This window comes from Leopardus geoffroyi, chromosome A1 (assembly GCF_018350155.1).
Source record: "Leopardus geoffroyi isolate Oge1 chromosome A1, O.geoffroyi_Oge1_pat1.0, whole genome shotgun sequence".
Taxonomy (NCBI): Eukaryota; Metazoa; Chordata; class Mammalia; order Carnivora; family Felidae; genus Leopardus; species Leopardus geoffroyi.
Genome location: NC_059326.1, coordinates 198,350,226 through 198,494,404, shown reverse-complemented (window position 1 = coordinate 198,494,404; position 144,179 = coordinate 198,350,226). Strand labels below are relative to the sequence as shown.

The following is a 144,179-nucleotide window of genomic DNA, read 5'->3' as shown; positions in this document are numbered from 1 at the left end:
CTGGTGGCTTCCACAACCTTCTCTATGTAGTTGCAAACGAGATGTGTTGCCAAGAACTCAGATCCCACCTAATGGATGCAAGCCAGAGCCAGGTCTCAAACGTGCCTTTCTGGGCTTAGGTAATGAGGATATGAAGAGTTCAGGTGAAGTTCTGTATTGCACATATGTGCATGTATGTACTTTGCCAACTCTCTACGCAGCTCACAGGAGCTGGTGAACATCTATCAAGGGCAGACAGCCAGACCCAAAGTTGTGACATCATGATTCCAAAGCTGAAAGAATTTATCTTCCCCATCTCCATTATAGACAGCAGGAACTAGGTCTTAAAGAGTCACACTGTGACTTTCAAACACTGTCCCTATCATAAGGTTTTATATATGTATTATGTAACATACACACACACACACACATATGTGTGTTATATATTATATAACATATATTTATATATATAACATATATTTATATATAATGTATATACAACATGTGTGTATGTACATATGGTATACCCTTTTTATCTAGAAGTATTCCCATAGAGATCAAATTTAAAAAGTCAAATAGAAAAAATGTATATTCTATTTCAGCTTGCTTCTTTAATCTTCTCCAAATACTTCGATGCGTGCTTACTTGATGAGTTCATGAAATGGATACTGTATGTGTTTTGCATTTCTATAAAATCCTTAGAAAAGTATACCAAATAAAGGATTTTTTCCCCTTCTGTGACATATTTCAGAGGGAAGGAGTAAAGGAGGCATATTCCCCTAAATAGTTAAAGGTAATGTGGTTTAGCAATTCAGATTGGTAAATGTTTATTGATACCCTACTCTATGCAAGGCAGGGAGTAGTGCCTTGGAGAGTGAGAAATCCCCAGAGATAACAATCTGTGCCTTGGGACACCCTAAATCTATTATATACACAATAGACTAAAGTGTATATGTATATGTATATGTATATGTATATGTATATGTATATGCATATGTATGCAGAAAGTACAAGATGCAATAAAAGACTGCAAGCAAAATATTTTGGAATGACAAAATATAGTCAGTTTTGGTGGAAGAAGTGAATAAGAAGTGAAATGAGGAGATAGTGAATGTAGGGATGTAGGGCTAAGGTGAAGGGAGGAATGAGAGGAAAGGCAGGGGCCAGGAAAGAATTCCTTGTCTCCAAGTGGGGAGTATGGAGGCCAAATCTACCCTTCAGACATTTGATCTTTTTCTCTCTTTCTCTCAATGGACTCCAGAGACACAGGAAGTTGTTGGATCAGGTGCACAGAGTAGGGAGCGAGGAGAGGGTTAACCTTGCCAAAGACCAGCTTTACTCCCAGACCTGCCTGAGAAAGGAAGGTTGAAGGGTCCTATGACCTAATTCCTTTCTACTCAAGAATCTCTATCTTTACTTTGCCTAAGTGGTTTTCCATGTTCAGGCCTCCTTAATGATAATAATAGATGTCAAGATGAAATAAGGCAAGAGAACGTACCTGAGTACTGTCTTTTGTCTTTCAACCGGGCACCTAAGTACACCCACAAATCAAACTCTACTCAGAAGAGTGGTGATGTGGAAGGTATCGTCATTGTCCTTGATCTTTTAACCTCTGCCTTTAAAATGACTCTCTGACCTGCAGTTAGCACTTTTTCTTGGCAGCTTTCCTTCAATATTATCCTTCCTGTTTTCCTTCGAACCATTATGTTATCTATTTCCCTGCTGAATATGATTTCCTCCCTATCCACTCATTAGCTTCTTTTAGCTACTTATTCTTTCCCGACTATTGCTTTCTTACAAACTTCCCACATATGTCCTCTTTGGCACGTTTCCAGCCATCTTCCTTCTTAACTCCTATTTTGTGCAGAGTTCATAAAAATGTATGTGATTATATATATAAAACCTATTCCCAAGGGTACGCTTCCAGGAAGCAGCTCACAGGCTCCATTCATCAAATCCCACACTGTAACCAGGCCCCAAAAGCTTGTTTACGTACTGCCCTTCTGATAGCAGATTCTGTTTGGGGCCTTTGGAGCAGAGTCCTGAGAATGTAACCTAACACCCTCTTTCCCCTTTCTGCTTGCTTGTCAAGTGAGGTAAGCTGTGTGAAAGACATTGAAAGCTGTGGTATTTGTCATTGTTGTTACTGTTTATTTGCTCATGCCTTCATTAAACAAGCACTTATTGAGCACCTACTATGTGTTAGTAGAGATAAAATGTGAACAAGATAGCATGGTCCAGGATGCAAATGGTGAGAACAACGACAACCACAACAAAAAATAAAAGCAAGAAAACGACATGGCTTCATGATTCACAGATCTTACGGTCTAGACCAGAGTAAGGGTGTCAATCAAATAGTTGCATGACTGGGTATAAAATTACCACTGGGCTCAATGCAATGAAGGAAAGGTTTCTCATACTGTAGAGTAGGGGGTGGGCACCTAATCTAGCCTTGGGAGGAGCCAGCCACCCTGCTATATGTGAGAGCTGGAGTGTTAGTGGGAGCTGACTATGCCAGCACAGATGCCAGGGAGGATGGTTAGAGTAGCATCCCAGGCACAACGTACCTCAAGTGGGAAGCCACAGGGTTAGTGGTTTTGGGACTTGCAAGAAGGTCAGTGTAACTATGTGGGAGAGCAGGGAGGCTGAGATCGAGGAGGGATGTGATCTGTGATGAGGCTGCAGAGAAATGGTTGGGCCAGACCATAAGAGGCCAAGTTTCAGGAGGTATACTAAGGGCTTTTAGTTTATTTCAGAGGGCACAGAAAGACAGCAAAGCATTTAAACAGAAAAGAGTTTCATTCTGAAACCTCACTGTCTGGATACAAGGAACTCATGCAGGTATAATCCTAAATGCTTTCTAGGACAAGGGATCTTGATTGCCTCTCTGCTAGGACAAGGGATCTTGATTGCCTCTCTGCTGGGGCAAAATACAAAAATACCTGTCTATAGGCTGTTGCTGGGTGAATAATGGGTCCCAATACAAACCTGAAAGCTTCTGGTTTTGGATTCCTAAACTCTAAAAGGTTATTCTTGCATTCTTCTTGTACAGTAAGATGTGATTACCTTCAGTGGGGTTCTTGCCAACAAGTCTATTTAGAACCCAGTCTTTATGGCTAAAAATGGAAGAAAAAAATACATTGGGTCACCCCTAAATGCTGCCAAAGATCCTCTGAGCCTCACTTTTTACAGTTCAGAACAGATCAGAAGTTTAATGTTTACCAAGCCATTCTGTTATACCTGCTACATTGTCAAAGAAGCTTACACCTGTGGAGAAGGCCTCCAGGCATCCTCCAAAATCCAGTTTTCCCCTCTACTTGGACAGATGACCAGACTAAATTCCCAGCCTCCCTTGTAGTTACGTGAGTCCCTAGGAGGCCCAAGGACTGAGTTCTCTCCAATGAATGTGAGTCACAGTGATTTGTTCCATTTCCAGGTCGGGTCCATAAAACCCTCCCACTGTTGGCTGCTGGGGCAATTGATGTTCAAGGTGACTTTGGAATCCACATGTAGAAGATGGCAGCACAGCTATTAACCTGAGTTCCTGAATGATTATAGAGGATAATGGCTCTGCCTACCAGAACACCTGCCATGACTATTACATGAGAAAGAAACAAGCATCTTTTCATTAAGTTAGCAAACTTCTGAAATGTAACAAGTAACAGACCATTTTGATAATGTAAGGAGGCTCATCCTACAAACTAAAGGCTTCTTTTTTTTTTTTCTAATGTTTATTTATTTATTTTAAGAGAGAGGAAAGAGAGAGAGCATGAGAATGTGAATAGGGGAGGGTCAAAGAGGGAAGGAGAGAGAGAATCAATGCTGTTAGTGTGGAATCCAATGTGGGGCTTCATCCAAGGAACTGTGAGATCACGACCTGAGTGGAAATTAAGAGTTGGATGCTCAACCGATTGAGCCACCCAGAGCCCCTAAACTATGGGCTTTCTAAAGACAAGGACTACACTACCACTGATTTTTCCTCGGGCCTACAGTCCCTATCATAGTGCTTGGCATATAGGAATCTTTCAGTAGATATAGTTCAACGAGTAGTGTTGCTTAGGAAACATTATGTGATGGGCTTGCAAATTTGCTCATGCAACGACTCAGATATGCAGAGAGATATACTTCTGAACCTGGTCTTTCTCATGATGTGTTCTTAGCTTGGTGGTGAGGGTAGGTGGAAGGGATAACCAAATGTCCAAGTTAAACCTTTATCTACCGCCATGTTTAAATAGCCTCATTGGGTAATGTTTAGTCTTTGGGGATAACTGCTCATGTTTGTACTCACTTGACTTTCTCCAAAACGGTGTCTAGGAAAAACACTGGAGTAAAATGGTCTCAGAGCTACCTGATATTCTCCCACCTCCTAGGTGGCCTTGGCTGTGGAAAACCTGAGGGGTGCTGCCGAATTCTTTCTCAGCTTAGTTTGGGTCCTGTGGCCGCTTCTTGTTTATTCAAATCTCCTCAGTTTTTTTGCACGGTGGCCTTCTCTTGATTTCTGTCATGCCATTCTAGAGCCCTCACTCAGATTTCCCCCAGCCTTTACCACGATATTTCCTTACTTTGATTGTGGTGGTCCCAAGGATCACTCCCTGGCTCCGTCTTTGGGGTTCATGCCATAGAGGGGTCAAGAGAGAAGAAAAGTACAGTCTAGATCCTTATCTGAATGCTGTTCTCTTAACTCAGCTGCACTGTCCCTTGTTGGTATGGGGTCTACTGCACAGACATGTCTTACAGATTCATAACAGGAAGTAAAATAAAAGCCCAGTGAAGGAAATTCAGGATCCATATGCCTGACAGATTTTCTCTCTTAACTTTCTTTTCCTTCTTCCTACATTCACCTGGAGCCAAAGAGGATAAATTTTCCTCCTTCCCACAGATCTTCCTTCTACCCAGCAAATAAGCCCCATGGGCTGGGAGTTGTCTGACCCCTAATTGTGCTGTAGGTGTGGTTCTTGCTACCTTAAATGGGAGATAAAGGACTTGGGAAAGCCTTTCTCTGTCACATATATCTGACTCTCAAGTCTTAAGAAACTCTTACTTTTAATGTCAGATGCTAACAAATCCAAAAATGTTGATGAAACTCAAAGAAGTAAGTCTTGCAAAAGATGATTGCAAATCTTGTTCCTGTTCCTCCATTTCTTTCAGAACAGGTGTTCCACAATAATTAAATGGATCTCTGGGTCCCAGGTAACTTGGTCTGACCAGAAAGTCACACACTAGGAAATGAAAAAAGGAAACTTCTATTAAAATTATATTTTATTCTGAGTCTGTTTGGGGCTTAGGACATCCTGAGATATTGTCTTATAAAACCAGATATGTAGACGGTGAGAGGGCCATGATCTCATCTACCCCCAAGGTCTTTATCAGCTGTGACGTTGGCATAGGTGTCTGTTGCTTAACTTAAAGTATCAGGGGTGCAATTCTGTTTACAAAGAAATTCCATTGTCTCTGACTGCTTCCCAAGTTCGGACAGTGGATTCTCTGGAGATGAATGCAGAACACAGACAAGAAGCAGCTAGTTAGTTCTAGCCATGCCCCAAATCATCTAGGAGCTCATTAAACTAAAGACAACGTGGATAACCATGTGACTTGTTTACCTCTTCTCCTTTCAGAAATATTAATTTGAACATGGTTTTTCAGGTCAGACCATCTAAAGCAGACATCTTTAAAGAAAGACAGGGAGACGAAAGCCTTACAAGATACTAGTATCTATTATTCATTCTGACATTATGACAACAAAGGAGGTGTGATTTCTTAAAAATCAAAGTATATAATGTTGTGAAATCTTCACAATGACCAGTGATGTGGTCACAATATTAGCTTCCTTTCGTACATGAAGAAACTGACACTTGGAGAAGTTAAGTGGCTTAGTCAAGGTCCACAGGGAGGAAACAATCCATAAACGGAGTCAAGAGTTGAGCTAAAGCCTCTTGGACCTATTTTCATTTCATATGCACACTGTCAGTCCTCATGTCTAAATGTTGTTTCTTTCGATTTCCAACATCTGCTGTGGTTTGATTTTTTTCTTTTTAAGACCATCGTGGCATGTTAATTGATCAGAGCCCAAACAAGTGGATGGTGATGCCCTGCAGACTTCCATGATGTAGGACTTGGCTTATTAGTCATTTAAATCATGCTATAAAATAATCCCACTCCTTCCCTATTGCTTTAAGCCATCTGCTTTGAGATGATCAGAGTATCAACCTAATTAAAAAAAAATACTGAGTTAGAGGTCTTTTTGTTTTGTCTGTTTTGTTTTTGATGATAGCTCAATACTGGGGGCATTGCTGGGAGGCATTTGCCGCAAACTTCAAACTGGGTCACCTGCCTCATTTGTGTGCAGAGCAGACACCTGCCAAGGCTTGTCTTTCCAAGATCTTTCTCTGTAAGAGAACATGGGAATAGGAACGTGAAGAGATTTTCTTCCCACTGAGTTCCATAGGTCTGCCCAGCCAGGAACAACCTGGGAGCAGGCAAATATAGCAGAAAACTCATTTATGCATCAGCCAATCTGTCTGGGTTTGGTTTCTTTTCCTACGTAACAGTTTGTAACAGTTCTCACGCATGTAAGTTGTCCAAAACCACAGACAAATTTTAAAAAGAAGAAGAGGAGGAGAAAGAGGAAGGAAAAATAAAAGATGTATTTCTGTCTTTAAACACTCTGAAAACCTTTTGTAGAATGAAAGGCTATACACTGAGCCACGACAGACCTCATTCTACCCCCACCTTTTCACTTTTCCTCTTATACTGCTTTATCCAGACAAAACATCCATTAGTCCCTCCTGGTATGTGTAATCGAAGCAGTAATTCACGGCTTTATTAGTTTAAAACACAGCTACTAGCTTATATCATAATTCTGTGACACTTAATTGAATTCTAGAACTGATCAAATAAAGCCACCTATATTCAACTGGCCGTCTGTGAAAGAGCATAAACTTGAACATTATCAGACCAGAGCCATTTCTTCCATGCTCCTGCGTCAGGTCTGAGAGTCTCCCTCTCACCGAAATTTCTTAGCATTACTCCATGGGCACTTCCCAATTAGCATTGCTTCTTAGGAACCTTTAGCAAGAGTTTAAACATTTCAGTGAAGCTTATTTATTATTTTACCTATTAGCAGAGATTAGCTTCAGCAATTACAATTCCCATTTGTTATAGAAGCCTGCAGTGGATGCCCAGAGCAGGCTGAGAAGAGGATATTAAATGGAAGGGTATTTTAAAAGCATAAATAGGGTTCGTCACAATACAAGTGTGAAACGAAACATGTCAGTGGTCTCAGATATCTCTCTGACTTCCATTCCGTAATCACTGGTTTCTGTGTTTACTATGAGGACAGTTGGGTACTCATGAAGACAGAGAGCAACTTTCTAAAGGGATGGGACCCAAAATGAACTGGTTTTGAAGAGGGAAGGTGATAAGAACTATGGGTCATTGGTGATCAGTCACCATATGGGTCTGGGGGTCCTGGAAGTGAGCAGGGGGGTTTCCTGGGGAGAAGCGAGGGGTACAGCAGAAGAGGAGAGCTGTTTCTAGGGTCAGCCTATTTCCTGTCTCCAGTCTGTGTTCCCATTACTAGTTTTCTCTGTTCAGAACCAAAATAAAAAATATTCACAACCCCTGTGCTTGACATATCTATCTGACATGAGACTATTATCATACTGACAAAAAAAATTCTCTTCTTTTCTTCTGGAAAGTGCTTCTCAAAAAAGCCCAGGACTCTTATTGAGTGAAGATGATGAAGAGACATTCTTCTCCAGCAACTTAACACTCTTTTACTTGAAGAGGCTTCAGGAATGACAGTTCAGATGAGCACAACAGATACTGCCCACTGTCACCAGTGCCAGGACTTTTTGGCCAGAGCGGCCTTCCCAGGGCATGTCTTTTTCATCACCATCACAAATTCCGGTGGGGACTGGCAGGCGACAGCAAGTTGAGAGTCTAAGTAAACCTAGAGAACTTGCACTCACAAGTTGGAATTTACAAGGCCCATTGGTATTATTCCTGCTTTAATGTGGAATATAGGATCAAAGATTAAGGACATGGTTTACCTAGTGCCTGGCCATAAGAGAACCTCAATGATTAAGCCCCATTTTAGTAAGCAGGTGCAGAGAAATAAGCTATTATTTGTTAGAACAGAATCTTTGAGAACAATATATGTGGCCATTTGGGAGGAAAGAATTTATATGTTGTTTATAGTGCTGAAGCCCAATATGGTGGATTACATTTTTTAGATGCTATTATACGACTCTAATCATTATATTCTGGAGTAAAGGTGTATAATCATTAGTAATTCATAGGTCTTACACATCTATTATTTGTACCATATTGGTCAGCTTGGGCAGCTATAACGAAATAGCATAAATTGGGTGCTTAAACAATAGAAATTTATTTTCTCACAGTGAAAGAGGCTAAAATTCTGCTATCAAGAGAGCAGCATGGTCTGTTCTGGCAAGAACTCCCTTCCTGTCTTGCACACAATCACCTTCTCACTGTGTCCTCGCATAGTGAAGAGAGAGAGAGCGAGTTCTTTGGTGTATCCTCTTTTAAGGGCACTGATTCCATCAGACCAGAGACTGCCTTCGTGACCTCTGACACTGATTACATCCTAAAGGTGCTGCTATCTCTAAATACCATCACATCAGAGCTAGCACGTCAACGTATGAATTTTAGGGGGACACAAACATTCAGTTCCTATCATAGAGCAAAATGAAACTCAAAAACATGGTCACGTGGAATAGTGAGAAAAAATTTAAAATACCTATAAGCATCGGAACCCAAAATTTATACCATGCGTGCCTCCCTATTTGTGACTCTAAAATCTACACTTCCAGAAATGTACCTAGAGACATATTCAGACTTCACACACCTAAAAATGGAAGAACAGGGTTTTATATATAAGAAGCACCATCTGCTTCATCAGGTAACTTAATATTTTGAACCTGAATCATCTCCCAATTATGATTAAAATTCATTGCAGAAAACAGAATGACTAACTTAACAGCTCAATATTTAAATAAAATTTGGACAATTACTGATTCTAGCTCATCATCCTCATCTGAAATATGAGAATATATACCCTATCTATGGTGGAGAATTGCTTTGAGTCTTAAGCAAATTGTTATAGTTGCAAAGACTTACCTGAATAAGTGGATGTTATTATGGTCTGACATTGCAAGTATTTATTTAGCTGTAGGTGTCTGACACTCTGCCATATTCAAGAAATAAAAAATTAAGTAAGACATGAGTCTCTACCTTAAAGAGATCACCACCTGGTGGCAGAAACAAATCCATGAATTGCTCTAAACAATTAATTGGGGTACAATGTAAAAAATAAGATGAGAAAGCTGTGTACAGGATACTATGGAATAACCATACACTGAGAGTTTAATATGGGGCTCAGAGACTAGTCATTTGGCACGAAAATCTGACCAATCATTTGCTTAGAACTTTCACTTGTCTCCTAAATATCTTGCCAAGATTCTTCCTGTGTAGCCTAGATTAGCTACATGAATTTTGAAGCTATACTATATGACACAATGAATATTTAGGATAGTTACATCATCTTGGTAAATTGACTCCTTTATCATCAGCCCTCTTTATCCCTTGCAACGTTCTTTGCTACTTTGATATAGTCACTCTTTATGGCTTTCTATGGACTTGTGTTAGCTTGGTATACATTTTTTAATCCTTTCACTTTTAACCAATTTATATTTTTATATTAAAAGTGGGTTTTTGTGGGCAGCATATAGTTGGATCTTGCTTTATAATTCAATGTGACAATCTCTGTCTTTTAAGTGAAGTGTTCAGATCATTTATAATTAATGTAACTACTGATATGGTTGAGTTAAAATCTACCATCATGTTATTTGTTTTCTTTTTGCCTCATCTATTCTTTGTTCACTTTTTCTTCTTTTATACCTATTTTGGACTGAAGACTTTTTTTTTTTTTTCAACGTTTATTTTATTTATTTTTGGGACAGAGAGAGACAGAGCATGAACGGGGGAGGGGCAGAGAGAGAGGGAGACACAGAATCGGAAACAGGCTCCAGGCTCTGAGCCATCAGCCCAGAGCCCGACGTGGGGCTCGAACTCACGGACCGCGAGATCGTGACCTGGCTGAAGTCGGAGGCTTAACCGACTGCGCCACCCAGGCGCCCCTGGACTGAAGACTTTTAATAATTTAACTTTATCTTATTTGTTGGCTTATTAGGTATAATTCTCTGCTATGGTCACTTTGGAGCTTTTATTATACAGTCTCCCTTCAGGAGAAAATATACTCAATTCACTATAATAAGAACACAACAAAATTATACTTCTATTTTTCCTCTCTTGGACTTTGTGCTATGATTGTCATGTATTTCATTTCTATATATATTATAAACCCCACAATGCATCATTATTATTTAAAGCAAAAATAACAATGTATTGTTAACCATGTGTTGTATTTATTTTTGCTTTAAAAAGTGGATTATCCTTTAAAGAAATGTAAATAATAAGAAAAAAAATTTTATATTTACCTATGTAATGATAATTCCTGGTGCTCTTTATTCCTTTACGTAGATCTATTCTTTTATCTGGTGTCATAAGGACTTCATTTCAAATTTCTTATAGATCTGCTGGTGATAAATTCTCTCAGCTTTTATGTTTCTAAAAGTCTTTATTTTGCCTTCAATTTTAAATTTAATTTAATTTTTTTAGAGAAAGGGAGAGAGAGTGGGGAAAAGGCAGAGGGAAATGGAGAGAGAGAATCTCAGGCAGGCTCCATGCCACTGCGGAGCCCAATATGGGGCTTGATCTCACGACCATGAGATCATGACCTGCGCCGAAATCAAGAGTCAGACGCTTAACTGACTGAGCCACCCAGGAGCCCCAATTTTGCCTTAATTTTTGAAAAATATTTTTCCCTGGAGCCATCTGGGTGGCTCAGTCAGTTAAGCATCTGACTTTTGATATTGGCGCAGGTCATGATCTCATGGTCATGAGATCGAACCCCAAGATGAACCCTGAGATGGGCTCTTAGCTGGGTGTAGACCCTGCTTATGATTCTCTCTCTCCCTCTCCCTTTGCCCCTTCCCCACTCTCATGCTCTCTCTCTTTCTCTGTCTTTAAAAAAAAATATTTTCACTAGATGAAAAAAAAACTGTAGGTTGATAGCATTTTTTTCTCCAGTACTCTAAAGATGTTGCCCCACTATCTTCTAGCTTACAATGTTTCCACAGAGAAATCTGATAGTAACCTTATCTTTGTTCCTCTTTTTCTCTGGCTGCTTTTATGATTTTCTCTCTGTTAGTGGATTTAAATGCTTTGATTATGTTGTGCCTAGGTATAGATTGCTGCTGTTTGAGGTCTGTTGAGAGGTCTGGATATATGTGTTTATAGTTTTTATCAAATATGGAAAATTATTGACTATTATTTCTTCAAATCGTTTTTAGCCTCACCACCACTCATTTGAGGTATTTACCCATGTATTTAGTTGTTTGACTTTGTCCCACAGTTCAATAATTCTGTTTATTTTGTTCTATCATCTTTCCTCTCTTCTCTCTCTCTCTCTCTCTCTCTTTCCTGTATCTTCAAGTCCATTAATCTACCTCAATGTGTTCTGCAATGTTAATTCTGCTAGTAACCCCATTCTGTGGACTTGTTGTCTAGGCCATGGTGATTTTCATCTGTAGAGTTTCAATTTGGGTTTTCTTTTTATATCTTCTGTGGCTCTACTCAACACGTTTACTCTTTCTTCCAGTTTCTTAAACATATGGAATACCATCATAATGACAGAGATTGTCATCATAATGACTGACTGTCCCTGCCGATTAATCCTATCACCTGTGTGATTTCTGAGCGTTTTGGTTGATTGATTGTTCTTCTCATTATGGGTCATATTTTACTGTTCCTTTGTATATCTGATAACTTCTGATGAGTGTCAGATGTTGTGAATTTTACCACATTGGCTGATGGATATTTTTGATTCCTGTAAATATTATTGAGCTTTATTCTAGATGCAGTTAAATTACTTGGAAACAATTTGATCCTTCAGATACTGCTTTTAGGTTGTATTGGGCTGGACTGAAGCTGCCATTAGCCTGAAGTCAATTTTTCCGCACTACTGAGGAACGTTCGTCAGGGTTCTCTAATTCTACCTGAATTATGAGTTTTTCCACTAGGGCTTTAGGGAACAGGCACTTTTCTCAGGCCTGTGTGAAGTCTGAAGACTATTCCCTCTAACTCTTTCCCTGGTCTTGGGTAGTTTCCTCACATGCACACACTGGTTGATACTCAGCCAAATTAACAAGGGGGACCCTCTTCGGCTCTCTAGAATTATGACTTTGTACAGCTCTCTTTTTGTGGGTACTCTGCCTTGTAAACTCTAGCCGTTTCTGTTTCCCTGGATTCTGGGCTCTATCTCATCAACCTGGCCAAACAGATGGACTCTACCTGGGTTCTTTATTCCTGTGCTGATGGACAGTTTCCTCACGTGGTAGAATAATTTCTGGGCAGTCATCAAGTTCATCTCATTTGTTTCCCATCTCTCAGTGATCCTTCATGGCCTGACAACCAATGTCTTGAGCATTATTAGTTCACACATTTGTTCAGATTTTTTCAGTTGTTTCTGGTAGGAGGATAAATCTAGTTGCTGTTACTGTGTATTAATCAGCAATACAGGTCCTTGTAGAATACATTGTAATCACTTCAATACAAAACTCATGGTGCCAAGCGTTAGTATGGAACTGCAAAGCAGAACACTCAACTTTAGTATACTGACCAGAGAATGTAAAACACCAAAAGAAAAAAAAAAGTTAGCCTTCTTTCTCATCCTCTAGGCCTGTCCTAATGAGGAGCCGAGGGCCATCAACAAGTCTAAATGAGCACCCAGTATTATAACTTTCTAAGAGCCGTGAATGGAAGTTCTCTGCAGTGTTGTTAAGTATCATCATTCGAGTCTTGGGAGGATACCTACGGACAGCTAGTGTCTCTTTGTACCCCAAGAAGGATGTGTGGGAAAGAGTCCCAGATAGGAAAATGTTCTGGAGATATTGTCTCCAGCATTACATGGACAGGGATGAAGCTGGATTAGACTAAGAAGCTTCTAAAACTGCACCATATTTTAAGTTTTCTATCTTTAATGCAGAGTCTACTAACTTTCTTAACCATGATGGCTTTTCGGTTTAATTAATACCTTGTAAATTAGAGTTCCAGTTTGGGAAGTATTTTAAGCATATTTGGTACAATTTATACCAAAGTACTTATACTTCATACAATTATACAAGTATAGCTTCAGAATATTATTAATCATATATGAGTGAACCAGGTAGAACATTTGAAATCAACAAATGTATTCTTATGAGTATTCTTCAATCACAGTCACTATCCCAAGAACCTGATGTCTTCCTTAGTTTGGATGTGTTGACACTTGAGATAATCTCTAAAGTCACTTTAAGCACTGACATTCCATTTTTCTCAGATATTTGCTAGTTTAATTAACTTATGAGGAACTGAAATATAAAGAAGTAAACTTTAAAAGAATCTGAGTAGTAGAAAGAACATTGGATTTAAGACTCAGAAAGCCTTTTTGAGTAAAAAATCTATTTTTCTGACAAGGTAACCTTGGGACTTGACTTCTCTAGGTTTCATCACTTCATTCATTTGGGATGAATAAATGATCAGTCCAGACTCAACTATGATGTAAGAGTAAATTAAATAAATATGAAAGCACTTTGGAAGCATAGACTGCAATATCCCAAGACCACAAAAGAAATTTCTAAAAGAACTCAAAGGAAATATGTATCAAGGATTATTGACACCAGAAATATCCAAACAACATAAACATTCCAACCCAATTGATTGCCCGTGTAAAAACAACAACAAGAACAACAACAACAGCACATAAAGGTAATAACTGAAGGATGATTTGCTATACTGTTTGGCCTTGGTAGGATGTTCAGTGAGGTCATTGTGGCCAAATATGTCCCAAAGAATCAGAAAAATCACATTGGCATCATGGCTGTGATGTCACGACATGATAATGTTCATGATGAAGCAATTCTTCATCATTTCTGTATTAGGCTGGTTAGAAGGACTGGTTGCTGCAGTGTAATTCTTTATCATGTGATAAAACTTTTTTTGGTGATCATTATTCAGTTTGTGAACTTTCTAGGTGAATGATCTTCAGGCACCCTTTGGGCGGAGGTTTTCAATCTTTTGTGAAGCCACCCTCTCACCTCCCTTTCCCATCAGAGCAGAAATCTCTCAACTTTCAACTAGAAAGAGATCATGAAACACATTTTGTACACATTTTCTTCCCACTTCCAACCTCCTGACAGAAAAACTAGCTGGAAATAAAAGACATGAGAGTTATCTGATGCAGTTGCGTAATGATTGTTCTAAAGAAGAAAAAATGGAAAATTGTAGTATTTTGATTGCTTCCTTTTCAGCTTGTTAGTGAGGGAGAGATTCTAGTCTAGGGTTATGGGGATGGCCAAACATGACACTCACCGCTGGACAGAAGAGACTGATGGCAGCCTATTGTCTAGGGAAAGAAGATGCTGTGCAACCACAGCTGGGCAGGAGTTGTACTTGGGCACAGAGTGACAATCAGGGGCTACGGGGTTAGGCTTTATGGTAACAAGAGGTGGGAAGGATTCCTGGTTTCTACAGGCAGATGTGCTTGTTTTGTTTGCCTAATTTTGTAGCTGGCAGGGAACTGGAGCCTGGTAGGGATGAGTAGACACTGGGCCTCGTCCCCCTGATAATGAGGGTTGTTTGGCTAGGGGACCTTATCCGAGGGAGCAGAGTGGGTAGGAAGATGCAGTTAGGCCATTTGAGGCCCTCCCAGTTTTCCATGGCAAGGTAGCACATAATATTAATTTTAAGCCTGACACTACTATAGAGATGCTAGAAACAGACTTAGCCAAGCGGACAAGGGAGCTCATCGCCTGTCAACTGCAGACCATTCCTATAAACCATCGCCTTTTACCTCCACTTTTAAGTCAAACAAGAAGTCCTTTCAAAACTGGAGATAGAATCAGGAATGCTGGAAGCATTGTTGGGGCTGTTCCCAGCCTCACTTCCTTCTTCAGAAAAGATAGAAAGACCAGGGCCCTGCTTGATGGCCTGCGGCCTGTGTGCTGTCTGCAGGCAAGCTTCCTGCAACAGCTCAGACATTTGACTGATTCCCTAGGGGGCTCACCGTGGGCTGGCCTGGCTGCAGTTACTGGAACAAGGAAACAGGGTCAGTTGTCTTTGTCAGCCACGGTAAGCTGTAATTTAGAAAAGTAGAAGCCCAGTGAGCACACTTAATAAGAACACAAAGTCTTTAGTTAAAGAAGGTTTATGAAAAAGAATTTTAGCGGAATGTGTTGAGAAGAGTTTTAATTAGAGATACACATGAAAGGAGATACACGATATACTCTGTTACCATAAAATTAGTAATGTAAAATTAATAAAATTAAGTTAGAATAAACTTAAACCAATGTTATTAAATGAAAATCTTTTCCTGTGCTCAAGAACAGTGATATTGCCTTCTTTTTTTTTTTTAATTTTAAATGTTAAATGATGATATTTCGAATATACAGCCTAACGCAGAAAACATTAACAGATACTCATGTACCAACCCCATATTAACAGATGTGAATATTTTGCTTTATTTGCTTCAGAATCAATTTTCTCTTTTTAAGAAGGAAAACACTAAGTACAGATAGAGCACCCTTATCCCATCCTTACCTTTTTCCCTGGAGGTAACCATGACTCTGAAGTTAGGATGTTTCTTCCCATGTACACGTTTAAACTTTTATTATAGAGATATATCCATGAATGATATGCACCATTATTTTGTATGCATTAACTATTTATATAAACATTAAAAACCATATGGTACATTTCTTTTTGTAACTTTCTGCTCTTATCAACATGCTTTGACATTTTTTCGTGTTGCTATATGTAGATCTAGTTCATTTTAACCTATAGTATTTCATTATATGAATGAATCAGTTTATTTATTCATTGGCTTATAATAACATTGTGATTTATAATATCTTATTTTCATTATATCTTAATATCTTATTATAATAAGATACATATATATATATATTTGGTCTTATATAATAAGATATATATATATATATATATATATATACATATATATATATATATATATATATATATATATATATATATGTTCTTTGTCCCTTCTTCTGGCACAGAACTCCTCAAATACTTGGGAGTTTCCTAAGTATTGAGAGTTCAAAGTTGTCTTTTGTTATGTTAATGAACCCACTCCTGGATTCTCCTAAGGATGGGGGCTGGTTGTCAGGAGAGCTAACCACATGATTAGATGCTGGAACTTTCAGTCCCATCCCCTAGACTTCTGGGGAGGAGAGAGGAGATAGAGGTTGAATCAACTCCCCCAAAGAGCAAAGATTTAATCAACCATGTCTATGTAACAGAGCCTCCATAAAACCCCAAAAGGGTGGGTTCAGAGAGTTTCCAGGTTGGGGAACATAAGTAGGTGTGGAGAGAGTGGTGCCTGGTGAGGACATGGAAACTTCACACCCCTTCCCCCTTCCCCATACCTTGCTCTATGCCTCTCTTCCATCTAGCTCTTCCTGAGTTATATCCTTTTATAATAAACTAGTGACCTAGAAAGTAAAATGTTTCCCTGAGTTCTGTGAGACACTCTAGCAAATTAATCCAGCCCAAGGGGGGGAGGGGGTCAATGGGAATCTCTGATCTATAGCCAATTGGTCAGAAGCACAGGTAACAATCTGGACCTATGACTGGCAACTGAAGTGGGTGTGTGTGTCGGGGGGATGTCTCCATTCCCCCCCCCCCCCACTGGGTCTTGTATAGTTATTGCCATGAGTTCCCAGGATGGGTTACAAGTTCTGGGTGTCTGCAGTGGCTCATCCTTAAACCTGCTTCCCTCAAAGCCTGTGAGCTATTAATCTCATCCTGTCTCAGAGGACCCTGGCTCAGGAGCAGTCAGGTTTCTGGAGTCACGGAGTATCTTGGATCTACATGTCTCTGATTTGCAACGCTGGAGAGGGGCTGATCTCTCAGTCCTCACAGTGACCAAGCTGTGTTGGTTTCCACAGAGAAACGGGGGGCATTCTCCTCTTCCCAACTGTGCATCGCCTACACCTGGATGTTGCATTGGTGATGCCTGAAATTTACAAAGTATGACAGAGTCTTTCAACGCCAGCCTGTATGGTGTATCGTTCTAGCACCTCTCTCCATGGGGTCAGGCTGAGGAGGAGCCAGAGGCTCCTGCACTCTGCTTTTTGCTGTTCTCTCTCCTACTCTTCTCCACACTCTCCGGGCATCCCTGCATGCAACTCTTCCTGGCAACTGCATTCTCCACACAAATACGTTCATGTAATTATGCTTCTGGGGCAGCCAGTGCCAAGGAATAGGTCTAGATTTCTCTTTTTGTTCAGCCAAGATTCCCACCCACTGATATAATATTTACCCCACAACATACCACACCACACGACACCACACCTTGTGTCGTTGGTCTTCAAGTTCTCCCTACCTATGGCTCCTTCCCATTGTACACGCCATGTTCAAGTCTTTTCCACCCTGCACTAAACAAAGACTTTCAACACACCTGCCCCCTTCCAGCTACTGTCCCATCTTCTCTTCTCGTTCCTTCTTTTAACCTAGTATTGAAATCTCTAGACATACCAGTATGATTTAAATTTTATTTTTGTTCATTTTTTTTTGTGAACATACATTACATTTATAACTAAAGAAAGTACGGTCTCTGTTATAGGTTGAGTTGTTTCCCCCTAAAAAGATATGTTTGAGTCCTCAGCCCTCATACCTCAGAATGTGACCTCATTTGGAAATAAGGTCTTTACAGGGTAATCAAGTTAAAATGAAGTCATTAGGGTGACCCCCAGTCCAATATGACTGTTGCCTTTGTGAAAAGGGGACACTTGGACACAGATACATACACAGGGAGAATGCCATGTGAACATGAAAGTGGAGATTAACAGGATACAGTGGAAGCCAAGCAACGCCAAAGAATGACAACAAGCCTCTAGAAGCTAGAGGGGGAAGCATGGAACAGATCTCTTCCTCACAGCCCTCAGAAGGAACCAACTCTGCCAACACCTTGCTCTCAGATTTCCAGCCTCCAGTGCTATGGGACAAAAAGTTTCTGTTGTATGAGCCACTCAGCTTGTGAATTTTTCTTCTGGCAGTCCTGAGACACTAATGCAGTTTCTGTATCCTCATGACTCAACTTTGATGAAGTCCTCCACCTTTTCTCTAACCACCTCAACTTCTTCTCAGTTATCAGCTCCCCAGTAACAGGCTTCTATCAAGTCTTCTCATCAAAGTCACCAGTAGCCTTCCTTGTCACTGACCCCCAGTGGTCATTTCTTCAGCCCTTGTCTCCCCCTGTAACATTTTACATGGTCTATCTCTTCCTTCTTCCTAAAACCGTATCTTCTCTTGGATTCCACAGCACTGCACTCCTGAATATTCTCCTAATTTTCTATTTTTTTTTTCTTAGTACCCTCTAGATTTCCCCTTCTTTTACCCTTTCCTTCAATGGAAATGCTCCTCAGGGTTCTATCTAGCATCTTATTTCATCACACTATCGCCCCTCCCCGAGGCCGGTTAGTGGCTAAGGCAGAGACTTAACCAGATTCAGGTGCAAATTTTGGCAACAATGATTCATGGAAATAAGGTGCGCTTCCCTTGGAAGACACACAATGTCTGGTTCTCTCTCTTTCTATGGCGTTAAGGTTTTATGGTGTTAGTGGCTATTGAGGAGCCCTACTTAAAGTCATCATTTACAGGTTTGCAAAATGGTGATTTTCTATCACTCTTTATTTATTCGTTCTCTAAAGAGAAGCTTTCCTTTTTCAACTATTTAGTTACCCTGAGGACCAATTTAGGAAAGGCAAGTTAAATTCTTGATTCTTTTATTTACAGTTTTCAGAACAATGAGTTCTGTACCTAGTACCTGTAAAGATGACAAATGTGGGTTTTTTTTTAAATTATAAACTTATAAATTTAAATATATCTGAGGTGTTTCAATCAATTTCAGATATTCTTATTGAATTCAAATGATTCTTCTCTTATAGTAGGAAGATCACTTCAAGATGGTTCTCAGATCTTGTTGTCATGGCCCCAGAGGTCTGTGATTAACTTCCTTGCTTCCTGGTATAAAAAGATGTTACAGGCTCTTCTTGTAGATTTTCTGTCATGGATTTGGATTCAGTTACTTCTCCAAAGAGCCCTCATATTTTCTTTCTTGAGAATATATTATTTTTAGAATAAATAAGAGAGCATTTCTGAGAAGGACACATTCTTTTTGTTGGGCATAAAGAGCTGGTAAGAAAAAAAGAAAATCAGGTATGTAACTAATTTGCTGTGCTAATTAAGGACTAAGATAGGTGAAATTTGGAATGGAGAGAAGAAATATTAATTAAATACAAAGAGTTAGAGCAATTCAGTTTCCCCTGTGCCTTGTAGAATTATATACCATTCTTTCAAATTTCCTTGTTTTAAAACTCTCTCAAGGTGAGGCAGAACTGTTGATTGTCCTTGACATACATTTTCTTTTTTCCTGCATCAGGAATCCCATTTTTTTTTTTTTTTTTTTTTTCCAAGCTCATAGCCTCTTGAACTAAGGTTGTAGAGCTAAGTATGGTGAGGAGACAAATTTCTACTAACGTAGAAGACAAACTGTACCAGGAGTTTTCTTTAAGTGAGGAAGTGAACTCTTTGTTCTCTTTTACACTGACTGGAATGCAGACACAGTGGCTGGAGTTTAAGTAACCATCTCAGAACACGAGGCAGTAGCAAATGCTGAGGATAGCAGAGCAACAAATTAGGAGAATTCTGGTTCCCTGATACTGTAGAAAAGGGATCAGCAAAATGTTTCTGTAAAGGAGCAGATGATAAATATCCCCAGCTTTGCAGGCCATATGGTCTCTTTCACAACTTGTCAACAATGCCATGTTAGAGGGAAAACAGCCATAAATAATATGCCATAAATGAGTTCCAATATGTTCCAACATGTATTCTAATAAAACTTTATTTACAGTGAAACTGAATCTCTTATCATTTTCATATGTCATAAAATCATATACTCTTTCGATTTATTTTCAATCATGAAAAACTATAAAAGCAATTCTTAGCGCACAGGCTTAGAAAACAGGAGCAGGCCAGTTTTGGTGCAGGGCGTGGTTTGCCAACCTCTGCTTTGGCACCATGAGGTCTTTGTTTACGGGACACGGGCACTTTTATGTTGTTTCTGGGAGATTGGGTTTGCTGTGACTCAACAGAGCTAAATCCCGGTGACACGTAGATGCCACAGCCCCTAAGGTACGCGACCCTCACATGCCCCCGAGGTGTCCTGTACCCCTTGTCCTCAGGACTCTCACTGACCGGCACCTTTGCTTCCTGTCCCATTTCCCCTACATTTCACTGGCCTTTCCATCGGAGCACTTCCTTTATACTCACTTGTACAGGGACCTTTGTCGGGGTCTGCTTCCGATAGCTCCAAACTTTGCAGTGGTAACTGTCGTGACTCAAAGACCTTTTTCTTCAGACTTTAATACGACAGCAGAAGCAGCGGGCTACTCCTTATATAAATTATACCCTGGTGCTCTAGGCACGACTCTTTCCCAGTGCAGCATAATGGTCGAGAGCAGGGGCTCTGGAGTCTCCCTACTTGCACTGAAATCCGATTTAGCTTTTCTGAGCCATCAGGCAGGATTCCTTATCTGTAGAGTGGAGCCAATGACCCATACTCTTCAGCACACAACAAATAGTCTATAAAGTTAGTTATTATTAATGTCAATACTAACGTGTTGTCCGAGGCACTGAGACACAACCACTGCTACTTGTGACTTGCAACATGGCATCTTCTTTCTAAATGATGGAAGAGCAAGTGGGAAGTGCTCTACGGAACACAGAAGAACCACCAAATGGGGGTTCTTTGTAGGTGATATTTGCAGATCAGAACCTCTAAGTCCAGTACCGATATAAAGAAAGGGACACATCCTGCTCTAAAACTTTAGCAATAAGTAAGGCAAATGGCTGTGCTCTGGAACCAGGCACACCGGGGCCATGATCCTGAACTGGCCACTCACTGATTCACTAGGGGTGTTATTAACTTACCCAGTGGGGTTGCCAGTGCTTGTCTCCTGAGGTTATTGCGCACATTAAACAAAACTGTGCAAATAAAGCCCTTAGCTACTCGCTATTAAGAGCTTTATTATGTACCAGACACCGTGCTATTATTATCCACGACCTGACTTCACGGACGAAAAGCAGGGAGATTCCAAACATTGCTCAGACACCTTTGTCCTGATGACATATGTGGCAGTGGGGCCGGATCCCAGAAGACCTTTTAGGGATAACCACCTGGCTCTTTCCTTGGCTGTAGAAGTCTACCTTCTTGGGTTAATATGTTTGAGCCCCCCCCACCCCCACCCGCCACAGGGGAACAAGAGGAAAATGAATGGCTCCCTTTCTGCTGAGAACAGGGGAAGTGCAGGTCCCGACACCCTTGGCTAGGCTCGATCCCAGCAATTCTGCATTGTAACCAGCACCAGCCACGCAGTGTGCTGCAGCCTTCACTGCGTAGCGGCTTTTAAGCTGCCAGTGTTCGTGCATCTCTCCCGGTGGAGACTGTGTTTGCCACAGCACAGAGCCGCTGTGTGGAGAAGGCGGACTGCGGGAACGCAGAGGGAAAACAAATCCCTTCTGTATGGCCACGAAACTCACCAAGGAGCCTTTTTGCCCTGCTTGGGGAGGGGGAGGAGAAAGGAAAAGGAGAAACCACACGCTCCAAGGGATTCAATCAATATTTGCAGTCTGCCTGACTCACCAACTTGGTCTGACCAAATAAGAACTACCCTTCTACCCTTATTTAAGTATTTCATAAATGATCAATAGTAGGATTGTCTTTCCACGAGCTAGAGAGTTCTAATATGGTGGCACAGAATTCTTTTTTTTTTAATTTGAACTTTTTTTTTTTTTTTTTTTTTTTTTTGCCACGTTCAGCAATTGCTATCAGATGCTGAATGTCTGTGGTCACACACTCAGCTTCCTGTTTATAAACGCGCTCTGTTTTCAGTGAGTCAGCGGTTTCTTGTTCTGTATAGAGGTATAGCTGGCCGTGTCAGGCCAAGGAGGTCGAAAGAGCTTTGTGAATGGCCCAGTGTGCATGGGCCTCTGGGCATCAGACATCAGGGTTAGTGTGCTCGTAGCTATACGCAAGTTAAAATTATTCTGCTCAGTAAGTTTGGTGGGTTCTTATCTGACTCCGAGCTTAACTGCTGTCAAAGATAAACAAAATCAGACACTAGTTAAAGTGATAAGGACAGATTTTAACCAGGACTAACTGTGGCAGTAGGGAAGAGAGCCTAGTGTGAACTAAGCTTGACTAGATTTATGCAGAGGTGTCTGGGCGTTTTAACGAGAGAACGGGGGCTAGAGAAGGGTGAGCCGGGCTCAGTGGAATCAGGGACCTGGAAGCTTTCAAAGGGTTGTTCAGTGTAAATAGGGCTAGGTCAGCTGGTCTGTCAGCTGGCGGTGATCAAGGTTGGGAGTCTGTCCTCCCACAGAGCCTGGGAGGCAGAGGCTGTATCCGTCCTGATGCTCTCACACTTCAAAGAGGGCCTTTTAGGTCCTTGAGAAGATACTCCTAAGTTGCAGGAGGTACACGTCGACCTCAAAGGGACAGTGGAAGGATTTCCAACAGCAAGCCCTTTTTAGTAAATGCCCTGAGAAAGGGTGGTCAGGTTTCAGCTGGAACAAATGGTCAGTTCTTTCGGGCAGCCTTGAGTTTTCTCAGGCAGGCACTTCAAGGGGATCAAGGTCATCCTAGGGATGTGGCCTTGAGCTGTTAGAAACCCTGTGAGTTTCTGTTCGAGTCTTTAGAGGCCAAGACTGAGGCCTGCGTGAGAAGAAGGCTCTAAGAAGCCTGGCTAGAGTTTGGCCAAGGAGGGAATCTTTGTCTCTGCGAAGCGGGCCAATGTCCGTCTTCAGCTACAGTCTTCTTCACTTCCCCTGGCACGGCTACTTCTCCACCTAGTGATCGGACCTCCTGTCATCCTCAGTGCCGGGCAGCCACTAGCTGGGCTGGGACTACAAATGTCTAATCTCCTTAAAGGGTATGTGGGTTCTGCACGTTTTCCTCGACACTTCCTCTCCACCCCTAGCTCTCGAGGGTCTGTTGGCCTGGATGTGGCTCTTATTACCCTCCTTTTACACAGCCCCCCTTATAAGCCAACTGTGGCGGCCTTCTCAATTCAGTTTATCCCCATCTCTTCCCTGGAAAAGCCTTCCCCTGATCTCTGAGATCTGGGTGTGGCGCTCCTGTGACACATGCTTTCCCTCCACAGCGTTTATCACCCTGTAGTGTGGCACCTGCTTGAGGTCCTTTTCCTCCACCAAACTATAAGCCATGGGAGGGCAGGGACCGTGTTCAATTGATCCTTGTCCTCCCAGCACTTAACCACAGTGGGTGCTTAATAAGTGCTTGCTGAGCAGCTGCACGGATGGTAGCTGTCCCTCGATGTATCCCCGTAGCACCCTGTTCTTAATGGGGTTTGAATCCCAGCGTAACAAATTCTGCGGTGTGGGACCTTGGGCGAGTTGCTTAACCTCTTTGCACCTAAGTCTTCTTGTCTGTAACATGGATGAAGGATGATATTCCCCTCACACGGCTGAGAACAGAGCCCGACACATAGTAACACTCTGAAAGTGCTATTACTATTGCGTGTTCTAAGATGCAGTTAGATACTCTCTGCCAGTGATTTGTTGCATGAATGACTGAATGAATCCATAAACGTCCAGCATCTCAGCTGACCCCTAGTCCTTGCTTCCTCTGCCCTCTGGGCAACATGTCAACATTTACCTTTACTGCTGCTGTTTTCTAACTTAGCAGCACACAGCACCCCTCCATTACCACCCCCCGCCTTGGCCCTACTGGCTAGTGCTCTGACTTGAAATAGGTGCTGGGTGGTGATGGAAGATGAAGGACAGAGCTGGTATCTGGTTGGGACTGTGCCTTGAGCCCCAGAAACTCCCTTCTCTATGTTTATGTCTCTGATTCTTCCCAAATTGTCTGGACTCAGGTCTCGCTTTCCTCACCTACCACACACTCCTCAATCCATCCCAATCTGGAGCCACTCACACATACACACACACACACACACACACACACACACACTCTCCAATGAAGCAACAGTAGCCAAGAGCACCAATGGCTCTGCATCAAGCAGGCAGACCCAGGACCTTGTTAGTCTACAGCAGACCATCAGTGGTATTGGCCAGACCTTCCCTCTCAGAATATTCTCCTTCTTTGGCTTCTATGACCCAAGTTTCTCCTGTTTCCTCCCTGCCTCTTCTCTGTCTCCTCTGCAGATTTGGCCTTTCTGACCCAACCAGTAGGAGCTTGGGCTCTTTCCTTCTCTTCCTCTGTGTTCTCTCCAAGGAAGTCTTGCTCATGCCCAAGGCTTCAAATACCACCTACAGGCAGATGAACCACAAACACCATCCTGCCTCTTTATGCCTTGAATGTATCTCATTCTTTTTAAATGTGATCTTATCAGAGAGGACTCCCTTGACTCCCAGAACTAAAAGAGCCCCATACCCCTTCCCATTCCCTAGCCCACTTGTCCTGCTTTAATTTTCCTCTCAGCACTTATGACCACCCAAGATATTCTGTATTTGTTTATTATCTATTCACCTCTACTAGCGAGTAAGCTCTGTGAGACTTTGTGGCAGATGTTACTCTAGGCACTAGAGACAGCAGTGAATAAAACGTACTAAGGTCTCAGTGAATATTTGATAAAACGTGTGGATGGAATTTAGGTTTCCAGCTACAATTCTCCTCCGACTCCAGAGCAATATATAGTCAACTGTTGCCTTGACAACGCTTCTGGGTGTCCCAAAGGCATCTCAAACTCAATCTCTCTACACCAATGCTGTCCACTAGAACTTTCTATGATGATATTCTATCTCTGCATGGTCCACTATGGTAGTCACCAGCCACACGTGACTATCCAACACTGGAGATGTGGCAATTGCGATGGAGGAGTTGAAATTTTAAGTTTCTTTAAATTAAAATTAATTTAAATAGCCACATGTAGCCTAGGAGCTACCATGTGAGGCAGTGCAGTTCTAGACTGAGCTGATGATCTTTCTCCCAAAACCTGGTCCACAGGCTTCTATCTTATCAAATAGCACCACCATCCACCCGGATAAGAGCGCAGAAAAGCAAAAGTCATTCCTGACCAGCTCCGTTTCCTATAGCAACCAGAGCCAATCCTTCACCAAGTCCTATTTATTTTGCTTCCTGGATTTCTATTTTTTTAACCTGTCCATTTTTTTCCATCTCTACTGCTACCCCAGAGGAAGATATACAATCTCTTATTGTGACTATTTCATCTCTCTCTCTCTTTTTTTTTTAACAGATGGTGGTTAGTGATGTGAAGGACAAGGGGGATGAGAACCACTTTATTATTTTTTAATGTTTTTTTTTAATTTATTTTTGAGGGAGAGAAAGAGAGAGGGAGTGCTCGCAGAGAGAGAGAGAGGGTGACAGAGGATCCGAAGCAGGCTCTCCGTCAGTGCATAGCCTCACGCAGGGATCCAACCCACAAACCATGAGATCATGACCTGAGCCAAAGTCAGATGCTTAACAACTGAACCACGCAGGCACCCCTCATCCCTTATCTTGAGTAAAGCCTCTTAACTGATTTGACCATCCCATTTCCCTTTCTCCGATCCATTCACCATATCCTACAGAAGTGACTTCAAATGTATGTAGTGTACCTTGATCACATTACTGTCACTTCTCTTTCCTACTCTGCTGCTTTGGATGGCCTGCAGGTTCCTGCAATGGTCTGAGTCTTGCCAACCTTTCCTGAAGTGTTCTTTCTGAGCTCTAGCCACAACGGCCTTATTTCCATCCTGCATTTGGGCCATTTTCCTTTCCAACATAGTGTCTGTTTTCCCTAACCACTGGACAAGGTCAAATCCCTATTACATGCTCCCATAACACCAAGTATCACTCCTCAGTACTTTTTTTTTTTTTTTAATTTTTTTTTTCAACGTTTATTTTTTTATTTTTGGGACAGAGAGAGACAGAGCATGAACGGGGGAGGGGCAGAGAGAGAGGGAGACACAGAATCGGAAACAGGCTCCAGGCTCTGAGCCATCAGCCCAGAGCCTGACGCGGGGCTCGAACTCACGGACCGCGAGATCGTGACCTGGCTGAAGTCGGACGCTTAACCGACTGCGCCACCCAGGCGCCCCACTCCTCAGTACTTTTATAGTCATTTAATAATTAATTAATATTTATCTTTCCCACTGGAAAGTAAGCTTCCTGGAGCAGGGACCTCTTCTATTTTGTTGACCACTTGGTAATATCAGTCTAATAGTAGAAGTTCCATGACTATTGGGCTCTACCCTGGAGAGGTGAAGAATGTTAGCCTTACTTGCCTCTGGATCCAGGCACCTTATGATGGGCGGATGGCATAATTATCCATTGCAATCCTGCCTTGCCTCTCTGATTCCCAAACTGAAAATGAGACCCCTGGGTGCTTGGCCACCCCTGCCTAGAAGGACAGGAGAAAACAGTGAGGGACAATATTGAGTTAATCGTTTACTCAAATAAGACTGAGAAAATCCATGACTGTCATGTTACCCTGACTGGGCAAGAATAAGATTTCTTCTGCAGAGAGAAGTCTGGGCACAAAAGCCAGGTTCAATTACAGGGAAATCAAGTCATTTTTGTACACCTACCACAAAGGAAGATGTCTAGGTCATGGCCATCATCTATTCTGGGCCTTAGTTTCCACATCTGTGAAGTGGGGTGTTCTCTAGACCAGTGCTTCTCTGATGTTCTGTGTGTGGTCACCTGGGAATCCTGTTGAAATGTAGATTCTTTTCAGTGGGGATGAGTCAGAGTCTGAGATTCTGCATTTCTAAGGAGCTCCCAGTTGTTGCTAAGGCTGCTGGCCCTCTGACTACACTTTGAGTAGCAAAGGAATGGAGACAATTCTAAGGCCTGTTATTTTATGGTTATAAATTATCCAGGGAGAATAATCACTGAGGACCAGCCTTGAAAAACCAGAGATAGCTTTCTAGTTAAGCTTCACATCGAAGAGATGTGTTATTTTGAAGGAGAGATGTCTTATTTTTGAAGAATAATCCACCTCTCCCCTCCTCCTTGGCCTCCCACCCTCCCCACCCCAATCCTGCCATCTTTGCTTCCTTATCATTGAATAAATCTCTGGCAAAAATAAAAAAAAAATGACAATGCTTCCAGAACCAAAGCTGAATGCATAAAAAGACCTTAAGAAATATGTTTTGGGGAAGGGAAAAATATAGTTTTTTGATAAACTTTAAATGAGTGATTATGGAGGATGGGTGTGGGGACTTTGAGTATTTTAGGGAAAACTGGGTAAAGGATGAAACATCTTAATAACCCATGACATGAAACACTGAGACCGCATATCCTGTTGACCAGTTCAGAAAATATGTTTTGACCCCAAATATTTAAAATACAGATCCTTACAGAGAATCCATGGTAAAAGATCCCTGCAAATGTTAGTTTGCTGGAAGTTGTCAGTTCACTTCCCCTGGGGGTAGAATACACGGGCTGTATGCGTGCACGTGTACTCATATATTCATGCACACCCATACACACACGCTCCACACTGCACACACATCTACACACACATACACTCATACACACACACACGTTTCCTTAAACTGGCAAGGAACGAAAAAACTAAATAAAGAAACTGCTAAGGAACTAAAAAGAATGACTAAGGAATGGTTTTTAATAGAAGCTTTACTTCCTTCCTCACAAAATTATTGGCTCTCTTCAGTTCCCTTCCTTCTGACCACCCCAAGTGAACCTGGGTGCTGCAATGGCCCCAGGCTGCCTTCAAAAAACCTCCTTTGGCTGATGATCCCTGGCAGCCTCAGAGACCCAGACCCAGGTCCCCCAGTGACCATCTGTAGTAGATCAGCAGGGAAAGGCAAGCAGTGGGTCTGTGCCTCCCCCACAGAGCATTTTGTGGGCCACAGGGCTAGGGCTTGGTGTGCGGGCTCCCAGGCTAGGGCTGCCTTGTGGAGACAAACTGCTTTCAAGATCTGAGCTGGCTCTGGTCAATGCTAAGACGGATCAGTGTTAAGTCATCTACTCTTTGAATCTTGCATGAGCCCTTAGGTGGAGATTACAGACATACCCACCTAGTTTAATAAAAGAGAGACATATCCACCTAGTTTAATAAAAGGGCAGAGCACCCACACAAGGACTTTCCATGTGGTTTGGCTCAGGCAGTGTAAAATAATGGATCTTAATGGCTGATACTCATTAAGGACTTATCAGGTCATACACTCGGATGGTCATGTTCACAGACTAACTTCTGGAATTTTCGCAACTCTATGAGGTAGGCAAAATGATTAATTTCCGGAGCTTTGTTCTCCACAGAGAATAAAGAAAGGCTAAAAGGATAAAGAGTAAATCATTTGCCTGAAGTTTCTTCTGACACAAGTAAGACTTAAAACACCAACAAACAAATCCAGGACAGGGCGTTAGCACGTAGTAAGGGTTAGAAAAATGTTAACAATTATTATTAAATATTCACCTATGCCATCAATCAACCTAGTAAAAACAATTGTATGAGGGAAGTATTATCACCATTACTTCCAAGTGAAGAGAACAAAGCTCTGAGAAGGCTTATCACCTGCCCCATCAGATCTTCCTGTAGCGGCCAGCTCTTCGAGCTACGTCACAGCTTTCATTCATTGTTCATGCTGCCCGTCTGCAAGGCAAACCTCATGGCCACTCTTTCAGGCTGGTCATTTTCCCAGTCAGATACTGACAGGCCGACATCCCAATTACCTTCCATTTATTCTCCCTGGAGCTATTCTCAAACCTCAAAAGATTTTTCAGAGAAAAGAAGACTTGGGCGTATAGCCGCAGAAGGCTGTAGATATTTCCTTAATTTTGATTCTCATAGGGGCTTAAATCTGCGATATTTGCAAGAATTTTTTTTCTTATTGGTCTTCACTTTTACTGTTTATTTTAATTGGGATAGAATAAATATGCCCGCCTAGCTCCAATCATAGCAGAGTTGAAATAACCCTCTGCCTTGAAGGATTTTAAGCACGACCAACCCTCCACCGCCTCGCTTTTATTCTCTAGAGTGAAATAAGATAATGCACAATGCACACACGGGCTTGGCCCTTCCGGCCCTATGAACCCTTTTCATCTACTGGGATCCAGGATCTCTTGATTTAAAATGCATAGAATTCCTGTATGCAGAGCAAGTGAAACCCTGCTGGCATATTTTCAGGTTTAACCCTCAGCTGGCAGGGAGAAAACCAGTCCTCAGTCACACCAGGAATATTCTAGGAGTTTTGTATCGGTCCTGACAACAATCCTGCTGGACTGTGTGGAAATGAGTATGTTATACTCCGAGCCCTGTTGTCTTGGATGAGAGATTTACCTTCTCTGGGTCTCGATTTCATTCATGATACCTACTCAGGTGATAATGGTACTAAGCAAAGGTAGACCCGAGTGTTGGCCTGAGTGTAGCTGTACAAGGATGTTGAAGTAGGTGATGACAGAGGTTGCTTCCAGATCTGTTGACAAGTGGAAGATTCTGTGAGTGGGATAGGTTGGCAGAGTTCTTTCTCTTTGTCACGTAGGCTCCTCTGGGGTGTGGTCTTGCTCTGTCAGGGAACTGAGAATCGTAGAGGAAAACGACAGTGATGAGTCTGGAGGGTTCTCATCTGCCCTCGGTAATCTCTTCTGGCTTTGAACCTCACCCTTACTCCCACTACCGTCTGTGCTCTCCTTGACTTGCTAGCTGAACATCTCCACTGCACAAACCCCTCCCCTGCAAAGCCAAGCTTAAAACACAGCTGACCCAAAGAAGTTCGAAGAAAGAGGCAAGATCTGAGCTCCTCATTCTTTGGCTGGCTCATCCCCCTAGGTTGAGCTACTTTGGGTCAGATGAGTTTTTTATTAAAGTGTTAATGTATTTCTCAAGGGACGCAGTGTGCCCGCAGCACATCTGAAACCGGGTGCTGAATGAAAGGGTCCTGCATGCAACCGCATCTGCTTTGCATTACGTTATGCTCTGCAAAAGACAAAAATACAGCCCTATCAGTCTAAAAATACTTCCTAGTTGTTAGCCAAAAAATGCATTTATTCTTGGATTCATAAAAATGCAGGCCATGTGAAATATGTGGGGAGCATGCACTCTCATAAAAAAAAAATTGACCAAAGAAAGAGAAGAAAAAGTTAAACTTTGAAAAGCCTTTATTGAAAGAAAAAGAAGGTAGATATGGTCAGGTTTGGGGTGAGACTGGGAAGCAGAACTGGGAAAGCTTTGTGACCAGGGGAAAAAGCACACTTCTGAGGTCCAGGCTGCCTCTGCCCTCCACTCCCCTCCTGGGAAGGCCCTGCGCCCTGGGCCAGGTTCTCCACTCTCACTGCTTTGCTTTGGGGGACCTAGGAAGGCCGGAGGCAAGAACCATTCACAACCCCAAATCTCAGCATCGTGATCTGTGCACTGCTTCTCAAAGCTCCTACAATTTGAAACAAGTTTTTTTCCCCTCTAATCCACGGTGAATTGGTATTTTTACAGGTTACAATAAGAATGATTTGATTAAAAGATGAAATGAAAAAGACACATACAATGAGCCCCCATTGTTGTATTACGAGATTCAACAGACATAAAATTACACTTCAAGATCATTTTTTTAAATTTTTTTTTAATGTTTATTTATTTTTGAGACAGAGACAGAGCATGAGCAGGGGAGGGGCAGAGACAGAAGGAGACACAGAATCTGAAACGGGCTCCAGGCTCTGAGCTGTCAGCACAGAGCCTGACGCGGGGCTAGAACTCAAGGACCGTGAGATCATGACCTGAGCCGAAGTCGGACGCTCAACTGACTGAGCCACCCAGGCGCCCCTCAAGATCATTTTTTTTTTTTTTTTTTTTTTAAATTTTTTTTTTCAATGTTTTTATTTATTTTTGGGACAGAGAGAGACAGAGCATGAACGGGGGAGGGGCAGCGAGAGAGGGTAACACAGAATCGGAAACAGGCTCCAGGCTCTGAGCCATCAGCCCAGAGCCCGACGCGGGGCTCGAACTCACGGACCGTGAGATCGTGACCTGGCTGAAGTCGGACGCTTAACCGACTGCGCCACCCAGGCGCCCCTCAAGATCATTTTTAAAAAGGAAAGAATTAGTGTAGAAAGTCTGAACACACATCACAATGTCTGTAACTTATTTGATATGCAGCAGTAACAACTGAGTGCCACACTTGGGAACAGCACTGGAACATCAAAGAGTGTGGAGATGAGAGGTTTGCAGCCCAGCCCAACGCCACCATGTGCTAAAGGTGTACCCTTGGGCATTAATAACCATTCTGAGCCTCTGATGTCTCATCTGCAAAGTGGGATAAGACCTTCTTATAAGGACAAGGAAGGACAGAGGTAAAGTGCCTGGGAGTTTGGCGTTCAATAAATGCGACCAAGACCTAAACTACCATTACCATCTGTGTTAATTTCCTAAGGTTGCTGTAATAAATTACCATGAATGTCGTGGCTTAACACAGATATATTCTCTTACAGTTCTAGAGGTCAGAAGTCTGAAATGAGTTTCACTGGGCTAAACTCAAGGTGTCTGTAGGGCTCTGTTCATCCTGGAGGCTCTAAGGGAGAATCCATTTTTTTGTTTTTTCTACCTTCTGGGGGGCTGCCTGCATTCTTTGGTTCATGGCCCTTTCCTCCATCTTCAAAGCCAGCAGTGTGGCATTTCAGATCTCTCTCTGACCCTGACCTCTGCAGTCTTCCTCTTCCACTTTAAAGGACCTATGTGATTACAGTAGGGCACTAGGATAATCCAGGATAATCCCTTTATGTTAAGGTCAGCTGATTAGTAAACTTAACTCTATCTGCAGCTTGAATTCTCCTTTGCCAGGTAATATCCATATTCATATTCATCTTGGCATATACAAATTCCTGGGGATTAGAATGGCAACATCTTTGGGGGGACATTTTCTGCATACCCTAGCATCTAATGTCATTCATTCAACAGACATTTACTGAGCGCTCACTCTGGACGAGGCAGAGTGCTGACCTGAGGATTACAATCAGATAGAAGGCAGGTAGGTCCTGAGTTCATGGAGACTGTGCTTTAGAGAAGAAGACAATTACACAAATTACACAAATAAGAAGATAATTACACAAATTATGAATAAATACTAAAGAGTTAAAGTATATTATGAGTGCATTTTCTGGGAATCCTGATGTCAACCGAGGGAAGAGTTCATTCAACGTATGTATAAAGACACTGTTCTGTGTGTGTATTAACAGATGATTGAATGGAAAGTGCTTCAGGTCACCTATATCAGAAAAATATGGAAAACTTATTAAAACTGCAAACTCGCAGAGTACAGGGCCCAGGAATTTATATTTTGTGTATATATTTGTATTTTATACATGCTCCCCCCACCCCCCACCCCACCATGCACACGGTGATTTCTCCCTACATGAGAATCTGAGAAGCAGCATTTTGGTTTCCAAACTGGGCTTGGTCAAAAGAATCACTGAGTTCCACCGTCCCCCTTCAGGTCTCCTGAGTCAGATTCTTCAGGGAAGGGACCTGGGAATCTGCATTTAAAACCAATTGCCCTCCCCCCATCGCCAACACATACACCAGTGATTCTTATAATCAGACAAGTTTAGAAGCACAAGTGTAGTGGAAAGAAATAACCAGTGGCCTGGGAATCAGGAAGTTTAGCTTTTAATCCTTTCTTTTCCTACTTTAGCCAACTCAGAACTTCAGGATCCACAATGGTAGTATTCAAACAGTGGTCTTTGAAAAAAAATTTTTTTTTAACATTTATTTATTTTTGAGACAGAGAGAGACAGAGCATGAATGGGGGAGGAGCAGAGAGAGAGGGAGACACAGATTCGGAAGCAGGCTCCAGGCTCTGGGCCATCAGCCCAGAGCCAGACGCGGGGCTCGAACTCACGGACTGTGAGATCGTGACCTGAGCTGAAGTCGGACACTTAACCGACTGAGCCACTCAGGCGCCCCTCAAACAGTGGTCTTTGAATGGGACAATTTTGCCTCCCAGGAGAGATCTGGCATTGTCTGGATACATTTTTTATAGTTATGACTGTGGACAGAGGAGGAGAGGATAGGAGATGTGTTGTTGGCAGCCCAGGGGTGCTACTAAACATCCCACAATGCACAAAGTGGCCCCCACACCAAAGAATTGTCCAGTTCAAGATGTCAGTAGTGAGCGCCTTGGTTGCGAAAGTCTACATTTAAGTACTGATGAGGAAGTGTTCCCAGGGAAAATCCATACAGCAGAAGGAAAAGGAGGAGAGAGCGGGGTTGAAGGACAGACAAGGGTGAGGTGCCAGGCCATGGCTGGCGGGGAAGCTCTGGATAACAGTGTAGTTCCCACCTCAGAGCCTTCCTGGTCTGAGGTGAGGGAGCTGGAATGTTTATACTCCTGTAGATCAGTCACAAATTATGGACGGCCTCTGATCCACAATTCTGTGCACGGGCAAAGTGAGCTTTGGCTCCAGCTTGAGAGCACCTTCAGCCAAAGACTCAGATGCGGGTTGTTGGGATTCAAAGCATCCAGGAAGCCCTGGAGAGGATAACAGTGAAGGGGGATGGGGGGTGAGGTGGAGTATTGACAATTCTGTTACATTAGAGCACTAGTTTCCAAACTTCTTTTTCACTACAAATCTTTACTAGAAAAACAAAACAAAACAAAAACTCTTCTAAGAAGTTCTATATATAATATAATATAATATAATATATTCTATATATAAAGAAGTTCTATATAATATAATATAATATAATATGCAAACATGGAGTTGCATTGGTTGAGGAAGAGTGGCGGAGCTTAAAAAGAGAATGAAAAAAAGATGACCGTATCTTCTTTTTATTTGGGATAGCCTCTGCCTAAAATGAGTTAATAATGCAAACACACTTAAATGGCATTTACTGAACGCCTCTTATGTACTAAAAACTGTTCTTCTTATTATTTTACATATTGAAACTATGGCTACTGGTATATTATCATTTCCACTCTAAATTTACTAAAATGTACCAAGTAACAGGTTGTTTAAAATTCAATTAATTATAACCTAAGTGATTTTATTTACTTGGATGCCGATTTGATGCTTCAACTTGTTGCTGCCTGAATAAAATGACACTATATTGTATTTTAAAAATCTAGAAAACTGCTGATGAGCCACAGGTGCTTAGAAAGTATTTGAATGCCTAGCCACAATACCCATCCCTTGGGAATTTTTAAATCTGTGAAAGAATTTGAATATTTCCAGAAAGTACTTCGTTTCTTAGCAAGAATATTCTGAGTAACATCACGATGGGAAACCAGTAAGGGTGGGATTTGGGATAGAGAGATCTTTGTCTTATTCAGTATTTTTATTGATGACTTGACAATTATTATTTTTTCTATGTTTTTATAGAGTTAAGCAGTAGGGAAGCCAAGGAGAGATGAGTCCAAGTTATTTAGGATAAGCTTATCCAGAGAAAACAACGGGTCAAAAATAATTGGGTCAAAAGCAGACAGGTTAGCATATGGTCAAATGGCATTTTGATAGAGAATGAATATTCCTGACTCCAGAACTCCTTCCTCGTAGCAAATCTACCTGGTGGAAAACCATAACATCCTTAGAAGAGAGGAGCTCCCAAGCCTTGCCTGGGTGGTACTTGTCTACTGGAGTACCCGTGGTATCTGTAGTCACCCCTGGAGGACATTAACTACTTTTCTGTCTTGGGTCATCAGGCAGGCCACTGTGTCTTAGGATGCAGGGTGGTGTGGCAATATGATGCATCAGAGAACAATAGAACAAATGGCAAGGGAGGAGGGCGTCGCTAGGCCTGACATCTGACTCCTCAAAAGTCCCTAGGAAGCATTTCTGTCACACATACACTCCTTACTTTTCTGAGAAGATGGAAGAATTGAGACTGATGGTGTTCCAGATGTTCTCCAGAACCCACTGCTGGCTAGTGTACATTTGACCCACACTTTGGCCCGCCCAAGAGGATCCACCAACATGAGCCCTAGACCATTTGGAAATTTTGCCAAAGTTAAACAACATCCTTTATGAACCAAACACAAACAAACAAACAAACAAGAGAAAAAACAAAACGAAACCAAAAAAAAAAAAAACAAAAAAAAACTTTAACATCTAATAGCAGTGGGATTACTACTTCAAAATTCAACTTAATATTGGCAACAGTGATGAAAAATCACATTGTTTCTTTGAAGATGCACTTAGAAACTTGTAGAATTTTCTTTTTTCTCCTTCTGTGGTGAGTAGAGGGACTGAGAACACAGTAGCCAACTAACGAGCACCATTAACTGATTACTTGCCTATGAGCTACAATCTTCCAAAGGGTTCTGCTTTTCCAACGAAATGAAGGTCAAGGAGCCACAAGATTATTTTATTATTTCAAGAGAGCCTTCTTATTCTCTTATTACTCAAGCGCCTTCCAGGGGAAGAATTTTACCTGAAACAGGCTCTTCTGAAGTTGGATCAAAGTGCTTCAGTTTGTAAGAAGGGTTGAAGATTACTTGATAGAAACTGATACACCAGCCATCTATAGGAATGAAGTACTTCTCTTCCACAGCCACCAAAAGTACTGTAGTCAGAAGCCCTCAGTGTCAAGCACTGAGGTGAGTTATCCAACACCCACCTGGAAAAGGGGATCCCATTGCTGGTGGTAGGTGATCCCCAGTACCCTAGTACTAGGTAACAATGCATTTTTTAAGACTTCCGACCAGGGGCGCCTGGGTGGCGCAGATGGTTAAGCGTCCGACTTCAGCCAGGTCACGATCTCGCTGTCCGTGAGTTCGAGCCCCGCGTCGGGCTCTGGGCTGATGGCTCAGAGCCTGGAGCCTGTTTCCGATTCTGTGTCTCCCTCTCTCTCTGCCCCTCCCCTGTTCATGCTCTGTCTCTCTCTGTCCCAAAAATAAATAAACGTTGAAAAAAAAATTTTTTTTAAATAATAATAAAAAAAAAGACTTCCGACCAATAATGAACTGGAATGATTTACTGGTGGAAAGGAATTCATCAGGTGGTGCTATCTATCAGACATTTGAGAAATATGAGGGAAATAATAATTTTAAGGACAATGGCACTGAATGGCTGTTGGTAAACTTGGTGATATGGAAAAAGATAATGAAAAGCTAAGTGTGGCTAACTGACAATTATAAGCTAACAGTGAATGCTGCAGAGACCTTCCTGGTAGCATATAAAGAGGTATTGTCTCCTACAGCGGGAGGGCTGAGAAAGCTGGGAAACAGCCCAGAATTTGACATAGTAGTTGAGCTACAAGGAAGGTGGAAGGTTAAACTCCCGACCAAGACAGTGTATTGTGCCAAGATCAGGGCACTGGCTGCAAAAGAATGGGACTTGGACACATGGGATAGGAACATCTAGGTTGATACCCTCTCTCCCCCACCCAGTATGGATTCCCCCAATTTCTCTTAACCTTCTAAACCTGCAAAAGTCATGCCATTGCTCTCTGCTAAGGGATAATATGGCTGCCTTACTTAACAAAGATGCAGAGGTCTTTCTCCCATAAGGCAACATGCAACTCACTCACTCCAGAATCTGCCCTTACACCCCTCTTGGCCACTCAATAAATAGGGTTAAATCATAACATGATTGGGCTTTCCAGCTTTATATAGTATGTTGACTCTAGCATGACCTCTTCTCTGAGCCTTTTAAATACATTTCTACAGTATGCCTTGGCAATATCTGGCATTTTTACCTCATTTGGTTGAGCCTTCCTAGTATTATGCTCAAAACATCTCCTGGGGTCTTCTCCAGGTTATTTAGTCCTATATTCTGGGAAAGAGCTCCCAAATCAATCAACCCTCCCTTACCCGCCTTTCTATTTCACCCCTTAGAGATGTGGCAGTCATCTCATCTCCATTTAATTCACCAGTCTGCCTCCTGCAGGAACCAGACAGATCCTGAAGGATGACAGTGGATGGGCACAAACTCAACGGAGGAGTAGCCCCAATCACAGCTGCTGTGACAGCTAGAGCGGATCAACACTGTCTTATGTTCATGGATGGTATGGGTCATGTATTCTTTTACAATAATATCAGAAAAGAGAATTTGATGTTTCATTTTGATTTGGAATGTACAATGGTATGTGTTCACTATCTTGCTCCAGTTCTGTGTCGACTCTCCCATTCTCTCTTCAACTCTAGTCTGAAAAGATTCGGACACCCCATGGAACCTCACATTGGTTTAGTCTATTGATGGCCTCATATTAATCAGAGCAGATGAGCAGGAAGTGCTCAGTTCACTGGAGGCCCTGGTGAGACTCATGCACACTAGAGAATGTAAGATAAATTCTTTGAAGATTCTAGGGTGTACTACTATATCAGTAAAATTTTTAGGTGCCCAATAGCCTGAGGCAAGCTGGGACATACTCTCCAAAGCAAAACAAACAAACAAACAAACAAATAATTAATTAATAAATTAATAAATACTTCCTGTACCTCCAACCATTAAAAAGTAAGTACAACAACTGATAGGACACCTCAGATTTTGGAGGGAGAAGTGCCCCCACATAAGAATATTGCTCTAACTGGTAGAGCGGGTGACACGAAAGGCTGCCAGTTCTGAGGTGGGACCGGAAGGAAAGGGTTTTGTGCTCCGTCCAGGCTACAGTGCTTGGACCACATAATTTAGCCTACCAAGTCATAAAGTCAGGCAGGGGCACTGGCAATCCATTATACAATGGAAGTACTACCTGTAGGACAGACCTCAGGTAGCATTGTAGAAAACAAGCCAGATATATGGGTAGGTAGCCCAGATCGCCATGTCATCCATTACTCTTACTCTAGTACCTGTCCTTCAGCTCACACCTGTGGCCATATACCTGTGGCCCTTTAAGACCAGCTAATGGAAGGGGCGCCTGGGTGGCGCAGTCGGTTAAGCGACCGACTTCAACCAGGTCACGATCTCGCGGTCCGTGGGCTCGGAGCCTGGAGCCTGTTTCCGATTCTGTGTCTCCCTCTCTCTCTGCCCCTCCCCCGTTCATGCTCTGTCTCTCTCTGTCCCAAAAATAAATAAACGTTGAAAAAAAAAAAAAAAGACCAGCTAATGGAAGAAGAAAAGGCCTGAGCTTGGTTTGCAATGGGTCAGGTCAGTATGTGTGTACACACTGGAAATGAATTGTGGATGCACTACAGCCCCACTCAGGGCAGCTTTGAAAGGCAGTGGGGAAGGAAAAGCATCCCAATGGGCAGTGCTTTGGACAGTGCAACTCATCCATTTTGTACTGAAGAAGTAATCTGAGGTTGGAATATCCATGGACCCATGGAGAGTGGTGAATTACTTGGCCAACTAGGCAGGGCCCTAAAAAGAGAAAGATTAGGACATCAGGAACAAGGGGGTCTGGAGTAGATGCTTATAGATTGTGGTAAACAGAATAATAGCCCCCAAAGATGTCCAGGCCCCAAGCCTCCAAATCTGTGGATATGTTCTCTCACATGGCAAAAGGGACTTTGCAGATGTGATTAAGGTTATGGTCCTTGAGACTGATTTTTTAGATGGGTCCAATCTAATCACATGAGTCCTTAAAAGTACAGGATCTTTCCAGGCTGCAGAGAGCCACACACAATACAGGAAGCATTGGAGAGATGGCAGCCTGAAAAGGATTTGATGTCCTGCTGCTGGTTCTTAGATATAGCGTGCAATGTGCAAAGAGTGGAGGAAAGCCTTTTTGGAGCTGAGGTCAGCCCTTGCTGACAGCCAGTGAAGACATAAAGCCTTCCATCCTACAGCCACATGGAACTGAATTCTCCTAAAAGCTGAATGAACAAGGAAACGCAGTTCCCTACAGCCTTCAGAAAGGAATGTAGCCTACTGACACCTTGATTTTAATCCAGTGAGACCCGTACTGAACCTCTGACCTACAGAACTGCCTAAAATGATACATCTGCGTTGTTTTCAGCCACTGGGTTAGTGGAATTTTGTTATAGCGGCCATAGAAAATGAATACATGGATAGACAAATGGATCTGTGTTTTGCTTAGCTGACTTCAAGAAATCTGTGGATGGGATCATTAATTAGCTGCCTACTTTGAGTATCATTCCACTCAACTTTTGTGAAGTTAAACTCAACTTTTGTCCACTGAGCATTTACTTAGCTTTGCTCAGGGTCTCCGATGAGGTAAGAATTGGTCCCCGCTCTCTAGAAACTATTTGGTAGAAGAGATGAATATTTATATAGTTATGATACAAGCAGTACTTATCACCTGCTATTACAAAGGAGGGAGAGAGAAGTAGAAGGAAGAGAGAGACACAGAAAGGGATGAAGGAAAGAAGGGAGATAGGAAGGAAGAAGAAAGCAGGTATAATGATAAAACACAGAAGAAACAAGTTATCTTTAAACAAATGTTTATGGTTTTAAAAACTGAGAATAAACTGAGGGTTGATGGAGGGTGGGAGGGAGGGGAAAGTGGGTGATGGGTATTGAGGAGGGCACCTGTTGGGATGAGCACTGGGTGTTGAAGGAAACCAATTTGACAATAAATTTCATATTTAAAAAAACTATAAACAGGTTATTAACAAAAAATAAACACAAATAAAATAAAATGGCTACAGTGGGTAAAATGAACAACTCAGGAAAAAAATAGATGTTGGTGAGGAAAGGGGAACCTTCTTGCAGTGTTGGTGGGAATGCAAACTGATGCAGTCACTCTAGAGGTTCCCCCAAAATTAAAGATAGAATTACCCTATGACCCACCAATTGCAGTACTAGGAATTTATCCAAAGGATACAGTAGGGCTGATTTGAAGGAGCACATGCACCCCAGTGTTTACAGCAGTGCTATCAACAATAGCCAAAGTATGGAAAGAGCCCAAATGTCCATGAACTGATGAGTGGATAAGGAAGATGTGGTATATATATATACAATGGAATACTATGCAACAATGAAAACAAATGAAATCTTGCCATTTGAAACAACGTGGATGGAACTGGAGGGTATTATGCTAAGCAAAATAAGTCAGCCAGAGGGAGACAGATATCATATGATTTCACCCATGTGTGGAATTTGAGAAACTTAACAGATGACCACAGGGGAAGGGAAGGAAAAATAAGATAAAAACAGAGAGGGAGGCAACCTGTAAGAGACTCTCAAATGCAGAGAATAAACTGGGGGTTGAGGGGGATGGAGGGGTTAGGAGGATGGGGAAAATGGGTGATGGGCATTGAGGAGGGCACTTGTTGGGATGAGCACTGGGTGTTGAATGTAAGTGATGAATCATGGGGATCTGCTCCTGAAGCCAAGACTACACTGTATTATTAGTTAACTTAAGAATAAATTTTAAAAAAGAAAATAAATAAATAAACAAATGTTTAACATTGAGAAGATGATAGAAACCACTAAGGCTGTCCTGAGGATTATCACTGGAGAAGATAATTCACCCTAAAGCTCACTAAATGTGGAACCTACATGCCATGGAATATTATTCAGCCTTCAAGAAGAAGAAATTCTGACCTACGCTTTAACATGGAAATGCTAAGTGAAATAAGCGAGTCACAAAATGACAAATATGTGTGATTCTACTTACATGAGGTACTTAGAATAGGCAACTTCATAGAGGCAGGAAGTAAAATGGTCATTGCCAGGGGCTGGGAACAGAACTTGGGCAATTGTATACTGAGTATAGCTTCCGTTTGGGAAGATGAAAAATTTCTAGAGATGGATGATGGTGATGGTTATACAACGGTTGAGTGTTCAGTGTTAAGCTACTGAAATGCACACCTAAAAATGGTTAAAAGGGTACCTATTTTGCAATGTAAATGTTACAACTGTAAAAAAAAAAAAATCTAGTACTTAAAAAACTGACCAAGATTCACATAATTGAGCCCTTTCACTCCAAATTCAGAAAGCAGGATTCAATCCTGCTCAATTCTGAAATGGGCTGCATCTTTTCTGTTTCCATGTGGATTTAGATGAGAAATTTAACATAAGAGGGAGATAGGAGAAAAGGATTCTCCTGCATTTCCTGGCGATCTCTGCGTTTGAAAGGAACATGAGCAGAGGATATATTCAATTCTCTGACCACCATCCCACCAGAGAGCTGGGGTCAGAGAACTTCACCTTTTCCTTCTTTCCCAAAGCTTGCCTTTCTCAGAGACACAACACTTGAATGTCTGTTTTTTGTTTGTTTGTTTGTTTGTTTGTTCTTTATAGATGAGCCTTGATGCAGGTGTTGTCATTTCATATCTCAGCCCCTAATCCAGAAGCCCAGCTTCTAGCCTCTCTGGTGGCTGTCATTTAAACTGACTGCAGAGTAAACTTATTTTTTTTTTTCTGTGAGAAAGAGCATATTTTGGACACTTAATTTATAGTTTCCTCCTCCTGTGTTTTGAGCTTTCAAAATGGGTCTGTATATGGGAATTTTTATCAGAAGTCCATGAGAATAATTATACACAATAAATTTTGAGAATATCTTTTGTTGACTCTCTTTAAAAAAAAAAAAAAGCAAAACTTAAAAAAAAAACATGTTAGAAACATCCAGAGAGCATATTTTGTCTTGCTAATGAGGAATTAAGGTACAACCTGCAGTTATGCAAATTCACCTTGATCTACAGCCGATAAATAGTTGTCCATTGGGCCAGCCGATGCTGCCTGGCAGATGGAACATCGTGAGCAGGGGAGAAGAGAGATGTGAAAGACTGCTGGCAGACAGGACGGAGAGATCTCACAACCCACAGCGATCATCCCAGGATGATTTCCCATGACTGCCGCCAAGGGAAGATGTGACGTTTTATATTTACAACCTAAAATATTGCAATATTCAGAATATATATTTTATTTTCTATTGTATATCTGAATATGTAAGTGAACAGTTGAGGCCAGGGTCATTATTACCAACAGTAAATGAAAAAAAGACCCTGATTTTACTCTCTCATTCCATTTGCCACATCACGAGCAGTCTAGTATGATGTAGGTAATATATGCCTAGTTTTTCAGATTTACTGCTTAGGCAACCATCTTCAATTCGGCAAGGTCTAAGAAACGGAATTTGAGAAGTGTTATATGAGGCACGTTTGAGCGCAAGTTGAATTTCGGCTATGTAACTCAGGAGGCTGAGCTTGAAAGCCGGTTTAAGAAGGAGGGTCTGTGGTGGGGTCTTTGAGAAAGTCTCATGCATGGGAATTATCGTCTGTCATGGTTGGGCGGATGGTTGGAGTGATCTAAGCAGAGCTGATCTGAATACTTCATTAGAGTGATTGCTGGTGTCAGGCAGGAGGACCTTCCTCTGCTCTTCAAGTTCCGTCTAGCTGGACTTTGAATCAAATTAACATGAGACAGATCAACAGGAGTAGATCAAATTTAATAGCAGGCTCATGGGCAATCCATGAAGACATGGAGTTCCAAAGACCATGAGGCAACAGGAAGCTTGTATGAGCTAAGGAGAGGAGTAGGGTCAAGGAAGGCCATTAGCAGGAAGGTGAAAGGAGATGTTTTGCAACTTAAAATTTGCCCTATTATTCACATAAGTCTCTTAAGTAAGGGGGAGTCTCTGTTAATAGCACTCTTCTTGGTACAGGCTCTCCTTTCCAATGTAAATCTGGGCAGCTGTGGACCAAGAAGAGAGCTTTTTCTGCATCTGCTGGGTGTTGATTACTTTTAACTCAAAATAACGTTCAGGCCAGAGTGGCCTATCCTGGGGCAGTCTGCCCTTCGCCCCTACCATAGCTGCTGAGAAAAAGAAGCTACTTTTTTTTTTCTAGGAGTTTCTCCAAGCTGAAAGGTGTAAACCAGTGGCTGCAGAGAGCAAGTTCTCTACCAAGTGGAATTTTTTTCTAAATGAAAAGCTAAGGCCAAGTAAAAAATAAGGCAAGAAGAGAATCGATCAGAAAAAGAGTTCTAGTGGCATTATCGCTGTCCCTCCAGAATCTAGCACCTATGACTGGAAAGTAGCAGGTGGGTGATAATATTTAATGAAGGAATAAATGAAAATCTTAGCAGCTGGAACATACCCAAGGTGTCTGATATCAATAAAAGTGAGAGCTCAAAATGTTGGTGTTTATGTATCCATGTACCTTACCTGAGCCATGTTGTGTTTGTCCACATATATCCCTTCTCCTTGAGTACAGGGATGGGCCTAATATTTTTTTAATGTAATTTATTGTCAAATTGGTTTCCATACAACACCCAGTGCTCATCCCAACAAGTGCCCTCCTCAACGGGGGTGGGTCTAATATTACCTGTCTACCCGACCTCCAGAGATGAGATTTCTTGTTTGTCCCATCCCGCCGCTGAGTTCTATCTCTGCAGCTTGAGTACAATTAATTTTATCCATTGAATATTGCTGCGGGCAGACAGCCTTATTCCATTTGTCTACAAATGAGACATTTATACCTGTATACTATAACTCTTCCTGATTTTATAACCTCCAGTCTTTTAGTTTTTAATTTGTTTCATTTTACTTTTTGAAATTTATTTTGAGAGAGACAGAGAGCGCAAAGCAGGGGAGAGGCAGAGAAAGAGAAAGAGAGAGGATCTCAGGCTGGCTCCACACTGTCAGCACGGAGCCCAACATGGGGCTTAATCTCACGACTGGGAGATGCTGACCTGAGCTGAAATCAAGAGTTGAACGCTTAACTGACTGAGCCACCCAGGTGCCTCTACCCACCAGTCTTTTAAAACTGGCTATCCTTTACCTGTGTCTAAATCTAATTTAGAATTCTAAAATGTTTTGGTACACATCCCAGCTGAGGAAACTGGCAAACATATGAAACCACCTGTAGGAGAATCACTGCAGACTTTTTCAAGCTACAAAAATGCTAGGGTCCTGCAGGGCTCCTTCCCACTGAGTGAAAACATCTGGGCTTGAGGCATGGCAATTCTATTTCTAGAAAGCTCCATAGATACCTCCAATACATACCTCCAAACCACTGGGGTTTACAGGGTACTTGAGATCAGAAGGACCCCAGGGGCACCACATTTCCCCTGGTTCCAAACCTCTAACACCACTGTTGATGTTAAACTCTAGAAGCCCAGTTTTGAGGGATTTGGAAGAGGTGTTTCGTCCCTTCTCACCTGAGCTTCCAGTGAAAGATACATTCCAACACTCATTACCAGCATGGAAAATGGCCTCTTTCCTTCCTCTGTCCTCCAGGGAAGAAGATGGAGCCCCGGGCAGTCTGTGTAGTATCTGACTATTGCAGACAATGAGGTCTGGTGACACCTAGGGAAGATCTGATGAACTCTCTCCCCTCCCCTTCCCTCTAGATTCCTACTGTTCCACATCCCACTAGGAGGGAAGGAGGCCCTTCTAAAGGCCAAAGCAGATGCATGTTAGACAGAAATGCAGACTTACGGCCAACTTTCCAGGATGTTCCTTAGCAAACACTGGAAGAAAAGCCCTCAGCCGGCCGGCTCGGCCCTAACTAGGCTGAGGTGGAGGGAGCATGGAAACTCCAGAGCATAAACTGGAAGGGCATTTCATTTAAACTTCAAGCTTTATTTTAATTTTGTCTGACTGAAAAAGGGCCAACTGGGAAATAGGTGTTTTTATTTCCCTCTGAATATGGCCAATGAAACTGGGGATTTGGAATAGCTGTAGGGAGCCGTGGGCATGATGTAGATCAGCAAGAACGGTTTTCACAGCTGCAAAAGGGAGTTTTCTGTGTGCTTGCTCCAGTGTGAACGGGAAGGAGGTGAGGGGATGACGTCAGTGGGGCCTCTCAGCGCACAGACTGGGCACCACACCCTTTCCCAGTACTCACGGAGCCCCCCCACCACACCCTGGCTTCTCCCTTCTGAACGTGGAGCTTCTGAAAGGTGCCAGAGCTCCTCCTGTGAAAGAGAAATTGCTCGTAGGGAGGGTGGGACGCAGCATTTGGGCAGGGATGAGAGAAACCCTGTCACGTGGCTCAGCCAACTTTGAGGGGACCAAACGGGCTGTGTGGTGCCTGGAGTTTTGGCATAAGATCTTTATTTCCATCTTGTACTGCTTTGAGCCAATTTAGAAAGTCTCTCTTTCTTAAATAGGAATGTATTTTAGATGTGCAAAATCTGGTTACCATATTCTCTTGGCCCATTTGCCTCAAACCAATTCTGAAAGCCTCCTTTATCCTGATTGTGCCAGCTCCTAAGCCATCCAGAATGTCCAGTTTCCCCCCCCCCCCAACTCCACATCTTGAAAAGCAAAATTATTTTCTTCACATGGAGTAGACTATGACTTCATGGGGATAACGTAGCTCCAACGCGGCGGGGGGCACAGTGGCCGGGTGGGGGCCATTTCCACAGAATTCTCTTAGCAATATGAACAGGCACATGCCTCCCTGGTCCCTTGGCTCCCAGCTCATTGCTTTTCTGTTGCGGTTCTACCACTAATGTTCATTATGGTATCTGATCTTAGCAAGTCGTTTCACCTGCTAGGCAAACAATTTCCTCGTTTATAAAACAAAGATAATTTCTCCCATTATTAATTTGCTATATATATAAAATACCATTGTGGATATGGAAGTACTTTCAAAAAGTCGCAAATGCTAGGTGAACATCTAAACATACGCACAGAGAGAGAAATGGAGATTATGAAGACAATTCCAAGAGAGGCCAAGAGTCCAAAAACACCATCTACCACCTAAGTGCTTACTTGAGGTGATTTCAGATTCCCCAGTCTTGTGGAGAGATAGAATACCCCTTAAACACATCACAAAGAGACTTTTTATGACTTTCACTCTATGTGGCTCACAAGCCAAGGAATAGAACACCCTGGCCCTGGCCCCAGTCCTGCCAGATCTAGTTCATTCCATCCCCTGCCGTCAAACCTACTGACTTCCCTGATCATTAGTCAGGGCTGCTAGACTGGGAAGGAACTGGGGAATCATTTTATACACACTCTGGTTGATACTTGTGTATGTTGCTAATTCTCTTACTCCAAACCTAAGTGGCTACCACAGACAAGTATTACATTCTATGATCTGGACACAATTTTCTTATTATTTTCCTTCAGAAGTCCCGTGCTCAAGTCAAATGGAATACAATCTATTACTTGAAAATTCTACACTTTTTCGGGACCAAGAAAGGTGGGAAGGGAAGGAAGTTGGAGTGGAAGGAACAGCATGGCAAGAGCACAGAGGAGGAAGGTACAAATGTTCATGCAAGGTCAGGGGTGTGGGTTGGAGAAGGCGGGCTTCAAAGATGGGGATGGTTTGAGTAGGTGGGGAGGACACGTAAGGGCAGGTGCACAGGATTTCAGAGCAGGGAGGGAGCTCAGAGCCTCTCCAGTCCAATGGCTTCTTAACTATATTCTGCAGACTGCTGGGAGTTGTAGGGAACACTGCCTCTGAAACCCAGAGGTCACAGTGTAAGAGAGTCGGGGCTTGGGGTAAGAAGAGTCCCAGGATGTGAGCATCTGGACTCTGGAAGGAAAATTTCTTTCCTTCCATGCCTAATTCATGTCCAAATACAGTGTTCAAAAGGTTAAAAAGTTGGTTGTGGAAACAATGTTGTGAAGGTAGGGAACAAAGACAAGAAAGACAAAGAAGCTGCCAGATCATATTTTAAAAGAAAATAAAATACAGCACTTTTCACAATAGGAAAAATAATCCAGAGAAGTTTTTTTTTTTTTCTTTTTAGAATGTAGACAAAAAGGGGAAAGGTCTGGATTGTTAGAATAATAATTGGATAGGATGGAGAAATCATAAATGTAACCAATCAAAGAATTTGAAGAGGAAGGTAAACTTCCCTGCACCGTTAAAAATTAATAAATAAAAACCGGTTGACCTAGTTTTAAAAAAATATTGTTTAAGTCACTTGAGGCAAATAAGCTAATGCAGGAACCTATAGAGACGCAGACTTACAGGGGTGGTTTGCATGTAGAAAAGACAGATATAAGGGGAAAATGTGAAGGAGAGGGACTATCTTGACTTTTACTGTCTCATTACAGTTTTTTTTAAATACTGTGATATTCTTAGTGAAGAGAGGACAGGAGATGGGACTAAATGCCAAGTTCAAGTAAAATAACATGACACTTCCTCCTTACCCTGAAATTCTGTCCTCTCCCACACACATGCACACATATCAATTTATAAAACCAATAAGGAAGGGCATTTCCTTTGCTTGACAAGGAGGTTTTGTCTAACAGACAACACATTCACTTAATGGAGTTACTTGCAGGGTCGTAAATTCTATCAGAAGTAATATAAATATGACCAATTTTATACTGTCTAACATTTTTGTGAAGGTCCTAACCAATTCAATAAGACAGGCTGAAATAGAAAGGAAGAGACAGGTGATCGTTATTTGCAATATGATTATACCTCAAAAACAGAACTAAGAGAGTTTAAGATGTTCAGGTAAAAGGTAAATATTTAAATATCAAACAATTATGCTTATAACAAATAGTTGATATTCCTAAATATTTTACAGAGTTCCAACAATAAATAGCCTTATGCAATTATAAATGGGGTCTTTTTAGAATTATATTTTTCTAAGAATTCCATGAAAAACATAAAGGACTGAAATCAATGACTTTTTATATTGCATTTCTGCCTAGGAAGATTCAATCTCATATAAATTTCAATTCTTTCCAAGTTAATGTATACATTTAACACAATTCTAATAAATTCTTCATAGCATTTTTTTTTTTTGGTATAGGGCAACTACATTGATTCTAACTTTCATTTGGAAGAATAAATGTATGAGAAGATTAACGAATGGAGATCTGCCCTCCCGGATATGAAAACATACTTTAAAGCCACAGTAATTAAAATACTCTGGATTTGAATGATGCCTAAAAAAAGAGAGATCAGTGAAACAGATCAATGACTGCCTGATCTGAAGGTACATGATGTGAGAGTATGAAAGCCCGGCCTTGGACCTCCTGACACCAGGATGTGTGTTCCTGATCCTCCCATGAGGAGTCACTCTGGAATAAGATTCCATCTGTGGAGGGAGAATGACACAGGCAACCCAGCTCTCCATCAACGGACCTCACCGCTGTGGGCCTGCAAGGCTCAGAGGTGGGAAATGCAAAGACAACAAGGCCAGTTGACCAGAATTCAACATGAACCAGCAATCCACGTTTTCACTTGAGGTTCCAGAGCCAAAAGTCACCCAATGATAGCTGCAATGCCAACAACCCAGCAGAGACAATGACCTGCTTTCCTCTGTCTTATTTAAGGGTTTTGTTGCAAGTCACACTATGGGGAAAATTGTACGAGCTTCCCAGGGGAAGCTGTACAAGCTCCCAGTCCAGAGCCACATCCTAAGAGGTGCACTGGCAGCTGGGGACATGAAGTGGGGTCTGAAGCAGAGGTTTCACAGAAAAGTCACATTGACTCACTTCCTCCCCTAAGTTTCTGGGGCACTTGTGAGAGAGGATGCAGCTGGGCTCAGACTGAAAAGGCAATGTGGCCACAGTCCATCCTTGGATGCAGAGAGAGAGAATGGAGGTAGAACACACCAGAGCTGTCTAACACAGTCTTCTCTACATTTGTGAAACCTGATTTCCTGAAGAGTGGGACTAACTAGCAACTAACTTTCTTTTCTCAGCCTTGGAACTCCTGCCTTCTCCCAGACCTTACACCTCTGATTTGAGTAATGAGTGTCCAAGTGATGAGTGCTACATTCCTGTTGACTTTTTGCAAATGGTGGGCTGCCATTGTCGAACCTTGTTCATTATGTCCTTTTCAGGAAAGATGGCTGAAACAGAATCCCATTGACTTGGGGTAGTAGATGCTAGCTGCCTCAAAGGTCAAATTCTTGAAATCCTAGTTTTTTCCGAGAGCAAGGGCATATTTCCTGCTTGTGTAACATCACATATGAGTTGGGAAGCCTTCCTCCATCTTGTAGCTTTGCCATATGCTTCATCTGATCTCTAAGTTCTCCTCTGCAGAGCATGTGAAGAGTGGAGAAGGAATATTGATCTGAACTCACTACCAGCCAAGAACAGGCACATACTCCACTTTTATTCATAATCCAATGCTAGATGGTCATGTGATTCCAACCTAAATGCAAAGGAGGCTGGGAATTGTTAGAGAAACGCATGTAATAAATAATCACTGCACCAATCATCTGTGACACACTCATAATATTGGGAATGTTTCATGGATTTTCAAAATGGAAGAGCAGAACAATAGAAAGAGCTCTTGAATGCCAGTCCAGGTGCAAGGTTCCAGAGCTATTTCTGCCACTAGTTAACCCTCTGATTCTCCATACTTCAGTGTCCTCATCTGTAGAAGATAAGGGTTGCATGACCAATGTTCTTTCTAGGTCAAAAAGATATAATTCTGTGGGAAGTATATAGATGATCTTTCAACATTTCGCCAAAGATTCCTCACCTTGAACACATTAATGGAAGTCTTATGGGAGTCCAGAAAAGGGAGAGATGCTCCCTCAGAAACCTATCTATGGACTAGACTATTGTTGATTCCTCAGAGGCCCAGATTCCCAGCCAAAATGCCTAGCATGAAGCACTTCAAATCACTTCACATTCATTCCTAATGTTACAATCATAAAAAGCTCTAGGAAGAAACGATTGTAATATTACCTTAAAATGTCTTTTTCAATGCTTCTGAATGTGATCAGTTCTGATCTCTCTCCAATATAATGGGGAAAATGTTCTGTCTTTAGAAGGCAAGACATGTAAGAGCCCTGTCTTCTGAACTTAGCCCCCAAATACATTCAAGGCACTGGAAGAATGTATGTCAGACCTCCTGGAGAAAGCCCCAGTCCCTATTTCTGCAGGGTTGGAAGATACATTGCTCAGGGAAGGATTTATTCCATGTGTGGACCTAGCTGGCAGAGACTCAGCCAGCATCTGCATTTGGTATGGGCCATTTGCTTAGGAATAAAATTATGATTCACGCAGAAAGCCTAAGGCTAGAGAATGTGGAGCCTGCAGGAAACAAAAGGCAGAGGATATGTTGGGGTGAGTATTCTAGTCATCTTTGTCCAAATGAGACAATAACTAAAAAGTGAAGGGGAGGTATCTCTGTCTTCTGTGAACTATCCCCTGTAACTTTGTGAACAAGTTTCCCTGTCTCTTCTTGAAGGTGTCTCTAGTTGACTTACTCTGAAGAGACTAGGGTTACAGTCTTGCTCTGGACTAGCCTTCTTCTGACTGCCTGGATCTGAGACTATGTCACTCTAAAAAGCCACCCAGCATTTCTCATCCACAACCTGTTTTGTCATCAGGGCAGGTCCGATGGAAATTTATTCTACATGGAAACCTCTAATTATTTTCCTTTCCTCTGACCAATAAGCGCTTTTTCTCTCTCTGCCCTGACCCAACCACTCTCTTCCCCTCCCCTCCTCTGAACCATTCTGTCCCCACCCCCTCCTCGACTAGCCGCTAGGGATGGTTCCAGCTCCTTACATGTTTCAGTAGGACAGTTGTTTTCAATTACATTCCAAAGCATGGGCGAGCATTTCTGAAAGCAGCTTCCCAGTTTTCAATTGACCGTGGCAATAGCAGCCTCAGAGAAGAAAACTCTTTCCAGGAAGAATGCAATCCTCACTTACTCAGAAAGCAATCTGAGGCTTCTTTTTTCCGTTGTACAGCAACAACAAAAATCACTGGGGGCTTTTCCTGTGTTCAAAAGGAGAGGTTGCTCAGCAAAGCACTCTATCTAGAAGTAAGTCCCTCAGAGGTCAGGATGAAGGGGCCATCACAGAGACTTACAGCCTCCAGGGCTGGGCGGAGACCCAACAAAAGCAAGAGTGAAGGCCCAGGTCTTTCACTGCTGGAGAGTGTGTGAAATGCAGGCCAAAATTAGGCCTCACAGTCTGCAAAACTAAGCTTCTCCATCTGCAGCAAGGAAAGAAGCTTGGAACTGCCTGGCTAGAGTACTGATTGATAGGAGACAACGAGAAGAAGGCAGAAGGAGAATAATAAGAGAATAAGTCAGGAAAGGGGGTCGAGGCCGGGCTCAGCCACAAACCATCTGTCTGTCTTGTGCTGGAGACCTTCCTTTTGTTTCTTTAGATCCATTTTCCACCCTCTCCACCCTGCTGTCTGTCTTGAGAGGCTGCTTCCCAAGGACTGAATCAAGAGCAACGTGGTCTCTGGCTTCTGGTTGGGGTCAGTGGATGGCAGTGCCTGGCAGGAGATCAGAGGGAGGAGGTGGGTGGGGCATTTGTTCCCCAGCTTTCTCTCTCTACACTTTAAGGTTGGCTGCTTCTATCCACTGAAGGCCACAGCCAGACAGCCACGTGTTCCACCTCCTGGAACTACTCGTTTCTTCTGTCCTTTCTGCCTGAGGGGTAGTGATGGTTCTACAATTGCAATCCCTGAGGGGTATTGAGCCATACTTGTTATTTTTCCTGAACCCTGCCCATATCTCTGTAGAGTCCATTACGAGATGTTTCTCAGTGATGCAGTTTGGGTGTGCCTCCTGGGACCCTGAAGGATATAGTACCCAAGACATCTTTATGATGTTTTGGGGAGTAGGGACTCTACATCTCCCAGGACCCCTCATTATAGAACCCTGGAGAATAATGTTACATGAAATCAGTGACTTTTCTTTCTCCAACTTGAAAACTGAGGTCCAAGGAAGTAAATCATGTATCTGGTCTACCTCCCTTAACCCGTATTCTGACAGCCACTGAAGGGAGGCTTAGGAGGGTGGAGTGTGATGCGATAAGCCCCCACCCATGCTTCAGTTACAGTAGCTCTATTTTATCTGCTGAACAAAATTTTCAGCAGAAATTCCAAAATATTAGAGAATGGAGATGATCGCTGGAGAGCGCTATGTGTTACGTAGAAAAGCCACTATGTACACTGGAAATGAATGTGACCTCTGGTGTTATTTTAGTAGAAGAATGCTTATTCCAGGAAGAACTGAAGGAAGGTTCCGTGGGAGCGTGTCGCAGTGCCTGCCTACCACATTCCTTCCTTTTAGAATTGACTCGTTCTTAGGGAGCTTCTGCAGGAGGGGCACAATGATTGCAGTCCCACCCCACCGCTGGCCACAGCTGATGTCATTCAAGTGGACACCTGGCCCAGGAAGAATGCATCCATAAGCTAGGCTGAGAAAGATAAGCTTCTTTCTCTTGAGAATTTGAGCCAGGGGACCCCCTTTGTAGTGAAATGACCTTATGCCCTTGAGCAAAAGTCATGTGGCACGGGCACAAGAGAGAGGTTTAGACCATCTAGAGGCTTTGGCTAGTTGAAGCCATGAGGAAAGTGAAACTAAGCACCTTGTGGAAGAAGCCAGTTCACTGCCAATGGAACAGAGCAGGCCACAGAGAGCATCTTTCTTGTTTTCTCCATACGGTCTCTTGTCTTGGCTTCTAAGATCTCTGCAAACCCTATCATGCTGTCTCTTTTTCCTGCCATTGGACTCTTAAGACATTGCCCTGAAATTTACTAACAAACACCCTATTCTTTTGCTTGAGAAATGAAAAAATAGATGTAAGAGAAAGGACAAATCTTCCTTACAGAAGAATTTCAAATAACATGTGAAGATATTTCTCCTTTAGTGAATGGAAGTTAACTCCCCTCCTTTTAAGTGTGATTTGGACTTGGTGACTCCCTTATAACAAATAGAGGACAAAAAGGGAGAAAATAGTGACTTCATAGTGGAGAAACCTGACAGATGCCACTATAACCATTGATCAAGTTTAACCATTGATCACCAGTTATTTGTCATGTAGGTGTCATGTACTCCCTGATATTTACCCCTTGAAGAGAAAAGTCACTTCACTTCTGTGGTATTCCTCACCCCTCAAATTCATAACTCTTATAGAAAAATGAAAAAAAAAATCAGATAAGTCCAACCTGAGAGACATTCCACAAAATAGCTGGCTGGTACTCTTAGAAAGCAAGGAAAGACTATCAAGACACTATCGCAGATGAGAGGAGACAAGAGACGTGACAGCCAAAGGGCAAGTGGTATCCTGATTTGAATCCTGGAAAAGAAAAGAGACACTAATGGAAAAGCTGGTGAAATCCAAATAAAGTGTGTAGCTTAGACAACGGTGTCATACCAATGGTAGTTTCCCAGTTTTGATAAATGTACCACGGTTATATAAGATGTTAACATTAGGAGAAGCTGGATGAGGGTACGTGAGGACTCTATGCATTATCCCTGTAACTTTTTTGTAAATCTAAAATTATTTCAGAGAAAAAACCAGACTACAGAGAAGTTCACGGAGTCTCCAGGAGCACCAGAGGACCAATTGTGGTGGCTACAGAGCCAGAAACTGTTGCCAAACCCAGTGTTTGGCCCAAGGAACCGGGCCAAGAAAGACTACAAAGCCCATGCTAGGCACAGACGCTATAGGCCTCACCATCAGCACCATGAAGCCAGGCCCTTATCTGTCATTTCTGCTTCTAGAAATTGGATGTCACTTCTGCTACCACCATCTGTCACCAGAATGGAGTTGGGACAGCCCCTGCTTCCTCCCATTGCTGGGCTATGTTTGCATAATGGCTGCGGGGAAGTTGGGACTTGAGTATCTGACATTTCAGCTTCTATTTCTGGGAAGGGAGCTCTCCTTCATAAAATAGGAGATTTCCCAGACATAAGTATGCTCAGTAGCCAGAAAGAAGGCTAAATGCCCATCATAGCGATTGAGATTGTCTAACTGGAATGGTCACACAAGGACCCCCGGAGGAAGTAGAATGTAGATAGGCCAGTGTTGTAGTGAAACCCGATTTGGAATAAAACTGGACAGCATTCAGCACTTAGCCCTGTAGTGGAGGTGAGATTCTGATAAGTAGAAATGCACCGTTCTCACCCAAAAGTTATGTTGAACAAGCAGTACGTAAAGTGTAATGAGAAAACTTTATTTTTGTCTTCCACTGGCCCTTTCAATCACCTCTGTGGGATCATATCTGCTAAGTTTTCAGGCAGGGGTAGGGGAAGTTCTCAAGAATTTTCTGGTCCTTCTTGAATAATACACACACTTCTAGGGTTGCTTCAAGTTACACATTATGATTTCAGATTAGCATTAAAATATCAGCCTTATGTAATGGTCAAAATTTCAAATTTGCTTCTCAGTCGAGCCTTCTTCCCCTTCTACGGTTTGAACCTGAAGTCAGGGAAGGAAAAGGCCACCCTTCCCTCACATCTGTTCTTCCTCTAACTAATCATGTTTCAACTTCTCCAGGGTTGAAGCACAGTAAGGGCACTAGGTCAAGGAAACAGAAAAGTTTCTACTTAACTGGTACTGCTATATAGTTAGAATTTGTAATCTCTATTTTTGTACAAGTTTAAAGGACTTTTCTTATGAGATTTAACATGGTTCTTCAGAAATTTTTGGAGATCTCTTATCTGTAATTCTTTGGCAAGGCAAATGCCAATATTCTCTGGCTGGTCACTTCCTTTCCTTCTCATTCCCTAGAAATCCAGGAGTTCCCCATCTTCTCCCCATTTAAGTCTTAGGTCTCTAGATCACCCTCCTGGATATGACCTGAAATGACCCCATGCCAGCTTGTTCTCTGGATGCACATCTGGCCTACAAGAAACACTCATGTAGTCACCCATTGACCTGACTGACAGACTCTGGAAGGGCTGACCTCCTATCATGGGCACCTCTGGTGGGATGAACTGGGATAGAGACAGCCGCAGATACAGCCACCCAACGTGGAACAACATATGGTCAACTTCAACAGTATAGTTCTGGTGGATTCTCCTGTCCCAGAGGCCTACTAAAATGCCAGTTACCTTTCCAAATGTGATCTGTACACTAAACCAAGATGAAATATTTCTCCTTCTTCCTCACAGATTCAAACATTCCAAGTGACCACATTCATTCTATTTCTATTCCACAATAAAACCAACTTTCCCAGATAAAACTTGTTTGATTTCCATTCAAAATACATTCTTCTGTTGGAGCTCATGCTCCTGAAATGAGAAGCTTATAGCAAGAGTGCTAACAGAATGCAAATATCTTCAAAAACCACTAGCAAACCAACTCCAGCAATATATATAAAAGATTATACACCATGATCAAGTGGGATTGATTGGTTAAATATCTTAAAAATCAATTAATGGAATATATCATGCCAATAGAATAAAGAACAAAAACCACATGATCATCTCCATAGTTCAGGGAAAAAATGTGACAAAACTCAACATCCCTTCCTGATAAAAATATTCAGCACACTAAGAATGGAAGGGGACTTCCTCAACCTGATAAAAGGCATCTACAAAAAAATTCTACAATTAGCAATATACCTAATGAGAAGAGACTGAAACTTTCTCCCTAAGATCAACAACAAAACAAGGAGGTCCACTCTCACCACTCCTATTCAACATTTTACTGGAGATTCTAGCAACGGTAGTTAGGAAAGAAAATTAAATAAAAAGCACCTAATTTTGAAAGGAGGAACTAAAACTATTTGTATTTGCAAGTGAAATAATCTTGCATATAGAAAATCCTAAGGAACCCACTAAGGAACAATTAAAATAAAAATACTTTAACAAACTTGTAGATTACAAAATCAATAACGAAGATCAGTTGTATTTCTGTACCCGAACAATAACAAAAACAAAATTAAATTAAGAAAAGAATTCAATTTACAGTAGCATCACAAAAAATAAAACATTTAGAAATAAATTTAACGGAAAAAGTGCAAGACTTGTACATTGAAAACAACAAGACACTGTTAGGGAAAAAGAAATCTAGAAAGACCTAAATAAATGGAAAGACATTCTATATTCATGGACCAGAAGAACTCACTATTACTCAGCCATAAAAAAGAATGAAATCTCGCTATTTGCAACAATATGGATGGATCTAAAGGGTATAATGCTAAGTGAAATAAGTCAGTCAGAGACAGACAAATACTATAATGATTTCAGTCATCTTGGAATTTAGGAAATGAAAAAAATGAACAAAAGAGAGAGAAAGAGAGAGAGAGAGAGAGAGAGAGAGAAACAAAAAATAGATTCTTAAATACAGAGAACAAATTGGTGGCTGCCAGAGGGGAGGTGGGTGAGGGGATAGGTCAAATAGGTGAAGGGCATTAAGAGCCCACTTATGATGAGCCATGGGTAATATAGAATTGTTGAATCATTATATCGTACACATGAAACAAATAAAAAACTCTATGTTAACTATGCTGGAATTAAAATAAATAAATAATAAAAAAGATACAGTAGTCTCCAAATTTATGGATTCAATGCAATTTCTATCAAAGTCTTCACTGCCTTCTGTGCAGAAATTGACAAGCTGATTCTATAGTTCATATGGAAATTAAAGGAGCCCAAAACAGCTAAAACTATCTTGAAAAAGAAGGACAAAGTTGGAGAACTCACTTCCCAGTTTCAAAACTTACTGCAAAGCTACTGTAATCAAAACAAAGTGGCACGAATATAGGTGCATATATATTTATATATATACTCAATGGAATAGAATTGAGAATATAGAAATGTCTCACATTCATGGTCGACTCATTTTTGACATGGGAGTTAAGACAATTAAATAGGGGAAAGAACTGTCCTTTCAACAAACAGTGTTGGGACAACTCGTTACCACATGCAATAGGATGAAGTTGGACCCCTACTTTATACCATAGGCACCGTATCTTAAAATTAACTCAAAATGAGTCAAAGATATAATTTTGAGACCTAAAACTATAAAAGTCTTAAAAGAAAGCAAAGGCCTCCATCTTTATGACTTCAAATTAGGAGACGGTTTCTTAGATACAAGACCAAAAATACAAACAAGAGGAAAAAATAGATAAATTAGACATCACAATTAAAACCTCCTTGAGGGAGGGGAGGGTAGGTGACGGGTATTGAAGAGGGCATCTTTTGGGATGAGCACTGGATGTTGTATGGAAACCAGTTTGACAATAAATTTCATATATTAAAAAAAATAAAAAATAAAAAATAAAACCTCCCATATTTTCTAGCACGTCATCCAAAAACTGAAACGACAACCTACAAATGAGAGACACTTTTTGAGTATCACATATCTGATAAGGATTATTATCCATGATATGTAAATAACACAGTGGAAGAATAAAAGCAAATAACCCAATTTTTAAAATGGACAAAAGATCTAAAGAGAAATTTCTCTAACGAAGACATGCAAATGGCCAAGTACATGATTGCATACCTTTGTGAAAACACTAAAAACTATGGAATTGTATACCCTGAGTGGATTGTTTGGTGTGTAAATAACATCTCAATAAAGCTGTTATTGGGTGTCTGGGTGGTTCAGTTAAGCATCTAACTTCAGCTCAGGTCATGATCTCACGGTTCATGAGTTCCAGTTCCTCATTGGTTGAGCACAAGCCCTGCTTCGGTTGAGCTCCACTTCTCTCTCTCTCTCTCTCTCTCTCTCTCCCTCTTCCCTTTGTGGGATTCTCTCTTTCTCTCCCTCACTCTTTCTGCTCCTCACTCACCTGTGCCCTCCCTCTCTCTCTCTCTCTCAAAAAAAATAAATAAATAAAGCTGTTATTAAAAACAAGTGCGAGGTAATCTTTACTTTGAGAAACCATGAGCAGTGCTGAAATGAAATGCAGAAGAGCGTTTCTAAACTATTACAAAATACAGTAAATCTTGGTCTTGCTAAAAGTTGTGGTTAATGAGCTACTGTTTCTTAAACCCAACACAACCAGTGGAGAAACTGCAATGAAGAGTGAGATTTTTAACTAGATGGTGATTTGGTAAAGCCGTGACTTCTTGGCTGATTCCAAGACAGAGCCTTGGCTTAGGGTCTGCCACTAGTTCAAGGCCTCCTGGCTCCCAGCTGTGGGCAGACAGCAGTGTCCCAGCAGACCTGGGCTGCGTGTGATAAGGGGTCCGGCAGGGCACTGGCCCTCAAGGCAAGTAACCCAGAGTAACTGTTCCTAAGGGTCCAATGAAAACCATAAGGCCATGGACGCCTAGCCATAGGGTTCATACTCCCAGCTGATGATACAAGGAAAATAGGGACCACTGTCTTTGCCTGGGCTCCCTTAACAGCAAAGGCTCATCTGTGAGTGGGAGCAGGAGTGAGGGACAGGGATAACAAGCAGGGCAGGAAGAGGTTCCACACCCCCATATATCTGTCTTCAATCTTCATGACAGTCTGAGAAGCCTCACAGAATGCATCTTAGAACTGTTTATACCCGGGGATGAAAGGAAGAGGTATTTATTCCTTAGCTCCTCTTTGCTGCTGGGTAAGAGTTGTTCTGTGGGGAGTTAACTCTCTCACTTCTGGGTTGTGCAAGTACAGGTTCCCACAGGCATGCTGCAGAGATACCGGGACCCAGGGCACACCACACCCTCATTTATGGCTATAAATATGCCTGGAACTGGTAGCCATAGTTGGAGGAAAAAGCCAAGCTGAGAGAATTTTAAACAATGCTTAAGAGGTGTCTGATGCAACAGTCATCAACTAAATTCTATGCAGTCTCAGAATCAGCTATACAATTAGCAGGGTGCAGTGAAGCATGAAAATTGGGAGCTACGTTCAAAAATTATTGGAATTTCAAGATGGTTAGACAGAGCATTAATCCCAGCCCAGGTCCTTCTGAGGCCTGTGTGGCTGCACTGGTTGCATATGCCTGTGGAGCTGGTCTTGTCTGGACTCTTAAATAGTGAGTTAGTCCTCATCCCCAAACCTTGCTAATGCACACACACACACACACACACACACACACACGGGATGACTGACCACATCTTCCTAAGGAACACCGTCATTGAGGAGCTGACTTTTCTCTTCCCTGCTTCTCCCTGAGGTCTGGCCATGCAGCCATAAGCATGGCCTCCATACAGTTCTTGGCCCTGCTGGTGTATGCTGAGGTTTTTCCAGGCCGTGGTCAAATCTGGACAAAGGAGAGAATTTTGCATAAAGTTGCTTATTTTTCCCCCCAAAGTTCTTTATTATAAGAGTTTGTCCTTAAGAAAGGATATTATGGTGATGGTAAACAGTACTTTTTATTTTGGTAAAGTTATGGTATTAATTTTTTTTAAGTGGCAGTCCTTTGCTAATCCTGGACTTAAAAAGAAAATTACTAGGGTGCTTCATTGGCTCGGTCAGTTGAGTGTGGGAATCTTGATTTTGGCTTGGCTCATGATCTCACAGTGTGTGAGATCAAGCCCCATGTTGGGCTCTGTGCTGGCAGTGCAGAGGCTGTTTGGGCTTCTCCCTCTCCCTCTCTCTCTGCCTTCCCCCTCAAAATAGATAATTAAGCTTTGAAAAGAGACAAGAAAAGTAGTAGCCTGTGAATGCTTGGGAATAATGGGATGGGAAGTGGGAGAAGGGGTAAAGGTTTCAAATCAAAGCCCTGGCTGATGTAGGGATTTGATCCAGTTTGGAAAGGAAGGGAACAAAGCAGAATATTTCATCAACAGTTCAGGAGCCCCTACAAGATAGAGAACCATTACAATCCCTGATTTTACAAATGTTCCTGATGTGTTCTTTCTTTCATCCATTTTCTTGCCAAGGCTCCATCCAAGGACAAAGGGGAAAGCAGTGCCTGCCCAGTGGGGCATGAGCATGTGGGAAGCTCCCCTTCTGAAAAACACATCACCTATCCTTAAACCGCCCACCTGAAATTCCATTACCACATACTGCTTCAATTCCATGTACTGCTTTGGGTACAATATGAGCCTCTCGTTTACTGAAGTGGCCTAATGTATTAGTTCTTTTAAAATGCATTAAAAGTGCAGGTAAGAAAAAGTTTTTGTAGCATTTAGTATAGTGCCTGATGCACTGAAAATTCTGTATGGAGGTGGTGATGATGATGATGATGATGATAATGATATTAACATCACTAAATCTTAACAAAACCCAAAGAAGTAGGTTTGGAGGAGGAAATTGTTGTCTAAAAAATTGAAATTCAGTGAGATTGAATACACTACTCAAAGCCACACTGCTTGGAAGCAGAGAGCCAGGATCCAAAACCGAGGCAGAGTCTAGATCTAACCACTCTGTAGTGTCTCACTCTGTAGGCCTCGATGGGAACATGAGGGGCACCTTGAGGGACAGGTGGGCGGAAGTGGAGGTAGGTGGGCCAGTGAGGTCCCTCATTCTCACCACACCACTGAGTTTTCAAGTGAAAAGATGAAGCCTTTTCGGAACCTCTATTTCTTTTTGTCCTTTTTTCCATACCTTCTCTCCTGTCACTCCTTGTGTGATTCTGGAAGAACCTATCAGAGGAAACAAACCAGAAAGATCCTTTCAGGACAACATCTCACATCTGCATCTAGGGGAAGTGTCTAGTATTTGGTGTCTCACAGACAGTAGGTGCCTTATAAATGTTTGCCAATCATTATGAAAAGGCAGCCCTTTCTAAGTGTTTGCCAAACAGACAGTGGTGTTCTTGAGCACCTTAGCCAAGGGCTCCATCACTGGGCATGCCCGACAGTGGGTTCCATGCCCACTTTCAACCCTATATGTCTCCCTACACATGGCCAACCTCAAACTCATTAATTACAATGCTTCTGAAAGATGTAGGTGTGTAACACAGTCCCATGGTCAAATTCAGGTAGTGTCATCTGATACATACCTATTATTCACCCTCCGTGTCTAACAGCCCCAGAAATCTGAAAAACCAGACGGTAAGAACAGCACCTGTCTCAATCTACCTAATGCAGACTCTAAGGAAGTGCACCCAGGTGTTTGAGCAGGATCCCTGCAAGATTAGAATTTGCCAAAGCCTCCAGATATGGAACAATGTTAGACCCTCCCTTCCCAGCCCACCCAAAAAAATACCTCCTGTTAAGCAAGAATCAGCAATTCTTCTGACACTAACTTTTGGTGTCCCCTTATTCATTCCCCAGTCATTTGTTAAGAGGTGGCGAATTCATTATGACGTGCAGTTGTAGCTCTTTGTATGGGAGAAACCATTTCAAACTCATTTTCAATTTCCAAAACTAATTTTCAACACTAAACAAGAATTTGCCAAAACTTTTTATTTCATTTTTTATTTGAGCCAGCACCAAATGGTAGGCATTTTTAAAAATTGAATCCATCTGCAAATCAGAAGACTATTCTAGATGCTCTGGAAAACTTTCCAAGCTCTATATTAATTACTCTATTAATTACTGAGTCTTGACATCTGTACCTCACACTGATGGTCTTGCTTTGGCAGGCACACTCACAGACACCGTGAATTCTCATTTCAAAGCATCTGTGTCTATTTAATTCCAATATGGACACTAATTTTATTTTTATGAAGTTACAGAGTTAACAGGAAAGGGGAGGGGAAATCATATTTTTTTGTTTGGTCAGGCTGATAAGCTTCACAGATCTCATGGCTGAAGCAAGGAAGAGGCCAACATGGTCATGGAGCCAACTACATCTGGCTCTTCCACAAAGAACGGGCAGTCTCCTTGCCCAGCCGCGATAAAAGAAAACCCACTTAACTGGATGCAAAGATGTTCCTCAGCCTTCCCTTTCTGTGTACAAGCTCAAGCACATACTGCCATTCTGTTCCTTCTGAGCACCTGGCTCCTTAGAACAAGCTAAATGGGCAAGGGACATTAAGGAGGACACTTGTTGGGATGAGCACTGGGTGTTATATGTAAGTGATGAGTCACTAAATTCTATTACTGAAAACATTATTATATTATGTGTTAGCTAACTTGGATTTAAATTGAAAAAAAGGAAAAAGAAAAAAAAAAGAATAATTCTGAGTTGCATAGTGATCAAACCAACCTTGGGTTAATACTCTCAGTCCTCCTTTCTAAGGGGATCAAGTCCAAAAATATTGAATTATTTCAATAATACAGAAAGACAAGAGGGAATCACTTTAGGAAGAAGAGTAGGTAAGATTTCTTTAGCACCAGCATTGGAACCAGAGATCTAAGACATGATTAGTTATCTCTAGGTCCAAATATGCTGTCCTTCCATTTGGTCTGTAGATTATGAAGTCTGTTTCCACAGAAAGCCGTTAAAATTGGGTTGGGACAGAAAAGCAACCCAGAGAAGCAGAAAAGGGAAAGGATGAGAAAAAATTCTTGTCCACATGGAACACATCTGAGGCCATTAGACTTTGGGGAACACTTTGACCTCATCTTTACCTTTGTAAATATCGATTTTTTTCCCCTCCCTATGTGTTCCAACTGTTAATACAAGGTAAAATCTTTTTCTTTTATCAAGGAATATGAAGGAATGAATCTGCCCTCAAGCTTTGTTTTTAAATACATCCTCTTTAAAAAAAATTTGCCAAGCAGAGTTTCAACCGTACAATAGAATTTTCACCCTTTTATTCTGTTTTTAGAATATAGTTGCTGCTTACATTTGGTAATGGGTTTATTAATCCTTCATCAGGTAGATAAGAAAACTCTTCATTGTGGTTTTAACCAGGGTTTCTCAACGTTGGCATTGTTGAAATTTTGGATCAGGTAATTCTTTTGGGGGGCTGTCCTATGCAGTGTTGGATATCTGGCAGCATCTTTGGTTTGCACTCAATGGATGCCAACAGCACCTGATGTGAAAACCAAAAATGTCTCTAGACACTGCCAAATGCCCCCGCCAGGAGAAATTGTTCCTTCCACTCTAAACTCACTAGTTGCTGGTTTTAAGAAAATCATTAAAATATGAAAAGGAGATACTAAAGTAGATATCCATTTGAAAGATCAAAATGCTTATTTCCCAAGTATTTCATATTTGAAGAGTACTTTAACAGATCTTATTCACTGTTTAACTAATTGCCATCCTCCAGCCTCCCCTAATTACAGGGTGGGGTCATCCACTGATCTCTGACATGGCAGAATCCTCTCCCAGCCCCAGGAAAGATCGTCAGTCAGAAGAATTCCATTTCTTGGCCAAATGGTTGTTCCAGAGATGGGAATCCCATTGCTCAGTTCTAGACTGAGACATAAAAGGGGGAAAATGTTTGGGAAGGCCTACCCTTACAGGATTAAAATAATAATAAATAAGATCTTAAGAAAAAGTCTTTTTGCCATATCTGTTTTTTTCCCACTAGAATGTCTGCCTTTGAACGTGACTGTCCTGCTTAGAGCATTAGCAGGTACCTCACAATCACAAGGAACTAAGCCAAAAAACAAAAACAAAAATGAAAAACAGAATTCCAACAGCTTGAGGAAGGTAGAGAAGAAAGAACAAAAGAGTTTCAGTACTTGATGACATCTTTGGACTGTTGAACCGGCCTCGGAATGTCCACCTCAGGCTACTTGGTAGTTGCAAGACTTTTATTGCTTAGCCAGATCAATAGTTGGCAAACTGATTTGTGGGTCAAAGGCAAGAACTAAGAATTGTTTCTACCTTTTTAAAACTTTGTTAAGAAAATGAAGGTTGTTAAAAATAAACAGCCATACATGGCCCGCAAAGTCTAAGCTCTTTACCTTGTGGTACTGCACGAATAAAGTTTGCCAATCTCCAATCTAAACGACTCATATCTAATGTCCTGTGATTTGCAACCTAAAGCATTCATAACTAATACACGTACTGATATCTTCATTTTATAGTTATCGAAACTGAGGTTTGAATCAGTTGAGCCAATGGTAGGCTCAACCAGACAAGTCAGGTACAAATTTGCCATTATTTCAATTCATCGTGATGTTAAGCCAAATCGAGTCATCACAAATGCGTTTAACAGCCTTTTCTATTCTTTAGGGCTTCAAATCATATTTGTACTACAGACTTGGTTTTACAAGTCAGAATAGATAAATCTTCTCGATGAAACACAATATGCTCAGTGAATACTTCAAAGGGAGTCAAGCTGTCCTACTATCCAGAGCACCAAGGCATTTCCTGCACAAGAAGTCAAACCAACGGGCTCCAAGGAGGAAAATACATTATAGAAATACACTAGAAACAAACTTGCTGATTTGCTAAATTACCTTGTCTACTTGCTGAAACAGTTCCTGCATTTCCTTGCTGACTCACTCAGAGAGAGTGAATCCTCAGTGAAAAATATGCAAAGGCTTCCTCCATTAACTCTAGCACCCAAGTTAATACTGCTATTCCCAGTTAGGCCAGCATGTTTGGTAGCACTTTGGTAAAGGGCTTAAATACTGACACAACCTTATACTCAGAGTCAGGTCCAGAAGAGAGCATACAAAGCTCATTGTGGAGAGCCCATCAGAAGAGTGTTGTACGCGTTACAATAAACCATGCCAACATCTAACCATGGGACCATAACTGAGCACGGAGTAACTGTCACGGCCAAGCTTTTCTCAGTTGATTCACCCAGCATTCCTTTGCCTTTGGATCCCAGTACCTATCCCAGTACAGCAGGTGGTCACTCAGGAACAAGAGCCCTCAGTCTACACCCAATACTGGTTGTGCTTCAGTGTTGGGTTGGTTTGTCGGCAGAGCTTCACCATGTCAGGATCCAGATTCATCCATGTCTCCCAAGGAGCACATTTCTCCACTGGCTCAGTAGCTGGAGAAGCCATTTGCCCACTTAGTGGGTCCCTGCAAAGACTGACTGGGGGACTGCTGGAGCTTTTTAGAAGGGGTGTCACTGTGACAGTGGGAACAGCTATGCTCCTTTTTGGCCTAGGACTTGGGGTTGTAGTTTCCAGATTGGTCAGGGGCTTGATAAGAGGTTTTGCCTTTTCTGCCCTCCGGCCCAGCATCCGGATACACAAGGTCACGGCAGTTACTGTCAGCAGGAAGACCACCACAGCCGAGGGTACAATGACTATCACAGGATAATTGCTCTCCCTGGGTTGGGTGGGTGCCTGAGGACTGGCGTCGGTGGTGTTTGGTGGCCAAATGATCCTAGTTAGAGAGGCTCTGCTGTCCATTGTAGGCTCTTGACCATGGTGTCGTCCCCAGGGATCTGCTTGCTGCTGCCTGGCCTGAGTCAGCTTCCCTAAAGTTTCTGTCTGTACTGTGGGTCCTGAGGAAACCACAAGCTTTTCCTGAGAGAAATCTGAAGTCACAAGGTTATTGGAAGTGACTAGTAAAGAAACATCAGGGATAAATGTTTGCAAGAGTAAGGGGTCAGGTGGCACTATGGTGAAGGGAAGATAACCTATTGCTGGCTGTACATGGTCTGCCCTGAGCAGGAAAGTGAAGGAGTCATTCACCATATCGATGCCTGTTAAGTTGGCATGTGGATTCAGCATTAACAATCCTTGGTCAATGTCCCTCTGAGTGAATAGAGTAGCGTTTTCCATTTCAGCGCCTCGGCCCACTCTTCGTACAAGTCTTCCATGGACAGGGGGTTCTGTCACTTCAAATTGGGGATCACTCTTAGTCCTATTAGCAAGCTCAGTAGCATCAAGGTCCTTTCTTCTCAGCTGATAAACCACTCTGTTGGCAATGGTCAAGTTTGACATAACCCGCAGTAGAGGCTGCACTCTGATGGTCAGTGTTTGTCCTGTAAGGTTGCTTTCTGGTGTAAACAGTGAGAAATGTAGCTGGTCCCCAGAGGCAGTGAGATTTGTCATATGGTAAGAGAGTCTTCCTGAATGTAGATCCTCCTGCCCAAAGCTGATGACCACCTGGTTTTCAATGAGCAGATGCCCATGTTGGAGGGGCCATGTCATCTTGTAAGTGATTTGGGGGCTTCTCCCATTGGTCATTGCTGACAGATGAGTATTGGTGATAGGAACTATTGTCTGGCCTTGTGGGAGAAGTAGGTCAGTGAGGTTCACAAGGGTGATGGAGATGGGGATGACATCCAGGTGGAAGAGCTTATAGAGTGGGCGGTGTTGACCATCGGTCACACTAAAGTAAAACACGCCTGAGGATGGGCTTCCATCTTGAATGAATAAAACCCTAGAGTTGTCAATGTCGGCCTGTGTGAAATGGTGAACAGGTATGTCTGGATGGTGAGCCAGTGCCAAAAAGCCATTATTAGGATTACGGATGATCATATATCTGATCTCCTCTGGAGGACTGTCTAGATCTTCCACTCTCAGATTTTCAGGTCCCACAACTAACCTGTTGCCCTGTAGAACTTTCAACCGAAGCCCCTTTGTCTTTAATGCTGGTGCCTGGTCATTAACAGGAGAGATGGTGATGTTAAACATCTCTTCAAGGAAGTCAGCCTTTGGCTTGGTGGCAGACTTACTCTTTTGATTTGGCCAAACGGCAAAGGTAAAATTATCAGCCAGTGATTCAGAGTCATCGTGAAGGTATATGATTCCAAATGTATTAACTATATACTGGGAGAAATTGGGTTTTCCTTTGGTAATATTCCTCTCTCCAACCATAAGGGTTCCATGGTGAGGAAGAGATATAACCTGGAACCAGATCTCATAGGAAGATCGCTGCGATCTGGGTAATTTCAGCAAGAGGTTGGAAGCATCTAAATTAGATTGGCCAATGAGAACTTTGTCTCCCTCCTTGACGGCAGCTCCTGTGAAAATACAAAGAACAAAGTGGTATTTCATTAGAACTTTCAAATGACAGGGGCACCTGGGTGGTTCAATCGGTTAAGCACCGGACTCTTGGTTTCAGCTCAGGTCATGATCTCATGGTTTCGTGGGTTCAAGCCCCACACTGGGCTCTGTGCTAGCAGCACAGAGCCAGCTTGGGATTCTCTCTCCCTCTCTGTCTTCCCCTTCCCCGCTCACTCTGTCTCTCTCAAATAAATAACTAAAACTTAAAAAAAAAATAGTATAGAACTTTAAGATGACAGCTACAAAGCACTTTCACTCTCAGATTTCCTTATTCCAGTGGATTATTCAAAACGCCTTGGTTGCACAGAGACCTTGTTACCCAAGGCATATAAATTAAATTTTAAGTACACACACCCAAACTATTAAGTCAACATTACAAGCAAGAGAGTTCTGAAATCTTGAGATTCACTTATATAATGTTAATTTCCTCACTTACCTACTACTGGACTTTCTCTTGCCATGGAAACAGGTGCAGCTTTCAATACCCCTTTCCTTTCAGGAACTTGCCCTATTTGTTATTTTCATTTTCTATGGACAGTTTTTAGTCATAGGCATGGTAAAGTCCCCATTTGCAGGTACAAATAAAATTCTTTAGAGCTAATTTTCAATCTTCCCCCCAACTACAACTATTAAAGCTTATGAGAGGAAAGAGAAGAGGACCAGAGAAAGAGCACGCATAAAGAAATAAATTTTTATAACTATATATGTTTTCTTTCAAAGGTTGATGTCATGGCATTGCTATGATATCATGGCATTTCTAATTAACAAGAGAATTACTTATTTCCAAATTGTCCCAACTTTAATAATTACAAATAAGACACTGACCGTATCTTTTGGTGCCTTTACCTGTATTTGCAAGCAGACGACTATGCCGACCAGGTTCAGTAATTTCATATGATATAGTAATACGAAACTCCTCAGGGCCTAGAGCTGCTGGTGGGGAGGATGTCATGAATGTGAAAGAGTCTTCTGCAGTCCAGCCAGTGTTCTCACGGTCCACATGCTGATATAATATCAGTTGTTCACTGACCTGTCAAGACAGGAAGGAAAAATCAGCCCCTGGCTTCAGGGATAATACAAGGACTAACATGTGTCCTAACTGAAGGAGATACATATATGTCTTTTCAGGGTTCATTCTCATGCTTAAATTATGGCACATATCTGCAAACATATGTGTTTGCACTTAACAATATGGTAACCTATTTGTCAAACATAGCTCTTCTATTACAAAAATAGTTTATTTATCGGGGCGCCTGGGTGGCGCAGTCGGTTAAGCGTCCGACTTCAGCCAGGTCACGATCTCGCGGTCTGTGAGTTCGAGCCCCGCGTCAGGCTCTGGGCTGATGGCTCAGAGCCTGGAGCCTGTTTCCGATTCTGTGTCTCCCTCTCTCTCTGCCCCTCCCCCATTCATGCTCTGTCTCTCTCTGTCCCAAAAATAAATAAACATTGAAAAAAAAATTTTTTTAAAAATAGTTTATTTATCAAAGAAAAAAAAGCACGTTGATTTCGAGATGACTTAGGCTATGGTATTTATATTATAGTAAGTATATAATAAATCTTCACTTGCCTGTATGATAGTTTAAAAAACTATCAACTCACAACCAATCTTGTTTTATATAATATTACTCATATTCTGCCCAATAGCTTATTTTGAAGCCAATCTCAAACACCATTTTATCTGTAAATGTTGTAGTAAATATTGACAAAATGACTCTTTTAAAAAAACATAATCACAATACCATTATCACATCTTTTTAAAAAAATTTTTTGAACATTTATTTATTTTTGAGAGACAGAGAGAGACAGAGCATGAGCAGAGGAGGGGCAGAGAGAGAGAGAAGAAGACACAGAATCTGAAGCAACCTGCAGGCTCTGAGCAAGCTGTCAGCACAGAGCCTGATGCAGGGCTCAAACCCACAAACTGTGAGATCATGACCTGAGCCGAAGTCAGATGCTCAACCAACTGAGCCACCCAGGTGCCTCATATCACATCTAAATATTATCAATAATTACTTAATATCATCAACTATCCAATTAGTGTTCAAATATCTCTGATGATCTACTACATGACTTTTTTTTTACATAGTTGCTTTGAGTCAGGATCCTTAGAAGTCCACACATCACATTTGTTTGATGCTTCTCAGAGGCATCTCTTAGTCTATAGGTTCCCCTTCTCTAATTTTTTTGCTTGTAATTTATTTGTTAAAGTAATTGGGTCATCTATCTTATAGAGTTTCCTACATTCTGGATTTTATTGCTTGCATCCCAATGGTGTTGTTTAACATGTTCCTCTGTCTCCTACATTTCCAACATACTAGTAATTAAATCTAGAAGTGTAATAAGAATCAGGTTCAAGTTTTTTAAAGAATGTTTTACAGGTTGTATTGTATATTTTCTGTACATCTCATTGCAAGACAAAATAATTTTGGGTTGCTTCTCTTTTGGATATGTTAAGATTAATTGGTGAATTCAAATGCTTCCAGGTTGATCCATCTCTTTTAAAGTTCTCCACCAGCCTGGTCATGTGATAATTTTACAGAGTCAGTGATATGATTGTTTAAACACCTGATTTTTGCAGTGGCAAGGCAATGATATTTTAAACATTCCTTCTTCATTCTTACCTGAAAGTCCTCTAAAAAGAATTTTCCCTCATCAGCTATTCGGCTACACTGATGCTATGCTGCAGTATATGTAGGAAAGACAGGATAAATACTTGATTCTTTCCCTTTATACTGATTTTTAGAAAAATGAGCTCCCTGATGCCAATATCCAAACATAAACGTTTGTTTTGTTTTGAGATCATTATAAACTCATGAATTTTAATGTATGATGTATTTCATTCTATTGCAATTGTTATTCTTATTGATGTTCAAATTTTCCCACCTTGCTTAGGGTATTTTTCAATATTTTCATCTAAGTCTCTAATGCCTGTTGCCTATCAATGTCCTTTGTGGCCCAGCTGATGGAGATAGGCTCCACCCAGGGTTTGGTTGTTCAGATAGCACGCGGGTAGTCCTTCCTCCAACAACAGTGACTGAAAGTTCTAAAACTATAATCACAGAAAGGAAGACTAGAGATAAAATGGTTAACCCTTTCATTCCGATAGGTCACATCTTTTTTTTTTCTGACCTGCCTTCTATAATATCTGAACTTAGAGGTAGGTTTTTCCAAGGTATTTATGTCCATGTCAGCAGTGCCTGGCATACATTATCCCATAATTTACAGAGCATTTCATCAGTCAGTATTTGGAAATACTGTATTAATTAACAGGAGTCTGGCTGTGTATTGCTGTGGCTCAACGCTGACACAATGGACGTACCTAGAACCAGAGTTCTAGGAAGGCTTTGGGTCTATGAGTTTCCGTGGAATATAAGCTTCCTGTTTCCACAGTGGCCAAAACCTGTTGGCGAGTTTCTCATTCCTTTCCTATTCATGGATAAGACAAGGAAGTGCAGTCATTTAGGGATTTTAAACAAGGAGAAGAAAGTATTGTTTCTCATAAAGAAGCAAGGTTACTCATGAAAAATTGGAGTTTTTCCTTAGAAGTTTCTGGGAAACAAGTCAGTTTTATTTAGCAGTTCTACTATTTCTATTATCAGCTTAAGATTTATAATAAAATATTCATCATAAATGTATTCATTCACAGGTGACTATGCCATGGATTTTGGACTGGAGAATGGTTCCTAAAGTTTCCCATTCTGCTTGAGAGATGTGTAATATTACAAGGAAAGAGACATCTAGCTCCTTAATATTAAAAGTAACACAGTCTATTGACCAGGAAGAAAAAAAATTCTTGGAGGCTGGTTGATCTTATCTTTCACTTCTCTGGTTTAAGTAAAAGTTAACTTCTCTGAAAAATATATAATAAGTTATTGGAATAATCTAAGGGTCTTCTGATGTCTACAGGATGAGGAATGATTGTCCCAGGGGAAGAATGGTTCTTATAGATGGGAACAGTTGAGATGAAGGTCAGAAATTTGAGGGAAGTAATTGGAGAGGAGGCTGTATACTTTGGAAGACTACTGGAGGAGAGGTTGGCTGTAGTTCTGTTTTTGAAAAGTCATTCAAAAAGTGAGAAATTCTGAATAACTTATTGACTTATTCTATGCTGGAGAGTGAGAAAATTAAATTAGATCAGCTTGAGTGTCTGAGCTTCAAGACAGGACAGCAGATAACTGAAAGTCTCGGCTAGAAGTAAAAGGGAGTGAGTGTGTGTGTGGAATGTCAACTTGGCAGCCATACCTTGAAGGAACTTAGAGTAGAGTCTTTAATATTTAGAAGACAGTGAGCTTTAAGAATCAGATTCTAAGGTGTGTGTGTGTGTGTGTGTGTGTGTGTGTGTGATGGGAGAGAGCTGGAAAAGGGAGAAGAACAAGACTTTATAGGGAAAAAAGGTGTAAGGTAAACTTGAGAGAAGGATCTCAGACAGGATTAGGAATTTTGTTACCCCAAAGTGGCCTTAGGAACAGCTTCCAACAGCTCTGCAAATTTCTGCTGTATTAAATATAGAGAGATAAGCCACTTAGCTGAATACCTGGGCTCTAAGATTAAGGAGAGAGGAGCAGGGAAGTTTTCATTTCCCATGGATTTAGATTAGCCCAGATACTTTCTCTTTTACAGGTGGAGTCCTTCTGGAATGCCATTAGAAATTCAATTTTGTAGGGGCACCTGAGTTTGTCCGTTGGTTAAGTGTCTGACTCTTGATTTTTAGCTCAGGTCATGATCTCATGGTTTGTGAGATTGAGCCCTGTGTCGGGCTCTGCACTGACTGACAGTGAGGGGCCTGCTTGTGATTCTCTCCCTGCCCCCACCCCACTCTCTCTTCTCTCTCTAAACAATAAGCATTAAAAAAGAAATTCCATTTTATAGAATTCCAACTAGTAAATGCAGAAGGAAAATTAGAATGAGAAAAATCACCATTTGGCAATCACCACAGTAATAAATGTTTCACAGGTAAGAATCCTAAATGGTTGCTTAAACTAGTAAGCTAAATTGCGATGAGAAACAGGGGATTTAAACAGTTCCAAAGTATTCCCTCACGAGATACTTAATTATAAAAATGAAAATAGTAACTTCTCAGTGGAGAAACCAGAAAAACTGCTAAAAGACTGATAAAAGACCATCAGTGACAGGACCAAATGAGCATCAGTGTCTCCTGACACGAAGCAGGAACAGAACTCAGCATCTCTCGTGCCAATTTCTGCCAAAGCACACAACCTGAATCCGACTGTGAGGAAACATTCAATAAAACCAAACCAAGGAACATTCTACAAATAACTGGTCTGTTTTCCTCAAAAACTGGCAATGTCACAAAAGTCAGCATGACTGCAGAATGGTCTCTGAGTAAAGCAGACCAAGGATACCTGACGACTAAATGCTATGTTTTACGCTGTGGATTTTTTTTCTAGGATAGTCTATGATACTCTTTTTTCTAGAGGATATTCGCTGAAACAACTTGTGAAATTTGAATAAGGTCTATAGATTATGTAATAACACTGTATCAACGATAATTTCATGATTTTGAAAATTATACTGTGGTTACATGAGAGAGGCCTTGTTTTTAGGAAATATACACTGAGGTATTTAGAGGTAAATGTACCTCAGGGGCACCTGGGGGGCTCAGTCAGTGAAGGGACCAACTCTTGGTTTGAGCTCAGGTCATGATCTCATGGTTCGTGGGTTCGAGCCCGGCATGGGGGCTCTGCACTGACAGTGTGGAACCTGCTTGGGATTTTCTCTCTCCCTCCTTCTCTCTCGGCCTCTCCTACATGTGCTCCCTCTCTCTGTCTCTCTCAAAATAAATAAATAAACTTAAAAAAAGAGGTAAAGGTATGTCGTGTCTGCAACTGGCTCTTAAAATTTCAGAAGTGTGTGTGTGTGTGTGTGTGTGTGTAGAGGGAATGATAAAGCAGACAGTTAAAAGTTAACATTCAGGGAATATGAGTGAAGAGTATACTGGAATTTTTGTACTCTTTTCCAATTGTTCTGTAAGTTTGAAATTATTTCAAAATAACAATGAAAAAATCTAAAAAAGTAAATCCCATAGTATTCTACTGTATCAACTTCAGTTAGAGACCAATAGTTTCTGTTCTCTGATGACTAAGTGTGTGCAGAATGAGGGAGTGAGGACAACCTTCAAATGCCTTGGGCACTCTGACATCAAGAAATGGTGGTTTCCTATCCCAATATACCGACCCCCCACCTTCAACTATGTCCATTTCTCTAATACTTTAACAAGGCTGTACTCCTACCTAACCTGTAAGTGGGTGAATACATAGGTCAAAATCCTAGACCCAAGTAGGATTTTTATTTGAAGTGATAATGTGATGGCAACGATTGGATCTCCGAGATCCAAACCTTCTGGATTTCATATCCTTGATGACTACAGAACCACAAAGAAAAACATTTGTCAGAGGCCAAAGAGATAGATTTGGCCAGGGGCCTTCCTGACTTTTCTATGATGGGTTAAATTTTACAGCTGAGAGGCTGCTGAGAACCTCAGAGAGGTTGGAAATTTAGGGAACTTCTCTCCATCTCCCCCCGTAATCACCAGCCTAACTGGGAAGAGAGCTGAGACCAGAAGCCATATCTCCATGTTTACAGATAAGAGCCCTTTCTCCTAGATCACTTTACTGGGGCCTCTTTGGCTCCAACTGCCTGAATTATGACTCTTCTTCCTCCCAGGAGGAAAAGGACACACACTGATATAAAAATGGAAGCAGAGGAGTGTAATAGAATTTGAACCCTGGGTTGGTCAGGCCTACATTCCAATATAAATGCTACCCAATTTCAGCTCTGTGGCTTTTGGCAGGTCATTTAATCTCTCTGAGCCTCCATTGCTGCATTAAAATACGGACTAATATCTCACTTGTAAATATACATTTAACTTAATTAGTCTTTTGCCACATGCCCTGGGCATTTCTGGGTCTTTCAATAAAGCATCTAAGTCCTCAATAATCACCTCCTCACTAGGACATCAGAGGATTCTGGTTAAGATGAAAGATTAGACTTATTTTTTTAAAAAGAATCATGGCATGAAAATATTCAATAATTAGAAATTTCTAAAACATACCTAATGAAATAAATTTTCTCTCATAAAACAAAGAAAGTTTTAGGCTGGATTTTGGCAGGCTCCAGAAGTTTACTTCCAGTTGCTTTGTAAATAAGTATCAGTTCACCATCGTATACTTGACATTTCAATAAACATTTGTTAAATGAACAAGCTACTTAACAAGTGCTTTACAAAATTTAATTATAAAGTATATGTTTATATCAGGAAGCAGTAGAAATAAGGCGATCCAAGACATTTCTTAACCATTTATTCAACAAAAACACAAAGAGTACCTAACTTTTACTGAGCCCTACATACGTGCCAGGCACTCTGCAAGGTATATTGTATAACTCATTTTATTTAGTTTTGTGTTAGGGGCCTCATTATACCCATTTGACAGATTTTAAAACACCCCGAGGTTCAGAACATTTAAATAATTCACCCATAGCCAATAAGTGGGAGAGGCCAGTTTTTAATCCAGTCCCACGTGACTCTGGAATTCATGCTTTTTCCACTGTCCTGCTCCTTCACCATGGGAAGTTCAGTGAGATTCTAGGCAACCAAGAAATTCGTAAGATATGCGTTCCAACTTCAAGGAGTTTAGTAATGTAAAAAGTCAGTTGGTAGGTATGTATAAGACGAGAAAACCACTATGGGCTAGAGCTTGTAAGGATTCAAACAAATAGCTCATTCTATATACTGTATTTATTACAAAAGGCAAGTTAAAGAAAAACTGTATTCCACTTCTTTTATGCCACTGCCATTGTATATCAGGGACAAACTTTCTCACAGGACCTTAGAGGGAAGAAGGTGGGAATGAGTTTCCACCTGGTTCAAGGTTGAAGGCAATCCCTTTCTGGCCCCAAGGTGACTGGCAGACATCTATTTTCTTTTTTTTTTTTTTTTTTTTTTTTTAAATTTTTTTTTTTCAACGTTTATTTATTTTTGGGACAGAGAGAGACAGAGCATGAACGGGGGAGGGGCAGAGAGAGAGGGAGACACAGAATCGGAAACAGGCTCCAGGCTCCGAGCCATCAGCCCAGAGCCCGACGCGGGGCTCGAACTCACGGACCGCGAGATCGTGACCTGGCTGAAGTCGGACGCTTAACCGACTGCGCCACCCAGGCGCCCCGCAGACATCTATTTTCTTAAAGGTAAGCTTTTGAAACCTGAAGGCAGAGAGCTAAGGGTCATTAAGAGTGCCTTGGATGAACCCAGGGGTGAAGTGGGAGCACTCTGATATATAGAATCTGATCATTCTTCCCCTAAAATAGTGTGCACATTCTGTAGGTCCACAAAAGTACATGTGGACAGGACTGAGTGTTAAGAGAATAACACTGTCAAACTCAGCCAAAGGCAGGCTAGAGCACTCTGGAGCATCTCTTCATTCCGAGGGTCTTTGTAAATGTGGCTCCCTATGGTCCTGATAAGAAAATCACAGCATAAGCCTTTTACACTAATCTTTCCCACAGTGGGGCCTAAAAGTCAATCACAGCTTTGAAATTCCCACTGGAGAAGAGAGTAACCATACTGTCTTAGAGTCAGCTGGGAAAAGGGGGAGGGAGAAAGGGTCACATACAGTCCACTCACTTGATTCTCCACGACACGATGGCTTTGTTAAAGGTCCAAGTCTCTAGATAGGACAATTGTTGTCCAGAAGAAGCAAGGGAAACAGAAGTGTCCAAAAAGTCTCTATCTTGGGCAGATGTTCACGGAGAAAGGAGACTGTAGAAAGCCAAACAATTCAGAATGGTAAAGCCTCTAAGATTTCATTTAGGCTAACCAAAAAGTCCTATACGCTAAGGTTTGGATGACAACAAGGTCCTGTGCTCCTGAAGGATGAGCTCAGATAAATGACTCTTCTTTCTGTGCCCTTTATTAATTTTACCAGGACTGGCACCATCACGTGTGTAGAGACCAGCTGGGTATGGAGGGCTCAAGGTTCCCAGAAGAGGTCACAAGTCTGGGGCAGCCCAGGGAGTCACAGCTTAGAGGGTGCACCCCAGGCATCATGCTAAAAAAAAGTGGAACTGGGTTAAGTCCCAGAAGGGATTATCCTCAATGAGAATGGATAGAAGAGGCATTTTTAGGAGACCTAAGTTCCTAAATGGTGATATCTGGAACTCTCCAGCTAGAAATGGGCAACTGAAAACCAAGTCCAAATAATTACCCATACCCCCTCCATGACTGAGCCAATTTCCATAAAAATGCCACATCAACAAGGTTTTCAAGGAGCCTAACAATATAGCCATCTATAGCCCTCCCTGGCAGAAAGGTCCAAATCCACACTATATGGAAGTAAACATTGACTTTCATGGGCTTTATGCCATTAAACGCATGGAAACCTTTAATTAAACTACCAAACAAGATTGTAGAAAAGGTGATCAATTCATTCGGAAGAAATAGAAGGTAGTATGGGATATCTTGCTTTTTTGTAGAGAAGTGTATGTAGTACGCTAAAGAATGTAGTAGGCCAATATCAGAGCCAAATCCCTTGAACTTGTGAATATTACCTTCTTTGACAAACACTTTGCAGATGTCATTAAGGATCCCGAGATTGGAAATTACCCTGGACTATTCAGGTAACTGCAATCACATACATCTGTACAAGAGGGAGGCTGAGGGGTATTTGCCACAGACAAAAGAGGAGAAAGGAAAGCGACGGTGGAAGCAGAGACTGGAATGAAGCTACAAACCAAGAAATACTGGCAGCTACCGGAAGCTTTCAAAGGCAAGGAAGGAATTCCCCCTCAGAGCCTCCAGAGGGAGAAACAACATGCTGACACCTTGACTTCAGCCCAGTGAAATGGAGTCCCGACTTCTGGTCTCCAAAACTATGAGATAACACATTTCTGCCATTTCAAGCCACCAAGTTTGTGGCAATTTATTATAGCAGCCGTAGGAAATGAATACAAGGAGAAAAGATAAACCGCTCTCATTTAAATGGATATTAGTTCTATCTGCTTTTTCAAAGAAAGAGCCAACAGTTCTAAGAACAAGAAATATTTTTGGTTATTCAAAGCTACTGGGCCAGGACCCACGAGCCAATTTCCAGTGTGAACAATGAGTAGGTAAGTGACAATGCAGTATTTCTACATGTAGAAAATATGGTGACACATAATCCAGTGACTTGTAATGGCAAAATCCAAATTACTAAAACAAAACACTGGTGGGAAGTGCCCAAAATGACTACTGGGTCTAGTTACCATGGAGCTTGCTACTGAAGAGACCTCAGGAAAGTAGGGACAGAGAGGCCAGAGTGATCATTAACACAAAGACACTGATCCTTCTCTGCTCAGAAAACTACAGGGCCAAAGTTCAACGATCCCACTGTGTTCTCCATTAAGTTGTGATAAATTAATTTCTATCCCACGGGAAATGTGCTTGCAATTTCTTAAAATGCGAGCGTTATCTTGAGCAACAGACTGAGACTCTGGAAGAAGAGGTAATTGGACAAAATTCACAGCACAGAATCCATTGTATTGTTTGCTAAGTGTGGCCCTGGAAGGCTGTGTTTGTGTTGCCGCAGCAGAGACAAAGATGGATGACCATCCTGCCACAAGAGCACAATGGCTAAAATGCAATTACTGGCTTTATGGAAAAGAAAAAAGGCCAGACATTAAAAACCTCAAAACCAGAACACTTTGCTTTTTAATGATTCCAAATTATCTAAGCAAGCACCAGAATGAAAATCACTCAATTAGCCCTGTGCTCTCCTTGGAAAGGACTAGTGCTTTAAAGAATTCGATTCATACTTTGTTCACACATTCTTTGAAATGAACACTAAATGTCTACAAATGTAAAAAGTTTCCATATCACAAAAATTTGATGATTCACGTTCTCGGCGTATGTTTAATTCTTCAGGATATAAGATTTTCAGCACAAGTTCTGTGATTTAGCTTTTCCCATTTAGGCAGATGTGATAGTACTGCAAAAAACAAGAGTGTTACTTGATTATCTTGGTAGGTTGACGTGGTATGGTTTGAAAAAAATGGTGAGCTTATTCTGGGATAAGAAAATATTTTGAGCTATAACGTAACAAATGTATGCCTACAATTATTTTGATCAAGTATGATATTAAGCATCGTGGAGTGTCTCGGTTTCTTTCACAAGCTAAAGCCATCCAGAGTCACTGATTAAAATGGTCATTTTTGTTTATCCATCAAAAAAACAAGAAAGGATGTGGGTTTTATGTGCATACTGATACGGTGGCTTTGCCTCCCCAGCCGAGAGTGGTAGAGGGCTGGAAACAATTTAGTCCTTTAAGGTAAAGGTGTGAAAGAGAACTCAAACATCAACTGCCTAAAACACTCTCCCAATTGGACACTTAGCAGGTTATTGGCTAACTGAAATTTGAAAATTTGAAGTTAGAAAAACTGGTACAGAATGCCAGAAAGCAATCAAAGCCATTTGCTTACGTGAACATGGCTGCATAGTTCCAAACTCCCTTTACAATTGGACTTGATTCCTGCCTGAGTCATGTCTCTTTTCACCAACTAAACTGAAGAGGGTTAATCAAAGCACGTAATACGTGCTTGATAAATGTCTTCATTAAGTAATTCCAGAGAAAAGGTTTTGATTATCTTCATCACCTCCAAAGCCTGCCTCTGCCCCTTCTTTTATGTCTCAAGTTGTTCTGGAGCTGCTGGGTAGTAAATCTGAGCCGTGATAAAATGGCCCAGAGTCCCGAGCAGTATCCTATTCAACAGAGGCCATAAAATTGCAGATTTTAGGAAACGATTTACATTCCATTTGCATGTGAAAAAGGAGAGAGGATCTAGAAATGGGAAAGCTAGGAAGATAAATACCAAGTGTCTTCCTCTTCCCAAGTCACAAATAAAACTGTACATTTTTGAACACACAAGCTAAACAGAATTGAATGTCTTCAGATTAACGCCGGTTGTATTGAATTTATTGATGGTGCCCTGTTTTTTTTTTTTTTTACAATACAGATGTACCACTTTAATGTTTTCTAATTTTATTTTTATAATAAGCCTGTGTTATTTTCATATTCAGGAACACCACATGCACACACACATACACACACACACACACACACACACACACACTGAGTCAGACACACACTGAGACACACTTTGGTGTCTATCTTACAGAGTTTGCTCAGGATACCCTCTCCTCTCCCCATGTTATTGATTTTTTTTTTTTTTTTATGACTACTGTAGTGAAAGAGTAGTCAGGGTATTTCGATGATGTTTATTCATAGGCATTTAGCCCAACATATCCTGCAAACCACCTCGACTTTTCTGCAGCAGCTGCTCTGGGGAGGAGTCCTTCCCCTGGGTCCTCCTTGCTCTTTCCACTGGGGTGGGATCTTTGGAGGCCTCCCAGCCCTGGCCTCATTCTGCCTTCCAGCCGATGTTCTGCTCAATATTGAAGAGCTCCATCCATCCCGACATTTCCTCAGCCCCCTTGCTCTCATCAGGGAAATGTGTTCCAGAACATCAGGGGCTCTCCCCCAAAGGGACACAGTCATTGGGTCACAGGTGACAGGCAAATGTCACCCTCTTCTAATGACCTCATTTCCGTTCATTAGATCACAGTAGCACATTAGGATAAACATGGCAGCCAATTCTGGTGTCCCAGAAAATTGCCTCCTCTTGTGAAACCAGTCTTTTAGCTACTGGGAGACGAAAGGAACCTCACACATTTCCAAGAACAAAAAGGGTAACAGCAGCCTTAGCTAGCATTTAGTTCGTGTCTGCTGCGTGTGGAATGGTGTCCTAGACATTTTGCACCTGTCAACTGTGTTAATCCACACACGCTCCTAGAGGAAAGGACAGCCTGGTGGATAGGAGCATGACTTAGTGTCAGAAGTCCTGGGTTCAAGTTAAGGCTCGGCTGCCCCTGGGTTGGGTAACTGTGGGAAGGTTGCTTAACTTCCCTGTGCTTTAGGATCCCAGCCTATAAAGTGAGATCATCAGTAGTAGAGAAGATGGCTTAGGACGACGCCTGGGACATGATGAATGTTCAAAATGGTTTCAATTATCATTACTACTGTTTTCTTCATTTTACCGATAAGGAAACTGGGGTTCAAAAGACACGTAATTTGCCCTAACTCACAGAGCTAATCCAGGTCTGATTTCAGAAGCCAAGAGACTTGTCGTCAGCCATGAGCAGTCAGCAGGAGATCAAGCGGCAGCCACAGGGCAACCGATTCATAAATGAGGTGTTTGTTTCATACTCACACACCACAGAGACAGAGTGTGGGCCACTGGGCTGAATTTCTACATCTCTAAGTATATCTCACATGCTGTCTTCGAGCCTATGCTCTGCTCAAGGACCCAGGAATTGTCGTGTCCAGGAATATACTCGCATCAGGACTTGATGCACAATCTGGGGCTTTGTATACAATAAAGGGAGCTCGCCTTTGTCCTCTGAGTCAAAAGCACTAGGACGGGCTGCTGGCACGGTGGGTGCTTGGCTTGGAGAGGAAAAGGCCTTGTATGTTGAGAAGAGCCACACATCTGGTCCATTCAAGAACAATGAAACTCCTCTCTCAGCATGCCTGACTTGTGGCACCGCCCAGGCTGTGCTTCCAGATGAGCCTGCCCTGTGTCCACAGGAAAGACCAACAGTTGGGCCCAAGGTCTCTGGTCCCGGACACCCCTTGGCAGGGCCCTTATAGCCCTGAGCCCCAATCTAACACACCTCACTTGCCCCAGCCAACACCTGCCACTGCTAATATGTTTTGGCACTTGCCTCTTGGTTCTTTAAGAGGAAGGAATAATGAGAGGAAAACTAAAGCCTTATAATAATTGGATTTTAATCAGTCAAGACTTTTATTGCCTGCCCTCAAGCCTTTTAACTAGGCTGGGGTTTTAATTCCTGTTTCCAATGGTGTTGCATTATGAAAGTGGTTTGTTTTCATAGGAAAATGTATCATAAACAGCTTTCAGATTACCAGGCTAGCCCCCTATGGTAGAGTGTTCTGTCGTTTTCCAATTATCCAGGGTCTGCTCTCTGTGAGAGGACTGTCCTTCCCCGCCCCACGGACATCAGGCTTGTTCGTGTGACTCTTTCATCAACGAGATGTGAGCAGAAGCGATACCTGGCATACCTGAGCACAAACTTTAAGAGTCATTGTGTGTTTCTAGTGTCACTTCTTTTTCCTCTGCCGCAAATACAGCAGTGTCCAAGAGAGGGGCTGCCCCCTCCCCTTGGGTCCTGGGATAAAGGAGAGGTGCACAGCAGACCTGTAGGCACCTCGCAGCCCATATACAGCATAAGCGTGAAATCAACTTTTGTTACTGTCAGTCATGATATTTGGGAGTTGTTACCGCAGCATAACCTAGTGGATCCTGGCTACATATTCACGAAAGCCTAGTTAGACCACATTCAGCTGAAAGATTGTGTATTTGCAGTGAAAACCAGTGGAAGTTAATGCTTGGCATGATCACCGTAAAAAAGGGTTTTTTAATTTTGTTTTGTTTTGTTTTTTAAAGAACGAGGGCAAGAGCCAAGGCATCTTTACAGGACTGATATCATTCCTGTCATTGTTTAAAATGCAAACTGACCCTGGGCAAGTGTTGATGCATTAAGCTGCCCACACACTGCAGTGCTCATCCTAACCCTTTTTTTCTTCCTCCAGAGTGCATTTGTAAACTAGAGAATTTATATTTCCTCTTTTCAGTGCTACATTCAGAGATTGTACTGCCTCATGATCTGCTCCCTTCCATGCATCCTGGACAAAGGCAATTACAAGGCAAAAGCCAGATTCAATTCTGCTATATCACATTGGAGAGAAATGGCTCTAAGGTTAAAGGTGGACACTCTTGCTATTTCTCCTAAACATGACTTCAGATTTTTTAAAATTTCCTAGTCACGTAACGCTCCAGCCAAATCAGCTATCGAATCCGTGTACCCACTGTTTAAGAATGGAAAAAGAAGGGTGAACAGCATGCAAGAATCATATTCAAGAAAGCTTATCCATTTAAATAAAAAGGTACGTGGATGGTGGTGGTGGTAAAGTGCTAGTGAAGTTTGAAACAGATGGTTCTGGCCACAGATTAAATACAGATTTATATATACACATCTAACAATACAGTACTAAATAATGTTGATAATTTTACGCATTAAATATAAATGTTACCCAGACGTGTCCTGCAGGATTTATTCCCGCTCCTCTGCTTTGGGCTTCCTTTTAAATCTGTCTTCGTGATAAAAAGGATTCCTTTTTATGTGTTAGACACGGAGTTTGAATTTGCTTAGCGTTTTCGGACAATTGTGTCATCCTGTGCTACTACTAAATGTCTGGTATCGAAAACCAGCACGGCTGAAATGCGTAACTGCCTGGGCAAAGGGGCACGTGGGCTTGGCCTGACAGGGTGAAGGCGAGCCAGGGGCCACCCTGCACAGCCACCCAGCCCTGCCCAGCTGCACGGATGTCAGGACTCACCAGAGTCTGCGTAAACACGGAAACATCCTCTGTGCTGTTGTCAGAATTTACTCGCACCAACCTCCCAAGTCTAGGGGAACTTATAACCGTAAAAGTTACAGTTCTGTTTCCTGTGCTGTCCGCATCATTGGTCACAGCTCTCAGGTCACCGGATGAAAGGGGTTTCGTGGAACCTAAGTGAAGATGAAAGCAGGCATTTAAGTATGAAGCCTATGAAGGCTGCCAGATAACAAAATGATCCTTAAAGAGCCCTGAAAATTCTGGAAGACACACGGGACTGGCCAGCTCTAACTGGAAATTGTGCTGTGAGGGGCTCATGATCCCGAAGGCATCTATTTAAGGATGTGATTGGCCACTAGGGCTGGAGATGAAGGAGGGGAACATACCTCCCCAGTCCCCGCCTGGTCCTGCACAGCTTACTGATCCCCACGGGTAAAACGCAAGAGCAGTGTGTGTGGCTCGGAGTGCAGGACGGGGGAGCTGGCTATGTGCGCCGAGAGAACAAGAGACAGTGCCCTCCCCTGGGGGGGACAGGCGCACCCTGGCCTGCCTGTGGCTGTGTGTGTTCAATGGAGTGTTCATCCGTGGGCATCTGGGGCAGAGGTTGGTTCTTGAGCAAACTTGCAACATTTCCAGAGGACCCCAGACCTGCAGGCTTCACGGACGTTGTGGGGAGGGAGGGACCTTTGCAAATGCCAAGGGACGAAGAACCAGGAACACACGAGTTTGTGCGCAAATGCGACCGCATGTGGCAACTAAAGCCCAGAGAGGCTTGGGACATGCAGGGTAGGGCAGTGGTTCTCAAATGGTCTGTGGTGAAGGATCAGGGCTTCCCTCCTCCCCCAATCCTCTGTTCACTGATAGTTTTATAAAATACAATAAAATGTCACAGCAAGGTCAGAGTGGCATACAAAATTCTAAATATTTCCTCTTCTTATCAGTTCACAGACCAGAAGGTGCGTGGACCACAGTTTGGGAGCACAGAGTCGGACTACATACCCCTTTACTTCACACTGACTGGGAGGGAATGTCCCCAGCCTTACAGGGTGGCAGGTCTGAAAGCGAGTCTCATAGTCCTCCTGGCCCAGAATCTCACCTTATCTATTCTGTCTTAGCCCTGCTAAGGGCTTAGCATTATGCTTTGCGCAGGGTAGCTCTTGAAGTAGGCACTTTATAAATTGTTTATGAAACAAGTTCATCAGTCAACCACCTAATAAGAACTAAGCCTCCTGAATGACATCTATTTTGCTTTACTTATCAAGTATTGTAGCCTTAGAAAGCGAGGGCCACTAATTACAGTGTTTAAACCATATCAAGCTCTTAAAAGTGGGACCTAACTAACAAAGGGGGAAGCTGGCTTTGGGTAAGATTTTTAGACGTGTGAGCTTTGTTCTGAGCCTTCGATTTGGAGGCTCCCTTTAAAACGCTGAACAACAAAGGCCCTGCGGTGGCTCCGTCGGTTGAGTATCCGACTTCGGCTCACTTCATGATCTTGTGGGTCTTGAGTTCGAGTCCTGTGACAGGGCTCTCTGCTGTCATCACAGAGCCCGCTTCGGATCCTCTGTCCCCTTCTCTCCCTGGTCCTCTCCCGCTTGTGCTTTCTCTCTCTCTCTCTCTCTCTCTCTCTGTCTCTCAAAAATAAATAAACATTTTAAAAAATGCCTAGCAACAAAAACAAAAATAAACAAGTTGGAACTACATCAAGCTGAAAAGTGGTCAGCAAAGGAAACCATCAGCAAAATGAAAAGGCAACGTATGGAATGGGAGAAAATATTTGCAAACCACGTATCTGGTAAGGGGTTAACATTCAAAATATACAAGGACCTCATACAACTCAATAGCAAGAAAGCCAAATAGCCCAATTTAAAAATAAGCAAGGGACCTGAACAGATATTTTCTAAAGAAGACATACATATGGCCCATAGGTACATGAAAAAGTGCTCGATGTCACTAATTATCAGGGAAATGCAAATCAAAACCTGCATGAGCTATCTCCTCACCCCTGTCAGGATGTCCATTATCAAAAAGACAAGAAATAACAAATGCTGGTGAGGATGCGGAGACGAGAAAACCCTCATGGACTGTTGGAGGGAATGCAGATTGGTGCAGCCACTGTGGAAAACAGTATGGAAGTTCCTCAAAATATTAAAAATAGCGACACTATATGATCCAGCAATCCCACTTCTCGGTATATATCCAAAGGAAACAAAACATAATCTTGAAGAAACAAATCATATATACAAATATATATGTGTATATATATATTATATATATGTGTATATATGCATATATATATATAATATATATATTATTATTCAGGCTTTAAATACAATGAAATTCTGGGGGTGCCTGGGTGGCTCAGTTGGTTAAGCATCCGACTTCAGCTCAGGTCATGATCTCACAGCTGAGTTCAAGCCCCGCATCTGGCTCTGGGCTGACAGCTCAGAGCCTGGAGCCTGCTTCAGATTCTGTGCCCCCCTCTCTCTCTGCCCCTCCCCCATTCATGCTCTGTCTCTCTGTCTCTCTGTCTCTCTCAAAAATAAATAAACATTAAAAAAAATTAAAGAGAATGAAATTCTGTCATTTGCAGCAACATGGATGTAGCTGAGAGCATTATGCTAAGGGAAATAAGCCAGAGAGAGAAAGACAAATACTATATGTTATCACTTACCTACAAAAAATATATATATATATATCGAAAAAAAAAAAAACCAGTTGAATTTATTGAAACAGAGAGTGGAAATGTGGTTGCCAGGGGATGGAAAATATAAGAAGAGGTTGATAATCAATACAAACTTTCAGTTATGAAATGAATAGGGTCTGAGGATCTAATGTATGACACAGTGACTACAGTTGATAGCAATATACTGTATAATTGAAGCTTGCTAAGACAGTAGAACTTAAATGTTCTCACCAGAAGAAGAAGAAGAAGAAGAAAGATAAACATATGAGGTGATAGATTTGTTAATTAACTTGATGGGGGGAATAATCCTTTCACAATGTGTAGGTATATCAAATCATCATTTTGCATACTTTGGCTACCTTAAAAATTTGTTAAGTATACCCCTCTGTAGGTTCTGAAAAACAGAACAAAATAAAACAAAACAAAATGTCTGAGCCCCTGGGCTGGGTACTAGGTCCTGGGATTCTAGGGGTGAGGCAGGAGTGTCTGCCAATGTCAGCCTCAGGGACACAGTTCAGGCCTGGGTTCAGGACTCCCTTGGCACAATTTTGGCAGTTACCCCAAAATACTCATGTGATGCTTGTAACTGCCTCCCACATTTCTCTTACTTCTTTGCTGCTGAAATTTTTGCAGATGCTGCCCTCTTTCAGCTTCTGGAGCTGGGGGCCCAGGATCGGAGGTTGACAGGGGAGGCCAATAGTCAGTGTTACACGAAGTCAAAACTATGGCCCGTTCTTTGTTACCTGCCAACATAGGGTTCCCTCATTCTGTCAGGTGATTGTGTTTTTATGTGTGCAGTCTCGGGGTACCCAAAGTTCTCTATCTTCAGCTTTTCTTTGGACCTTTTCCCCACTGAGCCTTCTTTTTTTTCCCAATGCTTATTTATTTATTTTGAAAGAGAGAGAGCATGTGATCAAGATAGGAGAGAGAGAGAGGGAGAGAGAGAGAGCCCCCAGCAGGCTCTGCACTGTCAGGGCAGAGCCCTACGCGGGGCTCAACCTCACGAATTGTGAGATCATGACCCGAGCCGAAATCAAGAGTTGGACACTTAACCAACTGAGCCACTCAGGCATCCATCCCACTGTGCCTTCTTAATTATCTCTTTCTTATAAAGGACTCTAACTTTTCACTTATTCCTTCACCTCCAGGGCTACCTTTGGCAGGTAGTGGTGGATAGGAGGGATTCTTTCTTTAAAACAATATCATTTGTCTTAACCTTTTTGGGGAGAAGACCCACTAGAGATGTTCCAGACCGAGAGCGCTTTTCTCTCAGCCACGGTACATCAGTCCCCATTCCCTTGTCCAGCTGCCTAACCCTGAAGGGTTTCTAGGGTTTAATTCCTATTCAGCAGCCATCCTGGGCATGCTCAGTCAGCAAGACTAGCTGGCTCCATGTTGTAACTGACTGATGAGCATTTTTTCTCGTCCAGCCCAATTCACAGAAAGCCAAACACCATTTTCCCCTCACCCCACCTTGTTTTATTGCAAGCACTGATATCATCAGTGAACTCCAGGCACTTAATTTGGGAAGGATTTCTCTAAGGTCCTACCTACCTGTATATTCCATAGAGTGACCATCCTATAAGAAGTGTGGCAATAAAAGGCTCATGACCATATCTGTTTGGCTAGCCCTCATTCCATATGCACCTCTTAGAGATTTGAAAAGCAAATCTGCATGTGAAAGACTCTGAGTCTCCCAGTAAAGAAATCTACTTTATCCTTCTCTTAAATACAGCATTTCTCAAACATACTTATATCCTATTGTGTTTGTTTCACGAAAAACAACCACCTCCATAACAGCCAGAGTTTCCTGGTCATGAGGCTAGAAGGCCTTGCTCATTTCTTCAACAGACATTAGCAAGTGCCTCGCACATGACAACCTCTACACAAGGGGTAGAGATGTACTAGGAAACAGCACAGACACAGTCCTGCCATTCCTTGTGGATATCATGACAATCCCAAGAAATACAGATTTTTTTTTCCTCACTAAGAAGGGATAAAAAGTGTCAGAGAGGTTAAACAATTTGCCTAATAGCCAAACGTAGGTCTCACGTACTCCGAAATGAATATTTTTAAAATTGACACTACATTGTCTATACCATACTACTTTAAGCTCAGTGCTGGACTGATAACTGAGTTAGGAAATGTGACGAATCACTCAACAAATCCAACAGATTCTCCTCTCCATTTTCCTAACACATCGTGCCAAACCTCTTCCCTGGTCTTCTCCTCCACAGCCATGCTGGGCTTTCTGGTATGCTCACCCCTCTTTGTTGCCATTCATTGAAATGCACTTATTCTGAAGGGACAGCTCAGGACCTGTCTGGTCAAAGAGCTCCCCCTGACTATTGCAGTCTGTGGGAGATTTCCCTCCCCTGAACTCATGTCGCTTACCCAGTGGTCACTTACTCACTGGACCCTTAGCATATGCTATGCATGGTTAGTGTACTCTTAAGTCTAAGTCTCTTAGTTCACCAATTAGTAAGCCTTTCATTTTTTCCCTTGAGAATTGACAATCTTCTTACACTTCTGGATTATCTCCCACTAAGTTTTACAATATTCAAATCAGTGTTGCAAGACTAGCTGACTAAAAGGTTTTTAGGAATCTCTGCTCCAAACTCTAGCAACACAGTGTGATTTCCTTCTGCTTTCTTCTCTCCCTCAATTCCCACCTCAAAGGACAGATGGCCCGTTGGTGAGATATGATTCCCTCTGTAGCATGACTGAACCCCAAGGGGATTGAAGTAACACAGTCTGCTATGAATACCCTTCACTGATCAGCTACTGTGTAAGCTTATATTCTAGACTCATTTGAAAAAACTCTCCAAGTCAACCCCTCCCCAACACTCTTTGTAAAAGAGCCAAGTACCATTTGGATATGCAGAAAAACTAGGTCCTGAGGTCACAATATGTTCTAACATGTCACAACTGAAGAAAAACAAACACATTCGATAGTAGCATTCAAGGTAAGAAATTGGTTATAAAATTATAAAATTTTCTGGGGAATAAATTTTGCAGGAAGAAATAGAACATGTGTGTATGTGTGTATGAGTATTTATCTATACATATACATACACAAAATAACAAAATTAAAATATCCATTGAGTAGATGTTTTTTCTTCATTCATACACAAAAAGAGGTCATTTAGAACTGCAGTCCTTCCTACTTTAAAATAACTGAGTTAAAAAATGCGTTTCAGGGGCGCCTGGGTGGCGCAGTCGGTTAAGCGTCCGACTTCAGCCAGGTCACGATCTCGCGGTCCGTGAGTTCGAGCCCCGCGTCAGGCTCTGGGCTAATGGCTCAGAGCCTGGAGCCTGTTTCCGATTCTGTGTCTCCCTCTCTCTCTGCCCCTCCCCCGTTCATGCTGTGTCTCTCTCTGTCCCAAAAATAAATAAACGTTGAAAAAAAAAATTAAAAAAAAATGCGTTTCAAACTAGGCAGGGCACAGAAGCTATGGTTAACCTTAAAATATTCACCCAGTACTCCTACAAGTACTCCTACAAGTACTCCTAAGTACTCCTACAAGTATTTTGGCTCATCCTACAAATTTTTACAGGTCTCAAGTCAGGGCCACTTTTTAAGACTGAGTCCACAAGGAAGGCAAAATAGCATGGCCAAAGTCTGTCAGGCTGGTGGTCAAAGTCCAACTGGTATGGGGACTAGTGTAAGTAAAAAAAAAAAAAAAAAAAATAGTTAACTGATGCTGGGTTGCCGTATTTCCTTACTCGAAGGGAGCAAAACACACAAAATTTCTACATCATCGCCGTTACTAAATTGCTGTGCATATTCTCCTGGTTGTGTATGTCAATCCACCAATGATATATCGCGGAGACAAAATAAAGAGCCTCCATGATGACCTCGTTCTCGGAGAACCATTGTTCTAAAATGGACACAGCCCTGGAACACAGTCACGCACAGAAAGGAGAAAAGCTGCCATGATTCCAGCACAAGATTTGGGGTTGAGAGTTGGCACTCGGTCTTGGGCTTATGATTCCTATTAGTTCTATGACTCTGAAACTGCCTGAGCACCAATGTTTTTTTATCAACATTGCATCATGCCAAATAGGGGTGATGCAACTTCCTTTTATAGACATTCTTTCATTTAAATCCTTAAAACAATCCACTGTAGTAGATAAAGATGAAAAGCACAGTAAAAACACAGGTAGTGATAGTATCTGAATGTCCATTCTATAACAAGAATAGATTTCCTGCTATTATGGTTTTATAAAATCTATAGTTCTATAAAAAGCATTAGAATTTCCCTGATATTTTAGAACCTATAGGTCAACTGGAGTCTGACAAGAGCAGCAGTAGCTGACAGCTGACACCTGGAGTCACATTGGAAGGGGGGCATGGAGTGCCTCCCTTCCCTTTCAGCCAAAGTACTGGCTAATAGATGAGGGAGGCAGAGGTCACTCAGAGCCTGTTCTCAGCAGCACTTGTCATGATGAGGGGTGTCCTGAGGGAAGAGGAAGAGTGGGGCATCTATCATCATTCCCCCATACCTTCACACAGCAGCAGAGACCAACATCCTTCAGTGGCTAGTGGAGAAGCCAACTGAGCAAGGCTCACTTGCGTCCCTAGAGAGAGGAGGAGGTGTGGTCATCTGAACCACGCCCACACAAGATCCGAGAGGGGCCCCCACCACTCGGAATGTTAGGATAGGAAAAACACCAAGAACAACTGGACCAATTGACCCGTCAGGTCCATCCCAACTCGTAAATCTGGGGCTCTGCACTTGTCATTTCCACACCCACCCAAGTGGAGATTTTATCAGACATAGCCACCTAATGGAAATGTACATGAAACTTCAACTTCCTTCCTACTGGCCAGGAGCTGGAGTTGGAAACAAGTCACAATCTGGGGATGGGGGGCGACTCGGAAACCAATAGCAGACTTTGGGTGCTAGCTAGGGGGAAGCTTGGAAAATGGAGCCGCTTCTGTTGGGATGTAGGAATAATGCACAAGGTCCGGTGTGGGGTTCTCAGACACAGGGAGGCCGTGTCAGGATGGGGGCAGGGCACATTGGAAAGGGAAAGGAGTCAGTTACTCCCGGCTGAGCCCAAATATTAAACAGAGGGCTATGAAAACTACATGTTTTGCATAATTCCACAAAAGTGACAATTTGGTCCACTTTCACATATTTTTCTTGCTAAACTAATATTCAGTAAAACAGGCACCAGAAACCCAAAACTTTCTAAGCTGTGGTGGCTTTAACTCCTCTGTAGGCTAACACAACTGTCATCAATTACTAAACCAGAGTTTAGCCAGAATAGATGAAGAGTATTTAGTCTTTTGCGGCAACCAGATTTACTCTGATTTCAGAACTTTTTTTTTTTTTTTTTTGGTAAATTACTACATTTTCAGATTCCTAGTTTGCTAATTTTTAAACACTAAATGCCACCCGAATTGCCTTGAAAAAAATCGATGAAAACATCACAGTTATTCCCAGAGAAAAATTATGGGACATAAAACCGTTTGGGGAATAAAAGAATTTGGGTCAACGTATCTTTAACTGGACTTTAATAAGGTTTCTTTTCAGGAGCTCAAATGCTAAGGCGACTAAAACTTCCAATATTTCTCTTAAAAAACTGTGTTTTTGGGGCGCCTGGGTGGCGCAGTCGGTTAAGCGACCGACTTCAGCCAGGTCACGATCTCGCAGTCCGTGAGTTCGAGCCCCGCGTCGGGCTCTGGGCTGATGGCTCAGATCCTGGAGCCTGTTTCCGATTCTGTGTCTCCCTCTCTCTCTGCCCCTCCCCCCGTTCATGCTCTGTCTCTCTCTGTCCCAGAAATAAATAAACGTTGAAAAAAAAATTAAAAAAAAAAACTGTGTTTTTGTTGAAGTTACTGTGACTTTTCCCTAGGTTTCCCTTAGAAGTATGCGAGTTTTATCCACCATTTATTGGTGGCACAGCTAAATCACATTGTCTCTGTAAGCCACAAATCCTGCCAGGTCCCCTGTAAATATATCATCTACCTCACATGGATGTAAGGACTCAAAGATTAGAACAGTGCCTAGCCCGACGGATCTCAATCCTGGCTGTGCTTCAGAACCACCTGGAACTTAGAAAACATAACGATGGCCGTTCCTATCGCAGACACTCCAGTATAACTGGTATAAAGTAAGGCCCAGGCACTGCTATGTTTTTTTAATTTTTTTTCTTAATGTTTTATTATTTATTTTTGAGAGAGAGAGACAGAGAGAGAGACAGAGTGCGAGCAAGGGAGGGGCAGAGAGAGAGAGGGAGACACAGAATCCAAAGCAGGTCCAGGCTCTGCGCCATCAACACAGAGTCTGACGCAGAGCTCGAACTCACCAGCTGTGACATCATGACCTGAACTGAAATCTGATGCTTAACTGCCTGAGCCACCCAGGCACCCTGAGGCACTGCTATTTTTAAAAGCTTCCTGGTTGAGAACAACCGGCTAAAGTGACTATAGAATAACCATAATTAATGAAATGATTAATATCTTTCTCTATCTATGTTTTACTGGTAACACACACCAAGTAAACAAGTCACTGTGCACGTTTTTGTTTTTGTTTTTTTTAATTTTTTTTTTCAACGTTTATTTATTTTTGGGACAGAGAGAGACAGAGCATGAACGGGGGAGGGGCAGAGAGAGAGGGAGACACAGAATCGGAAACAGGCTCCAGGCTCTGAGCCATCAGCCCAGAGCCCGACGCGGGGCTCGAACTTACGGACCGCGAGATCGTGACCTGGCTGAAGTCGGACGCTTAACCGACTGCGCCACCCAGGCGCCCCTGTTTTTGTTTTTTTAAACTGTAATATAAATTTAACTGTTTTCTGTTTGGTCTCCCTCAGTGCATTCTTTTTAAATAGCAAATTTAAATATTTGTTCTTCTTTTTTATCACCTCTGCCATTGGGTGAATCTTTCCCTATCCCCGCAATAAGGGTATTGAGCCAGAGATGTGCACTTTGATTTTTCCATCTCCGCCAAGCCGAGATTCTTGGCAAATAGCAGTCCAGAAGCTTCAGGGCCCTGAAGCCAGCACTCAATGGAATCCCTCACAGCCCTCTGATGCACAGGGTTTTTATATTTAGAAAAAGGAAATCCAAGATTCAGACGGTCACTGCAGAGCCTGGCCCTCCATGCTTTGTCAAGGACCCTACAGAGGGAGTAGGGGAAAAGTGCACGTGCGTCATGGCTCTTTCAGGGACTCTGGTCTCCCACTGCCCTTCACCGGCACATCTTCTCTGAGGAGCAGGAGAAGGGAAAGAGAGAAGGGGTGGGCAGAGCCAGCCTAGTTTCTGCTGAGTTCCTGCAAAGACAGAATTCTTTCCGTGACTTTATAACTGTTGTTGGTATCACTCGATGGTAAATGATGGCACTTCTTACCTTGCAGGTAGAACTTTCCAAATAAATTGAAAACCACTTAACCCCAAATGCACTCAAGTTAAAATCTTACCTGGAAAGATGCTCAATCCTCGGTTTACTTCTAAGCTAATGGTCAGGGCTCGAGCGGTGATGCTAAATATTTGTCGCGGTGCAAAGTTCAAACCATCAGTAACCTGAAAGTTAAAGCCTCCTGACATGGCTCCTTCAAAAGAAGAATTACGCCTTGGTCACTTTGGTTGTTCTGCAAAAGCCACCCCCTTTCACCCTGTCTCCCACCTGATCCCGCTGCCAAGCACCCCCTATCAACGGAAGAATGTGTTCATAGAGTCACTGAGCTCAGCAAACCAAATGTTGCCAAAATGTGAAGTTAAAAGAACAGTAATAAAGGTCTAAAATGCATATTTCTCCTCCCCACCATGACCTAATAAGAGAAAGCAAAGATGCTACCTCCAAGAAATTAAAAAAAAAATCTTTTAAACATATTCATCACCTGCATTTTATTATCTTGGAATCAGTTTACACCACCAAAAGTAATGTCTGCATGCTGCACACATGTACATGCACACACACACACACACACACACACACAAGCAGTTTCTGAAATATTGATAATGCTTACTTAATAATACTAAAGTCAAAACTAGGGGGTAGTAAATAACACTTAGTCCCTCCCTCCAAATAATTTCTAATTATTCACTGAACTCAAACTAGCTGTTTTCTGCTAAGGTGGCAAAGAGTGGGGAAGGTGATCCAGGCCCGGCTTTTGTTATATTCCTCCAAGAGGAGAAAGGTACTCCCACACTTCTGTCTAAGGATTAGTGCTATCAATAAAGTTATAAATTAACTTGTGTGTGTTACAGAAATTGAGACAGGCCCCCTATCGATCCCGTCCCCAGGAGCGCTTTACCAGTCTGACTCACAAAGCACCAGGCAAGCTCACAATGTAGACAGCCTGATGTTCGCATTCCCATCACCCTTTGAAAATGTTCAGCCAGCAGTAAATCTGGAGGCCCACGGGTCTTTGCATCATGTAATGGGTAGAAATGTCCTCTTTGTTGCCCTCAGGGACATGTGGCAAGGAACAAAGAAGGCAGGGTCAGACTCTGCAGTTACGTACAAGTACTCCCTTAATAACACAATTTAATAAAGAGCTGGTCGATGGCCTGCCAGCCTCTCGAGTTTCTGTTATCTATGCAAACCCAGAATTCTGAGTCCTCACAAAAAAAGGTTACAGACTTTATAAAAGTTCCCAATACACTCAAGAGTCATAGTTTAAAAGAGAGAGAGAGAGAGAAAATTCTGAGTCTGCCTAATTTAAAACAGGGACCCACAATCAAATTTTATCTGTTTGTTTGCTGGCTTGCTTGTTTTCACTAGAAATAGCACTTAGAGAGTTGTATTTAATGGAACATGAAATTAGGGAGAGAATGCTTTCTGCCACTAGGCACTTTCAACATTTCACAAATCCAGAAACAAAGTGGGAGTGGAATCAAAAGGAATTCCACCAAAATGAATACTAGAATGGTACATTGGGAATGCCCTAACCATCACACTATGGCCAAAAAGAGGAAAGGACAGAAATGTGAGCGTAGGGGTGACCTATAGATTTTCTGTTGTACAACCTCAGATCTTTCTGACAGTACTTTGTGAAGGGCAGCCTGAAATCACTTAGCCTCCCACGTCATGCCTTTATCAACCTACTTAGGTTGTTATGTGAAAAATGAATTAGGTTAATGGCAGAGCACTTTGCAAATATAAATGCTAAGAGGGACTAATTAAACCTAAGCCTGTGTGTGGGGTCGATGATGGACAGATGTAGCTGAGGGGACCAGCTGGTCTCAGCAACAGCCCCCCCTGCAGCTGGGCTCCAGCCACTTTGAGGCTCATCACTGCCTCTGCAGCCGTTTAGAAGATGGAATGGATTGACTTTCAAAGAGCTTGCCTTAACTGTCCTTCCTGCTTTTTTAGGAGAAATTATTTCCCTTACCAGCCAAAAGCGAACACGGACCTGGTAGTTGACAATTAAATGAGTCCAGAGCGCTAATTTTCATTTTAGTCCTTCACTGCAAATAATCACTGTAGTTCTTCAACTGACTCTGGCCTCCAGTGGGGTGGCAGAGAGTGGAGAAAGCCCAGCTTTATGGTCAGATCAACTTACATCTTTCTGAGCTTCAGTTTCTTCATCTCTAAAATGGGGTCACTACCTCGCATGGCTCAGAGAACTTCTGCAGAGTAAATGAAGTGGGTCATGTGACCACACTTCCTGCGGTGCCAGCAAGGGCCAGAGAGTCAATGATTCCTTTTCATTGCAAACTACATAGTTGTAGGAATCGGTAACTTCCCTTGGGGGAGTCGCTAGAACAGTTCTCCGGATTTTGAAAATATGATAATCTTTTCGAAAAATAAAAACATTTCTAGGCCCTCGTCTAATAATACTCAGATTGTCAGTATCTAATAATCAAAACCACACATTGTTGGCGGAAACTTCCTATTAATTCAGTGCCTATTTAAATGAATTGTATCTTATTAATCAGCACATCTGCACACATTTAAAAAATGAGAACATGCATACATGGAAAAGATCATCCAGTCTAGGAACAATGCTTTGGTCCGTATGTGGTAGATTTAGTATCTTGTTGCAATAAAATTAACCCTAGAGGTCCTCAGGCTACGGGTTTGGAACTGCTAGTTGAGAGCGTTCACATAATAAATTATTTTCAGATTATGTGGGGATTCTTTCCATTAACTGCAAAGATTAGGAAATTACTATATTTGAATTTAGAAGATTTTTTTAACTTTATTTTCTCTACTATATCTTCAAAGAAGTTAATAAAAATGGCTGACCAGGTGTGACTGCCAGCTTTCCCATCATGCCCCCTGGCTCATACACCTTCCCATTCATTCCTACAGGCTGGGAATGGGCTCATTCCCCCCTCTGTCCAGTGACAAGGGCAGCCTGGAAACAAAGCCAGGCTGGATCACCCCTTCTGCAGATTTACAGTGACTGTCTGGCTTATTGATTAACAGAAGGAAGGGAAAAAAAAAAAAGGCTTTTAATGTCAGAGTCTTTTAGAATTACAGTTATAGTCACTCATTAGTTTATTCACGTGTTCACCTATTTAATGTTTGTTTTGTTCACTAATGTATCTCTAACATAAGGACCATTACTTGGCACAAAGCAGGTATTCAATATAATTTCATTCTTTCAACAAATGTTTGCACTCTCCTGGGGAAGACAGACAACAAACAAATAAACAAAGCAGTCTCTACTACCTTGTCAGGAAGTCAGTAAGGGAGGGGGAGGGACAAAGACTAGATGCTCTTTTAATGGGCGGTCAGGAAAAGGCTCTCTGAGAACGTTATATTTGAGCATCGACCTTACATGACCATGTGAGTAAGCCATGTGTGAGTTATAGGTGCTCTCTGATGTTTGCTATCATTAGCCTTACAAAAATGTGCCACTTAACAAAAAAAATTACAGGGCCCAGAGGGTTTGGGGATGGCTTATAGTTTTCAGTCAGCAACTGCTAGGTTTGACTCTCATGTTAGCCTCTGATCGAAACATATTTTAATTTCACATCATTTCTCTCTATGACATACCAGTGTGTACAAACACTAGCAGGCCCTTGTTGATTTGAGCCTGGGTGAAGTTCTGGATGCTTTGGCCAGGAAAGGACTTGAAAGCCAAATGCCCGTTGCTGGGTGGACTGACCCAGTAGATGAGGTCCTGTGGGGAGGAGTCCTCATCTTCTGCACAGAGGTCCCCACTGGTTATCTCGGTGACAGAATTCGCCCATACCTTAAAAAGAAGAGAAGCACAGATCTTGCAAAGACCAGTTCCAATCACATCCCACAAGTAAACTAGATAGCTATGCTACTCTGGCTTCTTGCACAAAGATTGAAAAACTAAAGCAATTCAGGGGCCCCTGGGTGGCTCAGTCAAAGTGTCCAATATCGGCTCAGGTCATGATCTCGAGGTTCCTGAGTTCGAGCCCCGTGTCGGGCTCTGTGCTGACAGCTCGGAGCCTGGAGCCTGCTTTGGATTCTGTGTCTCCCTCTCTCTCTGACCCTCCCCCACTCAAGGTCTGTCTCTCTCAAAAATAAATAACGATTAAAAAAAAACGAAAGCAATTCACTACAGCTTTTAAACTATGAGGATTCTTAATTCAAAACAGACATATAATTAAATACCTGATGAAATACAGGACATGCTGTAGGGTTTGTTGAATTTATGAGGTTTATGAAGTCCCAGTTAAAAAATAGCATTTGTAATTATTTATTCAAAATTATTTAAAGTGCACATTTACTTACATAAAGTATAATAACAATAAAAGTTGATGGCTGCTAAGCTCCTTCTGTACGCTTGGCATATGTTAAGGATGGAAGCATATGCAAAGATTCTACGTGGAATTTTAGAAAATCCTAGAACCTACTTCATGAGGTTGATTTAAGGATTTCTATTTATTATTTTAAGAGGCGAATGATTTCACCAGATTTTAAATATCTGAGGGAAAACACACATTGCACACTGAAAACATTTTCCTTTATCTTACCTGTCTTGCAGGAAAACACATACCTGGTGCCTATGGTCTTGCAATGTTTGCTGTGTGGGTAGCTCATCTACAATTATTTCTGAGTAATAGTCTCTACTTTCCAATTACATTTAAGATATATTTACCTTGCCTAAATACCTTCGTTCCACAATTCACCATTAATTGAGCATCTACCATGTTCCAGGCAATGTTCTGGGTGCTTACAATTCATCAGTAAAAGAAACAGAGTCCTATCCTCATGAAGCCTACATTCCAGCAGGAGGGGATGCAGGGATACAGGGAAGAAACAACAGGCATAATAAAGAAATGAACAACGTGGACTGTTAGGAGTTCCCTGGCACTGTGAAAAAAAAAAGTGAAATAGAGCAAAATGAGGGGCTCAGAAGTGGGAGAATGTTACATAGGAGGCTCATTTGAGGAAAATTGGAAGGAAGTAAAGGAGGAGCCATGTGGATATCTGGGGAAAGAACATCCAGGCAGAGGGAACAGCCCAAAGGTAGGAGCAAGCTTCAGCTGTATGAGGGGCAGCAAGCAGGAGAAGAACAAGTGAGATGACGAAGACAAGAAGAGGAGTCAAGAACGTAGTGGAAGGTCAAATCCTGCAGCGTCTTGATGGCCACTGTAAGAACTTTGGCTTTTACTTGAGTGCAATGGGGAATCATCGTAGGGCTTCAGGTGAGGAGTAACTGGGCCTTAACAGAACCCTTGTGGCTTCTGTGTCAAGAATAGACCATGGGAAGGCAGGGGTAGAAGCAGGGAGACCACTTAGCAGGTGACTGTAATAATCCCAGAGAGGGATGAGAGAACAGAGTGGCCAGAAGTGGTTGAGGTGGTAAGAAGTGGTCAAATTCTAGGTGCGTGTTGAAGAAGGAGCCAACAGGGTTTCCGATGAATCAGATGCGGTGAGGTGTGGAAGAAGGAAAGGTGGAAGAATGAAAGAACGACTCCCTGGTTTGGGCCTCAAAACCCAGAAGGACAGAATGATCATCAACTGAAATGAGGAGATCAGCAGATAGGGTGGATTTGGGAAGTAAGATCAGGAATTCAGTCGTGAACATGTTGAGTTGAAAATATATATTTAGACATTGAATCACATTTGATGGAACGAGGCTGTCTTGAGTTTCTATAACCACGCAGTCACATGGTATTTCACTAACACTAAAAATGGGTGGCATTATCGCGAACTAAAATTTCATATTTCTATCTGTATTTATAAATGTCTTCCTTATAGAAACACTATGCATACTTTCAAGCTTACGTCATTCTTTGCTCCCTCTCTAGAGCCTTATCATCTATGCTTGTTACCAACTTGTTTAAAAATTCAATCCTAAGCAATTTAAAAGATATCTCTCTGGTCTAAGGGGCTGCTTTCCTTAGTAGTGTAGGGAGCTGACGAAATATCTTAATTCATTCCCACTCATTATCTAATAACTATTTAAATAGAATTTGAGAAAGGGATATCAGAAAATACATGATTCCTACATTTTCATATGAGGCATGATACACCATTTCAGCTATGTAACCTTGGGCACGTTTCTTAATTTCCCTGTGCCTTAATTGCCTCATTAGTAAGCTGGGAATGATAGAATTATTACGGATAATGAGTGATTTGAGTTATATAAAGTACTTACAATAAGCTTCACCCGGCGCATAGTAAGAATTCAATAAATATTAGCTTTACATTATCCATATCCTTCATCAGAGTTGGTTCTAAAGATAGAATATGGTTTTTTTTTTAACACTACTTAAAAATCATTTGGAGTGTCATGATTACCATTACTGGAGCCCTTCTATAACATGAACTTCAGCTTTTCTTTAATCCCACAGCATCTCTCCATAATTTGGGGTGCATAGTTCATCTGTTTCATGATTGTACTGTCAATGGATGCTCTTATATCTTGGCTTTGGGAATATGCCCACTGAGGACTTTTCAGCCCTAAACTCTAAGGACATCAGTTTTTTAATCGCTCCCAGGATTGCTGATCAGCCTAATGTTCAAATGATAAGGCTTTGGTCTTCAGTTCATCACGGAAAGCCGCCAGTGTCTCTAAAATATACAATTGGACTATTTAACAAAATTCCAAGGCTGCTGATTCTACTTTTTCACTTTTTACACTTTAAAATCCATCCACGTGTCTTATTCTCCTTTCTTTAGGAACATAAGCTGGTTTGGAAATGCACTGCCATTCTCTTCCTGTGACTCGTAGATACTCATTTTTTCCAGGACTGTGCATACAGAAGCTGGATGAAGCATGTTTTCCACTGTGGCTACTCTCCCGTGCTACTCTCCTTTTGCCCCCTCTTGCCTCTGTAATATACCATCTTTCAAAACAAGTGGAAAACCTGCCACTCAAAACAAGACCTGGTAACTTCAGGTCTTCATTTCCACTCAAACAAATTTAGTTCAGTTCACAGCCCCACTGCTTTGGGTGAGGCTCGATTTAGTGCCCAGTCATTGGTAAAATAGTCATATCTAAAAAAAATTTTAACGCATTTATTGGAATACATTTTTTTAAATTCACTTTTAAATTAAATAGAAGGCCAGTGGAATTTAGAGACCTAATTACAATCCAGGATAATCCTAATTATGATCCTAATGTTTAAAAGCTCAGACCTCTGTTTTGAGCTTCATGTGAGGGATGTGAAGTGTTTCTAAAGTTACTATCCCACTATCCGACCCTTCTAGGCCTTCAGTCAAAATCTCAGGCTTTGCTGCCCTAATTTTTCCACTGTCCCAAGCTCTCAAAGCTTTTTTTAGTGATGACAAGTACTTATCAGAAACAAACAAATGGTTCTATTCTGGGTATAAAAGACAACAACAAAACAAAATGTACAGTACTGAAAGCCAAAGTTGAAAAACAGGAAAATGAAGCCCCCTTGTGGACACAGATACGTTTGGTCAGCTATGCCCAAAAATTACTGGTCACACTTGAATACAAAAGTACTCAGTAGAATATATTTCATGATAAAATGCAAAGGATTCACCTGAGTTGGTCTAACTCCACGTCCTAACTCCAGGGTGTCACAACGGAAATGATTTCCTGCACCACTGAATGACTTTGGAGTCCAACCAGTCACAAGTTCCATGGTTTAATGGCATGCTGTTTAAAATACTTCAGGAGAAAGGGGTGTATTTGAAATGCTATGACAGAATGGTTAACATTCAGATTTCTGCCTGTGAAGTCCTATCCAGAGTCTGAGATGCTATCAGTGAGTCGACCCTCTATGCCCCCACCTCCTTCTCCCAAATAGACTGCAGATAACCCTTCTTGCCACTTCTCCAAGCTCTGATGACAAGTAAGGAGAGTAAGTGGTCATGTGGTAAGCTGAAGGTCTTGAGAAGATTCTGTTTAGAGAGTCAAAGACAGCATAGAATCTCGGGACTATGATGGCTAATATTATGTGTCAAATTGACTAGGCCATGGGGTGCCCAGATATTTGGTTAAACATTATTCTGGGTGTTTCCATGAAAATGTTTTTGGATGAGATTGACATTGAAGTCAATCGACTGAATAAAGCAGAGAAGTCTCCCGCACATAGGTGAGCCTCATACAATCAGTTGAAGGCCCGAGGAGAATAAAAAGTCTGATTCTCCTGGGAGTAAAGAGAATTCTTTTCTGTCTGACTGCTTTTGAATTGGGACATCAGGTCTTCTTGTGACCTTCATAGGGGAACTATACCATTGGCTCTCCTGGGTTTCCAGCTGGACGACTCACCCTACAGATCTTAGAACTTGACCACCTCCATAATCACATAAGCCAATTCCTTATAATAAATATGTAATAATATAATTCCTTATCATATATATAATATATGTATCTATTATACATGTATATATATAATTCTTTATAATAAATGTACATATATGTAATCTATGTATCTTTACACATACACATATACCAACCCACAACTCAATCATGGTTTTTCTGTCAAGGAAGAGGAGTCTCAGAGAAATTTTGCCTAAACTGGGCAAGTTACAACACTTGAACTCTGTTCTTCTAACTTTAATCCAGAACGTTCAAGGCAGGGAATGAGATTCTTACTGAATAAATTCAGAAAGAGCCAGTATCAAATGACCACATCCATTAAAACTGGGAAGTCACCCCCTTCCTGGCCTGGATCCAGGCTATCCAGGGAAGAAGGTAAGAAGAAAGGAAGAAAGGAAATGGCCCTTGCCCACAGCTACTCTTCCTTTTTTCTTGAGAGAAACTCTCCGATATTGAGGACGGGGTGGGGGGGGGGGGGTGGGAAGAAGGGTCTGGGCAAACGGCCTGAGCAAGCTCAAGGTTCATGGCAGAGACTGTATCTCGCTAATTTAAAGGGAAGACAGAATGTACACAGTCTAATGTACACATTTTTCCTCCCACATTTTAATGTTCTGAACGCCTTAAATGGACGGGAATCTTTCAGTACAATAAAGTATCGTTAAGTTGATGGTGCATCTTGTAACGGACGGCACCTCAAAGCTGCAAGCCAAACCCAGGAGAGGGCTTCAGTTCCTTTCCACAAGGAAGCCTGAGAGTTCACTACTTTATTCCTCGGTCTTCCTGTCCCTCAGCCCACTCCAGCTCTTCCCCCATGTCTGTCTAGATTTAGGCCACTCCCCTGGATCTTCCTCATCCTCCAGTTTTGCACCACACAGCAAAATGCCCAAGTCCTCTGCCGAGGTTCCTGGGCAAACGCTTGTGTGTCAATCCAGCGGCCGCAGACCTATTCCGTAAAGTCCACTTTGGTAGGAGCAAGAGGCACAACAGCTTTGGGGCTTTTTTCTTACTAATAAACACAGCCCTTGATCCCATGGATGCACCGGCAGAGCTTGAGTCAGTCATGGGTGGCGGGCAAAGCGGCAGAGCATGATGGTGAGACAGTCAGATTTCCCACACCTTCCCTTGGTGCCGCTCTGGGTCTCAGGGTGCCCATTATAATGAGGACATTCATAACAAGATGCTTTGTAGGGTTGTGAAAATGATGCCACTTCTGGAAGATGTCCAGTACTATACTTCGTAAGCACACGATAAACGTAAGCTTTTATAACTGCGCTTAATCATCGCTGACACCTACGATCCCTCACTCTGGCGACAACCTACTTCTCAGATCGCTTTGCTGAGAATGAATTCAGTAGATAGTAGTACAACAAGAATCTGTGAAAGCAGAGGTAGGCCTACCAATGCGACCAGCTAGAACCATTCCCAGGCTGTTGGGACAATGACCAGGAAGTAAAGTCAAAATTAAGTGACAAGTTACAAAGGCATAAACACCATTAGTTTCTCACTTAAAATGTAGAGGCTGAATAATGAGCCAAGCTGTAAAATAAGAGCACTAACAAGTCTATTCCTAGATCCAACTATTTCGAGCAAGTAAAAACAGATTTTTAAACCCCAGAATGTTTACATGTTTAACAACATAAAATGTTCTCTTTAGATTAGCCCCTAGTGAGCTCTACTCATGTCTACCTCTCCTGCATCCCTTATGACTATCCAGCTTCCTCTGGACTTCTAAAGTATCTATTTTTTTTAAAATGTTTAATGTTTATTTACTTTTGAGGTGGGGGGGGGGAGGGGGATGGCAGAGAGAGAGAGGGAGACACAGAATCGGAAGCAGGCTCCAGGCTCCGAGCTGTCAACACAGAGCCTGATGCGGGGCTTGAACCTATGAACTGTGAGATCATGACCTGAGCCGAAGTCAGACGCTTAACAGACTGAGCCACCCAGGCACCCCTAAAGTATCTATTATTAACTATTGACTCTCACAAGAGGTATAAACAAGGCTGAAATTGACACATACATATGTTGGAAGATTTGTCTCATCCAAATTTCAAAGTGAATACTTCAGATTCCCACACCTGGGCATATCTGAAGCATGAGTCCCCCAGGAGCTTTAATGTGCGAAGGGCCAAGGATTCTTCCAGAAATGCAGCTATACTAAAGGAAGAAAGAGTGGAGACAAAAGCCCGGTCTCTGAAACGTGGGCCAGTGCTGGGGGAATTGACAGTTTATATTTTCATTTACTCTTCCCTTCACCAAATATTTTTTGTTTACTAGGTGTCAGTCATTGGGGGAGAGCATGACAAAAGACAAGAACAAGCCATCGGGCTCCCGTGCTGTCACTCTGTCCTCAGCCTGTCATTCAGCTGTCATGCGATTTCCTCATCTGTCCAATGAGGAATGGTCCAGTGAGGGAAATGGTAGCACATCTCAGTGAGCTAGAAGTTCTTAAGAGTGTTACCTGGCACATACTGTAAATAGCTAACAATTCTTTTTTGAGCACTTACTACCACAATAGCTGTAATTATTCTCCAAGCCAGAACAGCAAATTCACGCCCAAGTCTTTAGAAGAAGGATCAGTGAGAAGGAGTGATTTAAGACCAAGAAAATCCCCTGAATGAAAGCTTTGGGATACTTGAGCATAAACAGGCTTCAGATCAGGGGAGGAGCCAAGTGGTGGACACCATGCGACAGCCAAAACACGTTTGTTTATCTGTGAGTGCCTAAGAAGCACCCCAGGGGATCCTCAGAAAGAGTGAAGAGTGATGGAAGCTCCCAGAAACAGCAAAAGACTGTCACATGACTGTATAGTGTTTTTGTTTTGTTTTAATTCTAATACTGGCACAGTCTTGGAGTTTTTCAGTAATGATAGCTACCATTTATTGGGTCCCATCCACGTGTCAGGCACTGTGGGAGAGTTTTACATCATTTTATCGCTTACTCCTCACAAGTCTGCCTCCATTTCCCACCACCTCGATAAAAACAAACTGAAGGGCTAAATAACTTGCCCAACGTCACACACTTCACACTAGGGAGTTGATGCTCACCTGCCCACCCTAACTAGAAGAGGCTATGCCTTGGGGAATACAGTGAGAATGACACCCACTCAAGAAATACAATCTGACGGTAACTCATTGGGATTCATCATCTCCCAACTGTTACCAAACAGAATGTCCTGGTAACAACTAACATTTATTTAAAACCAGTAGGAATATGTTAATTATACATACATAGTCCTATGTCTTATTATTTAACATTATAAATAATACAAAAGAAAATCAAATTGGTAGTGTTGAGATTACTATGATAAAAAGCACGGAGCACTTACCTGAAGGATGTTATTGGCTGTTATTATTGGAGCCTCATCATTTACTGATTCCACAGTTACAAAAAGGGTTTGGGGCAAACTCTGTTTTCCAAGCTCTGAGCTATTTGCAAAGATGGTGAAATTGTCAAGAAGCTCCTCACTATCATCATGCACATAGTAAATCGCTTCATTTTCCACCTATAACCACCAATAACAAAAATCACCAATTTACTGAAATGTGATTTAAAAACAGGAATACATTGCTATCATCCTAATTTTTATGCCTCTCTGAAACACAGAAGCATGTGTTCATCCTATGAGGTTGGATTCCAACAATCAGAGTGGAGATTTTGATGGATGGCATAGTTTTTATGAAGCAATGCCACATCCTGGAAATAAGTTTGAGGAGGAATGGAATGATGCTGCAACATGGGGTAGTAAAGAGAACTCTAGACTGGTAATCGGGAAACCTGAGTTCAAAGGCTATTTCTCCAAACACAATGTGTTGTAGGTAAGTGATATCATTTGGCTGCTCTTCCAGTGGAATGACACCCACTAAAATTCAGACTCTACTTGCTTATTTACAGTGACTAATGTTTAAAGTTGTGGAATGTTTTGTTAGACAATTCCGAATGTTAGGTTCAGGCTCTGAAGCTTCTACTTACTTGTTGGACTTCGGTTGTTTGGCGACATCTGGACCAGGGCAACTTTTAAGTTTCCCCAAACTTCTCTTTTCTGAACTAAGCATGCATTATTTCTTTAACTGTTCTTTGTATGAGAGACTATACATGTTACCTCCTAATCCTGTTCCTCCTCCAGAACACAATCATTTTTTGATACATCTCTTAACAGACACTACCCGTAACTAGCTACCACACATCTCCTGTGGACAGAATATAATGAAATACATCAAAACCAAATTGTCTATCAAGGCAGACTTCCCTCACCCTGATAACACAAATGAAAACCTTTACTCAGGTCCCTGTTAGGGTTCATCTTTCTTATTTTCATTCTGAAACGGTCAGTAAGTGAATTAATTATTCCTCTTGGATTTGTAATAACCACAAATTTGATCAGAATGCCTTTCATGTCTTTAAGGCTCTGATGGAAAATACTGAGGAGCACAAGATCATAATTAGAGACCAAGACAGTTTTAAAGCTGGAAGGGAACTTAGCTTCAATGATCCTATGACCCAAACAGACAATGGCAGACAACTTCCAAAGCCCAACAGGAGTAGCTGAACTTCTGAAAAAGTCTCTGAGGTTGTGTTTGTTTTGATAAAATACTGCCAAAGAATTCAACTGTTCAACTTTGCCCGTTCCTATGGTGCACTTCCTTTGAGCAAATACTTTTGATCTCTTAGAGGTGTTTCTGATGAGTTGAAAAGTTCATGAAGAGTCTCAAGGGAAAGTTTTGGCCACTGTACAAAGGTGCTACGGGAATTTCTTTGGAGTTCTGTGGGCAGAAGAATTCCAGAACATAGGTCTGAGCACAAGTTCTGAAAGATGCTGGTTTAAGCTATTTGAAAATAAACATGGAAGATGGCATTGATCAGAATGTGAGAGAATTTATACCGAAAATGCTTTAGGAACATAGTATTTAAGTACAAGTTGCCTCCTCAGTATTTTTCCTGGAGAAATACATCGCTTCTTCACTGGAGTGGTACTCCCCCAAATTACATGCCATTTAATATGCATTAATCCAAAGGCAAAGAGAAGATTTGGTGGGGATTTTGCCTATTTCTAGACTTCTAACACTAGAAAAATATCAGCTCACCTGAGCTTAAAAGACATAACAAACTTACAGAAAATCTTAAAAGGTTGAAAAGTATTCGGTCTCCTGTCACCAGACTGTTCCCTCCCTCCTTGCTCCCCATTTCACTTCATGTTAAAGGAGAAGTAGAAGGCCCTCCTGTGCTGGACCTCCTTAACCTCATCTACAGCTCTCCCGGCACAGCATGGAGTCCCTTTCCTGCTCTCCACACAGCTGCTCACTTGCCTTTCCCTCTGCCTGAATGCTCTTCTTCCATATCTACCCAATCACCCATCCGTCACCTCCTCCAGGCATCTCCTCAGATGCTGCCTTCTCAATGGCGCCTCCCCTGACCATTTGATTTGACACTGAACACACACACACACACACACACACACACACACACACACACACACCACTGAAGGCTCCAGCATTTCCCAGCTCCCTTTCCTTGTTTATTTTTCCCCACAGCACTAATCTTCACTCAATATGCCATTTATTTCACTTATTTGTTTTGTCTGTTGTCTCACTCTGCCTCTTTCTTTCTTCCACCAGGAGAAAAGATTATTAAAGCATGGATTATCGCTGGGTATGTTCACCACTGTATCCCCAGGACCTAGAACTGGCATGCCTGACACATAATAGGTATTGAAAAACAATTTGCTGAATGAATGAAGGGCAAACATGGCCAGGGGCTCCTTCTCCCAGCCACTAACACTATAGCCACTAGTTGTTAGGGATTAGTGCCACTTTACGTGAAAACAGTGATGTCGCAAAACCTGGAGACCTTAGAGTCACATAGGAAGAGAAAGTGTGAAGGGGTCATCTGGAAGAACAGACAAACATGACCTTCACTGTGAACAAGGCTACACAATCACATAGATACTCCAGGGAACACACAGACTTGACCTACAGATTTCAACTAACCATTCTAAAGACACGCTTCTTACAAAGTGTAATTAATAATGAATTGGCCAAGACAGGACCACAATTCAGTGCTCTCTCCCTCACCTAGAGCACACAAGGTGAACAACAGTAGATTCAACTTGCACCAGAGCAAGTGGTCATCTTGGAGGGTTTGTTCAGCCATTGAGACGGAAGCCATGAGGAAGAGATGTCTGCAGGGAGGCATTAAAGGATCAGTTTCCCTGGGCCCCCAGTAGAGAAGCACTGATTTCCAAGGTTGTTTTCAGTCCTCAGGATTCTCTGTTTCTCCCCATGGCCCCCTAATGCCTCCTGGTTCAGTCTAACCCTCTCAACATGTAATTCAAGACTCTCCCCCAGTCTGGCTCCAGTTCTCTCTGCCGCTCCTAAGCCCATCCACAAGTCTTGCGGGGTGTTCCGCAGCCCCCAGAACCAGTTCACTTTAATACCTCCATGTCCTTGGCTAGGCTGTTGCCTTTGTTCATGCTGCTTTTTAAAAATGTTTTCTCCTCTGCTATCTCCCTGATCTTTCTCTCTTTCCTCAAGTCTTGCTTAAACGTTATTCCTTCTGTGAAGTCTTCCCTATCCTCTTCAATTAGAGTCAGATGTAACAACTCTGAACTTCCTTAGCACCACTGAAGAATGCTCTGTGAGGCATCAAAAGGGGGTACCTCATATTAAAGCTTGTATGCCTCATCCCCTCCCCCCCCACACACACAGCATCTCCTGAGAGCAAGCAATATGGCTCCTTATCATGGCAACCTTGCATAGCAACTTAAACAGAATAAGAGTTTAATAAATCTATTCAAGTCCGTTGATAAGATGAAATCCTGAGAAGCAAAATAAGGCAGCCCACATGGGTTTACAGCTAACTAGACAAAGATACCCAGAGATGCCAGGTGGTTGTTAAAGGTCTCTAACCTGAAGAGTGCGTATTCCTAGGATCTTATACAGGAAATGGTGGTAAGATACTTTTCAATACTTAGAAAGTAATGGAAATCATTCTTTTATTCATGATAAGAAAGCCAAATCTCACAATAATACCATCCTAGCCCAAAGCAAAGAAACCTGATAGCAGCCCAGAGTTAATTGGTTATTTTACACTGAACACTAGATTGGAAGTTGTACCCAGCTTGTATTGTATTGTGGGGACTGGACCATGGAGCCATTGATAGCACTATGCTCACATAGGGCATGGTACCAAGTAAGCACTCTATCAGCATCTGTTGATTGAATAATGGAACGAATAAAGGAGTAAATCCACTAGGGACTAAAGCATGTCTAGGTTAAATATCTAGGGTGACACGTTGAGTGGGGCAGTGAGTGTGGAGGTCCTCTAGCGTTAGGCAGCCAGGATGATGCAGGGGCTAGAAGCCCATGACACAGGAGCAAAGTGGGAGAACTTAGAGATGTTTAAGCCAAAGAAGATAAAACCCAAGGGAACTTGATAACTTTTCCTTTCAAATATTTAAAGAGCTTTTACAAAAGGAGGTCTTGATTTGTTCTGTGAGCTATCAGAGCCAGGACCTTGGAGAAGTGTCTAAGTGGCAGTCTTCAGTTCAGCATAAAGAACTTTCTAACATTTGACGTGTTTTTAAACTGGAAGTGTCCACTGCAAGAAGAAGTGAGTTCTCCATTGCTGAATATATTTAAATAATGGCTGGATGACCTCTTTATAGGGTTACCATGGAAGAGGCTTCTAGCATCTGTTAGGAGGTTAAGCTGGACCCTCTTTCAAGTTTCATCACTCCTGAGAGTCCATTAATCTAAATAACAAATAGCAATTTTTTCCTCTTATCCCATATACCCAAATGTATTAACTGAGATTTATTACCTGTTTCCTGGTAAACTTCATTAGCTTTATTCTTGGAAAATTAGAATTTTCAACATAACCGTGTTGTGGTGGTTTGAGCAGAACAAATTCACAGTCAACTCCCTCAAAATATTTGCTTGGAATTTTGAGATAGTCTTCCAGAAGTGCTTTGGAACCACCTTCCTGGACTGTGAAATTTTGTACCTCCAGAGGAATCCGCTTAGGGACGATATCCACCAAAATTTCAATTCCATTCACAGCTTGGACACCACTCACCACATCCAGTAAAAAATGGTCCTGTTGCTGCTCAGGAGCTATCTGTACATACTGGATATTGCCATCATCAATATCCTGTTGTGTAAAAATCAGAGGGGACTTTTCATCTGCACCCAAGCTGCCTTCTTCAGGTAAAGATTTTCGGAGGTATCCATGCATCGGCGGAATTCTGACGATGAACATTGCCTCTGCAGGAATATTATCTTCATGCACAGCCTTGAATTTTTATACATAACACACAGACACAAAAAGAAAAACACAATACTCATAAGAGTCAAGACCCTTTGATGAGCCAAATTGTTTTCTATTAATGTCTACAAATGGCTTAAGTTACAATCAGGGTTAATACACAGTGTAAGCCTGGGTCTGGTTCTGGTGACCATGTCAATATTTGCATTTAGCCGTGGTTGCAAAGAAATGTAATGGTCAACAACACTTGAAAATCTACTAATGCATTAACAAGGCATCATTCTCAGCAGGAAGATACCCAGGACTCAGAATGTTGAGGTAAAAAGAAATAAAATGGTATAAGGAGAAGGAATAAAAATGGTTGAAGAAGCAGAAGCTGAATCACTAAAATTTCAAGACTTTAGAGGAAAGTTTACTTTTCTTTCCCACTTTAACTGGCTCAGCGTTTTCAATATACATTGAATTTATTGATTCAGCAAAATCCATCTCAGTCATTGTAACTGATTTATAGTCACTAAACTACAGATGCCCCCTGGTGGTGAAACACATACTCTCCAAGATCCTAAAAAAGAAATGAGGAAAGCTGGTGACCCCCATATTCCGATAGTCAAACTCATTTAGTAAATTGCTTCTGATTTGTGTTCATTTCTTCTTGATGTTATTGGCTGCATTTCACAAACAAGTAAACTCCTTTGCAGTCCTGAGGGTAGATTCAGAATAGCCTGTATTTGTGGCCAGTTGTCACAAATCACAGTTTACACACCCTATACAGGATTACCCTAAAAAGAACATGATCTCCTAAGTGTGATCAGTGGGGCTTTGCCTGCTGGAAGCTTCTAAGGTGGAGCCCCAGGAAACCTTCTGGTGTGAGGTCTCACCCCAGACATTCCACAAGTCTAGGCCAATTTTATCCATCAATTTCAGGAAACCAAATGAGACCACATGAAGGAAATTAACTGTGTAATATAGCATCCTCTGCTGTTTGAGGAATCCTTTTTACGTTTAAGTTGCCCTAAGTTTTTATACCCTGCTTCATCCCATTATGAATGTAATTCAGATGAAATGAAATGTTGGCAGTGTTTCTATAAGAAATGAAAAACGTAAAGATCTCTTAATTTACTCTAATACACACATCACCTCCTCATTCCCAGTGCATCCTACACCAAACATACACACATAGTGTGTGTGCTGGTGTGCACTAAGCTTTAACATAAGACTTAGGATTCCTTATATTCCATTTCCAACTATAGGAAACTCAGTAGTGTCAAAATCCTGAAACCTTCCAGCCTTTCTTTTCAATGGCATTTACATTTAGAAAAAAAAAAAGTCATTCTGAATACCAGGAGGGAAATTAACACAAAAATAGCTCTTAGAAGCAAACAGATTACTCATGGAGAGACAGAATGCTCGCCAGGGCGACTACCTACCTGCAGTCTTCCTCTACTCAGTTTTACTGGTTTTCCTTCTTCAACAACAAGGGTCTGGAGCAGAATTTGGGTGCCATGTTGGTGGCTTTCAGAGTACACGCGCACATAGATGCCTACGTGTACATACACCTCTTTAACTCTCACTGTCAGGTTGAACATATCAGAATTGCCTCTGCCGTCATGCCTATAAAACACATGGCCTTGCTTCACGTCGTGCAGGGAAAACGAGCGGGACACTGAGTGGTTGACCAGCACTCTGCCATGCTTCGGGGGCTGTACCATGTGGAATTCGATCTCGTGGTCCGTTCTGATATCTTGGTTCGTGGTGACACTGAGGTTAGCTGCTGTGAGGCTAATGCCCTGTCCTCTCTGTACAAGCAACCCCGTGTTGTTGGCTATCTGGACATAAGGGTCTGAGGCACTGACTTCTAGAAGGAAGGACGTGTAATGGACACCATCCGTCACGAACAGCACAAAGCGAGCAGAGTCTGCACCCCGATGCCTAAAGAGCACTCGCCCTTCCTGAAGGTCATGTTGCCTGAACTGGTATAGTTTCTGAGAGAGGTCACTGGCTGTCACCAAGTCCCCATTTGGGATGCCCCGCCGGGTATAGAGCAACTGCCCATCATCAAAATCTGAGTCGGGGTCATGGTAACAGAGATCTGCCAGGGTCAGCAGGCGCTGGCCATTTCTCACAACATGAAAGACCCTATCTACCACGCGCACTGGCTTCTCATCGTTCTTTAACCCTACAGAAATGGTAACTTTGATTTCTGTAGATAAATGCTCTGTGTCAAGATCCCTGACCACTCCGTCTTGGCCTGGTGCTATGGCAGAGGCCACAAGGAGGAATTCATCACACTGGGTCTCAGAATCATCGTGGACATACATCAGTCGCTCGCCCACTAGGTCTTGATCAGTGAATGCGGTGATATGGTCATGACTTCTCAAAGGATCTGATAAGTTAATCAGTTTCAGTTTCCCGTGTTGAGGACTCTGGGTGATTTTATATTGGAAGGTCTGATTGTCCAGTGTTTGAGCAAATAATTCTGATTTTGTAATTAATTTCCCTTCTCCTTCTTTTACAAATAATCCTCTGTTAGTCACAGTAACGCGTGTCTTATCTGCTTCGAAGTTTATTCTGAAAGTATAATCTTTTGATGCTATGTGCTTCACAACAATCAAGAACCTAAAGGTATCTTGTGTGTCTTCCCTGGGCCTCTCCTGTGGCTCGTAACTTATCTTAGAGTCTGTAATGTTTTGTTGGCTGAAGACTGAGTTTGTTTTTAGCACTTTATTGCCAAGTAGCAATTTTCCTTTCTTAGGTGGGGTCAGCAACTTAAAATGCAGTTCCTTCTGAGCTACGTCCACACCCTCTGTCACAGCCTGCAAATGATCAGAATTCAATACTTGTCTGTTTATCTTACTGACCTTAAGAGGAACATTTTTGAGAAGTGTAAACTTTAGCCACCGTACGGTAATCGGAAACATTAGCTCCTCGCTGACTTTTCCTTCTATGTTAACTTTAAATTTAAAGTGATCTGTAACATTTCCTAGCTGTAATTCTCGAAATGTACTATGGTACCGGACCTGACCCCGATCAATGGAATGCTGAGAAAAGGTACTAACTTGTTTCCATTCGCCACTTGACCCCTGCCGCTGAATCTGGCCAAATTGGGGTGGCTGAGTGATAGCATAGCGGGTCTCCATCTCGTGGGGTTCACCATTAACCTCCACCGACAAGTTACTCTGTGTAATCAGAACTGTGCCACCCTGCTGGACAACGACACCGGTTCTAATGGCCACTTCAAAGCCCCAAGGAACAGCCATGACCCGTAACACTACTGTATTGCTAACCAGCTCTCCATCACTTGCTCTCAGAAGCATCCGGGAGTTCCGAGGACCTCTGTGCACGTAGAAAATGTTGCCATCTCTTAAATCCCCGTGTGTAAAACCATTAATCGCTTTCCCAGGATCATTGGTGTTTTCTAAAAACCCAGCATCTGAATTGAAGTTGCCAAGAATGGAGAAACTAAGACTCAAGGAATCTGTGTCAGGGTCTGACACGTGTATTATATTTGGAGTCAGTCGTTTCTTAGAATTCTCAAACAAGAGAAGCAAATTTCCTTCGGGGAGCTTAAGGTGTGGGGGGTCATTTACTGGAATGACAGTAATGTTGAACACATATGGAACACGGCCTTGCAGATAAAATGGCATTTTCTGCTTGCTGTTGGAAGAAACTGAAAATGTGAAAAAATCCCTAGGTTCTTCTGAACCATCATGGACATACCAAACTTTCCCTTGCCTCAAATCTGACATCGTGAAAGCTTTCTCCATTTCCTGAACAGGGGAAACATCTAATTGAAGGAACCCGTGAAGGGGCATTTCCTCTATTTTAAATAGAATTTGAGAATGATGGATACCCAAATCTTCAGATTCCACATCCACTTTCATATGCCTTTGTTCCAGTAAGGCTCGCCCACCTTCTTGGATCTCCAAGTTACTCAGACTCAAGAAATAGCTACTCGCATCTTGAAAAAAAGGCTTGCCTGCCTCAACGACGGTGGTGGAAAGGGGAACTTCTGACTGAAGCAGGTTTTCCATTGTCGTTATGAAAGGATTTTCATTATCACTACTCCTCGTTTTACACCCAGCAGCTATATCTTTGGAAACAAGGGCATCCTTCAATGCTCTCTTTTCTGCGTTGGCTTCCAAGCCTCTTAAGCATCCTTTGAAAGAAACTCCTCGAGCAGATTTCTTAGGCACAGAGGCAAATCCTAACTTCTTAACTTCTTCTCCCTTACGGGCATTAAGACCTCCCACAAAGAGGGGGCCTTCAGATACAAATGGCTTGCTTTGCAAAGGCAGCAATGTCCTTACCCCTTGCTCATCCACCATCAGGGCCAGATAACTTCCAGTGAACTTCAGTTGAATAACGTGCCACTTGTTGTCACTAACTAAGCTCAACGAAGAGAGCTGGGTGTTGCTTTTGCTCCATCCTACATGAGCCCTCAATAGACCGTTAACTATTTCCAAAGCAACGAAATTTCCTTCTCTACCTGACTGAAATAAAAGTAAGGCTTGTTGAGTTCCAGTCTGTAAAGCAAATTCCAATAGCCCTTCCCCTGGCACCTTCCATTCTGGGAAGGTGACGTAGGATCTGGAGCTAAAGAAATTGATGGCTTCATCCTCTCCTGCAAAAAATTCGTCACTGCATCCTAGTGACACTTCATAAACCTTCTTAAAGCCAGGGTAAGATCTAAGGGATGCCAGGATCTCCTCCTGGTTAAATAGCACATCCTCCATACATCCGCGGAAATTGGGGAGCTCTCCATTCAGGTAAGGGACATCAAGTCCACCGTGGCCTGCTATGTAGATTCCGTGTTGAAAGTGCAAATTGTGCACCTCACCGGTGATATGGCCCGTTGTCTCATAATGTTTGTCAATAACCAGAGAGACATTGTTTTTAACATAGTACAGTTCCACTAAATGCCAAACCAGGTCATCTGTACGAAGTCTTTCCTCAGAAAGGAGCACTTGTTTACCTGCACCCAAATTCACCCTCACCTGAAACAGAAAGAATCATAATTAATCAATCTCATCTTACTGTATTTTATTGAGAAAACAGGGCCATTCATAAGGCGGGGAGGTGGGGGGCGGGAGAGAAACTTGGACTTGAAACTGCTTTCCACATTTATGGGCTATACAGTGAGGTTAAAAAATGTCAGAGTTGGAATATTTCAGGCATGCTCGTAAACTCAGAGGAGATCCAAACTTTTCAAATGGCACATGACTTTATTCTAGTAATAGTAATCAAATGGACAGCTATTTTGTTCTCTTTCTTTCTCATGGCTTTTCCTCCGGTAATTGGATGTTTACATGTGTTTAAAGATTTAAGAAAATCTTACCCGTAAGTTTCCTGATAGAAGTTCTATAATACAGTAGTCATTTTTCCCCGCTGCAAGAAAAAGTAATCCCCGTGGTTTGCTGGTTTGAAATTTTAATTGAAGAGATAACTCAGAGGAAACTTCTATGATGTTGAGCTCCACATAACTTTCACCATAAAAAGATGCTAGGGAAACATTTTTAAGAGAAGTATAAGTTAGTAAATTTATTACACAATGACCATTCCACTTTGTATTGTCATCTCCCTTCAGGGACTGACCCTGCTGAAGAAAGCTGGGGTAGCCCACAGATCTGATGTGGGGGTACAAAGGCTCAATATTTTCTTGCCCCAACTCAAAACAGCTCTGATGGGTCAGTCCTTCTTCAGAACTCTCAAGAAGGGTGGCCAAGGCTTCCGTTGAAACTGAATCCAAGTCTATTTCTCCATGTACCCAATTCCTCTTCCTTCCCTCCCACAGGGATAATCTCAAACCACTGGTGGTGAACTGGTGTAAGAGCAGAAGGGAACACCTTAGCCAGCTATGAACAATCAGGCTATGAAAAATATGGGGCAAGTAATAGCTAGGAGGACTATGAATTGGATGTTTATTGCTAAGTTTGAATGAAGCTTTGGACAAAGATAAGGGAAAACTAGGAGAGATTAGTTGACAATTACAAGCTAGAGGGCTTCCCTGGCAGCATATAAAGTCTTTCTCCTTTCCTACAGCAGGAGAGCAGTAGAAGGTAAGACTCCCACTCAGGAATTAATCGTCAGAGTAGTCAGCTGCAAATAGAGTTAAAGTCTCCTCTATGATAGGCTTGCTCTGACAAAGCTAAGGCCCTGGTTGGAAAAGAAATAGGACCTTGACATATGGACTTGGGGGCATCTGAGTTGATGCATTCAAATACCTTGGGTCCCCAGATCTCTCTGAACCCTCTTAGCCTGCAGAAGTGGCCTATTCCCCTATTAAGGCTGGCACGTGCCTTGCTTAAAGAGAATGCAGAGGCCTCTCCTCACAAGTAACATCTGACTGCTGAAGATACACGACCATCTCTCTTCCCGGCCGCTAGGCCAAAAACAAAGGTTAAGTCACAGCATAACCTGTATGGAGACCTGTTGGGCTTGATATGGGTAGAAAAGGACTAGATCCTAGTGTAGCTGTAGGACCGCTCCAGGTATATTCTACTGCCTGTAGCTGCAAGAACACACATGCAACTGAGGGTACCTGAACGAGGGGACAAAGCATAAAGTTGGGGCACTCTCCAGGGATATAGGCTATAATGCCTTGGAAAAGACTACTGGAAATTGGTGCGAACTCACCACTAAAGTGGCTCCTAGATGCACAGAAATTGCAACGACCCACCATCAGTGGGACAGACGTGACAGAATGACCATGACAGCTGGATCAAAGAGATGGAAGTGGTACATCCAGGACTGAGCATAAATAGGACCAGAAGAAGGCACAAGCAAGTGCACAAGAGGGCAGCCCAGAGCTCCAGTCATCACCATTCTTGTGCCAGCACCTTTCATCAGCTCACACCTATGGCTGCATGGGGGAATCCCGTGTTGCCAGCTGATGGAGGAACAAAACACGTGAGCGTGGTTCACAGATGAGCCAGCTTCATCCTACGGATGCGTGATGAAAACAGACTCCAACCGCACCATAGCTCCTCTTAGTGGTGGCCATGAAAACCACTAGCAAGGGCAAGTCCTCCAAATGGATAGGACTTTGGGTGGAACACCTAGTCATCTACTTTACACAGAGAGAAGTGGCCTGAGAGTCAAATAAATAAAGACCGATAAAGAGTGGCAAATGGCCTGGCCAGATGGTCAAGAGCCTGGAATGTGAAAGATTGAAAGAGCAGGAACGAGGAAGTCTGGGATTGATGCAGGAAGCGGGAAAATCTTTATATTGCATGTTAATGTCCGCCAAAAAAACATCCACCACAGACTATGCATTAAACAACCAGACAGACAGTGACTTGGCCAGTTGACATTAGCCAGCTTCTGTCATCTGCCACAACAGGCTCATGATGTTGGCACAACAGGCTCATGATGAGGTAGCCATGGTGGCGGGGTGGAGTCTATGCATGCACCCAACAGTCCGGGTTCCCTCTTACCAAGGCTTTCCTAGTTACTGCTACTGCTGAATGCCCAACATGTCTCCAACAGAGTCCGACACCAATCCCTAATATGTTACTATCCCTTGAAGAGAGACCAACTGTCCATTTGGTGGTGAGCCGACTTCAATGAAACCCTTTCTCTTTAGAATTGTTAGTGATTCATTTCCACAAAAATAGACACATGTTCTGGGTATATATTTATCTTTCTTGACTCAGATAGGGCTATCATCTGAAAAGCTCATGGAGTGTTTAATCCACGAATAAGGCATGCCAAATAACATCACATCAATCAAAGACATGCCCTATACTCCAAGGAAGGTGTGGTAATGGGCCTAAGACAATAGGATCCACTGGCACATCATATACTATGTCGCTGAAAGTGAGGGCTTGACAGTGTAGGAACAACCTGATGTTGTTCTTTAAATTAAAGCTCTTTAAACACCTCCTGCTGTGTCTCCGGGAAGTATAATGCATGGGTCTGGGAACAAGAAGTAGATAGGAGTGGCCTTGTTCACCATCACTCTCAGTGTCCCACTTGAGAGATTTGTGTTCCCATCCCCATAAGCCAGAAATCTATGGTTTCAAAGCACCTGGCTTCCACAGGTGAATGTTTTCATCAGGGAACACAGCAAGATTCTCTGTGTATAATAAGCTATAGCTGCTGCCTGGACATTTCAGTGTCATTATATCAAGGAGCTAGCAGGCAAGAAGAGTCATCTCTAATCTGATGGGTAATTGAGGCTCAGTCATCAGAAGCAGGCAGAACTACTGTTACACAAGGCATTTACAGAGGAATACGTGGGCGCCCATGTGGTTCTATTGGATGCCTCTTGGAACTTCTTTGGCAGTAAATAATAAAGCAGTTCCCTGTCTTGAGAAGAGTGTGTTGACAAAAGCTCAGACCCCTCAGGGGTAAAGGCCTTAGTCGCACCATCAGATAGCCACTGGGACTAGCAGAGACAACAGTTGAGGGTACAGGAATCGATGAATAAGGAGGAACGTGAAGATTATCACCCAGGCACTATTCCCAGCATTTACATAAACAAGTGGATCCAAGTGATACAAGGTGTGGATGGCGGTAGATTCTGTGATGCACTACCCTTCAGGCATAAAGGCCTTTCTACCCTGGCTGCTATGAACCTTGCTGGTAGAGAGCCCCCAGCATCTTCAAAACTCTCCTCAAAGTCAGTTCCATTGGCACTGCATCGCAAGTGGAATTTTCTCTCCTCCCGTTCCAGTTCCCTTCCATTCCTCAAATGTTGATCTTAAGAACAGTCCTTAATAAGGAAGGCTCCTGTTTCTCTCCACCTTAGATTCTGCGTCCTGAGGCACACGATCTGCAATGTCTGCTTCTCTGTTCCTACAACACTCTGTATATTCCCTTATTCTAGGATTCACCATGTTGTACTGAAATTACTTGTTTATTCATCTATCTCCTGAACTATTCCCTGAGTTTCCTATGACCAGGAGTCATCTCTTTTTTATCTCTCCCTCTCCAATATCTCACACGGCGACTGACACACAGGTGGTATCTTAGGTTTTGTTGGTAGTTCATTGAGATCCCCTTTAAAAGGTTCATATACCCATCCTCCAGCTGCTTACCTGGAGTTTCAGTGAAATTATACCCCCTGCCCTAGAGGGCAACCTATGGGCGTTGACTGATTGAAACAGACGCATCAAATACGTAGAGCTCTGGGTTGCTGTTCATATCCCAGAGCCCTCTCTGGGATCAGGCCGATATTAGATCAATTAAAACCAGACCTTTGCTTAGTTTCTTCTCCTGCCCTATCCTGCTTCCCTCCTTTCTTACAGTTCTTTCCTGGTCACCTCACTCAGTAATTTACTTGCACAAGAATCTCTGCCCATGCTGCTCTTTTTAGGGAACCCAATCTAAAGTAAGTAGCAAACAAGCATTTATTGAACCAAAAGACACTAACCCAGGAGACCCTCATTTTATAGTTGAGTAAACTCAGGCCTAGAGAAGCTTAGGGACTTACGTAGAGTCAACAGTTATTTCAAAACAGAGCGAAGACAAAAACCAAGCATTCCCCACCACCAATCCAGTGTTTTCACTAAGATGCAAAGCTCTTACAGAGATGAATCTGATCTCTACACACTTTTTCAGATACGTATAAGCACTCTTCTCTCTAGTTAAAAACAGCAATTAATAATGAAATAATAATTCCGTACAACCAGATTGTAGCAATAAGGTTGTAGAGACGAAACGATTTATTACAAACCCACTAGCTATCCCACTTGGTGTGTATAGTCCTGGAATTTCTCATTACGAATCCCCTTACTCTGATTTTTGACTGACTTAGAGGCTGTATTGTTAAGTTTTCAAAGCCAGGAAATGTTTTCTAAATCATAAAATCTACTGCTGAGAATGACTAAGTAATGTTCTATTTTCCCACGGCTCACCTCCCTGGCACTAAATCAATTCCAGGCTCAGCTGGTGGCTAGAAATTTCCATGACCTCAAGGGAAAAAACGAGGAATCGGGTTTAAGACTTCTGGTTTGACGGCCTGGAACCAGTTGTGCCTTCACATGTCTCCAAATGGGCCCCCACATTTGTGGCTCTTAGTAAGTGCTTCAAAATAACAGTAAAAAGCAAATCAAAGCACAAGAAATTCTAGAAAGAGAAAGGTGATCTCCACCTGCAGTGAAGGAAAAGGTGTGACTTCAGCATTACATGTGTAGAGCAAATCAAAGTGAACAAAAATCAGAGCAACTTCCTGGTTTTATGTGCTTATATAAAAGGTGAAATGGTTGAATGGAAGCCAAAGATTGGCAGTCAGGTGGGTAAAAGACTTTTCAGGAAAAATAAACATCGATATTTCTCTATAACTTCTCCCAAGAAGATGATTATTTGGTTCATTTTTCTCTACCTTAGAAATGGTTCCCATTTCTTTTTCCAAACTACAGCTTTCTGTTTTTCTTGTTTGGCTTTGGTGTTGTTTAGGGATTTCTGATTTATTATTTATTGAGTACCTCCTATGTGCCAGTGCTATCAGGAGTCGGAGGTAGGAAATTACTAAGACCAAAGGGCTTACAGACTATCAGAAGAGAAAGCTGCCAAAAAGAAGAATATATCCAACCCAGGTGAGAGTAGAAAGTTGGTACATCGGCAACTTGTTTTTATGAAGAAAGGAGCAATCTGCCCATAAAGTGTCTCTCCCTGGCAGATTTAAGTGCCCACCCTGCATGAACTTATGCTGCCCACAAATATACCAAATGCTCGATTGGTCCTGGGTGTTGAAGGTGAATGACGTAACTGCCAGTCAAGCAATTACATCGGCTTGATTATTACTTGGGAAATGTAGACCGCAACAGAGACACTCAGCCTAGTCAAGGGGGATGGACGAAAGGTGTTTCCAGCAGGCAGGAAGATGGCTTCCAGAAAGACCTAGTGAGGGACAGGCGAGAGAAAGAGGAGAGAAACAAGGGGGAGGAATAGGAGACAAAGAGACCAGTGACTGCAAGGAACCAAAGGTCCAACCTGGCTGAGCACAGACAGGGGAGCAGCCAGGCAAAAACTACAGACATATGAGGGGGTAAAGGTCAGAGGGCACCTGCTGCTGTGTCCAGCTGAAAGGCTATCCCTGAACTTTCAATTTGAAATGGCTACTCCTTGAGGCGCCTGACTGGCTCAGTTGGTTAAGAGTCAGACTCTTGATTTAGGCTCAGGTCATGATCTCATGGTTCGTGATATCGAGCCCTGCTTTGGGCTCTGTGCTGAGCAGACCCTTCTTGGGATTCTCTCTTATCCGCTGTCTCTGCCCTTCCCTGCTCATGCTCTCTCTCTTCAAATAAATAAATAAACGACAACAACAAAAATAAAGTGGCTAATCCTTCTGAGGCCCCTACATCACGTCTAGTTACCTTCTTTATTTGTTTCCTGGGTTATTATCCAGCTCCAACCACACCACCCCAAACAGAATGTGAAGTTTTGAGGGCAGGACCCTTGCTAATCTTGGTCACTGCTCAATCCTCTGTACCTACAAGAGTGCCCAGCACATAGTAAGCACTCAATAAATGATGGCTTTGTAAGCCAAGGCAAGAGTTCAGACTCTATCCAAAAAAAGCCCTAAAGGGACCAAACAGGGAAATGATTGCAATTTAGATGATTTTGGCTGAAGCACAGAAAATGGGCTCAAAGGGATAGTGGGGAGTAGACAGGGGAGAAGTGGGTGGGTTCAAGAAATATTTAAAAAGCTAGATTGTCCAGGGAAAGGGAGAGGACAGGCAGTTAATCCAGATTAATTTTGAGATTTCTGCCTGGATATCCCCTTACTGAGAGGGGGGACCCTGAGAGAGAAGTTTCTGTTTCATTTTGCTTCGTTTGTTGGTACATACATGACAAGAAGTTCTCCAGAACATTTGGGGAGCAAATGGCTGACTGAACAACTAACTGGATCCCGTGGGCAGGGACCCACTGATGGGGGGAGGGGAGCCTTAGAAACCATATTAAGAAGACTGCAGGGGAAGATGTGGTATTTATTTATTTATTGATTGATTTATTTTAATATTTTTTTTAATGTTTATTTTCGAGAGAGGACGAGACAGAGACAGAGCATGAGTGGAGGAGGGGCAGAGAGAGAGGGAGACACAGAATCCAAAGCAGGCTCCAGGCTCTGAGCTGTCAGCACAGAGCCCGACACGGGGCTGGAACCCACCAACCGCAAGATCATGACATGAGCTGAAGTCGGATGCCTAACCGACTGAGCCACCCAGGCCCCCAAGACGTGGTTCTTGGTTGGGAGGAGACATATCAGTTCCGTATTTTAGAAAGATCGGCCTGGTGACTGTGAGGGCAAAACAAAAGTGGGATAAAAACTAATTACAAAAGTATTTAAAAGGGAGAGAGAGAGAGAGAGAGAGAGAGAGAGATTTCAGAACTGTTTCCTTTCGCTGGGAATTAGGGCTGCCTTTTCATAGTATAACATTGTTGGCAATTTTATATTATACCTTTTCATGCATTGCCTTTCTTCCAAATGTATTCCATAGATGATAATAGGTGTAGAAGCTTGTCTGAAAAATTAAAATACAAAACCACAAAAACAAACTTCTCTGCTAGAGCCTTTGAGTTACACAGAGTCCTAAGATGAGGTGGTAGGAGGAAGGCTGACATTACAAAGCAGCTCTTCCTCACACCGACCCTGTGAAGGGGGTCACTGCACTTGAACAGGAAAGCCACACTTTAACCCCCAGATCTGCTCTGGGGAATCTCTGCACTGCCTTACTGTGGCATTGACGTTGCATGCTTTATGAAACGGAAGTTGAATACTTATTCAAGAGACAACTAACCGTCCTAACCATCCGGAGCACGCTAAGAAAGAAGACAACTTCTAAGTATGAAATAACTGAGCTCCAACATCTAACATTCCTGAGAGGCGCAACCTCCTTTGTTCATTGAATGCAAACCCCAACAAGGGGTGGGGGGGGGGGCGGTTCTACCTCTCTTCCACAAAGCTCAGGTCCCCTAACGCATAAGCTGGGACAGGAAGTCAAGGTATACCAGGAAGAGCTCTTTTCTCCATGGCTGCAGGATGGGCGGTTGTTCAGTGGGCTGGGGGGTGAGAGGGGGCCCCTGGCACCACATCTCTATGTGAAATGTGTTGCTGGCACTGTAAGAGGCCGGGAAAGAGTGGAGAGTAGGCCCAGGGCCGCTGTGTAGACGCCAATCTTGGGTTTCCGGGTGGGGTCAGAGCAATCCACAGTCGTGGAATTCTTGCTGTTGTAGAACAGGATCCACCGGGTTCTCACTTTTCATTCATTCCCCAAACATCAGTCACTATGCCAACTGCTCAGGCTGCAAAGAGAAAACCAGCACGTAGCCTGCCCTCCGCTACTCTCAGGGCGGCATTCTCCACGCCTGCTGCGTAGGGTCGCGCAGACTGTGTCCTGCACGACGCCAGGGGGAGCTATTCCTATAGACTCCATCGCTTCCACGGCACCCCTGAAATGAAGTAGTGAGGCAGTCCTAGTCCCTAGCTGGGCGCTGATTGAGCTGACAACCCCCTCCTTAGTGACATAGCTCCCATGTCCTATCCTGGATGCACCACACGTGGCCCTGGCGCACGTCTGTGTTTGCTCTTTCATCTCCATTTCCTGTTGCTGCTGCAGCAGACTACCTACCACAAATGTAGTAGCTTAATATGACACAGATTTGTCGTCTGACAATTCTGGAGGCTAGTAGTCCAAGAAAGGTCTCACTGAGCTAAAATCAAGGTGTCGGCAGGGCTGCATTTCTTCTGGAGGCTCTGGGAGAGAATCTGTTTCCTTGCCTTTTGCAGCTTCCAGACACTGCCACGTTTCTTGGCTTGAGGCCCCAGCCAGCCATCACCTCTGCTTCCAACACATCAGCTTCTCCCTCTTATGATATGATCACATCTGCAAAGTCCCTTTTGCCATGTAAAGCAACATATTCTACGTTCTGGGAATTAAGATGTGAACTTCTTTGGAGAGCCATTATTCTGCCTTCCACAGTCCCTGGGTACATTCTGTCATTCAGTTGCTCGTATTTATTGAGCACCTGTCATTTGTAGGTACTAGACTAAATGCTGGGAATGCAGAGGTGAATAAAGCAGTAGTATTGGGAAGGGCCCCAGAAGCAGAGGTTATGACTTTTGTTAGTGCTTTGTATGGCCTATGCAGCTCTATTTTTTAAATATAATATGTGTATATATATATATGTATATATATAAAAGTTATATATATATACTATATATATAAAAGTTATATATAAAGTATATATAAGTTATATATATACTATATATATACAATATATATAAAAGATATATACACATACTATATATATAAAAGTTATATATATAGTATATACTATATTTATATATATATACATATATATAAGTTTATTTATTTTTGAGATAGAGCACGCGCATGCAGGAGGCGCAGAGAGAGAGAGGGAAAGAGAGAATCCCAAGCAGGCTCTGCACTGCCAGCTCAGAGCCTGATGCGGGGCTCAAACTCATGAATCATGAGATCGTGACTTCAGCTGAAATCAAGAGTTGGATGCTTAACCAACTGAGCCACTCAGGCGCCCATATATATTATATAATATATATTATACTGTAATATATGTAATACATATAATATATAAATATAATATATATATTATAATTATATATTATATGATATATCATATATTATATAGTATATATATTATATAGTATATATCATATATCACAATATATTGTATAGTATATAATATATATAATATTATATATGTAATATATTATATACTATATATAATAGTGTATATACTATATTATATATCATATATTATATAGTATATAATATATATCATATAATATATAATGTTTATTTTTGAGAGAGAAAGCACAAGCAGGGGAGGGGTGAGCGGGAGAGGGGGACGGAGGATTGGAAGTGGGTTCTGTGACGGCAGCAGTGAGCCCAGTGTGGGGCTCCGATTCACAAACCGTGAGATCATGACCTGAGCTGAAGTCAGTCGCTTAACCAACTGAGCCACCCAGGTGCCCCTATTTGTTAAAATATTAATTAAGATATTTTAAATGAAAGAGACTGTAATCAAACACCTGAACTCTTTGGTCTCCCTGCAAATCAGCTGATCAGGCAACCCCGGGACCTATTCAGCACAGCAACCATGAGCGCGGTTGGGTGTTCTAGCCCCACGGTTCACCTCTCTGGGTCACCTCCTGCCGCACCAGCTGTTGCTTGGCTCACCAGGACACACTGGCCGGGAGCAGCATTTGGGTTCGGGCACCCCAGCTTCAGGTAGAAATGGCAAAGTGGAGAAAAAAAGAAAAAAAGAAATGGTAAAGCGTGGTGCCAAGATATCCACTGTGGAGCCAGAAGACAATATTAGGACTTCGCAGGTTGTCTTGTTCTATAAAAGTAAGAATTGAGACATCATGCGTGTCTAGTTTACAGATTGATGGGCATCTTGTCTCAGTCGTCTGTGTGAGACCAGCCACATGCCTCACTTGCTGGGTACTCGAGTCTCACTGGGCGGGCAGCGGGAATCCTACAATGCGTTGACACCGAACGGCCTCATCCTCTTTCCCATTCAGTGACACACCACACGCAGATCTGCAAACCCTCACTAAAAGGATCAGTTGCTTTTGACAATTCCTGCAAATAAGCCATAGATGAAAAATATATGGAAATAACGCAAGGGCCAGTAACGCAAAGGAACTGGAAGTGCTGGTGCTTTCTCCTCTTCCTGTTCAAGCTCTTCATCAGCGCTGGTATGAGGTCAAAGCAATAATATTCTAACGAGATCTGATAAGAAGGTAGTCAAAAATGAGAAATTATTGGGGCACCTGGGTGGCTCAGTCGGTTAAGTGCCGATTTTGGCTCAGGTCATGATCTCGCTGTCTGTGAGTTCAAGCCCTGTGTCAGGCTCTGTGCTGACAGTATGGAGCCTGCTTTGGATCCTGTGTCTCCCTCTCTCTCTGCTCTTCCCCCACTCACATTCTGTCTGTCTCTCTCTCTCTCCCAAAAATGAACTAAACATTAAAAAAAATGAGAAATTATTGAACTATTTCCTACTTGGGTCTAGTGTTAAGTGTATATTGTACCTTGAGAAAGTAGGTGGTGACAGTAGGACTGATATTTGATTTGCAAATACAGATATCCTGTATGCTAAAAGATATCCTTACCACGACAGTATGTTTATCAGACAAAGTGGCTCCCTGCAGTGGGGACACTCTCCAAGCTGAGGACATATCCCAGTGTCCCCCAGGGACTGAGAAAAGTTCATCTAAGCCTTTGACAGGGAGTGTCTTCAAAGCAACAGCCTGAATTACCCAAGGAGGTAAGGAAGAAACCTGAAATCAGATCACATATCTAGCTACTCAAAAAATATTCTTCCGAGTGCCCCAAAGTAGCTTTGGATGAGACCCCAGTCTCCAATATTTGTCTTGCAATCAGAGGTATGGATGAAGAACAGTATATATGCTGACAGTACAGTTGTCCCCCCCTGATCTACGATTTCAGTTATCCGTGGTCAACCATGGTCCAGAAGCTGACGATCCTCCTTCTGACATATCCTTGGAAGAGCAATAGAAGCCTAAAGCTATGTCACAAGGCTGACATCATTCACCCGGCTTCATCTCCTCACATAGGCATTTCATTATATTACAGCGTCACAAGAAGGGTGAGAGCAGAACAGTAAGATATCTTAAGAGAGTGAGATCACATTCATACAACGTTTAATATGGTATATTTTCACAACTGTTCTATTTTATTGTTTTTGGTGATCTCCTACTATGCCTAATTTATAAATTAGACTTTACCATAGGTATGTATTATAGGAAAAGACATAGTACATATAGGGTTTGGTACTATCTGTGATTTCAGGCATTCACTGAGGGTCTTAGAATGTGTCTCCCACGGATAAGGGGGAGCTACTGTCTACGCTATGGAATTCTCTTTTTTTTAAAGTGTATTTACGAGGAGGAGGAGTTAAGATGCAGAGCGGCATGGAGACCCTGAGCTTGTCACGTCCCTGAAATCCAGCTAGATCAGCACCAAACCATTTTTGAACACCTAGGAAATTGATCTGAGGATTAACACAACAATTTGCATAACTTGAGCCACAGAACTCTACAAGTACGTGGTGTGGACAGGTGAACAGGAGCGGGGGAGAGAAAAGCCATGGATGGTAAGCAGCTGCTTTTGCGGAGAGGGGACAGAGACAAAGAGAAAGGAAGGAGAGTGCGGTGCATCGGGATTGTGCAAGAGAAGCACTCTTTAGAAAGTAGCTGGAGAGAAAGAGAAAGAGTGAAAACACTCACAGGGGGCTGAACAAGAAATCTGTTCTCCCAACCCACTGACGGGAAGAAAGGAGAGGGTTTCAATACCGCCAGGATTCTATAAACAGTGGAGTGCAGAGTCTGAAGTTCTGAAGCTCGGTGCACGCAGCAGGGTCTGAGGGATCCATGTGCCACCCGGGGAGAAGTGGTTCCCCCGATTGGAGTGCATTTGGTAGAGGCTATATGGCCTCCACACAGGCAAAGATCTGAGCGGACCCCGGAGAGCAGCCACGTTTGCTGGTATTGGGACAAAGATGACAGAGTGCGGTGAAACCTGGCAATGGCTGTGTGTTGTGATTTGCCATAATCTCTGAATCTTTGCCACTTCACAATTGCACGAACATTTTCTGGGGCAAGCCGGCACCCACCCATTGCTCAGTGAGACCTTCTCCAGAGAGTTAGCCAGGGTCCAAGCAGTGGGGGTCTCTGAAGTGTGGGGTTTTTTTTCTTTTTAAAACTTTTTTTCTTTAATGTTTAGTTTTGAGAGAGAGAGAGAGAGAGAGACAGAGCACAAGCAGGGGAGGGGCAGAGAAAGAAGGAGACACAGAATCTGAAGCAGGCTCCAGGCTTCGAGCTGTCAGCACAGAGCCCAACGTGGGGCTTGAACTCATGAACTGTGAGATCATGACCTGAGCCAAATTCAGATGCTTAACTGACTGAGCCACCCAGGTGCCCCTGAAGTGTGGGGTTTTTGAAACACAGCCACATCTGAGATAAAATTCTGGAGGGAGGTGCCACTTGGCAGGTGGACATATTTCTATCAGACAAACTAGATTTTAAAATGAAGACTGTAACAAGAGATGAAGGGCATTATATCGTAATTAAAGGGTCTATGCTCCAAAAAGAACTAAAAATTATAAATATTTATGCCCCCAATGTGGAGGAACCCAAATACATAAATCAGTTAATCAGAAACAATGAAATTCATTCATGATAATACCATAATAGCAGGGGACTTCAACACCCCACTTACAGCAACAGGCAGATCATCTGAGCAAAAAATCAACAAGGAAACAATGGCTTCGAATGACACACTGGACCACAGAGACTTAACAGATGTATTCAGAACACTTCATCCTAAAGCAGCAGAATACACATTCTTCTCAAGTGCATATGGGACATTCTCCAGAACTGACCACATACTGGGTCACAAATCAGCCCTCAACAAGTACAAAAAGTTGGAGATCATACCTTGCGAATTTTCAGACCACAACGCTATGAAACTAGAAATCAACCACAAGAAAAACCATGGAAAGACCATGAATATTGGGAGATTAAAGAACAACCTACTAAAGAATGAATGAGTTAACCAAGAAATTAAAGAGAAATTTAAAAAGTACATGGAAGCCAATGAAAATAAAAACACGACAGCCCTAAATCTCTGGGATACAGCAAAGGTGCTCATAACAGGGAAGTGTATAGCAATCCAGACCTTCCTAAAGAAGGAAGAAAGGTCTCAAATAGACAATCTAGCTTTACACATAAAAGAGCTGGAAAAAGAACAGCAAATAAAGCCCAAAACCAGCAGCAAAAGGGGAATAATAAAGATTAGAGCAGAAATCAATGATATCAAAATCACAAAAACAGTAGAACACATCAATGAAACCAGGAGCTGGTTCTTCGAAAGAATTAACAAAATTGATAAACCCCTCGCCAGATTGATCAAAAAGAAAAAAGGGAGGACCCAAATAAATAAAATCATGAATGAAAGAGGAGAGATCACAACCAATACTGCTGAAATACAAACAATATTAAGAGAATATCAGGAGAAATTATATGCCAACAAATTGGGCAATCTGGAAGAAATGGACAGATTCCTAGAAACATATAAACTACCTTAAGTGAAACAGGAAGAAACAGAAAATTTGAACAGACCCATAACCAGTAAAGAAATTGAATCAGTAATCAAAAATCTCCCAACAACCAGGAGTCCAGGGCCGGAAGACTTTCCAGGGGAATTCTACCACACATTTAAGGAAGAGTTAACACCTGTCCTTTTGGAACTGTTTCCAAAAATAGAAATGTAAGGAAAACTCCCAAAATCATTTATGAGGCCAGCATTACCTTGATTCCAAAACCAGACAAAGACCCCACTAAAAAGGAGAACTCCAGACCAATTTCCCTGAGAAACATGGATGCAAACAAGCATCTCAACAAGATACTAGCCAACCGAATCCAAAGATAATTATAAGAATTATTCACCACGGTCAAGTGGGATTTATTACTGGGATTCAGGGCTGGTTCAATATCCACAAATCAATGTGGTACATCACAATAATAAAAGAAAGGATAAAGAACCACATGATCCCCTCAATAGATGCAGAAAAAAAAAAAAAAACAACATTTGACAAAATACAGCACCCTTTCTTGATAAAAACCCCCAAGAAAGTAGGGATAGAAGGATCATACTTCAAAGTCACAAAGGCCACATAGAAAAGACCCCCCACTTATATTATCCTTAATGGGAAAGAACTGAGAGCTTTCCCCTAAGTTCAAGAACATGACAGGGATGTCCACTCTCACCACTGTTATTCAACATAGTGTTGCAAATCCTAGCCTCAGCAATTAGAAAACACAAAGAAATAAAATGCATCCAAATTAGCAAGGAGGAAGTCAAACTTCCACTCTTCGCAGATGACATGATACTCTATGTGGAAAACCCAAAGGATTCCACCAAAAAAAAAAAAAAAAAATGCTAGAACTGATACATGAATTCAGCAAAGTCACAGGATATAAAATCAATGTACAAAAATCAGTTGTATTTCCAAACACCAATAATGAAGCATCAGAAAGAGAAATCAAGGAATTGATCCCATTTACAATTGCACCAAAACCCATAAAATACCTAGGAATAAACCTAACTAAAGAGGTGAAAAATCTATACACTGAAAACTATAGAAAGTTTATGAAAGAAATTGAAGAAGACACACACACACACACACACACAAAGGAAAAACATTTCATGCTCATAGACTGGAAGAACAAATATTGTTAAAATGTCGATACTACCCAAAGCAATCTACATATTCAATGCAATCACTATCAAAATAACACCAGCATTCTTCATAGAGCTTGAACAAACAATCCTAAATTTGTATGGAACCAGAAAAGACCCTGAATAGCAAAGCAATCCTGAAAATGAAAAGCAAAGCTGGAGACATCATAATTCTGGACTTCAAGCTGGTGACAAAGCTTTAATCATCAAGACAGTATGGTACTGGCACAAAAACAGACACATAGATCAATGGAACAGAATAGAGAACCCAAAAATGGACCCACAAACATATGGTCAACTAATCTTTGACAAAGCAGGAAGGAATAGCCAATGAAAAATAGTCTCTTCAGCAAACGGTGTTGGAAAACTGGACAGTGGCACACAGAACGAACCTGGGCCACTTTCTTCCACCACACACAAAAATAAACTCAAAATGGATGATAGACCTAAATGTAAGACAGGGAGCCATCAAAATCCTAGAGGAGAAAAAGGCAACAACCTCTTTGACCTCGGCCACAGCAACTTCTTACTCGACATGTCTCCGGAGGCAAGGGGAGCAAAAACAAAAGTGAGCTATTGGAACCTCATCAAGACAAAAAGCTTCTGCGCAGGGAAGGAAACAATCAGAAAACTAAAATGCAACTGATGGAATGGGAGAAGATGTTTGCAAATGACATATCAGAGAAAGGGTTAGTATCCCTATAAAAAGCTTATCAAACTCAACACCCAAAAAACAAAGAATCCAGAGAACAAATGGGCAAAAGACATGAATAGACACTTTCAAAGAAGACATCCAGATGGCTAACAGACACATGAAAAAATGCTCAACATCACTCATCATCAGGGAAATACAAACCAAAACCGCAATGAGATTGACCTCACGCCTGTCAGAATGGCTAAAATTAATAACTCAGGCAACAACAGATGTTGGTGAGGATGCAGAGAAAGGGGATCTCTTTTGCATTGCTGGTGGGAATGCAAAGTGGTGCAGCCACTTTGGAGAACAGATGGAGGTTCCTCAAAAACTTAAAAATAGAACTACCCTCCAACCCAGCATTTGCACTACTAGGTATATATCCAAAGGATACAGGAGTGCTAATTCGAAAGGACACATGCACCCCAATGTTTACAGCAGTGCTAGTGACAATAGCCAAAGTATGGAATGAGCCCAAATGTTCACTGACTGACAAATGGATAAAGAAGATGTGGTATATAAATACATATATATATATAGAGAGAGAGAGAGAGAGAGACATATATGTATATATATATATATATATAATGGATTATTACTCAGCGATCAAAAAGAATGAAATTTCGCCATTTGCACCAACGTGGACGGAACTAAAGTGTATTATGCTAAGCAAAATAAGTCACACAGAGAAAGACACACATCACATGATTTCACTCACATGTGTAATTTAAGATACAAACGGGTGAACATAAAGGAAGGGAAGCAAAAATAATATTAAAACAGGGAGGGAGACAAACCATAAGAGGCTCTTAAATACAGAAAACAAACTGAGAGTTGATGGTGGGATGTTGGGTGGGGGGAAAGGCTAAGTGGGGAAGGGGAATTAAGGAGGACACTTGTTGGGATGAGCACTGGGGGTTATATGTAAGTGAGGAATCACTAAATTTTACTCATGAAATCATTAGTACACTGTATATTAACTAACTTGGATTTAAATTAAAAAGAAATAATAATAAACGTAAAGTTTATTTATTTTGAGAGAAAGAGTGCATGAGTGGGGGAGTGGCAGAGAGAGGGAGAGCATCCCAAGCAGGCTCCTGTGCTGTCAGCACCACACCCGAAGCAGGGCTTGATCCCAGGAACAGAACAGTGAGACCATGACCTGAGCCAAATCAAGAGTCAGATACTCAATGGACTGAGCTACCCAGGCACCCCATGGAATTCTTCAAGAAACATTCCCTATCCACATTCCGTACCCCTAAATAGGTATCTAATCCATACGTTCTTAGCCTCATTCCCAAATCAATTGCATGGATGACAAAGAAAGATGCTAATCCGTAGAAAATGAGGCAAATGAGAATTACTGAGTTCTTCGGCTGTGAATAAGTCTTATAGAGTATTTTCTCCAAGCCTCCCTGAAGAAGTGATTATCTCAATTCTACAGATGCAAAATTAAGACCTAGAGAAAGGAAAGTCACTTTCGCAAAGACATTCTGGGAACATATGATAGCACCCAAGTTGAAGCCCATCTGACTCCAAAGCTGGGACTTACCATCCCCCTACCCCAACCACTGGATTACTGGCTTATCCGTGATCACCACCCAATCAGAACCATGCACTGCCCTCCCAGATCTCCCCGTTGTACAACTGGAACCCTCCCTCTCAAAGCCACATCAAAGCCTCAGTTATGCAGCCCTAGACCTCCAAGGCCAGGCCAATCCACCCTTCAGTCCTGGCAGGATTCAGGAAGGAGGGAGGAGGGTGGAGAGGAGGAGCTTGGAACAGAGCAACAAGGGTAAGAGGAGAGTGAAGTGTCCATACTCCAGATGCCATTACAGCTGCAACATTACTCTGAAGCGCCCAGTGAAATCACCAGGAGGTGTAGGCGGCAATGGCACTGTTTGCCTATTCTATGACTAACGTGCAGTAAATAAGCGTTCAGAATTTAATCCGAATCCTACAAAGAGGTCCAAGGCCGTAGATTTAGAATGTGTTATCTTTAAAAAGTCACAAAGGAAGTCTTTCATTGAACTAAATTAAATTTCAGGGAGCCATGGTGGGCGGGAAGGCCCAAGTGCAGGGCTCGGTTATGTAAAAAGTCTAAATAATCATGCTTTTATTAGTAATCCTTGACTTCTGGAAAGCGCAATGGAAGTGCAAAGCATTTCCAGTGAATGAGGTCCAGAAAATGTAGGCGGACTGGTGGAGGGACTTACAGAACAACAGGCCAGGCCAGAGACCAAAGAATTTCACGAGTTTAAGGCCCCAAACCCGGGCCGGTCCTGTGCAGCCCAGGACCCCTCACCTGGCCTGGGGAAGGCGCAGAGCCGCAAAGGAGCAGAAGGGAGGACGACAGGATTCGTTCGTCCCGCTCGTCCGAGTGCCACCAGGAGTCCAACTCTGAAACCCCCCAGCGGCGGCGAGGGCCGCGCGGAGCTCGGGAACAGCCCCCACCCCGGGGCTCCCCGGAACCAGCGGGGCCGGGCCGCGCGGGGCGGGAGCTGGAAGTTTCGCGCGGCCGCGCAGCCACCACCGCGCAGGGCCGAGCCGTCTCCTCCCCGCCGCCTGGCTCGGGAAAGCCCAACCCGAGAGGCAGAGTCAGGGTCGCCGCGGGGGTTTCCGGGGCCCCCGGAGTCCGGGGAGAGCCCCCCGCGCGCCCTGGCCTCTGTTCGCCCACCCTCTGCTCACGGGCTCGGCGCGGCCGGCCGGGGAAGGAACCGGGAGGGGGAGTTAGGCGCGTACCTCCGAGCGCCCCGCGCGCCCCGCAGAGCCCCAGGCAGGCGGCGAGCAGGAAGAGGCGGCGGGCCCCGAGCCGCCCCATCCCGCCGCGGCGGCCCCGCGCCCGCGCTTACTCCGGGGCGGCCTCCCAGCTACCTGCGCCGCCCCCTCTCCGCCAGCGGCCGGGGCCCGCAGCCCGGCCGGGGGGCGCCGCCCCCAGCCAGCGCGGGGGCTGGGCCGGGGCGGGGAGCGCCATTTGCGACCTGCAGCTGTTGCGCCCCATCAGCGACAGGCCCGGCCCGACCTTCTCCCAGGCCGCTGGCGAAACCGAACGGGGCTGGTGCGGGGGCCCTGCGCCCATGCAGTCGTCGCGGGCAGAGGGCGCGTGCTCCCCCCACCCCCACCCCCCAGCCGGGCGACCTCTACGGCGGGGTGAAATGTGCAAGCAGGAGGTGGTGACAAAGGGAGGCTAGGGGAATTGGTAGTTAAGGAGGTGGGACTGTCACACCAGCCGTGAGGCAGACGGTTCCCCTGACCCGCCTGAGTTCCAGAAGGACAAGGGGCGCGTTCCGCTTACTGCTGTGTCTTCAATGTATACCTGCTGCGCTGGCTCAAGCAAACGTGTGGGCCGAACGACTAAGAGTGGGAGGCGATAAGAGGACATAATCATTGCTTATCAAATGTGAGCCTCATTTGTATTAATGTTACAGGACGGCCCGTCAAGTTATTTCATTGAAATTTTTGGAGCCACTATCAGAGGGATTAATCAAGGCCCAAGAGTCCTGGGCAGAAACTCTCCCCTTCTGATTTGGGGCACATGCTCATAGAGAGGAAAAGCCTCCGCCCAGGTGTGAGGTTTCTGGTAAAACGGACGAGCAGAATCTGCCAAGAACAGGGTTTGACCAATAAAAGCAGGGGCCTTCTAGATCAACTTCTCTGGGTGCTGCGCTTCCCTGGCTGTGTTCTCTGCAACTGAGAAGTCTGACAAAATGCTAACGAATGTGCCACAGAGGCCATCGATGCTGGTGATATTTTGTTCCTAATCAAATTAAGGATGACTTCATATCCCCTTCCTTTCCTTTTTTAGTTCTGTAATGAAGGGTTTTTTTTTTTTTTCCTTTTTACAGCGTGGAATCCAATTTTGACCTTTTCGTCAGCAGACAATCTGTAATTTGTTTTGCTCTTGAACAGACATGTTTCTCCTGCTCAGCAGCCCTCCATTCTCCCGGCAGCCTCACCCTACTTCTCTCAGGGAACCGCTCTCTACTTCCTGCCCCTCCCTGGCCCCCACCCCTGGCAGGATCTGTTCTACCCAAGTGGGAGGGGGCAGCTTCTCATATAAATCAGCCCAGGGCTGAAGGGCGGGTTCAGCTCAGGCTGATATAGACATGCAGAATTTCTCCTGACAGCCTCAGGTACTCACATAAGTTTAACACACGGGCAGTGCAGAACAAGATTCCCCCGAGAGACCCCAGACTATTCATTGGTGTGCCCCAAAAGGCTCTACTCAAATATCACCTCTGGTTAAGAACACAGGTAGGGTACCTTAAGAGATCTGAGTGCAAATGCCACCTTGGGTACTAGTTAGTGACTTTGGTATGTGACCTTGGGCAAATCTTTCATTTGTCTTAGCTTGGGTCCCCTGGTCTGTAAAATGAAGAAAATGCTGATCCTATCGTGGGTTGTGTGGTTTAGCTAGCTCATGAGGATTTCTTATTGAGCACGGTGCCTGGTCCATGGTAAGAAATCACTGGGCACTCTCATTTTACCAGGGAGCTCAGTCAGGCCCATGGATTTCTCTAGCCAGTTTCTGAGCATCCCTGAGAGACATACAGCCTACTGCACGGACCCACTGACCTTTGTCCCACATTTTCCTTACATAAACCTGGAAGTTTTTTCAGCACTTTGGAGATAGTCTTTGGGTCTCTAGTCCTCCTTCCCAGTGTTAGCCTGACTGAAATAAATTCCTTTCTTGTTTCACCACTGCTGCTGGCCTCTCTGCCTTCGGATTTTATCAGTGGTGAGTGGTTGAACCCCGTCTGTTTGGGACCCCTGGAGCCAGCTGCTCTTGGGCCCCTGCACCCCAGCTACGCAGAAAAAACTTGAAAGAATCAACTTGTAGGAGTCAACTTGAACTTGAAACCTGTTATCGGAACCAACAGCCAGGTGAAGAGATATATAGGGCAAGGTCAAAAACAAAGGAACTTCTGTTCTCATGCAGTTTGGGGCCTGGCCCTGACACATGGAAACATTCCAGTTCACCAACCTGGAAACTCTCCAAACCCCTTCCTTTTGGGTTTCCATGGAGGCATCATTACATAAGCACGACTGATTAAATCATTGGCCATTAGTTATTGAGCTCAATCTCTAGCCCCTCTCCCCTCCTTGGGGGTCTGGGAATGGGACTGAAAGTTCCTACCTTCTAATCACAGGATTGGTTCCCTGGGCAGGGAGCCTCCATCTTTAAGGTTACCTGGGGCTTTCCAAAAAGCTTCATTAACATAACAAAAAGAGACACTTTTTATCCTTCTCATCACCTAGGAACTTCCAAGGGTTTTAAGACAAACAAAAAATTAAGACAAAATATATATTTCTTATTATAAATCACAAATCGCCCCATGATAATAATTTCTGGCTTCACCCCACTGCCCATAGTAGTTCTGATCTTCTTGAGGATGAAGAACCCTGGACCAGGTGGTTGGGACTTATAGCTTGGGCTCTACCTGTGTGACAAGTCACATACCTTATAGCGGCTTCAGTTTCCTCCCCTATAAAATGAAAGGATTGGATTAAATGATCTGTAAACTCCCTCTAGGCTCAAAACTTTATGATTCTCTTTTATCATCACTGGCATCGGGACAGCTCTGCCATTGAAACAGAGCTCTCTTTTAATTAGCACACAGAGAAACTTGAAATAGTTTCATTTCTTGACTCAAACCGAGGGGATGATTACTAATAAACTTGAAGCTTTTACTTTAGAAAGATCATTCCAAGTGTCAAAAAGGGACTAGGAATTATCTCCCTGTAGAGTGCCACTGGCTCCTCTTCTCTAAATTAGTTGTAATCTATCACTTAAATGCTTCAAAGATTGAATGTGGTCTCTAGCTAATTTCCATAGCGGTGAAGACAGCTCTAAAATGATGAGGAACTAAGATGCTCGGTTGTTAGGAAAAGCCCAACTGTAACCATGGTGCCTCTCAGGATGTTTCCTAAGAGTGTCTCATCAGGAAATCCACACGCAGCAGGGTCATACTCAAGTTTAATCATTTTGGCTGGCCCTCACCTGTGACACCTCAGCAACCAGAATTATTCTATTTGGTTTTTAACCAGAATGCTGTTCGCTCAGAAATAAAGGTATAGAGAACAGAAAATGAATACAGAGATACGAAGGTGGAAGACTAGAGAGATGTGCACTCATTCAGCAGGTGCTCGCTGAACCCTCCCAGATGCAGAAGGCACACAAAGATATCGTGGCGCAAACGAATGAATTAGAGCTTCTACTTTCAAGAACGTTACAAGATAAAGAGGTGTACAAAACATGTACAGCAGTAATTTTAACACGGGTGAGTTCGAGACTGGGCAAAGCCTCTGGGACCAAGACCCTCTTCTCTGAAACTTTCCAACCTATATACCTTTGACGATGTGACTGCTTTGAGCAGTCATGTCTGATTTACCTGACTCCTCACCTTCTGACCCTGCAGAATTGAACCAGGTGGGTTCCTGATCAAAAGGGCATTACCCTGGCAAACGAGAACGTTTCAACCAAGAGGCACTATGAATGCAATGATTTTGTGGCAGCCACAGGGCCAGTGGTTCACAAGGATATGGCTCCTTAGTGAGCACCAACCAAAGACCCACGTTCACTGAAGTTATGGAGGAAGAGGGACTATGAGTCAGAAGAGAAAGCCGTGTACCTCTGTCTTGTCTTTACAGACAGGAGATTGGCCCCATGGCCCAGAGAAAAAGCTGATTAGAAGGGACAGTCAAAGCCACAGGCAGCAACTGCTCCTGGTTTTCTCATCCCCGCAAAGCTCAGGTGTACCTCCAGATTTTGTTTCCATGAGGTTCTTCTGAGTTCTTTTGATGAATCCATACTTCACTAGGACTGGTATACAAGTCTGGCTTCACAGATTCAGGTGTGCATGAATGATAATTTTCTATATTTTTCCCAAACTCAACTTGCTTTCAGTTTTGAACTCCCAATTTGCTGTGGATGCAAAATTGTATCTCAGTCCCTTGAAGTTTTCACTCCTGCATCTCGCTCCCCCAAGCTGTTGAAGTTCCATGAGATTTATGTAGCACCAAGGCATCAGGGATGACTGAGAGAAGAGGGCTGGCGGTTATCTGCTCCTCAATGCCCTTGTGGGGGTGGCTCCTGAGACACTCCTCACCCCCTGGGGTCTTTGGATATCAGTCCATATAGGCTCCATAGAGACACCTCATTGCCACATGAATGGCTCTGTCAGAAACTTGTCTGTTTCTCCCAAGCCACTCTGAAAGTTCTCAGCCAACCTGGTGTAGATATTCTTTGTGAGGCTGGATAAGGCCTTGGCTGCCAAGACACATCACAGCCATTTTTCTCTCCTGGTGTCTTCCTGTCTTCCTGAAGCCCATAAATCTACATGTAGGGATTATACTGCTTCCATGGGGCCCTGCCTTTCTTTAGGACCCGCCAATGTCACCATTCTGACCGCTTCCCCCTGATTATCCTGTATCCCAGAGCAGGAAATCTTATTCCTCTCAGCCTTCTGGGTGTTGAGACGGAACATTGCATAGAACAAGATGGAGTTTAGCCACTCCGCAAAAAAGGATATGGAATCATGAAATTTGACTATTAAAAAATAAAGTCATCATGCTTGCAAATCTGAGATGTAGACTGGGATTTGTATTTGCCATATTAAAGAGCCTACCCAAGAGCACTCAGAACTCCCATAGAGCCTACTCTCAGTCTAGTTTAAAGACAATTGAGCCAATTTTTTTGTGGCAATGGCTGTGACCTCAGTGGGGTTGAAATGAGGCAGACTCTGAGAAGTCACTGCTAACTTCAGAAACACCAGTCTTTGTTTGTTTTTTATTTTTCTTATTTTAGAGAGAGAGTGGGAGAGAGGGGCAGAGGGAAAAAGAGAGAGAATCTTAAGCAGGTTCCACGCTCAGCGCCCAGATGCAGGGCTCAGTCCCGTGACTCTAGGATCCTGACCCGAGCCAAAATCAAGAGTCAAACGCTCAACTCACTGAGCCACCCAGGTGCTCTGAAACACCAGTCTTTAAAAGAACATCTCAGGATGCTTTAAATCTCCTGGGAAGTCAACAGAAGGAAGAAAGAAAGGGCAAATGCGATTTTGTCAGAGTTTGCTGCAGAGATTAACTTCTCTGAGTTCTAGAAAGCTGCCTGAGGAAAGCGAGGGCTTCTGTCAAGGATTCTGAATTTCTCAAGAACAGAACCACTGCCTGGAAGGAGCAGAGTGATTCCAAACCAACTACCTCGAGCAAACAAGAGGTCCCTTCTTACCTTGCAAAACCCACACAGTTGGTGCCACACTGATATAACACAGTGGCCTGGCACAACACAGTCTTCTACCCAGGCCACAGGAGAGTTCTGCTTAGCCCAAGGCATGGGCTATTTCAAGATAGCTGTTCTGAGTAGAAAAGAGGAAATTCCTCCATGTGGGAAAGTGCAAATATTTTTTTGCCCTTCCTCGAATATAGGAAGATAAACACTTTATGGGAGAGTCTACGTGAAAAGAGAACCCACAGCTGATAATGTAGAGGCCGAGGCATCTCTGCTGGTGGCTGGCAGGGGGCGGTTTGGAAACCAGAAGACTGGAATTGGGTCAGTCTGACTCTGCAGGAACCTAGGTTCAGCTCCTTTTTTCCCCAGGAGGTCAAAGAACCCCAGGCCCAAGTTTAAACAGTAACTGAAAGGAAGGGAGGGGGAAATGACATAACTGAGCTGCAGTTTGGTAACAGCTCCATCATTTATGGAGGTGGCTTTTCATGGAGGCTCTATAATCTCTAACTGGGTAAACGGTGAGAGGTTCAAATCCCAGCTCCACTGCTCAGTAAGGCAAGTTATTTGACCTTGTACTTCTATTTTATCATATGAAAAATGGACACGGTGTAGGACCTACCTCCATGTGGATGTTTCCAGGTTAAATGAGATCATCTACATGATGTGCTTGGCACAGGATGGGAGGCAGCAGCTTGGACTGCTAACTATTCCTGTTGCCTTTAAGCAAAGTAAGTTATCCTTTCCTTGAAAGATTCTGTTCAAAGGCATGCAAAGACCAAGGGAAAAAAGGAAGCGATGGGTGTGGAGGGATGCAGGGATTTGTTTCATTAAAAAAAATATTACTCCTCCACACTAGTTTGCTTGCAAGGAACAAAACCCCACGAAAGGGGTTTTAACTAGAACAAAAGGCCATTGATGATGAACGTGAGCGGAACGGGAGACCTTTTCGGTGTTCGAACCACACTTTGAAGAATGAGTCTATGGAGACAGCATACGGACACAAGAGGATGGGGAACACAAAGGCCTTGAGAGCTGTTTCTGTACAGAGTGAGAACAGAAGTCAGTTGGCCACGGGTTAATAAAGAGATGAGGGATGTCCTGGAAGCAGTTGGTATGAAGGATTTAGCTTCAAAAATCTCCATGTTTTACCTGGCTGTCATTTCTTGCACTGCGGTCAGTAACAAACAGCTTAACATTGAAGGGATGTAAAAAATTTTGAAATCTTGTGGCCGGATGCAACGATGAGGCTCAAACCACAATCCGCATTTTGAAATCTATGTTATGAAGGACGCGAAGGATGGGTCGCCTGGGTGGCTTGGTCGGTCGAGCGTCCAGCTTCGGCTCAGGTCATGATCTCACCATTTGTGGATTCGAGCCCCGCGTCGGGCTCTGTGCTGACAGCTCGGAGCCTGGAGCCTGCTTCTGATTCTGTGTCTCCCTCTCTCTCTGCTCCTCCCCCACTCATGCTCTGGATCTCTCTCTCCTTCAAAAACAAATAAAAACATTTAAAAAATTTTTTTAAAAATAAAAAAGAACGAGAAGTTTGGGTTGGCTGGTCTCTGTGGTCCCTGTCAGCTCTGACATTCCGTGTTGCCTTCAACAAGTGAACTTTTACGGGGACCTTGCAGCAACACAGGACACACAAAGCTGGCTCTTGTCTGTAGCCACAGTGGGAATCGTTGTAACCTTCCCACAAGTGGCGAATCCACTGTTTCCAACTACACCGTTTCCTGCTTGGCTTCATTCGGAATCAAGGCTCTGTCAGGTCACAGGCTTTGATGGAAAGTCACCCACCGAGTGACAGGGGTCTACGTGGCCAGCTCTAAGAGGTAAGTGCTCCCCACAAGCCCACCACAAGGCTTGTGTAGAGTCAGGCCCCATGTGGAAGCCCAAAGCTCCAGGGTAGTTTGTGGCCATTTAATACGTCCACAGGGGGCCTGTGGACTTCTCAGCAACTGGAAAATCAGAAAGTGCCACCACCCCCCACTGAACAGCCCCAGGGGCTCAGACACAATACCAGCAGGCTCCAGACCTCATTAGCCAAGACTGCTGACCTTGCATTTCTAACACAAAGCTGTGTTCTGGTAACCCTAGTTAAAGAAACAGAAGAAACCACGAGCAACCATTTTTGGCTATCTTAGAACAAAAAATTGATTTTTAAGTTGTTGACCTCTGCTTTCCAAAGAACTATTTGGCCTCCCCACCGCGTGCAAGTTATTCATGTGACTTAGTCCTGCCTCCGCCCACGACTGGGTGAGCCTTGAAGGATAAACATGCGCTGAGGAGACCCCTGGGCCACGTGGCTCCCCCAGATCCAGAGCGCTGAGTATTTTCATGAAAAATAAAGAGCAGCACCAACTTTTCCACAGCCCCTGCTCAGCTTACCTGCCGGTGATCCTGCGTCTCTGGTGCCACCTGCAGGAAGTTGCAACTTCCAAGTGTTTCGTACCTTCTTCTGGTATTAGTTCATCGTAATGTACTGGTGACAATGACTCTGGAGGACACGACATGAGAGCAGCCTGAGAGAGGTGCCAAGAGACCAGGGGTTTCCGGCTGCATGGGGGTCGAGGAAGTCGAGAATGTTTATTACAAATGTTCAACAGTGCTAAAGGCATCAAAACCTAAAAAAAGCCAAGGAAGATAAAGATGAAAACTGTCCAATGGTTTGGGCCCCTTGGAGAAAGCTGATTTTGATGAGTGTAGCGGTAATAACTCAGCGGGAGATAGGAATGATACTGCCCTGCGTGGGTGGGACACAGAAAAGAGGTATCCTGTGTGGCTCTTTCTTCAAGTGTTTGGGTCAAAGAGTAGGAATAGAGTGAGAGTAGGAATGGAGTTCAACTAGGAATGAGGGGGAACACAATATCAGGAAAGGGATTTTTAGAATTAGAGCTGGCTTTTAGGGGGTGAAAATAGAGAAGGAGAGTTGGAATATTCAGGAGAAGGGATACTAGAGGTGGGTCCTGGAAGAGGCAGGAGGAAATGGGGTCCAGACACAAGTGCAGATCAGTCCTGAGCAAGAGAAGAGGAGGGGGAGGATGAACTTCAGGCATATGGCAAGTTTATGGGTCAGAGTACAGAGAATTGAGCTGGGTAGCCTCACTCTTCTCAATGAAATGGGATGAAAGGTGTCTGCTAAGTATCAGTGGGTTCAATATGGGCGTGGAAGGCTCATCATTGGCGTGATCCTTCTTCCCTTTCCTTTCGATGCAGGCAGGCAGGCAGGGTCTGAGGACCCAGAGGGGACTCCCGCAGGGCCAGCCAAGGGGCCTCCTGGATTTGTATAGGAGAGAGATCAAACTTGAGCCAGAAAAAGTGAAAACAGAGTATACTGAATGGCTTGAGTGACAGAGAATAACAGATGGGGTGTCTGGAAGACTCAGAAAGGAAAGGGGAATGAGTCTCTTCATGGCTTGGGGCTAGAGGTTTGTATTGGAAAGGGATCCAGGGTCCATGTTTCTCCAGGAATCCAAGGTAAGATGTGATCAAAGGTGAATGACAGGTGAACAATAGGTGTTATTTTATAAATCATCGAAGGTAGAAGCATTGACGCCAGTACCCGCCAGGGTTTGTTTAAAGCTAATGTCCTGGAATATGTTTGGGATCGTGCTCTTCTTAGATGTATCAGGTGTTTGGGGGCCTAGGAGAAACTCAAGAGAATGAGTAACTTTCTTGCTTCATCCTTTGACTGGGAACAGAGTGGTTTTTACCCAGATGCAAAGTAAGATACAGAACATGAGTAAATAGGGCCTAGCAGGAAAACAGGAGAAGTGGAACCTTTCTAAAATGAAATCCCGTTAGCTTCCCTATCTTACTTTAGTAAGATTCTTAAAATGTGAGTAGGCCAGTTGCTTCTTTCCCCCTCAGGAAAATCTCCTGGGCAGGAAAGCAATGCTCAGTTTCCGAGATCAAGGGTATAAAACATTATTAATATTTAAAACTAGAAACAAAAGCCCCCTGGAGCAGGCATTATTGTCAAACCCACGTTGCGGATTGACACGGAGACATGGAACAGTGTTTGCTCAAAACCATCCAGTGGATGGGTCTTTATCCTATGATTCGTCTTCTGACTCCATATTTCATGCTGTTTCCGTAGCACAGCACGCCTCCCTTCCTCTCCCTTCCTCCACCAGAAACTCTTCTTGGCCAGCTCTCACTTGGCTTCCTCCTCCCTGCTCTCCGGCATCTGTCCGCATCACGGTCCCCAGTCACCACATCCAATGGCGCGTCTCTGTTCTCAGAATATCCTACCTTCGGTTAGCATTCAAGTTAATTATTCTCTCCTTGAAACATTTACCGGTTTTGGCTTCCATAAAGCACAGGCTCCTGGTTGGGCTGCCGCTTCAATGACTGCACCCGCATGGCCTCCTTGGCTTAGCTCCGAGCATCTCTGCCTGATGCAACGCCTCGGCGCTCAGCCCTGCCTCCTCTTTTCTTCCCCATCAGCAAACTCTTTCCCACTCCCTGCTTTTAAGTATTACATGGAAATGATTCCCAAATTCATATCTCTAGTTCCGACGTCCCCCTTGGGTTTCAGCCTTACTTGTGTTGCCAAAAGCCTTGTTACGGACTGAATGTTCGTGGCCCCTTCCCCTGCAATTATGTATCGAAATCCTACTCCCCAGTGTGATGGTATGAGGAGGGGGGCCTTTGGGAGGTGACCAGGTCACGAGGGTGGAGCCCTCCTGGTGGGATTCATGCCCTTATGAAAGAGACGTGAGCGCTCGTCCTTCCGTCTCTGCTCTCTGCCATGCGAGGACGGAGAAGAGGGCGGTCTGTGCACCAGAAAACGAGCTCCAGATCTGCTGGTGCCTTGATCTTGGACTTCCCACCTTCCAGAACCATGAAAAATACATGCACATCATTGAAGCCGCCCAGTCTATGGTATCTTGTGAGAGCAGCCTGGGCGGCATAAGGAAAGCTTACTTGCCTCCTCTCTCAGAGGTCAAATAGACATCTCAAAGTTACTGTGATGAAAATAGAGCCCCTCATTGCTGCCCCCAAGCCTGGTCCTCCCTCATCTCTGTAAATGAAACCGCATGTATCCAGTGGCTCAAGTCCATTCTTAGGAATCAACCTCCATCAGTCTCTTTTCCTCACATCCCAAGTTCTGCATCTCTCCTGCTCTACATGGCCCGCCTCAACCTGCTTCGCTCCATCTCGACGGCTACCCTAACGCACGTCACCGTCATCTCTGTGAGATACCCCGGGGTCTGGAACAGTGGCTGGCACGTAGCACATACGCAACAAATATTTGATGAAGGAATGAATTGCAATGATTTTTTCAACGTGGAGTTGTCAGTTTATTGATGTCGTGGGAGAATACGTGAGGGCCAAGAATTCCTTCTGCAGCAGAACTCAGAGACCCCAGGAAAAATTTAGACATCAGTGAAGTGTACCTCCTTTTGCCCCAAAATGCCAGCCCTGCCCTTGCTCCGAAGGGACCTTTCTGTTCTTCTGCTGTCTTCGTGACTTGTCATAATGAAAACCTGTGCTGAAGATAGGAGCTGAGGGTTCCTGTACGGAAATATAAATCAGTGATGGCCGCTTCCAGGATGGTTCTCCCACAGCATTTGGGAGCAAGACCCTGAAATGGTGGGAGAAAGTTAAAGCAGATAGGGGCCGAGAGGGTTTTTTTCTCTTTTCTCCAAGAGTTGGCTCTGGAGACTCAAGGCAGTGTGAGGCACTTCCTTTAGCCACATTCAGATTTGCGGTGAGTCTGTCAGCGCAAGCCCCACAGAAGTCCTTCGTAGACCCCATGGTTGCAGGAACAGTTGCTGAAACTGAGAGGTGGCATTCCACACGACACCATCACAATATACCCTTGCATTCCCTCTAGCCTGGAATCCCACTGTCTCTCCTGCCTATTCAGGAATCGGGTGACAGCTTCTGTCTTTGCATCATGAGAGAGAAAGACAGGCATCCAGAGGGAAATGTGACTCAGGAGCCTCTTGGATGAGTGGTGGATCTCCTCCCTGTTTCTCTTCCTCATCTACTAATAGAAGAGTGGGGACCAAAAGCCAAGTCTCTCTAGAACCAAGGCCCTTAAGGCACTATGCCATACTGCCTCCCATAGCCACAGCAGAGTTCCAGGCACTTTGCTAGAGCATTCGCAGGCATCGGCAGATGCTTGGAAAATGGCACCTGATGAAACAGTTTCCAAAAAGCTGCTGTGACCTACCCACAGAGTGTGTCCTGGGGGACAGCTGCTCTGTGCCTTTTCATTGAGGCTTTTAGGATTGGAGAGATCCCTCTGCTCGTGACTCATTCCATGACTCACTTCGCAGAATGTGGGGGAGCCCTGTGTCCCCCGTCCTCATGAAGTTTGTTTTCCTAAAAGAGGCTTGAACGAGAAGTCTTGAGCAGATCCCTGTCCCCAGAACCGCCATCAAAGGGCTGCTTACACTGGTGCAAACTGGTCTAAGTTGATTTGATCGTTCAGCAAATGTCCAGTTCTTTCTCGGTAAATATCAGAAACTGATCCTTTTTGGTTGTTCTAAGTGGGGGGCTGGGTGGGTAGACATTGCCTCCTCCACAACCCACTACCAGGTGGGGGGACAATGGAGGGACAAATTGCACCCAAAGTCACAACGCAGTCCCACACAGCCTA

The 144,179-nt window shown here is 42.8% G+C and overlaps 1 protein-coding gene across 8 annotated transcripts; it reads right to left on the bottom strand.

Moving 5' to 3' along the window:
- Window positions 1–29,466: 29,466 nt before the first annotated feature.
- On the bottom strand, window positions 29,467–132,224 carry LOC123576756 (chondroitin sulfate proteoglycan 4-like). 8 transcript variants are annotated; one of them, XR_006701570.1, is made up of 14 exons: window positions 132,085–132,224; window positions 113,732–113,895; window positions 109,824–113,390; window positions 107,953–108,423; window positions 103,463–103,639; window positions 95,418–95,616; window positions 91,888–92,019; window positions 88,963–89,037; window positions 81,774–81,946; window positions 67,153–67,336; window positions 63,790–66,263; window positions 60,092–60,129; window positions 58,652–58,802; window positions 29,467–29,711 (listed from the first exon to the last, which is right to left on the bottom strand). XR_006701570.1 is itself a non-coding variant. In XM_045438061.1 (12 exons), exons 2-12 carry the CDS (start codon window positions 115,073–115,075, stop codon window positions 64,216–64,218), a joined length of 7,236 nt encoding a protein of 2,411 aa, XP_045294017.1. In that variant the 5' UTR covers window positions 115,076–115,282; window positions 132,085–132,194; the 3' UTR covers window positions 60,880–64,215. The 8 variants fall into 8 exon arrangements, 5 of the variants coding, with proteins under 5 accessions (XP_045294017.1, XP_045293994.1, XP_045294041.1 ...); XR_006701566.1 differs by lacking the exon at window positions 29,467–29,711 and having other exon boundaries at window positions 57,484–58,802; XR_006701567.1 differs by lacking the exons at window positions 29,467–29,711; window positions 60,092–60,129 and having other exon boundaries at window positions 57,484–58,802.
- Between the last annotated feature and the right edge of the window lie 11,955 nt (window positions 132,225–144,179).

Excerpts from the sequence above, each read along its gene's own strand:
- LOC123576756 (XM_045438038.1), bottom strand. The coding sequence starts at position 132,163 with ATGGGGCGGCTCGGGGCCCGCCGCCTCTTCCTGCTCGCCGCCTGCCTG. Across the intron at positions 92,020-95,417 it reads GCTAGTGTTTGTACACACTG|GAGCCATGTCAGGAGGCTTT; the intron begins GTATGTCATAGA and ends CTTCTTTTGAAG. Across the intron at positions 66,264-67,152 it reads TCGTCTGCTTGCAAATACAG|GAGCTGCCGTCAAGGAGGGA; the intron begins GTAAAGGCACCA and ends GTATTTTCACAG.